Source organism: Pongo pygmaeus, chromosome 5 (assembly GCF_028885625.2).
Source record: "Pongo pygmaeus isolate AG05252 chromosome 5, NHGRI_mPonPyg2-v2.0_pri, whole genome shotgun sequence".
Classification (NCBI taxonomy): domain Eukaryota; kingdom Metazoa; phylum Chordata; class Mammalia; order Primates; family Hominidae; genus Pongo; species Pongo pygmaeus.
Window position 1 is genome coordinate 28,277,673 of NC_072378.2, and position 144,179 is coordinate 28,421,851.

General features: G+C 39.3%; 4 protein-coding genes, 3 long non-coding RNA genes and 2 other non-coding genes across 20 annotated transcripts; 3 read left to right on the top strand and 6 right to left on the bottom strand.

The window, feature by feature from the left end:
* Positions 1-9,058: 9,058 nt before the first annotated feature.
* On the bottom strand, positions 9,059-29,516 carry ZSCAN12 (zinc finger and SCAN domain containing 12). Of its 5 annotated transcripts, XR_008503208.2 has the most exons (7): positions 29,376-29,501; positions 27,733-28,202; positions 22,644-22,788; positions 20,344-21,490; positions 12,039-12,457; positions 10,606-10,718; positions 9,059-10,462 (listed from the first exon to the last, which is right to left on the bottom strand). XR_008503208.2 is itself a non-coding variant. In XM_054492099.2 (5 exons), exons 2-4 carry the CDS (start codon positions 28,132-28,134, stop codon positions 20,202-20,204), a joined length of 1,836 nt encoding a protein of 611 aa, XP_054348074.2. In that variant the 5' UTR covers positions 28,135-28,202; positions 29,376-29,461; the 3' UTR covers positions 12,324-12,457; positions 20,166-20,201. The 5 variants fall into 5 exon arrangements, 2 of the variants coding, with proteins under 2 accessions (XP_054348074.2, XP_054348073.2); XR_008503206.2 differs by having other exon boundaries at positions 9,059-10,718; XR_008503207.2 differs by having other exon boundaries at positions 9,059-10,718; positions 11,949-12,457; positions 29,376-29,461.
* LOC134739700 (uncharacterized) lies at positions 13,026-33,993 on the top strand. The gene is made up of 3 exons (XR_010126613.1): positions 13,026-13,491; positions 14,708-14,780; positions 32,849-33,993. It is a non-coding gene; the product is annotated as an uncharacterized LOC134739700 (long non-coding RNA).
* Positions 33,994-45,268: 11,275 nt separating this feature from the next.
* Positions 45,269-73,330, bottom strand: ZSCAN23 (zinc finger and SCAN domain containing 23). Of its 7 annotated transcripts, none has more exons than XM_063665925.1 (8): positions 73,235-73,328; positions 70,207-70,338; positions 65,735-66,219; positions 65,337-65,484; positions 64,330-64,955; positions 56,466-56,577; positions 54,214-56,267; positions 45,269-53,711 (listed from the first exon to the last, which is right to left on the bottom strand). In XM_063665925.1, exons 2-5 carry the CDS (start codon positions 70,319-70,321, stop codon positions 64,342-64,344), a joined length of 1,362 nt encoding a protein of 453 aa, XP_063521995.1. In that variant the 5' UTR covers positions 70,322-70,338; positions 73,235-73,328; the 3' UTR covers positions 45,269-53,711; positions 54,214-56,267; positions 56,466-56,577; positions 64,330-64,341. The 7 variants fall into 7 exon arrangements, with proteins under 7 accessions (XP_063521995.1, XP_063521994.1, XP_063521998.1 ...); XM_063665924.1 differs by having other exon boundaries at positions 56,466-61,917; XM_063665928.1 differs by adding an exon at positions 69,918-70,049 and having other exon boundaries at positions 56,466-64,955.
* A 4,341-nt stretch (positions 73,331-77,671) lies between these two features.
* On the top strand, positions 77,672-79,992 carry LOC129038716 (cytochrome c oxidase assembly protein COX11, mitochondrial-like). Its single transcript, XM_054492104.2, has 3 exons — positions 77,672-78,326; position 78,741; positions 79,945-79,992. The coding sequence occupies exons 1-3, from the start codon at positions 77,680-77,682 to the stop codon at positions 79,990-79,992; spliced, it is 696 nt and encodes a 231-aa protein (XP_054348079.1). The 5' UTR covers positions 77,672-77,679.
* Positions 79,582-102,521, bottom strand: LOC129038717 (zinc finger protein 135-like). 2 transcript variants are annotated; one of them, XR_008503213.2, is made up of 6 exons: positions 102,370-102,521; positions 100,360-100,421; positions 91,644-91,703; positions 91,338-91,552; positions 89,378-89,822; positions 87,022-87,447 (listed from the first exon to the last, which is right to left on the bottom strand). XR_008503213.2 is itself a non-coding variant. In XM_054492105.2 (3 exons), the coding sequence occupies exons 1-3, from the start codon at positions 89,131-89,133 to the stop codon at positions 80,010-80,012; spliced, it is 567 nt and encodes a 188-aa protein (XP_054348080.1). In that variant the 5' UTR covers positions 89,134-89,188; the 3' UTR covers positions 79,582-80,009. The 2 variants fall into 2 exon arrangements, 1 of the variants encoding a protein (XP_054348080.1); XM_054492105.2 differs by lacking the exons at positions 89,378-89,822; positions 91,338-91,552; positions 91,644-91,703; positions 100,360-100,421; positions 102,370-102,521 and adding exons at positions 79,582-80,023; positions 88,932-89,188 and having other exon boundaries at positions 87,097-87,447.
* Positions 102,522-115,298: 12,777 nt separating this feature from the next.
* TRNAT-UGU (transfer RNA threonine (anticodon UGU)) lies at positions 115,299-115,372 on the bottom strand. The gene has a single exon. It is a non-coding gene; the product is annotated as a tRNA-Thr (tRNA).
* A 16,024-nt stretch (positions 115,373-131,396) lies between these two features.
* LOC134739701 (uncharacterized) lies at positions 131,397-135,498 on the bottom strand. The gene is made up of 2 exons (XR_010126614.1): positions 135,357-135,498; positions 131,397-131,679 (listed from the first exon to the last, which is right to left on the bottom strand). It is a non-coding gene; the product is annotated as an uncharacterized LOC134739701 (long non-coding RNA).
* TRNAT-CGU (transfer RNA threonine (anticodon CGU)) lies at positions 134,986-135,059 on the bottom strand. Its single transcript has one exon. It is a non-coding gene; the product is annotated as a tRNA-Thr (tRNA).
* A 38-nt stretch (positions 135,499-135,536) lies between the features above and the next one.
* Positions 135,537-138,311, top strand: LOC134739702 (uncharacterized). The gene is made up of 3 exons (XR_010126615.1): positions 135,537-135,933; positions 136,475-136,661; positions 137,120-138,311. It is a non-coding gene; the product is annotated as an uncharacterized LOC134739702 (long non-coding RNA).
* The last annotated feature ends 5,868 nt before the right edge of the window (positions 138,312-144,179 follow it).

The following is a 144,179-nucleotide window of genomic DNA, read 5'->3' on the forward strand; positions in this document are numbered from 1 at the left end:
CATATTCATATTTCCAGACATAAAAGTCTTCCCTTATTTCTAAAGAAATTATGTGTTTGTAACCATTCATTCAGCAAACCTGATTGTGTTAGGTCAGGTGCTAAGGAATCAAAGATGAGCAAGACATTATCTCTGCCCCCGAAGAACCTAAGACCTAAACCATCTTCTGTCTTATAAGGTATTTTATCCATTTCTGTTCTCACTTTGGTGCCGACTTAATAGTTCTTCCTTCAGAGGAATGACTGCACCATGGCTGCCTGGCAACTTGCATCTCTTCATATGAGCCACATAGACCAGGATTTAACACCAGCTGATGTAAGCCCTATAACTCACCCAGAACATGAGTGCATGGTAGGTTGTGTGAGGAGCTGATACAATGCCATTTCTCACACACCTCCCTACCTACCATGGAGGCTGTCCTGAGACAGTTTCCTCTGATGAGGAATGAGGCTTTCTACCTCTCCCCATTTAAGGTAAAACTGCAAGCTATAAACTGCTTATTTGCAGAACAACATCAGCTCCTCAACAACAAAATGTTTCACCATAAGTGTTACAGTCACATGGCTTCTTGTGATGCCATCTTGTGGGAAAAAGACATAGAGAGCTGAACTGTTTTAATCCAGAAAGGGCTTATTTCTTTTCTGATCAAATACAGTTATGCACTGCATAATGACACTTCGCTCAATGATAATTTGGTCAATAACAGACCACATCTACAAAAGTGGCCCCATAAGTTTATAATGACAGGCTAGGTGTGGTGGCTCACGTTTGTAATCCCAGCACTTTGGGAGGCCAAGGTGGAAGGATTTCTGGAGGCCATGAGTTTGAGACCAGCCTGGGAAACAGCGAGACTCCATCTCTAACAAAAATAAAAGTTAGCTGGGTGTGGTGGCATGCACTTGTAGTCCTACCTACTTAGGAGGCTGAGGTGGGAGAATTACTTGAGCCCAGGAATTCGAGGTTACAGTGAGCTATGATTGTGCCAGTGCACTCCAGCCTGGGTGGCAAAGCAAAACACTGTCACACAAAAAAGATTATAATAATATTTTTACTGTACGTTTTCTATGTTTAGATACACAAATATCATTGGGTTACAATTCAGTATGGCAACATGCTCTACGGGTTTGTAACCTAGGAGTAACAGCCTAAGTTTGTGTAAGTACACTCTATGATGTTCACACAATGACAAAATTGTCTAATAATGCATTTCTCAAAACATAACCTCTTTCATTAAGCAACACATGACTATATATGCTAGCCTTTCCTTGATAAATTGGTGCCAAACATGGGGCTGGTGACATTACAATGCCCTTTCAGAAGAAAGACAGATGTGCTCCCACAGGACTGGATAGGACACATGATGAGACTTCCCAGGATCTAGTAGCACATGTTCTTGCCTAAGTGGTGGGCAAGAAGGAAGGAGTAAGAGTCTTCCCATGGTATTAATAGCTATACTGCATTGGCTAGATTATAGGATGTGAATAGACTCTCCAGGACCCAATATCATATGCCACCTCCTGAGGAATGTTTAGAGGTTAAGTTACTTTAGGTAGGATTGAACCCAGTTGCCCAATGCCTTAGTTGTTATTAAAAGTTTGTTGCAGGCCAGGCATGGTAGCTCATGCCTGTAATCCCAACACTTTGGAAGGCCCAGACAGCAGTATGGCTTGAGCCAAGGAGTTTGAGACCAGCCTGGGCAACATAACAAGACCTTGTCTCTACAGAAAATTTCAAAAATTAAAAAAATTAGTTGGCCATAGTGGCACATGCCTATGGTCTCAGCTACTCAGGAGGCTGAGGTGGGAGGATCCCTTGAGCCCAGGAAGTCTAGGCTGCAGTGAGCCGAGTTGTGATGGTGACACTGCACTCCAGCCTAGGCGATAGAGCGAGACCCTGTCGCAAAAAAAAAAAAGTTTGTTATGACTGAGTCGATGATTTGCACTTAAAAATGAAAGTGCAAGTCTGTGCTTACCAGTGTGGAACAGGTCTTTCTGTGCTCCCTTGATTTCTCTCTGGCCTATATCGCAACCTCAGTTTTTTAAGGAAAGAAGATTCTCTGGTGCTCCAGCTAACTGCATGATGGACTCCTCAACATTACTTGGCACTCCGCAAGCTCCTGGCCAACAGACTACGTGCTCTCCTGACAGTTGCTATTGTAACCTTTTAAATGTCTGCACAAAACTTCTTTATCTGCTTTTTTTTTTTTCTTTTAAGCATCTACATTCAGCTGATAAGAGTTTGGGGAAAACTTGCAATGAAGAGAAAAAAGTTAAGCAACCTTGTGAGTGAGGGTGCCTGGAAGACACTATTCACTGGGGCATAAATGGTCCAGTGAATGACACAAGTAGCTGCCCATTGTTGGACACTCTTCAGCAAAATGTGTGTTCGTGATTTTTGCCCATACCTAGTTAAATTGTTTGCTGTTTAACTGTTGAGATTTGATGAATTCTTTTTATATTCTAGTTACAAGTCCTCTGTCAAAGACTTGGCTTGCAAATATTTTTCCCTATCTGTAGCTTGTCTTTTCATCTTTTTTTTTTTTTTTTTTTTGAGACAGAGTCTCACTTTGTCACCAGGCTGGAGTGCAGCGGCACGATCTCGGCTCACTGCAACCTCTGCCTCCCGGGTTCAAGTGATTCTCCTGCCTCAGCCTCCCAAGTAGCTGGGACTACAGGCCCATGCCACCACGCCCAGCTAATTTTTGTATTTTTAGTAGAGACGGGGTTTCACCATGTTGGCCAGGCTGGTCTTGATCTCCTGACCTCGTGATCCACCGGCCTCAGCCTTCCAAAGTGTTGGGATTACAGGCATGAGCCACTGCGCCCGGCTGTCTTTTCATCTTTTTAACAGGGTCTTTCAGAGCATAAATTATACATTTTGATAAATACAAAGTCATAAACATTTCATTTAATGAATTATGCTTTTGATGTCAATTTTAAGAATCTTTGCCTAGCCCTAGGCTCTGATGCTTCTAAGAGGTCTCAAGTTTTAGGTATTATTTTAGCCCATGACCCATTTTGAGTTTGTTGTTGTTGTTGTTTGGTTTACGCATGCTCGGTGCTCTATTGCCATTGTCTGAAAAAGCTATCCTTCCTCCACTCAGTGGCTTCTGCACCTTTGTCAAGAATCAGGCGTTTTTGTTTGGATCTATTTCTAGGTCCTCCAGTCTGTTCCATTCAACTATATGTCTGTCCTTCTATAATATCCAACTCTCTTGATCACTGTAGGTTTATAGTATACCTTGACATCGGGTCCAGTGATTCCTCTCACTTTATTCTTTTTCAAAATTTAGTTATTAGTCCTTTGCCTTTCCATGCAAATTTTAGAATTTATATCTACAAAAATTTTTGCTGAGATTTTGATAGGATTTGTGTCAAACCTAAACATAGGAAGAATTAATATTTTTACCATGTTGTATCTTCTAATCCACAAACATGATGTGTCTCTCCATTTATTCAGATTTATTTCTTCAGCATTTTATCAGCATACAGATCCTGTACATGTTCGTTAGACTTCTACATTATCTTTGGAGTGATTACAAATGGCTTTGCATTTTAAATGTCAATGTCCAAATGTTCATTATTAGTACATAAAAATAGGATTGTTATTTGCATGTTGATTTGTATCTTGCAACCTTACTGAATTCATTTACTAGTTCTAGCTACATTTTGTATTAGATTCAAAAATTGTAATAGATTATTTGGAATATTCTATGTACACAATTATATAATCTGCAAATAGGAGCAGGTTTTTTTGTTTCCAATTTGTATTTTGTTTTCTTTTGTGCGTGTACATGAAATCTACAAGCAATCTGTATGCTTTTAATGATTTTTTGCCTGTTGCATTGGCTTGTATTTTCAGTGCTATGTTGAATAAGAGTGGTGAGAGTGGACATTCTTGCCTTGATCCCAATGTTGTGGTTAAAGCATAGTCTTTTGCTGTTAAGTATGAAGTTAGCTGTAAACGTTTTGTAGATGTTCTTTATGAAGTGGGAAGTTTCTCTTTCTAGTGGGCTGTTAAGTTTCTGTCATGAATGGGTGTTGGATTTGTCAAATGCTTTTTCTGTGCTAATTGTATGGTTATACAATATTTCTGCTATATATATACGTTGATGTGATGAAATACATTGATTAATTTTTAAATATTGAAACAAACTTTTGTACTGGAAAAAAAAATCCCCCTTAGTCATGGTGTATACTTCTTTTTATAAATACCTAGATTCAATTTGCTAATATTTTGTTGAGAACTTTTGCATCTAAGTTCATGAAGGATACTAGATTGTAGTTTTCTTTTTTGTGCTGCCGTTGTCTCCTTATGGTATCAGAGTAATTCTAACCTTATAAAATGAGTCGGAATGTATACTTTCCTTTTCTATTTTCTGGAACAGGTTTTGTAAAATTGGTGCTAATTCTTCTTCACATGTTTGGTAGAATTCTCCAATGAAGGCATCTGGGCCTGATGATTTGGAAACTTTTAGATTATGAATTCAATTCTTTAATGTTTATAAAACTACTCAAACTATCTGTTTCATCTTGGCCACTTGGACTTTTTGAAGAATTGGTTCATTTCTTCTAAGTTGTCAAAGTTATGAGTGCAAATTTTCGAATCTACCTTTATGATCCTTCAAACGGATGCAGGATCTGTAATAATATCCCTTTTCTCATTCCTGTTATTAGTGATTTGGCCTTTCTTTTTATCTTTGCCAGTCTTGCTAGAGGTTTACCTGTTTTATCAATTTAAAATTTTTTTATGTATTTGACACAATGTAATTTTACATATTTATGGAGTACAACTAGACATCTTGATAAATATCTATGTGTATTATGATTCAGTGTAGTGTATCCATCATTTCGTGCATTTATCACTTCTCTGTGGTAAGAATACTCAAAAGCCTCTCTTCTTGCTATTTTGTAATATACAGTATTTTACTGTTAACCACAGTCACCCTACTGTGCAATAGAACCCCAGAGTTTATTCCTCCTATCTAACCGTAACTTTGTACCTGTTGACCAACCTCTCTCCATCCTCCCCTCTCCAGTTTCTGGCAACCTGCTGTTCTGCTCTCTGCTTCTATGATATAAACTTTAACAGGTTTTCTTGCTTCAACTATTTTCTCTATTGTTATCATGTTAATTTCATTGATTTCTGTTATCTTTGTTATTTCCTTCTTTCTGCTGCCTTAGGTTTGCTTTGCTCTTGATCTTTTAGTTTCTTGAGGTAGGAACTTAATTATTGATTTGAGACTATTCCTCTTTTCTAACATAAGCAGTCAGAGCTCTAACTTTCCCTCTCAGCATTCATTAGCTATGTCTCACATATTATAAGTTGTATTTTTATTCAGGCCTATGTTTAATTTTTTTTTTTCCCTTTGAGACTTATTCCTTGACTTAGGCATTATTTAGAACTGTTTTGTTTAGTCCCAAATGTTTGGAGATTCTCCTGTTGTCTGTTATTTTTAGTTTGGTTCCATTGTGGCCAGAAATATACTCTGTATGATTTCAATCTTGCAAATTTGGTTAGGTTTGTTTTATGGCCCAGTCTGTAGTCATTCTTTGTGAATGTTCTGTGGATATTTAAAGAAAAAAATGTATTCTGCTGTTGTTGGATGGAATTATTTGACAAGGATTTTAAAGCAGTCACCATAAAAATGCTTCAGGAAGCATTTAGTTAAATGTTTGAAAAAAAAAGTCTCAGCAAAGAAATAGTCTCAGAAAAAACTAGAAGATATTTTCAAAGAAGAGCAAATAGAAATTTTATAACTGAAAAATCCAATTACTGAAATAACTCCCTGGGTAGAATCAACCGCAGCACTTTTGAGTTGCAGGCTTCTCTAGCACCCAATTCATGCGGTCTCCGCTGTCACTGGAAGATATATGAAGCAGAAACAAAAATATAAAAATAAAAATACCAAGGGAATTCACCTCTGTGTCTTTCTCTGTATCCTGAAGGTCCTAAATGCCTTTTCCCCTTCAACTTGCAGTGTCTTCTTGTTTGCTTTACATATAATGCCTAGGGGTCTTAGCTGTACTTAGTGGGAGAAATAGGGAGAAGTGTATCTGCTCCATCTTGTCAGGAACTGGATGCCCATACATTATTTTTCACTTGTTCATTGGTCAACTGGCCTACATCTCTTAGAATGTAGATTCTTTGTGAAAACTAGAAATTTTGCATGTTTTGTTTACCATTTTAACAACAATACCTACATTTCCTGGCACATAAGTATTTGTTGAATGAGTAAATCAGGTAATTCAGATTGGGTGGCTGCTGAAATGATAGGAATTCTTGTTATGTAGCTGATGGATTGTTAATATAGACATAAATCAGACAATGAGAGTGAACTTGGCCAGTTATGCTTTTCTAGAGTTAATAAGAAACAGGAAAGTAAGTTAAAGATATTAAATAATTATATATTTTTTTATTTTATTATTATTTTTTGAGACAGAGTCTCACTCTTGTCACCCAGGCTGGAGTGCAGTGGCTTGATCTTGGCTCACTGCAACCTACGCCTCCTGGGTTCAAGTGATTCTCCTGCCTCAGCCTCCAAAGTAGCTGGGATTACAAGCACCCACCACCATGCCAGACTAATTTTTGTATTTTTAGTAGAGACGGGGTTTCACCATGTTGGCCAGGCTGGTCTTGAACTCCTGACCTCAGGTGATCTGCCTGCCTTGGCCTCCCAAAGTGCTGGGATTACAGGCATGAGCCACTGCGCCCAGCCTTAAGTAATTATATTTTAACAGGCACAATATTTCAAAAACAGGGTGGTGGAAGACCGCATCAGTCCTGTGGTAAAATGGTTGGGAACTCTTCTACCATTTCTGAAAACTGTTTATATCTTAAATGACTAACTTGTACAGAATTCTCATGAGAAAAAATTAAAATCAGTATATTTGAGGACAGAGATATTATGTAGATTATCTTACTAGTATACTATCGAACTGGAAACAGATTAGAATATCTAAATAAAATTAGACTAAGTAGCTACTATGAATCTTCAGTGTTACCTTTATTAAAGTAGGAGTTCAATAACGATTCCAATTACAAAATAAGTTGACCAAATAACTCGATTGAATAAGATATATACTTAGATTAAGGGTGAATGCAAAACCTTCTAAGAATAGATAAATTCAGAGCCCATGATAAAAGAAAATAAAAGGACCAATGCAGGAAATACAAGCCAATAAACTGTAAATATTTCACACTTCTGTAGTGCAAATACCTGGCAGGAGACCTGGTGCTTAGCTGATAAAATTATTGCAAAAGCAGGCTGGGTGTGGTGGCTCACGCCTGTAATCCCAGCACTTTCGGAGGCCGAGGCGGGCAGATCACGAGGTCAAGAGATCAAGACCATCCTGGCCAACATAGTGAAACCTCGTTTCTACTAAAAATACAAAAATTAACTGGGCGTGGTGGCGCACGCCTGCAGTCCCAGTTACTTGGGAGGCTGAGGCAGGAGAATCACTCAAACCTGGGAGGCAGAGGTTGCAGTGAGCCAAGGTTATGCCACTGCACTCCAGCCTGGCAACAGAGCGAGACTCCGTCTCAAAAAAAAAAAAAAAAAATTATTTATACATCCAACAATATGGATGAATGTTGAAATCCTTATGCTGAATAAAAGAAGCAAGACCCCCCAAAACAGAACATTCTGTATGAGTCCATTTATATAAAATTCCAGAAAATGCAAACTAAATTAGCAATAGAAGGCAGAACAAAGGTTGCCTGGAGAGGGGGGAAGAGTGCAGGTAAGGGTGGGAGGAATTATCATGGGACATGAGGAAGCTTTTTTGGGTGACATATTGATGGTAGTGACTGTTTCACAGGTGTAAACATGTTAGAACTTATCAAGCTGTACACTTATACAGTTCACTACATATCAATTTCCTTGCATAAAACTGTTTAAAAAGTCATAAGGAAGCCAGATATGGTAGCTCATGCCTGTAATTGCAGCACTTTGGAAGGCTGAGGCAGGAGAATAGCTTGAGGCCAGGAGTTTAGGACCAGCGTGAACAACAAAGAGAGACTCTGTTTCTACAAAAACAAACAAAAAAATTAGCTGGGTGTGGTGGTGTGTGCCTGTAGTCCCAACTACTTGGGAGACTGAGGTGAAGGATTCCTTGAGCCCAGGAGTTCAAGGCTGCAGTGTGCTATGATTGCACCATTGCACTCCAGCCTGGGTAAAAGAACAAGACCCTGCCTCTAAAAAAATAAAATAAATAAAATTTGTTTTAAAAATCATTAGGTTACATTGCATATTCTAGGCAAATAAATTTGAAAGCCTTGATGAAATGGATAATTTCCAAGGCAAATAAAGATTACCAAAATGGAACCCATTATAAATAGAAAGCCTGAATAGATAATTTTCATAGAATAGAGGAAGTTACCAAGAAATTATCCCACAAAAAAGCATATTACCCAGAAGGTTTCACATCAGAATCTATCCTTCAAAGATTAGCTAGTTCTGATGCTTCATAAATTGTTCTAGAGCATTAAAAATGAACACAGACTTAAATTATTTTTATGATGCAAGTAAAAGAGTGAAATCTAAACCTGAAAAATATAGTATAAAAATTATGGGCCAATTTCACATGAATATTGAAGAAAATGTACTAAGTAAAATATTAACAAGTAAACCCATTAATACATTAAGAAAATAACACATCATGGCTAAGTGAGGTTTATTCTAGGAATGCAAGTTTGGTTCAATATTAAGAAATCATTTTATATAATAATAATAGAGTTAAAAAAACTGTGTGATTTGCAGATACTGGAAAAGCTTTTTACAGAACGCAGTCCATCTTTAAAAATAATGAATGTATTAATAATACCTATGCAAAAAATTTAGGGATGTACAGCAGAGAGACACCTAGAATTCTGAGATAATCACTAAAAAGTTTTTAAATACATGGTTCCTGTATTTAGTGCCCTACTATAAAATATATAAGCCTTACTCTCCTATCATGGGTAGAGATTGGGCTACATTATCAACTTGTTGACAGCTTCTAAAGATTCTTTCCTATACGTTTTAGAACTGAAAAGAATAAGCAAGTTACTTAACATATTAGTCTTCACAATGTTTATTATGTGTTATCTATAAGAAAAAATATCAGTCATTATCTGTCAATAGGCTATACGTGAAGTATATTTTTCTATCTTAAAAAAAACAGCCAGGCATGGTGGCTCATGCCTGTAATCCCTGCACTTTGGGAGGCCGAGGTGGGAGGATCACGAGGTCAGGAGTTTGAGACCAGCCTGGCCAACATGGCGAAACCCCGTCTCTACTAAAAATACAAAAATTAGCTGGGAGTGGTGGCAAGTGCCTGTAATCCCGGCTACTCGGGAGACTGAGGCAGAAGAATCGCTTGAACCTGGGAGGCAGAGGTTGCAGTGAGCCGAGATCGTGCCATTGCACTCCAGCCTGGGCAACAAGAGCAAGACTCCATCTCAAAAAAATAAAGAAAGAAAATAAGGAAGCCAAAGCTAGAAAAATATACTCTCTGAAGGGACACCTACATGATCTTGTGTTGGAGAATATAAAGGTAGTCCCAAATTTATAGAAATGCCCAGCAATTTAATAATGTAGTTCCTTTCACTGCATTTACTGAAACATGATATATGTGATTTTTGTGTCCTAGGGTACCAATACAAGCCTACTCAGACCAAAAAGAAAATAATATATATATATTTACAACAAACAGTAGACGATAATACTATTGTGTATACTCGCTGAATGAATTAAAGATATGAGATGAGACTAGAGCAGGCATGAAGAAAAAATACCTGTCCCCCAAAACAGAGATAATCATCCAGGAGACAGATCACAAATCCAGAGATGCAACTTATTTGAAAAGTCCTGGTTGCTTACACATATAGACCCCTCTGGAAGGGAAAAATAACTTCTAACATTTCCTTTTCTTGATCTAAGAAACTAATTTAATGTTTTTATTGGCTAAAATGAGCAATTTAGACTACCCATTCCCCATACAACTTGCCCACTTACATTAATTATATTAACTTTTCAATACTGTGGAGGCTCCCTTGTTGAGGTCTGATCTCTGTCTATACAAGTTCCCACAATCCTCTCATTTATAAGAGCCTCTCTAATATGAATTCACTCACTGATTTTTCCCAAGTTCCAACCTCTGAAGACTCTTCCATACTCATCACACTGGCAGGGTTTCCCTTTACTGTGAATTCTCCAATGCTGAAGAAAGCATCTCCACCTTCATCATGTTTATTGTGCAGATTCTCTGGTGCACAGTCAGTCCTGGCTTCTGGATGAAGGTCTTCCTACATTCTACATACAAGTTTGTATAAGGTTTCCTTGCTGAACAAAGGCCTCCTCAGTTATCACATTTATGCAGTCTCTCTCTCATGTGGATTCTTTGAAGTCAAATAAGGCCATGTGGCTGAAAACTTTCCCACATTCCTTATGCTGACAGCATTTTTCCTTGCGGTGGTTATTCTAGGGGGAAAAGAAGGTTCCACTATAAACAAAAGCCTTTCAAAACTTGTTGATTGCACAGATTGCAAAGAGATTCTCTTCATCGTGGACTCCATGATGCTGAGTAATGACTCACCAGAAACTAAAACTTTTACTACACTTACTGCATTGATGTTGCAGTTCTACAGACATTCCCCCCAACAAAATTCAGCATCTCCAGATTTTGTTTTGTTTTGTTTTGGAGTCAAGTCCTTAGCTTCCTTCTCAGTAACACCATCTAAAACAAAATGCACAGACAATTCCAATGTCAGTTGTCTCTTCTGAAATGAGATTTATAATAGGGTACAGTGATTAAAAATAAAACCCACTTTTACCTAAAGTGCATGCCTTTTCTAAGTCTCTAAACAAGCATCTCATTTTTGTGAAGGCACGTGGCAGGGTAGGAGTAGGGGGGTCCAATTTGGGTGAGAAGAGACAGCTAGGCAGAAAGAGACTGGAAGTGCATGGAAGACTTTCCACAAAATGTGACAATAAAAGAAATCAGGAAAGTATAATCAAAAAAGAGAAGATCAGTTTGAATCCAAAGCTGAGAAACAAGGAATATCATGAAACCAAGAGAAAGTTTAATTTGTAAAGGACAGTTAAAAGGACGATTTCTACTCACTGATAAGTATCTTGGCTACTACTATAGACCTACAGAATGTTCAATAAATATTTGTTGAGTGGATCAGTAAACAACGGGATATGATCAAAGTTAACTTGAAACAATAGCTAAACCAGTTTCAAAATACATACTAATCTGATGTGGGGAAATCAATAAACTGGAAAATTAACAGTGGGGAAATAACTTTTCTAGGTAATATTCATGTCTAAAATGTAAGAAAGCAACACTTTGAAGCTAAAGGAGTTAAGTGGGTCAAAAAAACAAAACCCCAAGCCCCTACAAATATGGCTGAGATTTCCTACTTAAAGAATCAGGTAGATAATGAGAAGGAGATGAGTAGAGACAAGGTTTCTGGGGAGAGGATGCTACTAAAAGTTCTAAAAGCTTCCCCCGTGAGGCTCTCCTCTTCTTTCTCTCCAGAGACGCGCTCTCATCAGCTTTCCATATCAAAAGGCAGTAACACTGAGAGGTAAACTAAGGTAGGATCTTAGGTTTGATCTGAAACCTTTGATTCCAAGGTACTATCTTTGCCAAACGCATATCTTGTTCTATCCTTTAGCCTGAGACCTAAAGGCAATGTGATAAAATTGGTCTTAGGAAATGGAATTTGAAGCTAAATCCTAAGTTAAAACACCCAACAAACAAAAAACCTAATATAGAAAGAGGAGGTCCCAGAGATGCACCTAAATAGCAGGAGAATTAAAACCTACTATTGATGGGAAATGTTGGGTTATGGCTCCAGAGACATCTGGTGGATCCTAAAGTTCAGGTTTGCTGCTTTCTATCCTATTCCCAAAGCCTTTTGCTAGTCAAGCTATAAGTGATCCTCCCAACCTTTCCCACCTGTGGTTTGTCCTTCATTCAAACTGTTTCTTCGACTTTTCCAGCATCATCGATTGCCTCGTCTCCACATTCTGGATGATATTATCTTACCTATATCTGCAGCTTCACAAGTAGGGGCCAGGGCCTGTTCCAGCACCTGCTTCATAATATGTATTTCTGGTCTCAGGAACTACTGGCAAAGCTTCCTAAGTCTTCTGACAGCTCTGTGAAGTCCAAGTGGCTTTTTCCAATGCTGGCAAACCTTCCCGAGTCTTCTGACAGCTCTGTAAAGTCCAGGTAGCTATCTCCAGAGAGTAACAATTTAAAGTTTGAGGAAAGACCTGTGATTTCTTTGCCAGCCTGATTCTTTGTTCTAGGCACAGCCTTCTTCCCTTACCATCAGTCACTATTAGAGATCTTTCCTGCAACAAGATTGCCATTCTGGAATGAGAGAGCTCAGGAGAAGATTCACTCCAGCTTGGGGTTCAGAGTGATTTTTCAGAAGTATTTCCTTGTAGCTGGTCTTCCTCCTGAGGCATAAAATAACAATGTTAACAGAAGCTAAATTTTGTTTACTTCTTTAGCCAAGAACTCACTTATCTGAACAAGGCACTGAAAGAAAATGGAACTCTGTCAGGAAGATAAATAAATTAGGAAAGCAAGAGTGACTGCAAATTATTAGCTAGCCCCATCTGCTAGCCTTTTACTCTCTAAAAGTTTTTATTAATAAAACTTTAAAGATCATGACCCTCTTCCCTTGGCTCCCCCCTACTTCAAAATATCCCATATAAACGGCAGAGATAAGAACATCAGAAATGAAAAATAACAACAGCTAATATTTATTTAAAATGCACCATGCATGCAGCCATTTAAGTAGACACTTATAATCTCACTGACAGAAGAATAAAACTGAGGCACAGAGAGATTAAGTAATTTGCTCAAAGTCACACAACAGCTAGGTGGATTCTGTCTTTTCTTGTACTCAGCGTCGATCTTGGGAAAATCATGAATCACATCATTTCCCCAAATGAACCCAACTTTCCTTTCACCAAACGGGGAACCCAGACTCCTTTTTCTCAACAGCCAGTTTTCCTGATACCTCAAAACTTGGAAGTCCTCCTTAACTTCCCCTGGCAGCTCTCAACCTATCAGGCCCAACCTCACCAGAGACACTGAACGGCCGGAGTGCACGAACCTGACACCACCCGCCTCCAAAGGTCCGTCACAAAGGCCAGAAAGGTCGGTATTTTCACGTGCCGCTGCCGTCAACGGCTGTCTCAGCATTCAGCTTCTCTAGGATTCTGGAGGCTTTCTCTGTGGTTGCCCGGCCGAACCCCGCCCCAGCTGAGCAGCGCGAGTTCCAGCTGAGCAGTCAGGTAACCCCAGGGGCCCATGCTCCCAGGCTGGGGCGCGTCAGACCCGTGCGAGGCCGGCCTTCCAGCTGCAGAATGTCGGAAGAGCGGCTCCGAAGGCAAACTTCGGATAGCACGGGCTGCTAGGCACCTCTGATAACTAACAGGTGCGGAGACAAAAGGGAAGAAATCTCTCCTTTCCAGCTTGGGCGGTAAGTGTCCCCTGCTGGCCACTGCTCGTCAGTTCTCCAGCAGGAAAGTAAAAGTATACCTGGGTGGGAGCTTTTATCTCAGGGCTAGGAGGACTGTGCAGCAGTCTGGGAAACATGCAGCTTGGTTAAAGGTAAATTTCGACCTGGGGCACTGGCATCTAGAGACAATGCATTTGAGAGAGCCCACAGCAACAATCAAAATAGCAGTTGTAAAGCACTAATGTGCCAAGCACTATTCTAACACTTCGTAAACTCATTTAATCTACATTGGGTTGGTACTATTATCCTTGTCATTTTACATAGGAGGAAACTGAGGGACGAGAGGTTAAATCCCTTGCCCAAAGTTACTTAGCTAGTAAGCTGAGATTCGAACCATGGCAATCTGTCTCTAGAATCCAGGTTCTTAAACCCTATCTCAGGAATAAGTAGGGAATTTGGCCAGAGGAAGCTGTAGAGTCCCTAAACTGCCTCAATCTTTATTTATCAGGGATGAAGTGAGGAGACATCTACTCCTAAATTCATTACTGAAGTAGGCAGAACTAAGGCACTAGATCAAAACACTAAGATATGCCCAGCAAGCTTGAAGAGGAGTAATGATGATGTAATCATAAATCAGAAGTAACAAATGGCTTCCACTATGGAGCCCTTCTTGGGACTTCCAGGAGCAGGCCAACTGGGCTTAGGAAAATGACTGTCAGGAGCAAACAGACATATACCCTAGAGATCAACTTGAACTATGATAGGTGTCTGAAACCCTTGACTGATGGGTTTCAGACACCTAAATGGTGTTTTTAACGTGTATGAAGAGAATCAACTGTCTCTTCAAGAGATGAAATCAAGGGAAAACTGCTGGCTCTAAATGATGGTCTTACAATGTAAGCTAGGGGGCTAACCAACTGAAAAGTTTAAAACACTTATCATAGTTGGCTTTGCCAACATTATATACATGAGGTCATAGATATATATAAAATACAAATTACAACACAAAAATATTCATACTTTTTACACGTTAATATATATATATGTAGAAATACAAGTAAAAAATAATGTGTGAGGACTCCTTACCAAACACACACAGAACGTTTTGAGAGGGAGAGGATCCAAAGAAATTCCAATAAAAAGAGCTGCTGTAGTGACTGTGGTATGTAACTTTTCGGTTTAAAGGATAAAAGTTGGGAAGAGATTCAATTAAAGGCTATCGAATGATTATGTCTAGGTTGAACAACAAACATTCGCTCAAATTCTGGCCTTGTGGAGTTAGGAGGGTCACCATTTGAACTGCAAAATTGGTAAGTCTTAAGCAAAGAAAAATATCATATATCCCATATATGTGTGTGTGTGCATTTTTAAATCCAAGAAGTATCTTCTAATATAAAATCACTTTTAAAAACTCGCATTAAAGATAGATCCATAATGGGTTATCAATACTTGGGGACAGATCTTTAAATCTTTCTGTATTAAATTAGACAGCCAAATATTCCTTATTCTGTGAGAATAATGCAGAGCGATTTATCATTCTAAGCTAAGAAGGGTAATCTTTTCATATAAAGAGCCCATTTTTAAAGTGGAATGTCTCCTGTGACACCCTCACTGTGCAGGCAACAAGAAGTAGAGCTGTTTATGCTGGCCAAACCTCATCCAAGATTTGGTATGCAGAGGGGGTGATAATATTATTACCTGAGGTGTTTGGACTCTAGGACTTTCTGAATCATTTTTCAGAATAATGACTGGAGATAAAAAGTTTTTACAGATAATTACTCAAGACACTGAATTACCACTGCAACACATGGTTTGTTCAACTGAAATAAAGAGAGGAAGTGTATCACAGAGGTTAAAAGTGTGAACTCTGGAACTGGGCTGCTTGGGTTCAAATCTTGGCCTGACCACATACTAACTTTGGGACCTTGAGCAGCTTTAGCTTATCTATTTCAGTTTCCCCAGCTGAAAGTGAAATGTTGTAAGTAAAGCATTTAGTAATGTCTGGCCCTTAGTAAGCAGCTAATAAGTGTGCAGTATTGTCATTAATAAATCCTTTTCTCAATTCCAAAAGATGGCCAATAAGAACAGCTTTGTTTTGACTATAACAACTCTACAAATAATCTGCATATTAACAAAAGAGGCTACTTCTGTACTGAGTACAGGAATGCAGACTTGCCTGAGTTCTTGTATCTTAGTGCTCTCTACAACCAACCTAATTACACAGTTGAGATGTCTCAATTCGGAGCCCTGCTCAATCCCACTGTCTTTCCTCATTAGCTTCATCTCATACCTCAAACTCTGGCAACCTCTTAATACAATTTATTTTTGGAAGGAGGGCCCCATTCTTTTTTCCTCTGCAGTCACTTCCCACTGCACTCTCTGGAATCAGTTTGATTGTCAGGCTACGTTTTCATTCACAGCCCGTGTTGAAACTCACCTCACTTTTCATTACTTTAGAAACTCGGCTCTTCCCCAACCTCTCCATGCTTTTTGCCTTAAACACTTAATGTCTTGTTTACTTTGAACCAATTAGAAAAGACAAGCCAGTCAATCTTATTCTTATCCTTAATATTATTTGCAAGCTTCATGATTCATTCAAGTTTTACATCAGATACTTCTATCTGGCCATTGTTACTACAATTAATGACCATTATTTCTACCTTGGACCTGCTTCGCTTTTATATTCTTCCATTCCATCCGGGATGGAAATTATTGTTATTTCAAAATCCACATACATAAAATGCTTCAGAGGTTTCTGGTTTCCTAGGATCTTGTCACTGTCACACCACATCTATATTTTATCCACAAAATGTACTCTTGACTTCATCACAAAGCATTCTCTCTTCACTGCACTCCCCAATGTAGCACTCCTATTCCGTATCTAACATGTCACATCCTCCATTTGCCCCTCAGGGCCTTCAATTTGCCTATATTGCCAATTTAGCTCCAATTAGTAGCCTTATTCTACTATATTTCCTCTTCATCCTGGAAAGCTAGTTTAATCCCCTTTGATGCCTACCTGGAAATTCCATGTCACTCCACCTTTTTTTGGTACTACAACTGTATTTAAGCATGAGAAATAACCAGAACAAAACCCCCACATGTATTTTAATTTTAATTTTATTTTATTTTGAGATGAAGTCTCGCTCTGTCACCAGGCGGGAGAGCAGTGGCGCGATCTCAGCTCACTGCAACCTCCACCTCCCGGGTTCAAGCGATTCTCCTGCCTCAGCCTCCCGAGTAGCTGGGATTACAGGCATGTGCCACCATGCCCGATTAATTTTTGTATTTTTAGTGGAGACGGGGTTTCACCACGTTGTCAAGATGGTCTTGACCTCCTGACCTCGTGATCCGCCCACCTCGGCCTCCCAAAGTGCTGGGATTATAAGCGTGAGCCACCGCACCCAGCCTCCACATTTATTTTTAAACAAGTATGAACTGTACCCTCCTATAATAGGCATATTCCATTGTTCTGAGTCTTTGTTTATGGTCCCTTTACAATATTAGGCATATAAGAAAGATTAAGTAGTGTGCAGAAAGGCAAATGGAGGAATGTGCGCAATGACAGAACATATTAAGCAGAAAATGAACTGGAAAGACCCCACGTAAAGGCACTCAGAGGAGTAGAAGGCAAGTTTAAAACAATGATTGCATTCCAGTGAGCAGTCAGATTAAAAGAGAGGCTCTGAAGTTACTATGAACAGTAATTTCAGTTTGGATAACAAGTCTATAAAATCAGATTAGATAAGGAGTATGCATAGCATGTTTGGTAAGGAGAACATTCTCACACAGGTTCTCATCACTAAGTAAAGTCCCCTCCACTGAGAAGAGTTTCTAACAGTGAAACAGCAAAAGAACTAACATAACTAACTCCATTTTAAGGAGTCTTTACCCATTCCTCCATGTAGGTTAATTTTAGAGCAGAGATAATATGCAAAAACAGCAATCATGTAGTTTTAAAAACTAACTCTGGGATTAAAGAAGTATGTATAACAATTACGTTTTGTTAAAGATTTATAGAAGCATTGTGACCCAACCAATGACAAAGAAGTTCCCAACCTCCTTGGACTCTTGCCGGCGCCCAGATGTCTGTGGTCATAGGTTACCTCTTCATCCCAACTCTGTCCTCTTCCCTTTGCCCTTAACATAAAAAGAGCCGAGCCCAAAATTTGTACTGTCTTAAAATGGTACTTTAGGACAGTAGTCTACCATCGTCTCAGTTTGCTGGCTCTCTGAATAAATCTGCTTTTCCTCGCACCAACTTTCTTCTCTCCCAAGTTTTGGCTTTGGAGCTGCAAGCAGCTGAACCTTGGTTTGGTTACAAGTTTGCATTCTCATTATGTGAGAAATGGGAGGCAGGGTAAACTTAGGTAGAGCATGAGCCTCACATACTTATAGCTACAGAGCTCCCAGGCTCACTCTGGGTTCCTTGTTTCCTGGAGGAAAAAGACTAGGTTTCCAATCCCAGTTACCTCAGTGCCTCACGTGTGCAACTCCAATGCTGGGGTTATGAAAAAAGCCTAACTAAGCAGTCCTCAACTTATGAGTAAGTTGTTTTTCAACTGTTCATTTGCCTTTCTCTCTTGTGAACTCAAGAAGGTTTTTCCACACAGAAAGTCATGTAAGTTCCAATCCCAGAAGCCAATTTGACACCTAATATACCTGAATTATAATACTTATACCATTATGACTTCTATGGGAATATGTGTTCATATTTACAACTTAGCTAGAAACATAATATTCCTATAGGACCAGAGACGCTTCTAGTTCCAACCCAGGGATGAAATTCTATACAGGGTTTATGGCTAGAGAGGCAAGACACAGGGGCACTAAGAAAATAGGGGTGGGGAGTATATTGTAGGAGTGAAGAGAAGATGGGACAAAGACACAGGGCTGTGTAGAAAGGTAATTAGGAGTGGGACTTACTAAGGAAGAATGCAGATTACCCTTCTTTTATTTTTCCCCTTCCCCTTTTGTCACTGTCTCACCACTTCAAACCCACTAACCAGCTAGAAGTGTGAAGAGAAGAGAGGACTGGAGTTGTGTTGGAGTGTGGTAGGAAGTCAGTCCCAGAAATTGTGGAGTTTGCTGTGGCAGGGTAGAAAAGGAAGGAAATAACAGGCCATCTCAGTAGAGATTAAAAATGATTTCTGTAAATAAAAAGACAGATCAGGAGCCATGTGTACTTCCATGTGGCTTGTCTGTTGTCCACTAAAATAATCAAGACAGGTTCTCATCCAAAGCAGAATTTTTACTCAGCAAGGCCAGGTTAGAGTCAACCAGTTTTGGTTGATTCATTTTTCAGAAGCCCAAGGGATAGTATCTCTAATTTGGGGTCCTTTTATGTGCTCAAGAAGTAAACAAACCAACAAAATGTAAATCAGTTCTCAAGAGCAATTATTAGGGAATTCAGAACATAGTGCTAACATGAGATCTGGGAAATAAAAGAAGGTAAAGCATAAAACAGAGAAGAGCACCAGGCCCTCCCCTAAATAAACAAACAACACAAGGCCTTGCACTCAGAAGACCCTTGGAATGTAGGTCTGTCTCTTTTTCTTTGAATACTTAAATCTGAAGGGATGGAAAGACCACCTTAAAACCCTAGTTTTTTGGCATGATGGGGGGGTCTAATTCCCTGTTCACCCCAAAGAGCTGATGGCACATGTTCCCTGTAAGGATCTCCTTGTGCTAAAAGTCTGCAGTGGCCTTTAGTTTATAGGACTGTGTTCAGGCTTCCCCACTTCGCAGACAGCCATGAAGTCAGCTGTCATTCAACTCAACGTTTCTCAAATTTTAAAGTATATTAAGTAACTGTGGAGCTATAAAAATGAAGATTCTCAACTCCCATCCTAGGCCTAATGAAGCAGAATGTGAGTGGGATTCAGGGATGTTAAACAAGCTCCTAACGTGATTTTGATGTTCATCAAAGTTGGAGGATCACTAGTGTAATGGCCAGAACTAGAAGTCAAGAGACCTGCACTTAGGTTACTGGTCTTTTTCTTTGTGTGGATTATAGCTATGTCGCCATCTCCATAGGCAAGCGTATTCTCATTTTTAAAATGGAGGATGCTTTTGATTTACCAACGTATTTTAGGAATTGAGAAAAGTGCTCTGTAAATGTTCAAGTGCTATAAAGTATTAGATGAAATTATTCACATTCTGGCCCTCTTATAGTCTGTCCCCAAGCTGTTTCTAGCTTAATGCTATTGATTGCCCAATTTGCATGAACCTTTTACTTCAGGTTGGCTAGTCTTTTCCCTGATGCTTCCAAACCACATGCACTCTTACGTTGGCTTACATTTGTTTTACCCATTTTCTCCCTTTTGACTGCTAAGTCTGCCCATCAAATCCTTATTTTAAATAAAATCTTTCTTCACCACTCCAGGCAAAAGTAACCTGTCCTTTAGAATTTACAGCACTTACAGTCTACAAAGTACCACTTTCATTCGACACCATCTTGTGCATCTATTCTACTCTCCTGTAGTCTTATTTGACTAAATATGTGGATCTTATCTATCCCAAACTAGGCTACAAACTCTCTGAGAAAAGAGTTTGGGGTTATCTTCTTGTTCTCCACAGCACCTAATACAATGGGCAGCACATAGTGAATTCTTATTAAATATCTGAGGTTTCCTTATAACAATGGTGACTGAAGTTTTGCCCCAATAATTGTAAAGCTAAATAGTATTTCTCACCGGCCTGAACTCTGTGAGATAACTTCCCTGTAGTCATCACACAGAAACAGATTTTTCTCCTTTGTGGATAGTCTGGTGTTGAGTAAGAGCTGAGTTCTGCCTGAATGACTTCCCACACTCTTTACGTACATAGGGACCACCTCTATTATGGATTCTCTGGTGTTTACTAAGATCTGACCTCTGTCTGAAGGCTTTTCCACACTCATCACATTGGTAGGGCTTCTCCCCAGTGTGGATTCTCTGATGCTGAATGAGGCTGGTGATTCCTCGGAAGGCATTCCCACACTCATCACATTTGTAGGGCCTCTCTCCAGTGTGGATTCTCTGATGTTCCGTGAGGACTGATCTTTGAGTAAACGCCTTCCCACACTTATCACATTTATAGGGTCTTTCTCCAGTGTGAATTCGCTGATGTTCTGTAAGACTTGTCCTTTGAATAAAAGCTTTTTCACATACCTCACATTTGTAGGGTTTTTCCCCAGTGTGAATTCTCTGATGCTGAATAAGGCCACTCTGACTGAAGGACTTCCCACATTCCTTACACTGATAGCATTTTTCTTTGTGGTGGATTTCCTGATGGGAAACAAGGGATGAGTTATAAACAAAGGCTTTTCCACACTCGTTGCACTCATAGGGCTTGGCGCCGGTATGAACTCCTTGATGCTGAGTAAGTATGGAACGCCGACTAAAACTTTTATTACACTGAGTACACTGATAAGGTTTGTCTCTTGTGTGGATCTTGATATGGTGAAAGAGGCCTGCTTTCTGACTAAAGGCTTTGCCACAGTCATTACAGTGATAGTGTTTTTCTCCTGTGTGAAGTCTCTGATGTTGGTTAAGAGCTGACCACCGGCCAAAGGCTTTGCCACACTCATTACACTTATAGGGTTTCTCTCCAGTATGTATTATTTTGTGTCGAATAAGCACAGTTCTCCCACGGAAAGCTTTTCCACATTCTTCGCATTTGTAGGGTCTGTCTCCAGTATGGATCCTCTGATGTTCTATAAGGTGTGAGTGCTGACTAAAAGCTTTTCCACAGTCATCACATCCATAAGATTTTTCTCCTGGACAGATTCTCTGATGTTCAGTATGGTCAGAGTTCTCAGTCAGGCTTACTCCATTTTCATCACAGGTAGGTTGTTTATCTTCTCTGGAGCATGCAGAGGGCTCTTCTGTTATTTCTTCAGGTTTATGAGTTTCTCCACACCTAGCAGACTTGGACATATCATTTTCAAATTTACTGGATGTATTCCCATGTGGTTCCATTTCTTCAGAAACTTCTTGCTTTAAATTCCCATACTCATTTCCAGTCTCAACATCTAAAACTAAGAAGGGATCATAAATGTTACCTCTTCTACCTTTCAAATGTATCCATACATTTTAATATTAAGCAGCTGTTAAGAAATAAAAAATGCAAGACTCTACCATCTTAGTCATAAAGAGAGCAAAATATATTTGTTTCAATATGGAAAACATATATGCATCAAAAAATATCTGGAAAGACACACAAAAAATTAGTAACAGTTACAACCTATTTCAGAGTAGGAGGAAGAGACTAGGTGGCTGGGAAAATCGAGTAGAATAGAAACTTTTCATTAAATAACTTAAAAAATTTTTGTTTTTGAGCCATGTACATTTTTACCTACTTAAAAAATTAAATGAAAATGAAAAGGATACAGAGAAAGTAGAAATAAGGTAGTGGATCTTTCACACATTCACCAACTTTTAATATTTTGCAACATTTGTTTTATTATTTTCTCTTTTTTTTTTTTGAGACAGAGTCTTGCTCTGTTGCTCAGGCTGGAGTGCAGTGGCGCGATGTCAGCTCACTGCAACCTCCGCCTCCTGGGTTCAAGTGATTCTCCTGCCTCAGCCTCCTGAGTAGCTGGGATTACAGGCATGCGCCACCACGCCCAGCTAATTTTTGTATTTTTAGTAGACACGGGGTTTCACCATGTTGGTCAGGCTGGTCTCGAACTCCTGACCTCGTGATCCGCCCACCTTGGCCTCCCAAAGTGTTGGGATTATAGGCGTGAGCCACTGCACCCAGCCTATTACTCCTTTTCTTTGTAAGTATACAAGTTTTTTTTTTCTTGAACCATCTGAAAGTTAGTTGCAGACATAATGGAGCAAAGTCTTATTTAATGAAGCAGAAAGAATATAGTGCAAGTGGAAGATAGAGGTATTGTCTGATAGGATAAAGGCTAAAAATAGCAAGGAGGTCAGTATAAAGAGAGAGAAATATCAGAAGGACTACATTAAGTGGTAAAGCCAGAATTTAGAAGAATATGAATATACAAAAAAGTAAGGGTTGAAGAGTGACAAACCAGGCTGTCTGAGAGTCTATATATGAGCCATCAGATTCTGAGAGGGCCTTTTTGACTTTAATGATCAGAAACAGTAGCAAGTACAAAAAAGCCCCAATGTCCTATGTTACCCATCTTCCCCTTCCTCCCAAGATGGGTCTTTCTTCTTTACCTTGCTCCTGTTGGGATTCAAGTTCTGGAGATTCATACTTTGGCTGGGCTTTCATGGACTGGAGGGACATACTGGGTTCTCCTTCTTTTCCTAGAGGTACCATCTCCTGCAAGAACATTTCCTGTTCCCCAGTGTGGGCTGAGACCTGAGGAAAATGAGATGAGGCTGACAGACTCACTCTGATAACAGAAAACAAAAAGTATACTATTTGTGGCAGTGGCTGAACCCTGAAATGACCTTTTTCCCAGATATAAGCCTGCCATAACCCTACCCATTCTTCAAGGCCAATATAAATGTTGCCTCCTCTGGGGAATCTTCCCTTCTCCACCCAGATGTAATTTCTCCTGTTGTTACCGCTAAATTATGTTGGTTGTGCCACTTTTACTTCTTTATCTTATGCTCAAAGAAGTGGAGAAAGGAAAGGGAGAAAGACAAAACAAAGGAGAGAAGAAAAAGGTGAAAAGAGGCAGAAAGGAGGAAATAAGATAGAACTTAGGGTAAAATAAAACATTAAGAGAGAAAGAGGAAAAGGAAAGGGGATATGTAAAGCTAAATAATGTAGAGAAATGATAAAAAGAAAAAAAGGCACCCTTGGGATGCCATGGTGGGAGGATTGCTTGAGGCCAGGAGTTTGAGACCAGCCTAGGCAATATAGCAAGACCCCATCTCTCCAAAAAAATTAAAAATGATCTGGGCATGGTGGCGCACATCTGTAGTCCTAACTACTCAGAAGACTAAGGCAGGAGGTTTGCTTGAGCCCAGTTCAAGGTTATAGTGAACTATGATTATACTACTGAACTCCAGCCTGGGTGACAGAGACACCGTAGCTCCCAAAAAAAAAAAAAAAAGAAAGTCGAAGGGAACAAATGAGGAGAAAGAAAGGGAAAAGAAGAGAAGGAGAGAAATCTCTTCCATATTCATTCCCTAAGCTGTTCCCAATAGTCTCTGCTCTTCTGAGGTGCCTGTCCCACTTCTCTCTGGGAAGATTATCTTATTTTATACTTATCCAAGATCACAATCATCTCAAAAATCATCTACTCTTCATTTTATCTATCTCCACCCTCATACTCCTCTCCATTTCTTCTATCTTAGGATGATGTCTTCTCTTTTTCAAGGCTTACATCTCTACTTTTGCCTTCAATCCCATCACTTTTGGCTTCCCTCTGACCCTTGCTCCCTCAGTTAACTAACTCATTTATTCAGCAATTTCAGCCACTGGGTGGCTCCCATTCTTCCATGGACCTATTTCCTCTTGCATTTAAAAATAACAGGTTTCTTCAACAAGGTATTGTAAAAAGCAGGGATTTGGAATCACACGGATTACTTACTCTCTCTCTTAGTCTAGTAGCTCTGTGACCTTGGGCTAGTTACTTACTCTCTCTGAGATTATAAATAACATTTGTATAAAGCACCTTGTACAGGGATTGGCATACAACAGGCTCTCAAATTACTCCCCCATTCTCTTCAAAGGTTAAATTTTATAACTAAGAAATCACCATATACTGCCTCTATTTCCCTGATACAGTTTCATTTTGTAGCCTCAGTCTTCAGAATAAAAGCCAGAGTCAGCAAAATGCTATCTCAGATGTATAGAAAACGGTGTTTTGATATCTCACATTTTGAAAAAAGAAAGCAGAGGGAAAGGGCCAGTACTGTGAGCTGTACCTTCTATTCTGGGATCTCTGGTCAGGCCTCAGAAATCAAGCTGTAAACTCCATTAGATGCCCCGTGCAGTGCTTTCAGAGAAAGAACTGGTTGGCAATACAAATTCAGCACATTTAAAACCAAATTACTTTTGCCTGCATCTAAGAATCCCATTCTTTGTACCTCCCTAGCTACTGTTTCTACTGCTCATTACTCCCTTCATGATCTCATCCTATCTCGTGGCTTTAAATACTATGCATATTCTGAAAAGCCCCCATTCTGTAGTTCTAGCACAGACCCTTCCACTGAATTCCAGTTTATTATATCTAGTTGTTTGCTCAACTTTTCTGCTTGGATTCTAATAGGAATCTCAAAATTAACATGTCTAAACCCTGTTTTTTTTTGTTTTTTGTTTTTTTGAGGCAGAGTCTCACTCTGTCGTCCAGGCTGGAGTGCAGTGGCAAGATCTTGGTTCACTGCAACTTCCGCCTCCTGGGTTCAAGCGATTCTCCTGCCTCAGCCTCCTGAGTAGCTGGGATTATAGGTGCCTGCCACCACACCTAGCTAATTTTTGTATTTTTAGTAGAGACAGGCTTTCACCATGTTGGCCAGGCTGGTCTTGAACTCCTGACCTCAGGTGATCTGCCCACGTTGGCCTCCCAAAGTGCTAGGATTGCAGGCATGAGCCACCCTGCCTGGCCCAAACCCTAAGTTTTGATTCCTGTCTTTCCACCCCAAACCCACTTCTCTCCCAGTCTTTACCATCTCTATGAATGACAAATCCACTCTATCTGATGTTCAGACCAAATACTTCGGCATAATCCGTAACTTACTTTCTCTCATATTCCACATTCTATATAAAAACAAACCCTGTCAAGCTCTATCTCCAAAATATATCCAGAATCCAATCACATTTTACCACTCCCACTGCTACTATTCTACTCCAAGTCACCAATATCTCTTGCCTGGATTATTGCTTATTATTATTGCTCCTAAAATGGTTTTGTTGCCTCTACCTTTTACTCCTATGCCTACCCCAGCCCCATTGTGGAACTTTCTCACAGTAGCCAGAGTGACTATTTAAAAATTCAAGTCAGATTATATCTCTCTTCTGTTCAAAATTCTCCAATGACTTTCCATCTCAGAACACAATTCGAAATTCTTATAATGGCCTACAAGTTCTGACATAATATAATCTTATAAGCATCTTATTTCATCTCCTCCTTGACAAACACATCTCCACCATGATAAGTACATTCTCACTTCAAGACCCTCTGCCTGAATGCTGTTATCCCTGATAGCTTATGGCTTGCTCTTTTCATTCAGATTTCTCCTGTAAATGTCACCTATCTGAAAAACCTTCTCTGACAAGTCTACAGAAAACAGCACAATCCCCACTTATTTCACTATTCCTTTTCTCTGCTTTTATTGTTGTTGTTGTTTGAACAGAATTTATTACCACCTACATCTTGTATGTTTGTTGATTTTTTTTTTTTTTGGAGATAGGGTCTCGCTGTGTCGCCCAGGCTGGAGTGCAGTGGTATGATCATGGTTCACTGCGGCCTCGATCTCCTGGGCTCAAGCAATCCTCCCACTTTAGCCTCCCAAGTAGCTAGGCCTACACGCACCTGCCTGGCTAATTTTTGTATTTTTTATAGAGATGGGTGTCTCACTATGTTGCCCAGGCTGGTTTGTTGATTTTTAATTTACTATCTGTCTCAGTGGACCAGAATCTACATGAAAGCAGCAACCCCCTGTGTTTTGTTCGCTGTTGCATTCACAGTGCCTAAAACAGTACCTAGTCCAAACAGACATTCGGTAAATATGTGCTTAATTGTTTCCTACAGTCTTTAACTTTGTTAGGAGTGTCTCCATTATACTAGTCTTTCAACCTTAAAATCCCAAGTGTTTAGCTTAGAATACATTGCTCTGTAAAGAGTTCTCCATTGGTTCTTCCTTCTTTATTTAATAGAGCTAATCTGTCATCATTTCCAGTTCTTACCTAAGACATGCCTCATCTTTGGTAATCACACTTTCATGATCCTATTTCTTTTTGTTTGTTTGTTTGTTTTTTAAATGGAGTCTCACTCTGTTGCCCAGGCTGGGGTACAGTGGCACAATCTCGGCTCACTGCAACCTCTGCCTCCTAGGTTCAAGTGATTCTCCTGCCTCAGCCTCCCAAGTACCTGGGATTACAGGCACGTGCCACCACACCCGGCTGACTTTTGTATTTTTAGTAGAGACGGGGTTTCACCATGTTGCCCAGGCTGGCATTGAACTCCTGACCTCAGGTGATCCACCTCCCTCGGCCTCCCAAGTGCTAGGATTACAGGCATGAGTCACCGCGCCTGGCCTCATGATCCTATTTCAAACTTAGATATTTTTGCCACATGTTCCTACCCTCTCTATTGTATTTTGTATCACATTGCTAGATTATACTTCCATTTCATTATTTCCCTAAATTTCAAACTCTTTATACCAGGGTTTGCTAGCATTGGCTCTACTGACATGTTGGTTCACATAATTCTTTGTTGTCTGGGGCTGTCCTGTGTTTTGTAAGAGGTTTAGCATTAGCCTTGCCCTCTCTACCCACTAGATGCTAGCAGCACCTCTCTGAGTGATCCACTAGATACTAGCAGCACCTCCCAGAGTTATAACACCCAAAAATGTCCCAAGACATTGCCAAATGCCCTCTGGGGCACAAAATTCGCACTGGTTGAGAACCACTGTCTCATTTTAGTATTAAAAACCAAACAAAAACGTTCTACATAATTTGGTTCTCTTTTACATCTTACAATTAGTAAAGCTCATTTAGACTCAAGGAGAAAAGGTTGGGGGCATCTGTCCTACAGAATAAAATCTGAATTCCAGAGGTTGACATTCAAGGTCCTGGACACTATCTCAACTCTGCTATTCAGAATTCACCCTTCCAACCTAACTGGGCTTTCTGCTAATCAAAGAAACACAGATCCCCACCCTGCTCTCCTCACTAACTTTCCATTGTACTCCCACATCTCATTCCCCTGAAATAGTTAATTTCTCCATTTTAAAACCCTGTAATGGAGTCAGAGCAATGGATATATCTGCAAAACCTTAATTCTTAATTATTTGTATTGTGCAACAGAGTGATGCCCCTCCAAGAGACTGCTTCCCGTCCTGCTACTTTCATCTCTCTGATACCTTCTCTTGTCTTAGAAGTTTTCTAAGATGAGCAGCATGTTTATCAAACAGAATTTTGTAGCTTAATAGAGAAATATAAAATCTTTCCACAGAAAAGTTTAAATAAATTGGGACCACATTAGCCAACTTTCCGTGAAACTCATGCCCCTTTCTGATGCACCAAACTGTCAAAAACATGCTTCGTGAAAAAATGGCTGTTCTTCACTCTGGCCTAGAAATCCACAATTTATGTTTTCTCAAACAGAAGTCACATCTTTTTTCTCACCTGCTCTCCTGGTTCATCCAGTTCTCTCTCTAAATCCTCCAGCACAGTCACCACCTCCTCCCCACTCTCTGGATGCTGCTCCTGCACCCAGGCCTGGAGCTCCTCAGGTAGGATGGTCAGGAACTGCTCCAGCACCAGCAGCTCCAGAATCTGTTCTTTGGTGTGGGTCTCTGGCCTCAGCCACTGATGGCAAAGTTCTCGGAGTCGGCTCAAAGCCTCACGGGGACCAGATGTCTCCTGGTAGCAGAACTGTCTGAAGTACTGACGGAAGACCTCTCTGCTATGGGTGTTGTTTTTACGCAGGTCCCAATCCTGTCTTGTGGTATATTTCTCCTCCTCAATCTTTACTTCCAAAGGTTCATCCTGGTCCATGTGGGCCTGGATAGCCCAAGTAGATGCCATTTTAGCTGTGCTAGAACTACCGGTGTTTCAAGTAAGATCTCACCTGGAAAATGTATTCCTGGACAGTCCTGAAGAATAAGCCATCATTATTAATACAAACTCTACCATAAAGTCAAACTGCAAATTCTGAGAACTTAACTATGACCTTTGAAATCTGGCCTCCAGATGAATATAGGATACTTACTCAGAAAAATACTCTGATAGAAAATACTTAAGATTAGACCAATTTAGGCCTGGCGCAGTGGCTCACGCCTGTAATTTCAGCGCTTTGGGAGGCCGAGTCGGGCGGATCACGGTGTCAGGAGATCGAGACCATCCTGGCTAACATGGTGAAACCCTGTCTCTACTAAAAATACAAAAAAAAAAAAAAAAAAAATTAGCCAGGCGTGATGGCGGGCGCCTGTAGTCCCAGCTACTCGGGAGGCTGAGGCAGGGGAATGGCGTGAACCTGGGAGGCGGAGCTTGCAGTGAGCCAAGATCGCGCCACTGCACTCCAGCCTGGCGACAGAGCGAGACTCCGTCTCAAAAAAAAAAAAAAAAAAAAAAAGATTAGACCAATTTAAAGAGAAAGACTGAGGAAAGGTGCCAAGTTGTTTCAGGACTTAAGAGTAAGACTTGTTAGTAAACTTATTCTCATTTGGTCCTAAATGAAAGACAAATGGAATAAAACTAACATTTAGATCAAGTAAATAATAATAACAAAAGGTTAGGACATCCTTGATTAGTTATTTTTATCTTTTGAATGTCCAGATGTCTGGTGGAAACCATGAAATCACAAAAGCAACAAAGTCATGTAAATGTATTTCCTCAGGGACTTAATCTTTCTGCTCCTCATTCTTCATTTATAAAGTGAGAAGGCTGAAGAGGTTACTCTTTAAGGCTTCCCTCAAACCTCGTGGTCTGTGATTATAATCTGAAGTGAGGAAGGCCCAGGAAAGGGTCCCTAGGACGCTGGCGAGAGTCTGTGACCCACCACTGTCCAGAAATGTCGGTAAGCGCTGAACCCAAGGATACACAGCCCGAAGCAAACGCGGAAGGTATGGGTCTTACAGCCTGGAATTGCTGCAGAGACTGGGAGCCAACCCCTCATCCTAATGTCCCAACGCACTTTGGGGAGGGAGAGCTTCCTGCGGATCCGCCTGGGTTTGGGAGGACCGGGTCCACTCTGCACCGGCCAGAGCCTGGAATACAGCAATCTCCCGCCCACCTGCTCGTAGCGTACACAGGACAACATCGCTCACCTGCGGCCCCCAGGGCCAGAAGAGAACTCCCTCCTACGGAGCGAAGGCAAGAGGCCTCGAACCCTTTTGGGACCCGGAACCCATCAAAAGTGACCCACAAAGCCCGGAAGCGGCCACGGGGGTGCTAAGAACCAGCCCGCGCGGGGCGCACTTCCGCGGCCGCTCTAGGAAGGGGGCGAAAGGGGCTTTCAACTCGGTAGTGTTTCCGCGCGTCTACGTGGGAGGAAAGCTGAAGGCATTCAGGCCCGCGGGTAAATGGAACGGGTTTATCTTTCTCCTCTTCTTTACCCAGCCATTGTCCACACTTCCCCCGACCCGATGGGTGGTCGAGGCTTGTAGAACTGATTTTAAGACAGGGAAATCCCTTGCGTCTCCATTCACTTTGGGATTCTGTGTCTCTGACGTTAGAGATGCCTCAAAGGGATGTTCTCCGGGGGACCTTCCCAAATCCGCGCTTAGCGGTGGCAAAGGGGCTTCTTCCACACACACTTCTCAAGGGCCAGCCGGCTGGTTTCTGCCGGCTCTTTCGCCATCCACGATTCTCTTGATGTTCTCTTTTATGTGCTGATGTATGATTATATGTCAGAAAACCCGGTTCAATGGAAAAACTGTAAAAAAAGGATAATTTAGTAAAATAGCAAGATATAAAGTTAACACACTAAAATCAACGGCCTTTATATATGTGAATAATCAATGATAACGAGTTACGAGATAAAATGGAAGAGAAGACCATATTTACAGTAGCAGCAAAAAAGTGAAACTAGGAATAAACTTAACAAGAAATGAACAGAACTTCTATGGGGAAAGATTTAAAACGTTCCTAAAAGGCCAAGTATACATTTAAACAAACAGAAAACGATATGAGGTTCTTGGAAAGACTCAAAGAGGTCAGTCCTCCCTAAATACGTATGCAACTGTAGTATTCCAACAAAAATATCAATAAATATTGTTCTGGAATTAGATAAACTGATTATAAAGTTCAAGTGGGGAAATAAGAATAGCCAGGAAACCCATGAAAAAGAAAAATGGTGAGGGTCAGCCTTATCAGATACTGGAACATACCCATATGATTTTAGTGTATTAACAGAGAGAAAGAATAGACCAGAAATAGATCCAGGTATGTAAGGATATTGAGTAAATGATGAACGTGACACCACATATCAACAGGGAAATGAAGAACTTAGAAGTTGTGCTGGGATGATAACCATTTGGCAAAGGTAAAACTGGATTTGTATTTCCCACCACACATCACAATAGAGATAAATTCTAAATGGATCTGAGATCTAAATGTAAAAAATCCACCTATACATGTATTAGAAGAAAACATGAATAATAATTCTAACACGTGGGAATGGGGAAACATTATCTAACCATATGACTCAAAATCTAAAACCCATAAAAATAATAAATCTGGCTACATGAAAATAAAATGTATTGCTTGTCAAAAAAAATAAGGAAAGAAAAAGGCCTGCAACATATCACAGGCAAGGGCTAGTTTTCCAAATATCTGAAGAGCTCCTAAAAATTGAGAATAACCAATAACCCAATAGAGAAAATGGCCAAAAGAAATAAATAGTTGACAGAATAAGAAATGCTAGCAGCCCTCAAACATCTGTAAAGATGTTCAACTTCACTCAAAATATGAACATACAAATTAAAAACTATGCTGACTGAGGTACCGTTAGTCATCAGATTGGCAATGGTACAAAAGTTTGACAGCATGCTCTACTCATGAGGAAGGAGAAACTCTTAACATTCTAGTGGGAATGCAAAATGGTACAACCCATAGGTAGGAAAGATAATACTATACAGCAAAATTATATATGTAAGTTTACCCTTTGTTCCTGCAATACCACTTCTAGAAATCCATCTCAAAGATACTTTAACAAAAATATGAAGTGACACACACACAAGATTAAATGGGATCGGGGGAGACCTGATTTTTAAAATGCCAAATATGAGGGGATGAAATTGAGAAATACTCAGGAGGAAAAATGGATCAGGGCTTCATCATTGATTATGTGGGGGATAAGAGAACCAAAAAAAAAAAAAAAAAAAAAAGCCTGGTATCATCAGAGGATGGTGGTCCCTCCACCAAGACAGGGGACACTAAATGACACGTAGCATTTTGAGAAGAAATTTATGAGCACAGTTTGGCCATGTTAAGTTCGAAATCCTAGGAAGCATTACACTGTAGATGTTGCTATTTGTTAATGGATTGGTTTAGGAATTTGTGGGTCTAGGAGTCATGAGAAGAGAGTTAGCTTGAGATCCATATTTTGGAGCCTTCCACCTTTCAGTAATGGTTAAAACGATTAAGATATTTCATGAAATGTGTGGTGCTAACAAACAGCCTAGGACAGATTTCTGGAGTGCCCTTTGCCCCCTACTGCCAGCCCTATAGATTCTTCTTTCAGGGCATCTGCAGAGAAGAGAGAGAGAGATCCCTCCTCACACCATGCCGGGGCTCAAATCTCACCTGAAGCCGTAGAACATCTCAGAAAACAACAGACAGAGAAATTATTGGGCAACAACTTGAATTCAACCTGGAAGTGAAACTCAAGCTCACTTTGGGGTCCCTTTCTAGGCATCTTGAAGGATTTTTGCAACGCAGTTGTTTTCCAAGTTCCACTTGGCATGACTTACTGTAAGAAGCTGATATGAAAGTCTCACTTAAAAAGTCAGCTTGCACCAAGGATGATTGACTTGGCATAGTTCCCAGGGACCTAGGTGAAACAGTCAACTTTTTGTCACAGATGCAATGTAGTCACAAGAAAAGAGCATCTAAGCACAAAGAGAGCTTAAGACAGAACTCTGAGTAAAACCGATCTCCGTTTTTGACACTAGAGAAACACAAGGATATAGAGACAAAGAGCAGACAAAATGGATCTCCAGAATACCTTTATTTTAAACAAGTTTTGTCTAACGTTATTACTAACACTTTTCGGCCATTTTACTAACCAAATAACTCTAACATTTAAGAAGGAGAAAGTTTCCTGTGATATATTGATAAGCCTTCTAACTGCACTTAAAAGGGAAAAAACCCAGATGTTGAGATCTAGGACTCAAAGACTAACAGAAAAGGTAAAACTGTAATATTGGAAGCTCACTTTGTTACTTTGTGAAAGTGAAAGCATGTATTAACTTGATTAGCTCATAATTGTGCCAGGTTTATTTAGTGAGGTTGAAAGGGGATGGAGACAATTGAGAAAAAAGTTATTTGGGAAAAGATTTTGAAAAAGGCTTATTTTTCCTTCAGACTTTAAATCTGAGGTGGATAAAGGTATTGTGGAAAATTAAAGATGGCTACAAATTATTTGACATTTCTCATCAGGATGTGGGGTCTATGTCACTTTCCCTTGAATCTGAGTGGGGTTAATCATTAATTTGACCAATAAAATACTGCAAAAGTGATGCCGTGGTTTCTGGCCTGAGCCTTTGGAGAGCAGCAGCTTTCACTTTTTGTCTTTTAGAACAATTGCTCTTGAAGTCCTGAGCCACCATGGAAGAAGTCTGCCAACCCTGCTTTCCAGTGACTGAGCTGCAAGAATCCTTCAAGATGCCGAAAAAATGACCCCAAAGTGAGCTTTATGTGGCTCCGAGACCACATAAAGAAGCTCTGAGACCACATGGAGAAGATTAGCCCGGCTAAGCCCACTTTTCTGGCTGTCCCTGCCAAGGCACTTGGCATGGCAGTGAAGCTGTCTTGGATTTTCCAGACAAATTATACTGCCAGATGAATACCAGCAAGTGATCTTAGTTGACACCACATGAAACAGAAGAATTTCTCAGCTGAGTCCTCCCCAAATTCCTGGCCCAAAACATGATGGTGTGGTTTTTTCCACTGTTTTGGAGTAACTTTTTATGCAGCAATAGATAACAAGATCAGATGTTTACTAGATTGTAATGGTTTGATTAGACTGTTTCCTAAGAATATTAACTTTCCTCTGTTTCAATGACATAGTCAATATGCAATTTTCAATTTGTAGTTGATATTTAAATTTCCAGTTAGGAAAAAGCTTGATGTTGAGGACTTGCACTAAATTTTAGGCCAGGTATAGCTCCAATTTTTATGGAAATTATTATATACAGTATAAGGTAATTTTTTATGGGCTATAGTTAGCAATTTCTTTTTTATCTTTTTTATTATTTATTTTTTATTGTACTTTAAGTTCTAGGGTACATGTGCACAACGTGCAGGTTTGTTACATATGTATACATGTGCCATGTTGGTTTGTTGCATCCACTAATTCATCACTTACACTAGGTATTTCTCCTAATGCTATCCCTCCCCTATCCCCCCACCCCACGACAGGCCCCGGTGTGTGATGTTCCCTGTCCTGTGTCCAAATGTTCTCGTTGTTCAATTCTCACCTACGAGTGAGAACATGCGGTGTTTGATTTTCTGTCCTTGCGATAGTTTGCTCAGAATGATGGTTTCCCGCTTCATCCATGTCGCTACAAAGGACATGAACTCATCCTTTTTTATGGCTGCATAGTATTCCATGGTGTATATGTGCCACATTTTCTTTATCCAGTCTATCATTGATGGACATTTGGGTTGGTTCCAAGTCTTTGCTATTGTGAATAGTGCTGCAATAAACATACGTGTGCATGTGTCTTTATAGTAGCATGATTTATAATCCTTTGGGTATATACCCAGTAATGGGATCACTGGGTCAAATGGTATTTGTAGTTCTAGATCTTTGAGGAATCGCCACACTGTCTTCTACAATGGTTGAACTAGTTTACAGTCCCAACAACAGTGTAAAAGTGTTCCTATTTCTCCACATCCTCTCCAGCACCTGTTGTTTCCTGACATTTTAATGATTGCCATTCTAATTGGTGTGAGATGGCATCTCATTGTGGTTTTGACTTGCATTTCTCTGATGACCAGTGATGATGAGCATTTTTTCATGTGTCTGTTGTCTGCATAAATGTCTTCTTTTGAAAAATGTCTGTTCCTATCCTTTGCCCACTTTTTGATGGGGTCGTTTGATTTTTTCTTGTAAATTTGTTTAAGTTCTTTGTAGATTCTGGATATTAGCCCTTTGTCTGATGGGTAGATTGCAAAAATTTTCTCCCATTCTGTAGGTTGCCTGTTCACTCTGAGGGTAGTTTCTTTTGCTGTGCAGAAGCTCTTTAGTTTAATTAAATCCCCTTTGTCTGTTTTGGATTTTGTTGCCATTGCTTTTGGTGTTTTAGTCATGAAGTCCTTGCCCATACCTATGTCCTGAATGGTATTGCCTAGGTTTTCTTCTAGGGTTTTTATGGTTTTAGGTCTAACATTTAAGTGTTTAATCCATCTTGAATTAATTTTTGTATAAGGTGTAAGGATGGGATCCATCTTCAGCTTTCTACATATGGCTAGCCAGTTTTCCCAGCACCATTTATTAAATAGGGAATCCTTTCCCCATTTCTTGTTACTAACCAATTTCTTAATCACATTAAACACTAAACCAAATCAGGGTTAGACCTGAAACCTTTTTAAAAAATCAAAGTGTGGGATCCTGTAGTAACTATATTAAACAGTTGTTGTCAAATCACATTTTTGTATTTTAAATCCATATTTCTCACCTAGAAAAATGTTAGTATTTAAACTCAATATATAAACATTTAACATATTACCAAATTTTAAATTCTCATATTTATTAAAAAATACTAATTTCTGGCCAGGCGTGGTGGCTCACGCGTGTAATCCCAGCACTTTGGGAGGCTGACGGGAGAGGATCACCTGAGGTCAGGAGTTCAAGACCAGCCTGGCCAATATGATAAAACCCTGTCTCTACTAAAAATACAAAAATTAGCTAGGCATGGTGGTGGGCACCTGTAATTCCAGCTACTTGGGAGGCTGAGGCAGGAGAACTGCTTGAACCTGGGAGGCGGAGGTTGCAGTGAGCCAAGATCACTCCACTGCACTCCAGCCTGGGCGACAAAGTGAGACTCCATCTCAAAAACAAAACAAAACAAAACAAAAAACTAATTTCTTAACTCTAAATCATCATTAGTGATAATAAAGGAAGTATTTCATTTACAGATTTGAAATCAGAAGCCAAAAGCAAAACAAAGTTTTGTGATGTGAATTCTGTGAGCTTCAGAAAGTATATAGTTGAGAACACAGGTACTTCAGAGAAAGCATATAGTTAAGAACACAGGTAAATATGTCAATAAAGGAAGAACCTTCAGGGTTCACATGGATATAGTAGAATGTTTTGTTTCCTATCTACAGCTCTAATGGGAGAGTCCATAACTAGCTGTTTAAAAAAAAAATCAAATTGTATCTAATTGATGAACCATTGATACCATTTGTTTTTTGCTGGTCATCTCTCATCTACCTTTAAGAAATGTGCGACAGATTGAGAAAAAGTCTGAAAACTATTTCAATAGGTCCATGCTGGTAAGCAGATACTGAGCCATATAACTGGGCATAAACTGAATAAAACCTTGTTTTAAAAAGTGAGCGAGTAAAAAAGTAAAAAGTGAGTAAAAATTTAAGCTGCCCTTCATCCCAAGGAGACAAAAGTAGAAACTGAGAATAGTAACATAATCATATATTGAAGATTGTGACTTAAGTTCCAACTGAACATAGCAAATATTCAATAGGCAGTGTTAAGAGTAAATAAACAAAACAACAACAACAAGTAATAGAACTAAATTGCTTAGTGATATGGAGGTGACCATTAGGAGAACCAGAGATAGAAAAGGTACCCCTCAGGGGTACCAGGGAGTGTGTCAAATGATAAAGTAGGTCTGTTGCTTTTCAACGTAAAACCTGGTTTGCTGTTTGATTTTTAAAATATTATAAACCTTTCAGTGCAAAGTGGTCAATAAAAATTATAAGCCTATCTTACTTTGATTAAAGAAAAAGACAACAGCATGTTGGCAATGTTCATGTTTAAAAAAAAAAGAGAGAAGAAAAAGACAACAGCAAAAGAAAAATTAAAGGGCAGTGGTGCATGCCTGTAATCCCAGCACTTTGGGAGGCCAAGGTGATAGGATCACTTGAGGCCAGGAAGTTGAGGCTTGCAGTGAGCCATCATTGCACCACTGCACTGCAGCCTGGGTGACAGAATGAGACTCCGTCCCCGAAAAAGGAAAATTAACATTTTGAGTATTTGTCAAAATGCGGATGCTACTGCCCAAGGTGAACAATACCCAAGATGAACAATATGAACATATTAACAAAATAGTAAAATGTACCTATCCTAGAAGCATCAACTAGGCAGTTCTGTTGTTTAACACAAATGGTTTCTTTGGGAGGGCTGGATTGTCCTCTGAGTTGCAGGTCCTTAGGTTTTGAAATTCACAGATCACTAAGATATAATGGCCCATCTACAATATCTGCTGTGTGTGTGTGTATGTGTAACATAGACTTTGATCTTTTGATAAGACTCGTATTTTTGCATGACCTCTTAGAGGCCCTATAGGAAATTACTCCCACATTGAAGACTGTTGAGTTCCATCTAGGATTGAATCAAAGCATTAAGAATATGAGTATGAATAAAGGAAAAGGGGAAGGCTGCAATCTATATCTTCCACAAACACTAAAAGAAACACTGTTGGGAGCTGCAACAGTAGGTAATTTTGATAGCACGAGGAGAGAGTCAGTGTGACGCAGAGCAGAGCACCAATTTAAGAGAAAGAGTCTGAATCTAAGAGATTTTGATATAGGTCTGAACCTCACTTCTGGCACGTAATAACCGAGTGACTGTTTTATAAAATTTAAAGATTCTTTGATGAAGGGACACAACATACTGATGATGAAAAGCAGAATTTTGTTACTTACAACTCCAAAAGAGAGACGCTGCCATGCAGGGCTGCACACAGTTGGATCCACGGACAGAGTAATGGCAAGCTGGAGCTGCAGAAGGCAGTGTATATATATGGCAAGGAGGTGGAGTTAGCTCGGTTTCAGGGGCTCCATGTGGACTGGTTAATTTCATAGCCTCTGGGTCATAGGGGCTGTCCCTAGTTGTCTAGTACCTGTCCTCAGAGAATGAGGCCCTAATAAGGGAGGCAGTTGTGGTGTGTGCACAGTGGCTTCAGAGAGTGGAGGACCAATAAGTAAAGAGACTGGGATAGGGGTTAGCAAACTATCTGCAAAGGGGAATTGAAGATTTGTTAGCCATAACTTACAAACTGGGTCAAGATAGCATTTGTGAAATATGTCACAGTGACCTTGAGCACACGACCACTCCATTGAGCTTCAGTTGCCTCACCTCTAAAAAATTTCCATGTGTGAAGTATCTTCTACTAGTACCTAGTTATAATACATTCACAATAAATGGAATTTACAATAATATAGACAACTTGCTTTGATGTCTGACACCAGTTTATTCAATTTCTTTGTCAATAATCTGGGAGATAAATAAGGTATTTACAGTAAAGGCAGATTTCCCACTTTAAAAGCAATCATAAAATCTGTCCTGATGTTTAATCAATATTGTTTACTATGCTGTTTTATGGTGGTCTCAAATTTAAAAATAGTTTACTAAACTTACTACATAGTTTACACTGAAAAGGGTTTTCCTCCAGTTTGTACTCAGAGATGGTAAAACAGGCCTGTGTTCTGAAATGTTGGCCACACTCATTGCAATAACAGTGCTCCTCTCCAGCATGGAAAAACTGGTGCTGGTTAAGGGCTAACAACCGGCAGGATGCTTTCTGACATTCATTACATTTGTAGGGCCTCTATCCAGTGTGTTTTTTTTAAAAATGTCTAATACAGCTACCATTTGCACTTAAAGTCTTTTTACATTCTTCATGTAAAATGAAGATTGTAGGATTGGTCTCCTGCATAAGTTTTCTAAAGTTCAGTAAGCCCTGGGCTTAAGTACTTCCCACAGTCAGTATCTTCGAGGTATTTCTCCCTTGAAGAGTGTATGTTCTGATGTTTCACAAGACTTTTACTGAGTCACTAGTCTCAATCTCATTATGCTCACAGAGCTTGTTTTTCAGAAAATCATTTCTAGGAAGGCCTCCATTGTGACTCTCACTTTCCTACTGGGTATCTTCTTTCTCCTCCAAGTGAGCATTCTTAGTACAGATGCTGGGTTGCCCATGCCGGTCCTATTCGCAGGAGAAATCCTGCAAATAGGACCTCATAATGGATCTTCGTAGTGGATCTCTGCTGCTCAGTGTGGCCTGCTCTCTAACTGAAGGCTAACACTGAATACATTTAAAGAATGTTTTCATCTAGTGGATCTCCTGAAGAGGGATAAGTTGTGTACAGAAGCTTTCCTGCCGTCATGGCACTTACAAGCTTTCTCTGCTATATAAACTACCTGATGCTGAATCAAGGCAGACCGATGAATCAGGGTTTTACTACACTCATTCCAACCAAAGCATTTCTCTTCTGAATGTTTTTCAAGATCATCAAAAACTCTTGCATTCTGAGTAAAGCCTTTTCAACAAGTGTTTTTCACCTGTATTAAGTCTCCAATGTCGACTAAAAACTGATCTTTAACAGTTTTTCCACACCCATCACATTACAGGGTTTTTCTTTCCACCTGGATTCCCATTTGACGAATAAGGCCATTTTTTGATCTAAGGGTCTTCCCACACTCTTCACATACAGTGGGTGGGCTCAGAGTTTGCTTTCTTTGCTGCTCAGCGAAGTCTGTATTTGGAGTAAAGGCTCCTCCGTGTACCCCATGCTGCAAGACTTTCTGTGTTCAGAGGAGCTTCTGATGCTGATTATGTACTAAATTCTGGATAACGTTCGTTTTGGAGTCATTGAGTTTGACTTGTTTCTTAATCGTGGAATGTACCTAACTGCTCCTTCAGACTCTGCAAAATTTTCCTTTGGGTCTGCCAGATAGTCCCCTATGTGGTTCCCTTTCTTCATGTTTCTTGCTTTGGACACATATTTCTGTATTTGCTTCTAGAATCACCATCTGAAGCTATAAGTAGACGAACTATCCAAGGAAGAACATAAATTCAATGAGTACAATTCAGATTTATGAGGCAAGTATTTTAGGATGTGGGTAACAGGGCTGCTGCATGTAGGAGAGGGAAGTAGTTAGCAAGAAGACTGATGAAGGTCACTGAAAAAATGCAAAGCACAATAGGAAGCCAATCAAGATGTGTAGAAGGGACAATATTTGAGAGCAAGGAGACATTGTCTGAAACTTTTGCAGTGGTAAAGTGATGCATATGGGTAAGTGTAGAAATATGGACTAAGTATAAAATCTTTGGAAAAGTAGCCAGTGGTAAGGAGCAGGAAAGGACCGTTAAAGATGATGATTCTGAGGTTGATTTATACTCACTAATAATGGACAACCATAAAAAGGGGATCACAGTAAATATGAGAGTATGTGACAGAGACACTCTAGAAATAAGCAAGTCAAGGTTTAGTGGAAGTCTTGCTCCATTTGGGATACTTATTATCCTAAGTCAACAACTGATGGTGCCCTGGAGTCTCTTTTTATCTAAGACTTCTTAAATAGATCCTTCTCTGCTACTTAGTATAAGAAAGGAAGTTAAATATGTCTAATAAAACTATACTGTGGTTTTGGCATTTATTTAAATGTATAAAAACATTTACACATTTATTTAAATGTATAAAAACATTTACACATTTATTTAAATGTATAAAAACATTTACACATTTATTTAAATGTATAAAAACATTTACACATTTATTTAAATGTATAAAAAACATAAAGAATATGTAATTTGGCCAGGGGCAGTGGCTCATTCCTGTAATCCCAGCCCTTTGGGAGGCCATGGTGGGCAGATCGCTGGAACCCAGGAGTTCGAGACCAACCTGGGCAACATAGCGAGACCTCGTCTCTACAAAAAATACAAAAAAATTAGCCAGGCATGGTGGTGCCTACCTGTATTCCACAGTGTGTATTTGCCACATTTTCTTTATTCCACCATTGATGGCCATCTAGGTTGATTCCATGGAGCATGGGGTACATGGGGGAGCCTTTACTTCCATTTTTGCTATTGTGTATAGTGCTGTGATGAACATGTAAGTGCATATATATTTTTGGTAGAATGCTTTATTTTCCTCTGGGTACATACCCAGTAGTGGGATTGCTGGGTTGAATGGTAGTTCTTTGAGAAGTCACCAAACTGCTTTCCACAGTGGCTGAACTGTGTATAAGCATTCCTTTTTCTCCTCAGCCTCACCAGCATCTCTTATTGTTTGACTTTTTAATAACAACCATTCTGACTGGTGTAAGATGGTTCTCATTGTGGTTTTTATTTGCATTTCTCTGATGATTAGTGATGTTGCACATTTTTTCATATGTTTGTTGGATGTTGTATGTCTTCTTTTGAGATGTGTCTGTTCATGTGATTTCCTCATTTTTTAATGGGGTTGTTTTTTGCTTGTTGAATTGTTTGTTTTCCTTATAAATTCTGGATATCAGATCTTTGCTGGATGCAGATCGCAAGTATTTTTTTTTTTCGTAGTCTATTTACCTGTTAATAATTTCTTTTACTGTGAAGAAGCTCTTTAGTTAATTAGATCCCACTTGTCAATTTTCATTTTTGTTGAGATTGCTTTTAAGGACTTTATCATAAATTCTTTCCCAAGGCTGATGTCCAGAATGCCATTTCCTAGGTTTTCTTCTAGGAATTTTTTTTTTTTTTTTTTTTGAGATGGAGTCTCGTTGTGTCACCCAGGCTGGAGTGCAGTGGTGCAATCTTGGCTCACTGCAAGCTCTACCTCCCAGGTTCATGCTTTTCTAGGATTCTTATAGTTTGTGGTCTTACTTTTAAATCTTTAATCCATCTTGAGTTAATTTTTCTCTATGGTGAAAGGTAGGAATCCAGTTTCATTCTTCTGCATATGGCTAGCCAGCTATCTCAGCACCATTTATTGAATAGGGAGCCCCTTTCCCTGTTGCTTATTTTTGTTCTTTGTCAAAGATCAGATGACTATAGATATGCAGCCTTATTTCTGGGCTATTTTGATCCATTGGTCTCTGCATCTGTTTTTGTATCAGTACCATGTCATTTTGGTTACTGTAGTCTTACAGCATAGTTTGAAGTCAACTAATGTGATGCCTTCAGGTTTGCTCTTTTTGCTTAGGGTTGCTTTGGCTATTTGGGTTATTTTTGGTTCCACATGAATTTTAGAATAGTTTTTTCTAATTGTGTGAAAATGACATTGGTAATTTGATAGGAATAGTGTTGAATCTATAGATTGCTTTGGCCAGTATGGTCATTTTAGTGATATTGATTCTTCCAATCCATGAGCAGGAAATGCTTTTCCCTTTGTTTGTGTCATCTATGATTTCTTTTTTCTTTCAGCAGTGTTTTATAGTTCTTTTTGTAGAGGTCTTTGAAGCTTGGTTAGATATATTCCTAGGTATTTTATTTTTTTTGTGTCCATTGTAAATGGGATTGCATACAACTTGCTTTTAGATGGTTCAGCTGAAAAAGAAAAAGGAAGAAAGAAAGGAGGAAGGAAAGGAGGAATGAAAGCAAAGTATACATGTGGCTGGGTGTGGTGGCTCATGCCTATAATCTGAGTACTTTGGGAGGCCAAGGAGGGAGGATCATTTGAGGCCAGGAGTTCAAAACCAGCCTGGGCAATATAGTCAGATCCTGTCTCTACAAAAAATTTAAAAGTTAGCTGGGCATGTTGACACATGTCTGTAGTTTTAGCTACTCAGGAGGATGAGGTGGGAGGATCCCTTGAGCCTTGAACTCAGGAGTCTGAAGCTGCAATGAGCTATGGTTGCACCACTGCACTCCAGCCTGGGCAACAGAGTGAGACTCTGTCTCTTAAAAAAAGGAAGAAAGAAAAAAGTGTACATGTGTCTTAATCTGTTAAGTCTATTATAACAAAAACACCATAAACTCAGTGATGTATAAACAACAAACATTTATTTCTCACAGTTCTGGAAGTGGAGAAGTCCAAGATGAAGGCGCCAGCAGATTTGGTATCTGGCGAGGGTCAATGATCGTGCCTTCTTGCTATATCCTCACACAGTGGAAGGGTATGGCAGCTCTCTGTGGCCGTTTTTTTATAAGGGCACTAATCTTATTTAAGAGGGTATCTCCAAAGGGCCCCACCTCCTAATACCATCACAGTGATGACTGATTAGGTTTCAATATATGAATTTTGGGGACACACAAACATTCAGACCATAGCAGCAGTATACATTGTGATAAAGCAATTTTTTTTAAAAAAGTAGTAATTTTACCAAAATAAGGAATTTTTAAGGAAAAGGAAGTGAAATAATATATGAAAGGCAATGGAAACCTGGCTGGGTGCAGTGGCTCATGCCTGTATCCCAGCACTTTGGGTGGCCTCGGAGTTTGAGACCAGCCTAGCCAACATGGGTGAAACCGTGTCTCTACTAAAAATACAAAAATTAGCTGGGCATGGTGGTACTTGCCTGTAATCCCAGCTACTTGGGAGGCTGAGGCAGGAGGATCACTTGAACCTGGGAGATGGAGGTTGTAGTGAGTGGAGATTGCTCAACTGCACTCCAGACTGGGTGACAGAGTAAGACTCCGTCTTTAAAAAAAAAAAAAAAAAAAGACAATAGAAACCCAATCAGGCTCAAAAATGAGAAGACTCACTAGCCATGGTTGATGAATATAGAGACAGGGTTGCCAAGGAATATGCACCAGACTGAGGTCTCAATTATTTTGGCCTCATTTTGTCTCCAACTAAAAAATTGACCTCGAGCAAGTCACATAAACTCTGAGTCTATTTTGTAACCTATGAAACAATAAATTAGGCCATTAGATTTTAATCCCATTCCCCCTTCCTTTTTATAGACCAGTAAAAGATTTTTTTTTCTTTTTTCTTTTTTCTTTTTTTTTAAATAGGAACTTGCTCTGTCACCCAGGCTGGAGTGCAGTGGTGCGATCACAGCTCACTGCAGCCTCACCTTCTGGGCTCAAGCGATCCCACCTAAACCTGCAGAGTAGCTGGGACTATAGACATGTGCCACCATGATCAGCTAATTTTTAAATTTTCTTTAGAGACGGTGTCTTACTATGTTGCAACACTGGTCTAGAACTTCTAGACTCAAGTGATCCTTCTGTCTTGGCCTCCCAAAATGCCAGGATCGCAGGTGAGCTACTGCAGTTGGCAAAAACCATTTTTAGGAATTTGAATAAATTCCTAAAAATAAAGCAGAGCCTTTTCTCAGGTGAAGCAAAGGGGGCTGGATGCCAGAACCCTGCTTTACTGACCTGATCCTGCCCATGGCTGACTGCCAAGTAACATCTGAGGAGTCACCTCAGGTTCTGGAGAACAGTTTGAAAGCCAATGATTGTGCTGATTTTTAAAGGCCTTTTATAGGCCTTTAATATGCTTAAAGTGTCTGTACGTTAAAAAATAAACTTGGTTATCATTGTCTGGGAACATTAAAAAGATAAATTTGTGTGGTTTAAAAACAGTATACAGTCAATTATTAAGCTCTTAATAGAGGCCTTTCCTGATTACTGTAAAGTAGCCTTTAACCACACTCCAGTCACCATGACAACATCCTGTTTTATTTTCTTTATAGCATTTATCAGTACCTAAAATTATCAATACTTCTGTGTTTGTCAGTTCTCTCTCCCTAGAATATGTATTCCTTGAGGAAAAGGATTCCCTAATCTAAAAGGGATTAATAATGAGATGATGGCGTCCAATATGTGCTCAATATATTTGTCACCTAAGGATTTCAGAAACATAAGTTTCCATGTGGATTTTTACACTTCACATGTTAAAGCGGTCATCTTATGGGTGGTTTCTACTTTCTCTTGAAAATTAACCACAATTTACTAATTTTAATAAACTAATTTTGGATGCAGCCCTGGAAAAGGGAATATGTTGTAGGCTCTCTGGATTCTGTTATGTTCTTCCAAAGAGTATTGAGTTTTGTATTTTTAAGCAGTAGATAACTTTATTATTTATTTATTTATTTATTTATTTATTTTTTGAGACGGAGTCTTGCTCTTGTCTCCCAGGCTGGAGTGTAGTGGTGTAATCTCAGCTCACCACAACCTCTGCCTCCCGGGTTCAAGCTGTTCTCCTGCCTTAGCCTCCTGAGTAGCTGGGATTACAGGCGCCTGGCTAATTTTTGTAGTTTTAGTAGAAACGGGGTTTCACCATGTTGGCCAGGCTGGTCTCAAACTCCTGACCCAGGTGATCCGCCCGCCTCGGCCTCCCAAAGTGCTGGGATTATAGGCGTGAGCCACTGCGCGTGGCCGCAGGTAGATAACTTTAAATTGTCACTCTCGTAGTGGATGGCAGCTGAAACCTGAGTTGACATTTTAGCCATAGCTGAACTACTTGAAATCTACTCTGTGATGCATGGTTCAGGAACCATGGGGAAATTTGGGTGGATTTTATATATAGAACTTGGGGCTGCACTTATCTGTTTTTTGCCTTCCTAGGATTCCCACCCCACTCCCTTTCCAGTTGCTGGGATCCCCTAAACTCTTTGAAGATCCTTTGGTTCTTCAAACCAGTAAGACTGTGGATTTTCCAGTCCTTTTTCAGTCATCCCACGTGGCATAGACTGAGACCTACTCCTAGGCTAGGAGATATAACTACCAATGCACTGTCCTGACAGATCAGATGAGTTAATATAATTGAAAGGACTTTCAAAGCAAATGTAATTATTAATATTGACTCTCATATAGTATAACTTAGATTTCCTGAAATGCAGGCATGACACCATGTTTATCTTTGCAATCCTGTAGCAGCTTACATTGTACTACACATAGGTGTTCAAATCATTTTCATTTAACTCAAATGAGTAGTACCTAATTAGGTGTGGAAGTAACAGGAAAAGTGGTAGTTTGGAGAATTACTCTAGAAGGCAAAACGTTTTCATCAATTAACAAGAACTTTGAAATGCACAACTAATAAAACAACTTGTGAGATACAGAAATAATCAAATATGAAGAGAAATTAGTTAATTTAATCATAAACCAATCACTTTATTCTAGTTAGTAACTGATTAAATAAAACATAAGTTCAACTTCCTGTGCTACTTATCAGTGTTCACTCAGTAGGTGAAATGTATACACTCTCATGATTCTGGGAGGAAAAATCCACTTTAAATGGCAAGAGAAACCAAGTTATTTGGTACCCCTCCTTCATGGCTTTGAAATGCCCAATTCACATTGCTTTCAAAATTTAGCAAGATATTACTGCATTTTGCACAGTATTGTGCATACAATAGGCACTCAACTTTTTTTACGTGTCTTCAGTTGCTCACAGCCTATGTTCTAGGAATTTATAGATGCTGCTGAATTGTTTGATCTGGACTGCAGAACACTGACCTGGAATCCACTGAACTTAAACCAGTTCTCACTGTGGCTTATTACTTTCTAATTGAATAAATCTTTACCTTTCTTAGCCTCTTTATCTGTAGAAAACAGACAATAACTAATTCACAGAGTTGTAATGATTAATGGAGAACATCTGAAGACATTTTATAAGCTTTAGAAAAAACGATAAAGATGTAAATTCCAAATTGTTCACAATAGGTTTTAGTGCTAGGCACGTTTGTAATTGGGAACTAACTTGATAAACTTTTTCTCCCTGTGCCTCAAAAAAGTTTCATGAAATAGAACAATTTGTTTGTTCTTTAACCAACCTAAGAGATTTTGTTCAATAGTTCACATACTTTTAGCAATTAAAAACAGTATATTTGTGAGGTTTTTCATGGGGAAATCTGGAAAATAGGGCAGAGCAGTGTTTTCCAAGGTTTAAGGTATATAACAATCAACTGCGGATCTTGTTAAAATGCAGATTCTGATTCAGTTGGTCTGGGGTGATGCCAGGGCTGCCGATCTTCTGACCACTTTGAGTAAAAAGAGTCTAAACCTATTGAAGAAAGATAGTAAACAATGATCTTGTTCATGCTTATGATTAAAGATAGCATCTAAGTAAGTTGTTTTCCTACGCAGATAACTAGTAGGTAAGCTAGGTAATTTTTAAAAACTCTGCGTTCAGTTGTGAATTCATGACACTTGGAACAATTGCTGAAAATGTAACCATTTTTCTCAGAGTTGGAGGCTAAAAGCTTAAGAAGGAAGCACTTCTGAGGGCTTGTAAGAGATAATTTTCTTCCCTGTGCAACTCCTGAAAGGGAAAACAATTGCTTTAAGATAAAGTTTTTTTTTTTTTTTTTTTTTTGAGACGGAGTCTCACTCTGTCGCCCAGGCTAGAGTGCAGTGGCGCGATCTCGGCTCACTGCAAGCTCCGCCTCCCGGGTTCACGCCATTCTCCTGCCTCAGCCTCCCGAATAGCTGGGACTACAGGCACCTGCCACCGCGCCCGGCTAATTTTTTTTGTATTTTTAGTAGAGACGGGGTTTTACCGTGTTAGCCAGGATGGTCTCGATCTCCTGACCTCGTGATCCGCCCGACTCGGCCTCCCAAAGTGCTGGGATTACAGGCTTGAGCCACCGCTCCCGGCTAAGATAAAGTTTACATAGGAGCCAGATCATCTTAATCTGGGGGCTTCTGATATTGAAGTCCATGGACATCTAGTGGAAAGAACAGTGGACTGGGATACAGAGCCCTAGTATTTATTAATTTGCTTCCTAGCATTGGGTATGTATGTACATATTTTGTTTTTAACTGTCTCAACTTCCTGTCAGCAAAACGGGAATAACTGGTCCTGACAACTTCATAGGGTGACTACGCGAATCAAAAGGTAATATATGTAAAAATATTTCTTCAAGGCTGTTAGAAGTGTGAGGTGGTATAATGGTAAAGAATGCAGACTCTGGAGTCAGACCAGCTTCACTTCTTTATAGCTGTGTATTATTTACCTTCTGGTTTCATTTCAAAACTAGACTGAGGAATAAACAAATGCCTCTGGAGGAATTTATACTGATGACCATTCAGGAAAATTTCTTACTAAGTGATTTTGAGTATCAAAGATAAAAGACAAATTATTTCTCCAGAGCTTCCCATTTATTATTTTGCATTCACATAAGAATACAGATTATATTCATGATAAAGAATATTAAGGCCAGGTGCAGTGGCTCATGCCTGTAATCCCAGCACTTTGGGAAGCCAAAATGGGTGGATAGTTTGAGGCAGGAGTTTGAGATCAGCCTAGGCAACACAGTAAGACCCCTGTGAAGTTGACTTCAAGTTGTGAAACACTGTATGATTACGTAAGTTATTTATTTTTAATTTTTTAATTTTTGTGGGTACACTGTAGGTATATATATTTATAAGGTACATGAGATGTTTTGATACAGGCATGCAATGTGAAATAAGCACATAATGGAGAATGGGGTATCCATAATTTATTTATTTATTTATTTATTTATTTGAGATGCAGTTTCACTCTGTCTCCCAGGCTAGAGTGCAGTGGAGCCATCTCGGCTCACTGCAAGCTCTGCCTCCCAGGTTCACGCCATTCTCCTGCCTCAGCCTGCCGAGTAGCTGGGACTACAGGTGCCCGCCACCACACCCCGCTAATTTTTTGTATTTTTAGTAGAGACGGGGTTTCACCGTGTTAGCCAGGATCGTCTCGATCTCCTGACTTTGTGATCTGCCTGCCTTGGCCTCCCAAAGTGCTGGGATTACAGGCATAAGCCACCACGCCCGGCCAATTTATTTATTTATTTTTAGATACAGGATCTCACTCTGTCACCCAGGCTGGAGTGCAGCAGCACAAATGTAGCTCACCGCAGCCTCTAACTCCTGACCTTAAGCGACCCTCCCACATCAGCCTTCTAAGTAGCTGGGATTACAGGCATGAGCCACCACATCTGGATACATACGACATAACTTACAGACTGGTATTAAAATTAATGATGGTTCAAAGACTATTAGTTGATTATTTAAATGATTCAGCAGTAAAACTTAGTATGATTTTCTACACTATACTCAAAAGTATAAAAAGATCATTATATTTATGGTGGTCAAAATGAACAATTAACTTGATCATCTTTCTCCTGCAGTAGAACTCAAAATCAATAAAGAGGATTTTGGCAATTTTCCTGAACCCCTAATAAAATGTATTAATAATAATAATAAATCAATACAACTTGTTTTGTTTTCACTTTTTTTTGACTCTAGGACTACTTTACTCATTTACCTGCCTGGCCCATAAACAAAATCTGAGTCTGCTTATTCCCTTCCTTTGAAGACCAGCTTGGGTTATCTCCAATGTTTTCCTAATGCAAATTAAAATTAACACACCTCTATTAAAAAAAAAAAAAAGATGCAGCTAGGTGCAGTGACTCATGCCTATAATACCAGCGCTTTGGGAGGCTGAGGTGAGAGGATTGCTTGAGGCCAGGAGTTCAAGACCAGCCTGGGCAACACAGTGAGTTTCCATCTACAAAAAATTTTTAAAAATTAGCTGGGCATGTTAGCATACACTTGTAGTCCTACCTATTCAAGAGGCTGAGGTAGGAGAACTGCTTGAGCTCAGGAGTTCGAGGTTACAGTGAGCTATATGATTGTACCACTGCACTGTAGCCTGGGTGACATAACAAGATCCTGTCTCTAAGACAGAGAGAGAGAGGAAAAAAAAAGCATCTTTCTTGTTTGGAGTCTTGGCTGGGAGGTACATATTATACATCAGAACTTAGGTAGGAATGGAAGGCCCAAGAATTCACTGTGCTGTCCCTAAAAGGATGCTGAACATGTTTGACTTGACAAATTATCACCACGGCAGCTACATTTAAAATACATTAATCATCTAATATTCTTATTTGTATTTTATGTACAACTTAAGTTTTCACTAAAAAGTATTATTAAATAACAGTCTAAGCTTTTGTGAGAACTGTATTTTGGAACAACTAGTAAAACATCTGGAAACTGAACTGGTGGTCCACAGGCCACTCTTTGAATCACAGAAGTGTTTTATTTGATTAGCGGTTAGGGGAAAAGTAAATGGCTTGTTCTGTTAAATGACAGGATTTTGGTGGGGACCATTTGAAGGGCCAGTTCTCATCCAAACCAAGTTCAAGGTCTGGTGGGAAGAAATTCTGCCTTTCCAATTTCAGATGCTGGACACTCACAAAATTTCAATGTCAGGTGAGAAGCTATTATGCAAAGCCTTTTCCATCCATATTTATCAACTTCCTAAGTTCTCTTTTGAGTGGATTCTCTGGTGTTGAATAAGGAATGAACGTTAAAGAGAAATTTTACTATACTGATTACAATGAAAGGGTTTCTCTCCAATATGGATTCTGATATGATGAAAAAGCTGAATTCTGACGTGAACTTTACCACACTTGTTACACTGGTAGTAACATATCTCTCTGGTGTGAAGCCTCTGGTGCTGGTTGAGGACTGACCACTGGCCAAAGGCTTTGTTGCACTTGTCACATTTATTATAGGGTCTCTCTCCAGTATGGATTCTCTTATGATGAATGAGTCCAGTGTTTGCACTGAAAGCTTTCCCATATTCTTCTCATTTATATATCTAACTCCAGTGTGAATTCTCTTATTTGCATGAAGCCTACACTCCTGAGTAAAGGCTTTCCCATACTTGTTACATTCATAGGAATCCTCACCAGTGTGAATTTCTGATGCTGAAGTAGGACAGAGTTCTGAGCAAAAATTATTCCACATTCATCACTGTGGTATTTTCTGGATATTTTCCTAGTCTTTCCTCATACATTTGGACATCTACACAAAGTTCTCAGGAATACTGCCATCAAATCTGACAGTGTTTTCCTGTTGGCATGTTATTTCATTTCTTTTGTTTGGGAAGAACATTCTCATTCTTCATTTTGATCAAATCATCTGAAAGAAGAGACTGAAAATGTCAGCATAATTCACTCATTCACATATACTTTACTTAATCACTTGCTCACGAAATAAGCACTTTTTAGAACTACATGCCAGAAGAACGAGATAACAGAAGGAACTTATGTGTATATCCACTAGTGGCATAACCATATAAAAGAGTAATTATTTCATATGTCCTTAAAGCAGTAAATTTTTTTTTTGTATAGCCCAAGTGAGATATATCTTAAGAACAAAAAGAATAGAAAACATGTGTGTACACACACACACCACCATTAAGCTATTTACAGTAATCATATTTGTGGGTAATGCTGATGTTTTTTATTATGAGGCTATTGTGTATATATTGTGGGACAGCAAATGAGTAATTATTTGATGTTCTATCATTCCTGGTGTCTTTGAGAATCCTCTAAAAGGAGATACAGATGAAGATAAGAGATTAAGACCCTGAAGTAGTAAATGTGAATTAGAACTATCAATGTGAACTCATGATACACACTTTCTTTTAAATTTTTTCCTAACTCTGAGTACTGGAAAGGCCTAGGACCAATAACTAAGCCATAAGCACTCCTAATGCCCTATTTTTGGTTTTGAAATACCATTTCCCATTAGGCAGAATCGGGGGTCCTTGGAAAAAGTATTAATTCTAGGACTATGTAAGGAAAACTATAAGATGGGCCTGGTACATCTTATCATACAGGTCAGCAAGAAAACTATCAAAGATGACTAGGTTCATGTCATAAGGATTCACATGCCAAACTGAAAAGGTCTGGCCGGGCACGGTGGCTCACGCCTGTAATCCCAGCTCTCAGGGAGGCAAGAGGCAGGAGGATAGCTTGAGCCCAGGAGTGCAAGACCTGCCTGGGCAATATAGCGAGACCCCGTTCTCCAGAAAAAGGAAACAACAACAACAACAACAACAACAAAAAAAAGACAAACTGAAAAGGTTTCTACTGCTCAAAGAGGAGACAAATGAGCTTTAGTAGGGATAGTATTATGGACTGAAAAACAACAAATAATGCTTCAATCCAAAAGTTCCTAATGATACTATTACTAACAACTGGTCACTGTTTTAAAGGATGACTACAAACTAATTCATTGTTTTGAAAACTGATTTAAAAAGCAAAGTAGTGGGGAGTGACTTAAGCAATTATCTTGCCTTTCCTAAACAAACCATTGAATAACCAAACAGAAAATCAGGGGAAATGTCTCTTTATATAACTATTCCAGCTTTATTAAATGAAGAAAGAAGGCTACAATTAGAATGTCACCATTTTGGGACCCCTAATGGATTATTGGCTACAGGTATTGAGGATCAATTAGCTGCTAACACCACAGAAAAAGAGACAAACAGAAAATAATAGGCTTCAAATAGAACACACCATCTTGCCAAAATCATTAAATTTATCTGGTCAAAAAAACTTAAAACTTGATTTTAATCAAGCCTGTATGTTACTACAATTTACAGAAAATACAGAGGACAACAGAACATCTTAGACTATAGCACATAATGCAGACAGCAAAACCCATGCTGTGTGCAACTCTGCAGGACAAACAACTTCATTTTCTTTAACAAGTGAGTTGGAAGAGAAAACAGGAGAGGGTACCCATATATTAAAAGAAACTTAGGAGACATATCAACCCATCACAATGTGTTTTCTTCCTTGGATCTTGATTCAAATAAGTTAAAAAACAAAATGAACAAAAAGTTTATGACATCTTTGAGAAAACTGGAAAATTGATATTAAGGAATTACTGTTAATTGTTTAGGTATGAAAATAGTATTATGTTTACATTTTTAAAATTCGTATCTTTTACAGCAAATATTGAAATATTTACATTTGAAATACTATGCTAGCTCAGATATGCTTTAAAATTATAAAAAACATGGGATATGAGTAGAGTTGTAAGTGAAACAAGATTGGCCATAATCTGATAATGTTGAAGCTGGGTGAGAGGTTCTTGGGGATTTATTAAAAGTAGTACAATTGTACTTTTATATATGCTTAAACTTTTTTCATAGTACAGAGTGAAGAAAAAAAGAAAAAGAAAAGAGTTTATGGCTTTTAGTTGGTAGCATTTAAAAAAAGAAAAAAGCAGCAATGTAAAAACCCTCTAAGGCCAGTTACAAAATAATTCAATACCCTTGCAGTGAAATGTATGTCAGCTACATATAGGTATTATATGTAACTTGAAAAGATATCCGTAATGTAATATTAAACTAAAAAACAAGTGGTAAACAATATGTACAGGATAATGACATTTTAGCATGTATGCATGCTTTCCCAGTAAGCATGCACCTACTAAAGTTTTATGTTTCCTACACTCATTTAAAAAATGTACATTTAAAAATTTACTTATTGCATGTAGCCTTTTAGTAGTTTTCTATTGGCTTCATTATAGAAAAACATTCTCCTGTCTTTGCGATAAGAGGTCTGGGTTAAGGAAGTTGGCAGTATTAGAAGGGAGAAACTGAACCATGCAAGGTAACGTGAGTAGCAGGATTTTTTTAAAAAAACAATTTTAAGGCAAAGAAGTGAAGAAAGAAAAGAATCATAATCCAGGTTAAAGTGGTATGCTTAGAGGAACACGTTAAAAGTGGAATAGGCAATAGATGAAAGGTATGCAGAGATTTTAGTGACGAGGTTCATTTGGAAAAATGCAAAAAGACACCAACATTTCCTAACTTCTTCTTTGCTATCTCCTCCTCAGCGTTCTCCTTAACAGTGTGAAACTCCCAACATTCAGAGCTGAGCTGACCCTTTACTGGCTAGAGCCGGACTCCAGGTGAGTCCTATGAGGCTGCCAGATACACTATTTGCGTTGGGACACTTCTTGTCCCCTGTAGGAGGGTGGGGAACTGGGGACAATTAGATGGATTTTAATGAGGGTGACATTTGCTGAAAGTTAGAGCTTAAAATCCCATTATTACTGTGGAACACACCATGGGAGGGCAGAAAGCAGTTTTCCGTTATCTGCAAGGGCAGGGATAAACGGACAAAGAGGGGAAAATATACAGGGCCTACAAGTTAAAAAAACTCACCAAACTAGAACAAAAATAAATAACTCTGGCCAATAACATGTTAGCCATTTTCTCTAACTACCCTAGAGAAGTTATGTCAACTCTCTTATCTCTCTCTGGAGATAATACCTGCTATCTGATAAGACATTTCTTCATTTTACCTTTCCTCCCAGATCATTCAGCTTCCTCTCCAAGTTCTTCAGTACAGACAGCCTCTTCCCTATACTCTGGGATGCTCCTATACCCAGGCCTGGAGTTCTTGGGTAGAATGGTCAGGATCAGTAGTTCCAAGATGTGTTCCTTGCTGTGTATCGCTGGTCTCCACCACTGATGGCAAAGAACCTGAAGCTGGACCCTTGAGGCCCAAGTAAATACCCACCGTATCCTCTCTGAAGAACTCCTGACCAGAAGCTCCCTTTCTGTGCAGGCTAGATTCTTTAACTATTTGACACTTCTTTTGTTCTTCTGCAGTTGGTCTGAATGCATTCCTGGGTGAAACAGCCCAGAAGACTGGCTCACTGCAGCAGTGCGTATGCTTCAGGCTGATGCTAAGGCATAACACATCATTGTTAAGATCAACTCCAAACTGGAACATATTTACTCAGAGTGAATGGCTGTATCAAGGCAAAAAATATGAAGGTAAAAAAAAAATTTCTGTGAAAGATAAATAAGCAAAAAATGACATAAAATTAACTAAAAGACATTTCAGTTACTTCAAGAGTGAAGAATAAGACACTATTAGCTTTTAGATCTAGAAAATTCAGTGAAATATTCAGACGATTATCAAAAACAATAGGTACAAAAAGTAATGCACACAACTTGGCATGCTTATATTGCATGTCAGATGGGTCAATTACCATTTACAGGCATACATTGGAAATATTGCAGATTTGGTTCTAGACCACTGCAAAAAAGCAAATATTGCAATAAAGTGAGTTACACAATTTTTCTGCCTTTCCAGTGCATATAAAAGTTATGTTTACACTACATGACAGTCTATTAAGTGTGCAGTAGCATGTCTAAAAAATGCATATACCTTAATTAAAAGATACTTTATTGCTAAAAAAATGCAGGACTCTTCAGTGAGTCATAATCTTTGAGGCTGCAGATTCTTACCTTGATGTCTGCTGACTCATGGCTGATTAGGGTGATAACTGCTGAAGGCTCAGGTGGCTGTGGCAATTTCTTAAAGCATGACAACACTGAAGTTTGCTGCATCAGTTGATTCTTCCTTTCATGAACTATTTCTCTGTGGCATGTGATGCTGTTTAATAGCATTTTACCCACAGAACTCTCAAAATTGGAGTCAATCCTCTCAAACTCTGCCACTGCCTTATCAGTTAAGTTTATGTGACATTCTAAATTCTTTGCTGTTATTTCAACAATTTCACAGCATCTTCCCCAGGAGTAGATTTCATCCCAAGAAACCACTGTCTTTACTCATCCATAAGAAGCAACTTCTCATCCATTCAAATTTTATCATAAGAATGCAGCAATTCTGTCTCGTCTTCAGGCTACACTTCTAATTCTAGTTCTCTTGCTATTTCCACTATATCTACAGTTATTTCCTCCACTGAAGTCTTGAACCTGTTAAAGTCATCCATGAGGATGGGAATCAACTTCTTCCAAACTCCTGTTCATGTTGATATTTTGATCTCCTCCCATGAATCACAAATGTTCTTAATTGCATCTAGAATGTGAATCCTCTCCAGAAGGTTTTCAATTTACTTTGCTCAGATCCATCAGAGGAATCACTATCTATGGCAGCTATACCCTTACAAAATGTATTTCTTAAATAATAAGACTTGAAAGTTGAAATTACTCCTTGATCTGTGGGCTGTGGAATGGTTAGCTGTGTTAGCAGGCATGAAAACAATATTAACCTTTTTGCATATCTCCCTCAGAGCTCTTCAGTGACTCGGTGCATTGTCAATGAGCAGTAATATTTCGAAAGGAATCTTTTTTTCTTCTGAGCAGTAGGTCTCAACAGTGGGCTTAAAATATTCAGTAAACCATGCTGTAAATAAATGTGCTATCATCCAGGCTTTGTTGTTCCATTTCTAGAGCACAGGCAGAGTAGATTTAGCATGATTCTTTTTGTTTGTGTGTTTGAGACAGGGTCTTTCTCTGTTACCCAGGCTGGAGTGCAGTGGCACAATATTGGCTCACTGCAACCTCTACTTACCAGGCTCAAGCAATCTACCCACCTTAGCCTCCCTAGTAGCTGGGACCACGGGTGTGTGCCACTACACCCAGCTAATTTTTGTATTTTTTTGTAGAGACAGGGTTTTTCCATGTTGCCTAGGCTGGTCTCAAACTCCTGGGCTCAGCAATCCTCCTGACTTGGCCTCTCAATGTGCTAGGATTACAGCATGCCCAGCCAGCATGATCCTTAAGGACTCTAGGATTTTCAGCTTAGTAAATGAGCATTGGCTTCAACTTCAAATCACCAGCTCCATTAGCTCCTATCAAGAAAGTCAGACTGTCCTTTGAAGCCAGGCACTGACTTCTCTCTAGTTATGGAAGTCCAAGATGGTATCTTCTTCCAATATAAAGTGTTTCATCTACATTAAAAATATGTTGTTTAGTATAGCCACCTTCATCTACTATCTTAGCTAGGTTTTCTGAATAACTTGCTGCAGTGTCTACATCAACATTTGCTGCTTCACTTTGCACTGTTGTGTTGTGGAGACAGCTTCTTTCCTTAAACCTCATGCACCAACCTCTGCTAGCTTCTAACTTTTCTTCTGCAGCTTCCTCATCTCTCTCAGCTGTCACAGAATTGAAGAAAGTTAGGACCCTGCTGTGGATTAGGCTGTGGCTTAAAGGCATGTTGTGGCTGGTTTGATCTTCTTTCCAGATCACTCAAACTTTCTCCGTATCAGCAATAAAGCTGTTTTGCTTTCTTATCACTCATGTGTTCAGTGGAGTGGCTTTAACTTCCTTCAAGAACTTTTCCTTTGCATTCACAACTGGCTGTTTGGTACAAGAGGCCTAGCTTTCAACCTGTCTCAGCTTTCAACATGTCTTCCTCACTAAGCTTAATCATTTCTAGCTTTTGATTTAAAGAGAGAGATGTGAGACTCTTCCTTTCACGTGAACACTGAGAGGCCACTATAGTATTAACTGGTTTCATTTCAACACTGTTGTGTCTCAGGGAATAGGGAGGCCTGAGGAGAGAGAAATGGGGGAATGGTTGGTTGGTGGAAGAGTCAGAACACACACTACATTTATCAGTTAAGTTAGGCATCTTATATGGGTGTGGTTAGCGGTGCCCCAAAACAATTGCAAATTACATCAAAGATCACTGATCACAGATGAACATAATAGATATAATAATAATTTCAAATTTTGAAATACTTATTTACCAAAATGTGACACAGAAACATGAAGTGTGCACATGATGTTGGAAAAATGGTGTTGACAGACTTGCTTGATGCAGGGTTGCCACAAACTTTCAATTTGCAGAAAACACAGTATCTGTGAAGTGCAATAAAGCAAAGTGCAAGTAAAATGACATATGCCTGTATAAGTCAACTTCTCTGTGCCAAGAATTGTGCTAGATGATTTCAAAAGTTTGTTTGTTTGTTTGGAGACAGAGTTTTTCTCTCATTGTCCAGGCTGGAATGCAATGGCACGATCTCGGCTCACTGCAGCCTCTGCCTCCCAGGTTCAGGCCTCCCAAGTAGCTGAGATTACAGGCATGTGCCACCACACTCAGCTAATTTTGTATTTTTAGTAGAGACGGGGTTTCACCTTGTTGGTCAGGCTGGTCTCAAACTCCTGATCTCAGGTGATCCACCCGCCTTGGCCTCCCAAAGTGCTGGGATTACAGGCATGAGCCACCGCGCCTGGCCCAAAAGTATTTTTAATTTTAGAATAGTGTGCATGTCAGTCAGGGGACCTCACATCTGACTTATCAGTCCCAAGTTAAACAAACAGGGCCTCCTTGGTACACAAATCCAGTGGGTATTTTTCAGTCCTTTTCCTACCAGATGCCCCTGCAGCACCTAACACTGCTAACTACTCCCAATCTTCTAAGAAATACTATACTCTTCTGGTTGTTTTTCCATAAGTTGGTTTTTGTGGCGTTTAGCCTAATGCTTGGCACTCAGGAAGAACAGTTATGCATTGCTTAATCACATGGTTATGTTCTGAGAAATGTGTCTTTAGGCGATTTCATCACTGTGAGAATATCACAGACTGTACTTCCACAAACCTAGATGGTAGAGCCTACTACACACCTAGGCTATAGTGTATAACCTAATGCTCCTAGACTACAAACCTGTACAGCACGTTTCTGTATTGAATATTGTAGGCAGCTATAATACAAAGCCAAGTATTTTTATATCTAAACATATCTAAACACAGAAAAGGTACAGTAAAAATATGTTATTATAATCTTATGGAACTATTATTGTACACGTGGTCTGCTGTTGACTGAAACATCGCTATGTGGCACATGACTGTATTATATAAGTACCTGTTAAATATGTTTCTAATGACTATTATTTAGTCTACTTCGTGGCTCTTATTCTGTCTGTCAAAAATGTCTAGTATCAAGCTGGGCACGGTGGCTCACGCCTGTAATCCCAACACTTTGGGAGGCTAAGGTGGGCGGATCACCTGAGGTCAGGAGTTTGACACCAGCTTGACCAACATGGAGAAACCCCATCTCTACTAAAAATACAAAATTAGCTGGGCGTGGTGGCACATGCCTGTAATCCTAGCTATTTGGGAGGCTGAGGCAGGAGAATTGCTTGAACCCGGGAGGCGGAGGTTGTGGTGAGCTGAGGTCGAGCCATTGCACTCCAGCATGGGCAACAAGATCAAAACTCCGTCAAAAAAAAAAAAAATGTTTAGTATCCTAAATTGAAATCCAGCCTTATTCTCATCCCATATTAATTCTGGGCAATCTCAACCATTCGATGACATCAGCTTTCACCTGAAAACTCCTAAGCCTGATTCTCTCATACCAATCTTTCTTTGGAGCTCCAGGCCCTTACAGTCCAGTGGTGCATTAGACCCTTTCACTTGTATGTCTTACAAGCATCTTCAACTCACCACCAAAAATTCATCATTTTCCCCTTGTGACCAATTTATTCTCCAATATTAGCCATCTCTTATAAAATTCTGCCACACTTTCCTAATAATTTAATCCAAAAACCTGCCTATTTATCCCTGGCTACATTTATTTTATTTAAAGAGTACACTTAGTGTGTGACAGGCAGTGCTCTCAGTACCTTTTCTTTCTCACTTTCATCAATCTAATTAGTTATCAGTTCTAGTTAAATCTGTAATCTTTAACACAGTTCCACTTGGTGCCCTCTTTATTTCTATAGCCAGTGACTTACTTTCACGAACTTATGGTTTTGGTTCTTTCTTCAACAACTACAAGTCTCTTGTCTCTCTTGCTTTCAGTTTTGCCCCCTTCCAATTCATTCACCACACCACTTCTAGAATATTTCCAGAAAGCTAGTAAGATTACATTACTCCTCTGCTTAAATCCAGACAGAGCATATAACTGCCCAACTACTGTGAATTGCCACAGTTTACTGGGTGCTTCAAATGGCTTACAGGAGTACCAGCATACTGATCTCTTCAGCTACCGGGGTGGCCAGGAAGTGTGCATACAAATTTTCTTTATGTGCTGTGACATTAAGAAAATGGAAAAGCACACCGCCCTATAAACTTTAAATTCCTCAGCATATTTCAGTTACTCTGTACTCTCTTTGCCCCACCTCTGCCACTCTTGTTGCCCAGGCTGGAATGCACCCACCTTCATTTACTTGCGGTTTTCTGAAATGGTTTTCTGATCCCTCCTTCACATATAACTATCCCTTAAGGTCCATTTCCTCTTTGCTATCCATCTTGTGAGAGTCCACAGAGACAGTTCTGCTATTGCCTACTCAGGGAAGTTATCTTTAACGTTCCACCTCCAAAGTCCCTATGTACGAAGTTTATTTTCCTCAAGGCAACATGTCTTTCCCATTACACTATACAGTAAGAAATACCTTTTATCTGGCTTATTCTCATTTTTGCAACATAAAGCCTGGCCTATTATGTGGCACTCAATAAATGCTTGCTTGAATGTTCTAACTTCTGAATGTTTTCTTACCCAGAGAAATTCACGTACCACTTCCTTCTGTTTTGCAGAATTGTGGGGATCATGTAAAGTATTTTTCTTTACGTACTAAGCCTTTACGGATATACAATATCGTGGCCATTAGTATAGGGGATTTTTATGAAAACTCTGAAAAAACTGTTCAGGTTAAAATGGCCGTAGGATTCAGAAAACGTATACGGAAGCCAGCTTTTGGCCATAAGGACTTGTCAGCTGATGGATTCCGGTGAGGCCTCCTTGCTGGTAAGTCTGTGCCCTCATCTCAGAAGGGGCTGATCCATACAGACCCAGCTCTGTACAGCGCTTTGTTCAGTTCTCTGCATCTCTGAAATGTCTGATGGAGCCGACACAAAACACAAAATCCTGATCCTGAGAGATCTACGTAAAAGAGGGGAACTCGAGCGAGCCCTGGAAAAGGGGGCAACAGCACCCCCTCCGAGTACCGTGATCTCTGGATCGCTGAGAAAGTATAAAGCATCTTGCATGGGTAGAAGAGACCAGGACACTGCCTACACACACAGTCCCCGGACACTAAAACCTGAACACTTCTCTAGGAGAAAGGACGCACTTCGGCTGGCTCCTCTGCCGCCTCTCTAGGATTCTTGGAGGACCCATCAATCTCAGTGGTTCATTTGTGCACACCACCTGGCTCGCCTTTGTAAGCGCAGAAACCGCCTCAAAAAGGCTGAGGCCGACAGGGGTCGTAACCTCTTGTGTCCAGCAGCCACTCAGTCTGGGCTGACTTCTCTCTCTCCCCTGCTGAAGACACTTGACTGCTCGCACTGGATCCTGCCGCGTCCTCCGTTCCCTAGGTCCCCGGTCCTCCGGGGCTCAGGCATCAGGGTCTTTCCCTCTATCCTCAGGGAGATTCCTCAATTCGGCCCCAACGAGCACCTCAGAGCCCAACCAAGCTCCTGGGATGGCTGATGGGGGTGTAGGAGTCTAGGCACAGACACACTCAGAGCTCCTCCCACAGCCCTGGTCATGTCTCTCAGAAGATAAAGGGCTTTCCAAACAAAAAAACCAACCAACCAACCAACCCCGGGTCTAGTATTATCTGTACCACACAAATTGTCCAGTTACCTTCACTCTGCCCCCAAGGGTCAAATGCAATAATCAACACCCACCTGAGGAAAACGGGGAAGATGTTGGCTTGCTCTCCATTGTTTTAAACCTGCTTAAATAAATCAGGTCCCCCCGAGTAACTTAACCACTAGCAAGTTTGGGGCTTATAGATCCCTGACTACATACCCCTCTACAATGAATTAGCAGAAGTCAGGGGTGATGAGGGGAGGCCACCACCACCCCCACCCCTGCAGTCAATGATCTTGAGGCAATTGCTGAATAGCTATGAAGATCTATTGACACACTTAAGGCAGGGTCAGCTGTCTTTGGTACCATCAAGTGGCAAGAGGACTCCTCTCCACAGCCAACAAATGATGTGGAGTGAATGTGATAAATTATGAAACTACTTGGTCCAATATCTGCTCTCTTCCCCTTCACCTGACTACCTGCTTAAAATGGCTCACTGTTTGCCTTAACACTGCAAGCTCTGATCCAGTACTCTATCTTCTCACTTTCTTCTACAGTATAAGGTTGAACACTGTACTCCATCGGCTCCTATACCACTGAAACACTCCTGTGCTTCCAGGATGTTGTCCATCTTGTCTGGCAAACCATTCACTCAATAGGTTAATCTTAGGTAACTAGTTATGTTAACAATGGGTTTGTCTTAATTAGGGGCGGAAAGGGGGGCCCTCTCTTTTGTTCGTGCAGACATATTATCCCATCCTTTCTTTCCTAATCCAATAGATCTATTACTGGGGGTTACCTTAGGCTAGGTGGCTACACCTAAGTCTCCAACAGCCTTTTTCATATATATTCTGCCTTAGCTTTCATGACAGTACATTGTAATCTTTCTGATTCTCTGTCTCTTCTATATGCTTGGTTGAAAAAATACTGCCTATTGCAAAAATTATTAGTATGGGGACCATACCTCCTGGTTTACACCTGTTGTCTTGGTGTAATTATTAACAGCACTCCTTTTCAAGTGTCCCAGATTGGACAATAAATTATATAGTTACCTTATGTGTGTGGACCACTAATATGCTAATTAGATACAGATTTTCAGGCTCTGCCTCAGAAACTGATTCAGTAGGTCTGGGGTGGGGCTCAGAAAACTGCAGTTCAAACAAACAACCCAGGTGATTCTAGTGCAGGTATCATCAAGAAATAGTGCTTTCAACACTGCCCATTGGCAGTTGGCATAGAAAACTGGGGATAGGTTCAAGGAGATCTAAAAATAACAGTGGTTTATAGACTATGCTTTTCTCCCTGTCCTCCATTTTATGGAAAGTAATAAAAAGTGTGAGGAGTAAAAGGCAGTGAGATTATTTTCACTGCTTAAGACAATAGTATCTAAAAACTTGGACCAGTTGATAAATAAGAGAGATTTCTAATAATTATCATGAAGATGAAGCATGTTTCTTGGCAACACTCTGTCTCTGCATCTATCTTTTTATTTTTCCTTTGGTCACCATTTTTTGCCCAATCTAGAGTTTTAGCATCTAATTTTACCTTCTGTCTGATTCTTTTTTATGTTCTCATATTTTGCTCTTTTTTCTTTCCATCCCACTTTGTTGTTGCTGTTGTTTGCAGATGCCTACAATGGGTCTCAGGGCTCCAAGTGTAAGTGTCTATGAAACCATATATAATTCACAATTATCTCTGTTCATAGTTGGTTTCCTTTACAAAATTTTTAAGGCAATAAAAGACAGAAAGATTACTACAAGTGCTTAAGCACTTTGGACTTCACTTTTCTCATTATCTTAAATGGAGAGGCATTTAAGATATTTATAAACTCAGAATACTATAGAATATGTATTACATCACTTTATGGAATACAAATTTACTTAAGAAGTTGATTTTACTTCAAACTCGAGTCTACTATATTTTTCTTAAATTCACTCAAAAATCTGTAGCTATTTATCTTGGAAATAATTTAACCTCAAGACACAATAAAAAATACTCTTGAGGAAATATAAGATTTTTTATAATACCCACAATAAGCCTTAAGTAGTGACATAAACAGTTTGAAATGTAAGGTGTAAGAATAAGTGATAGAACTAAATACACTAAACTGAAAAATACCACCCATCACTTCTCCATTTCTCTGTAGAAGAATTACGTGTAATTCTGGTTGCCCACGCCTTGTTTCCTAGCTCATATGAAAGCTGTTAGCTTTTGAACAGAAGGAACTTAACTTGGACTAAACTGGGGAGAAGAATGAAACAGAATATGTAACATTTTAAAATAGTGAGTTTTTTCATCTATAGGAGTTTGTTAAATATATGGAGTATGAACAAATAAAATTCTATTCACTTATAAAAAGAATGAAGAATTTCTATGTTATGATGTGGACATCTCTAAAGATTATATTCTTTCATGAAAACAGCAAGGTATTAGAAGGGTATAAATAATATGCCATCTTCCTGAGTAATGGAAGAAATAAGATTATACATTCATATTCGCCTATATTTACATAAAGAGACACTGAAAGATAATAAGAAACTAGTACAATGGCTACTTATAAAGGGAAAGTAGACCTTTTTGTATTATTTTGATTTTTGAACCAGGTGAAAAATGAATTATCTTTTAAAAAAAGTCCTACTAAGTAAATTAAATTTTAAAAGCTAAAAATAATAATTACAAAAATAAATAAAATGCTTTCAATGAGGAATAAATGAGAAGAGTCTTTCCTGGACTCCACTGTAAATTAAATAGAGGAGTTGTGCATTTATTGAAACATATAAATAGGCGGGTTCGTTGAGCAACTTCAGTGACTTATAAATCCTATAAATTCCATATACTTGTTATTTTTAATTGGTGATATAATGCCCCCAGTGGCTTAATAGAGTGTTACACTAGGAACTAGGAGACAGGGTTCTAGTTCCAGCTCTGCTTTTAACTGGCTCTATGATCTTAGTTACTTCCCAGAACTTCCTTTTCTCTTACCTGTCAAATAAGAGCAAGCAGAAGTGATCTCTAAGGGGTCCCTTAGAGTGATTCTGTTATTCTTAAGTTATTTGCTATGTATTGGGTATTTGGGTGTATTCCAAACCAGATTGTTTTCACCATAGGTTTTCCATTTCTTTGTCTCCTGGACCTTGTGTAAAGCTTTGTATAGAGTTACTAAGTCAATGTTAAGGGAAATAAATTTTTTTATTTATGATCTTGGTGGTAATCAATAGTAAATGCTGAGAAATGTGGAGGTTATAAAAACAATCAGCATGAAAGAGTGATCATACTCTTCTCTTCAATCTTGAATAGGTTTCAAATTTTCCATACAAAATATTGAATAAAGGAGAAAAAGGCAAAAACAAAAAAATGCTCATTATATGTTACGGGAAAAATACAAAGAGGCCTATATTTTCCAATAAGAAATCTGAGGCAAGATATCAGATTTTTAGCTAAGTTTCTTAGCCTCTGCGTAAATTTAAAATCATGAGCAATATTTGTTATGAAGAGCCACTGAGCTGCTAATAACATATGGCTGCTTCAATTCCTTGGTTCCTAAAGGCTAACTTACTAAAAAATCTACAGAGATCTAACTTACTATAAATCTACATTTATATAGGAGGATTCATCTGCCCCTTTTTGTAGGTTACAAAGAAAATTATCATATTTTATATGAATGGAAAGAAGTCAGGAAACCTATATTATGAATTTTATTACAATTATTTTTAAGTTAATTTTTAAATACTCGGTGAACTGCATTTGAGATTATTTTGTACTCAGCCTACATATAATTATTGTAAACTTTTTTTTAAAGTTTTTAAAAACTAGGATGAAGAAGTTTTCCTGAAATAGAAAACTTCTTGCACAGATGGGTGTGAAACTAGGTCTACAGCATGCATGAGAAATCAACACAAGAGGCAACATTCAGTATCGCAAAGCTGTGGATGTCACTGATCAGAGAACTCGGCAGATGTATTTAAGATATTATGCTTCTCTCTGCATAAAAATAAGGGAATTTTTACTGGCTTTCCCTTGAACTTTTCTATGCTAGAAGGCACAGCAGGGACAAAGTAAGAAATATTATCCCCTACCTTTTCAAGGAGCTAGCTTGATTCAGCCACAGGGTGGACTTTCCGATGCTGGATTAGGTTGCAATGGTAAATGAAGTTCTTGCCACATTCTTCACATTCATAAGGTCTCTCTCCAGTGTGAATTCTCTGATGCTTAATGAGGACTGAACGTCGACTAAAACTCTTATTGCACTGATTGCACTGGTAAGGCTTCTCCCCAGTGTGAATTCTGAGGTGATGGAAAAGCCCGGCGTTCTGGCTGAAGGCTTTGCCACAAACACTGCACTGGTAGCGCTTCTCCCCAGTGTGGAGTCTCTGGTGCTGGAATAGGCCTGACCTCTGGCTGAAGGCCCGCCCACACTCATCACATTCATAAGGCTTCTCACCTGTGTGTGTTCTCTGGTGCTCGATAAGGATGGAATTCTGGGTGAAGCTTTTTCCACATTCACTACAGATATAGGGTCTCTCCACTGAAGAGCTCACCCTTTGCTTTTCCAATCTGCCCTCACGGTCACAGGTATCTCCATACTCAGGAATCTGAGTAATATTACCATTCTGTTTTCCAAGAACTTGTATAAGAGATTTCACTTCCTGAGAAATCTCCCTCTTTGGGGCTAACTCCACATTCCAAGTCCCAGCCTTGCCATCTAAAATAATGATAACATGAAAGATAACATGAAGTATGAAAAATAACAGATTATCTTTCCAAAGACAAAAGAAAAAAAGTGGCCAGGAGAATGGGTGGAAGGGGACAAGTAGCCACTTTTTCTGTTTATTTTTCCACTCTAAAGCTATTATACGCAGACCTCAGGGAAAAGATGCACGGTATTATAACTGCTTACTTAATTGTCTGCCTCTCCCACTAGACTGTAAACTTCATGAGAGTGGGGAACACATCTGCCTTGTTTATCACTGTATCCCTGGTACCTGGCACAATGCCTGGCATACAGCAGACACTAAATAAATGGGTTGAATTGATAAATATTCAGGGAATGAGGTAGGCTCTCTGAGGAAATTCTAATCCTCACCAATCTCCTGAACTGGGCACACCTCTCGCAAATTATACCGAAGTTGCTCTTCCAAGGTTTGGAATTGGTCATTTGATGACTCCTGAGCTGCTCCTGGAGTTGCCTTCTCCTTTACAAACTCTTCCTGTTCATGAGCATGGCTCAGGACCTAGTGGAAATCAAGGACAGTTGGGAACCAAATATCAGAGAGAACATGGCAAGGAGGCCTTCTCAGGGCTGCTGGATAGAAAAGAAGGACCAAGAAGCTGGCAAAGAAAAAACAGAGGCAGAGAGATTAAAAGCCTACAGAAGATCAAGTCTGGCATAAAAAAAAATCTTCCTCCTCTACCTTTTCTTGTTGCACTGAAACCCCATACTTGTTCTTACAGGTACAAATCCCTGTTCTCCCATCTTCTCACCTGCTCTCCTGGTTCATCCAGCTCTCTCTCCAAATCCTCCAGCACAGTCACTGCCTCCTCTCCACTCACAGGATGGTGCTGTCTGACCCAGGCCTGGAGCTCCTCGGGCAGGATAGTCAGGAACTGCTCCAGCACCAGCAGCTCTAGGATCTGCTCCTTGGTGTGCATCTCTGGTCTCAGCCACTGATGGCAGAGCTCCTGGAGTCTTCGAAGAGCCTCCCGGGGCCCAGGGGACTCCTGATAGCAGAACTGCCTGAAGCGTCTACGAAAGATCTCTCTGGTATGAGGGTTATTTCTTGACAGGCCTGATTCTGGCCCACAGGAATGTTCCTCCTCTTCCTCCTTTACCTTCACTGCCAGAAGTCCTTCCTGCATCTCTACAGTCTGAAGGATCAAGGTTATGGCCATCAAAGGTTTAACTATTCCGAAAAAGAATCTATTCTTGATAATTCTCCCTTGATCTTTTCTTCTGGAAACCCCGAGATCTAGACAATAATTTACGAAGAAAAAAATATAAAAATGCAGAAAACCTCAGGACAAGGAGGGACTAGAGTATTAACACTAAAATCAGTCACTCTGTCTCATGAAGGAACACCAAAACATGATTAATGATAGATACTTTAGAAATACGAATCCAGATAATTTAGGAAGAAAAAAGAAATGGAACAAAACTCCTACAGTTTTCTGAAGGAAGGTACTGTTTCAATCATCCTGACTGCAACAGCTCAAATCAGCTTGAGTATATTGGGTTTCCATTTGAATAGCAAGATACTAAATTCAGGGCAAATTTTAGCCGTATGAAGGTAAAAAAGCACTTTGGGCCAAGTGGTCACAGATGACACCAAGAATCAAGAAGAAAAGGGAAACAAATGGAGGATGGAGGGAAAGTAAAGAAGATAAAAAGAATAAGAACCGTAAGAAATGCACTTAGAGAGAGAAGGCAGAGTCCCTCCAGCCATAGGAGGTATGGAGGAGGGAGATCTAGGTTTGAAGTGTGGAAGGTCTTGGACTGAGACATCATCCTGCAGGTATTCCCTCCAGAGTCTTGGGCTTCATGTTTTGAGCCTTGGTCTCTTCAATCTATAAAACAGGAATCCTAAAACCAATACTGCCTGTCTTTCTAGGTTGATACAAAGATAAAATGAGGATAATGAGCACAAAGAAGTTGGCTACTTAGTAAACTCCAAAGTGGTAATACTGTTATTTTTCTTATGTTATTGTATGATTAAATGAATATCCTAGTGGTTTAAGGCTAAGGCAAAAGAATCAGAAAGTAGTTGACTGCAGTGGTCTACGCTCAGAGATACTAAAATGATGGAAATATTGGTTCCAGTACTTTAAAACAGGAGTAGAATTTGACCTTTTTCTTGCCCTTTAATTTCTTGGAAACTTTTTCTCTTTGAAGCTATTTGAAGGTGGAGAGTGGGCAATTTTATGTAAAATAAAATTACTGCTAATAAAAAGACAAATGTCTATGACTCCTGAGGTCAGGAGTTCGAGAACAACCTGGCCAACATGACGAAACCCCGTCTCTACTAAAAAATACAAAAAGTAGCTGGGCCACTGCCTGTAATCCCAGCTACTCAGGAGGCTGAGGCTGGAGAATCGCTTGAACCCGGGAGGCAGAGGTTGCAGTGGGCTGAGATCACACCACTGCACTCTAGCCTGGGCGACAGAGTGAGACTCCATCTCAAAAAAACAAAAACAAAAACAAACAAACTTATGAGCAATCTTAACCAGGATAGTAATTAATGAAGACAATTTTCTGGAAGAAAAACAATTATATGACCCAGTGATTTCCAAGCACCATCTTCGAGCAGAGACTTTCAAACTTTTTTGACCAGGACTCTTATAAAGAAATATTTTATATTATAACCCAGAACACACATACATTTGTATATAAGTGTATGTTTGTGCATTTATGAGATACACAAATACCTAAAATAATAATTTCACAAAACACTATGTATCCTTGCTCTATATAGTGACATACAATTATTTTTAAACCTATTTCATTAAAAGACAAAACAAAAAAGCCTCGGAACAGATTTTGTGAGTTATAAAATCTATGTGGTGGGTGGTGACACACCACATAGATTTTATGACCCACAAATGAATAATAACCTGTAGAATAAAATATTTTTAAGTAAAATTATTGTAATCCATTGCAAAAATAACCCTACACTATTCTGTTTTTTGTTTTTTGTTTTTGTTTTTTTTTGAGAAAGAGTCTCTCTCTGTTGCCCAGGCTGGAGTACAGTGGCACGATCTCGGCTCACTGCAACTTTCACCTCCTGGGTTCAAGCAATTCTCCTGCCTCAGCTTCCTGAGTAGCTGGTATTACAGGCACTCGCTACCATGCCAGGCTAATTTTTGTATTTTTATTAGAGACAGGGTTGTACCATGTTGGCCAGGCTGATCTCGAACTCCTGACCTCAGACGATCCAACCGCCTTGGCCTCCCAAAGTGCTGGGATTACAGGCATTAGCCACCGCGCCCAGCAACCCTACACTATTCTTAGGTGTTGACATGCATTGTGAAATTAAATAACTAAGAATAGGGTATTTTGTTAGTCTGTTCTCAAGCTGCTACTAAAGACATACCCAAGACTGGGTAATTTATAAAGGAAAGAGGTTTAATTGACCCATAGTTCAGCATGGCTGGGGAGGCCTCAGGAAACTTAAAATCATGGTGGAAGGGGAAGCAAACATGTCCTTCTTCACATGCAGCAGCAGAAGAAGTGCTGAGCAAAAGGTGAAAAAGCCCCTTATAAAACCATCAGATCTCATGAGAACTCACTGTCACCAGAACAGCATGAAGGTACCTGTCCCCATAATTAAATTATCTCCCACTGGGTCACTCCCACGACACATGGGGATTATGAGAAATTGGGAACTATAATTCAAGATGAGATTTGGGTGGGGACACAGCCAAACCATATCAGGTATTTAAATTACAAGTGAACACTGATCACATTACAACCAGAAGAAAAATTAGATTCATATTGTGATTATTGGTTATATTTATCAAACGGGAAAAAAACTACTGGCATGGGACAGCATCCTTCTGGATAACCTGCACACATAATCCTCCCCATAAAGTTCTGACATCTTTGGTTTGGTTACCTTCTGTAATCACTACCCCAGGAAGTGTACAGAGGATTTTTTTTCCTCTAAAGACAGAATCTGCAAATTCATGTTTTCCCCCACTTTTTTTTTTTTTTTTTTTTTGAGATGGAATCTCAGCCTGTCGCCCAGGCTGCAGTGCAACAGCACGATCTCAGCTCACTGCCTCCCAGGTTCAAATGATTCTCCTGCCTCAGCCTCCTGAGTAGCTGGGATTACAGTCACCCGCTACCATGCCTAGCTAATTTTTCTATTTTTTTTAGTATAGACGTGGTTTCACCATGTTGGCCAGGCTGGTCTCGAACTCCTGACCTCGTGATCTGCCTGCCTCAGCCTCCCAAACTGCTGGAATTACAGGTGTGAGCCACCATGCCCAGCCTTCCTCCACTTTTCTTGGTGTGACTCACCACCACTGTGACTACCATACTATATTTTTCTGTCATAACTTTTCATACACTACTCATTCACTTAGAAGATATTTATTCAGAACCTACCAGCAAATATATATTCAGAGCCTACCATATTCCATGTACTGTTCTACATGTACAGCTGCAATTATAACAAAGTCCCTAGTCTCATGGAATTTACATCCTAATAACAATATTAATAATAGTGGACATTTATAGTGCTTTTAACGTGCCAGGTATTATTACAGATGCTTTATATATATTAACCCATTTAATCCTCAAAACAACCATGAATAAGGTGCTATTATTACCCCCATATCACAGATGAGAAAACTGAGATATGAAAAGTTTAAGTTACTAGTCCAAAGTTCGAGTCAGTTACAGATAGTAAGCAGTGAAGCTGCAATTCAAACCCAACAAATCTGATGTCAGAATTTAGTCTCCACTGCTAAAACACTAACTTCTGTTGGGGAAAAGAGGGGCCAGGATGAGGAAAAGGGGTCAGAGGAAACAGATAATAATTAAGTATTTGTGAAGTAGTGATAAATGCTATAGAGAAAATAAAGGTAAGGAGATAGAGAGTAAGGGGAAAGAAAGGTTGCTATTTTATAGAGTCAGGGAAGGCCCTGATAAGGTAATGGTTGAACAGACCTGAAGAAAGTGAGGAGCAAGTCACATGGCTATCTGGAGAAAGACTGTTCCATGCAAAGGTAACTGCAAGTGCAAATTTTTGCAGGTGGGAACACGCCTGGATTCTTCAGGTAATAGCTAGTTGAACAATGGCTGGAACAAAGAAAACAAAAGGGAAAGTGACAGGAGATAAAGCAGGGAGCTTGGGAACTGATCATGAAAGGCAGTGGTAAGGGCTCTAGCTTGTATTCTATGAGATATGGAAACCACTGGGGATTTTTGAGCCAAGGGGTAACAAAATTTTACTTACATTTAATACAAAAGCATAACTCTAGCTGCTGTGTCAACGACCTTGGGGTTAACTGGAGGCAGAGAGGGATGCTATGATAATCATCCAGGGAAGAGATCATCATGGCTTGAAACATGGTCTGCTGAATTTGTTCTAGGGTAAGAAAGTTTTTTGGTACAAATATCAAATAGCTAAATTCAGAATAGGTACTCTCACATTACTCAATAAACGTACCATGGATTCAAAGGATGAAACAGCCACTTATGCTTTCTTGTTTTTTCAATCTTCTAGGGTCCTAAAATGTCTTTTCCTTATTTACCATCTGTGCTGCTTGGTTTCAAGTCAAAGTTTTTCTATTCAAAGACAATGCAGCTGAAGCTTAGAGCTCTGCCCAGAAAAATTCATTTCTAGGATGTGGTGTTTCAAATCTTTATACAGTTTCCCAAATATAAATTTCCCTATTTTCTCTGTATACTCTGGGTTCATTTTTGCTTTCCTTCACCTGATTTTGCTTTTATCTGGTGGCCTTAATACCCAGATCCTTGCACCAGCATACCTGAGTTCTTCTTTGAACCCCGTGTTTCCAAAAGGCTTCCCCAGTTTTTTGTAATCCCGCCCTCCTCATCACAAACATAGAGTTCCTAATCTTCCATTCAGGATCACAACCTCAATGTATATGCCAGGTATATAATTAGCATAGTAAGTCTTACCTTAAAAAATACATCTGCATTTTAAAGTTGGTTCCTCCTAAAGCCTCAGCAAGCTCAACACCCCCAAATCTACCATCATCCTCATGGAAGGATGCTCTTTACCAACGATATGCACGTAGGTGAAGACTAAGCAGCACATAATACAAATGTGCCTTTATCATCATACATCCCACGACCCTCACCTCCACTGACACCATCTATGGCTCCTCACTAATTGGATGAATTCCCAAACTCTCAAGCACAGTTTAAAACCAGTCAGATCTTTAGCTTCTGTTGCCTGGCTCCACTCTTGGTTTCCTCTTTTCCACAAGCAAAAACTCTCAGCTCCAGTCAGGTTTTTCTTCTCACTATTCTAATCAGGCGTTTCTCATTCTGTGCCATGAGCTTGGTCTTGCCTTCTTCCCTTATTCAAACCCTACCCAATCTCTGCAGCTTGATTCAAATCTCACATCCTCTCTGAAGTCTTTATCCATTTCAGCTCACCCTCTTCCTCCTGCCCATCATATGTCATGTATTGTATGAGTCCCACCTTTCACCCTCAGTCACAATTTATCTTGTACCATTAATTCTCTTCAGAACCATGTTTTTAAATCCAAAAAGTAGAGAGGAATATAGAATTCTTTCACCAAGTTCTACTACCCTGAAATAAACAGTCTTAAATACTGGAATGTGTCCTTTTCTATGCATTTGCAATCGTATATACACATGTATACACATGTGCACACATAGAGTTGATATAGGTCCATATATTTTATTTACTTTAGATAAGCAGAAAGTAGTACGAGGTAGCAGCGAACACAGGCAGATCTGGTTGTTAATTCCTTTTTTTTTTTTTTTTTGAGACAGAGTCTTGCTCTTGTTGCCCAGGCAGGAGTGCAGTGGTGCGATCTCGGCTCACTTGCAACCTCTGCCTCCCAGGTTCAAGCAATCCTACTGCCTCAGCCTCCAGAGTAGCCGGGATTACAGGGGCCCACGACCACTCCTGGCTCATTTTTGCATTTTTATTAGGATGGAGTTTCACCATATTGGTCAGGCTGGTCTTGAACTCCCGACCTCAGGTGATCCGCCCACCTCGGCCTCCCAAAGTGCTGGGATTACAGGCATGAGCCACAGTGCCAGGCCATCTGTGAATTTTAACACAGTGATCTTGGGCAAGTTACTTCATTTTTCTAAGCCTCAAGCTCATATATGAAATGAGGTCAACAAGTACCTTGCCAAGTTGTTGAGAATATTAAGTGAGATAATGCATAGAAAGTGTTTTTGCACAAAGCCTGGCATATAAACATGCAAATTAATCTTTTAATAAGAATGTACAATTTTGGTACAATGGTGGTTTAATTAATAGTTGCTACTTTCCCTTAGGGCCAAGACTGTAATCTTTTTCTATTGCTCAAAGAACAAGATGGGTGGGTGAAAACGTGCACACAAACCAATAAAACGGCTGTTTCATCAGGTTTGCAGAAACACTCTGAAAGATATATCTTCAGATATATTCTCTCCAATCAAATCCTAACTAGAAGCCCAGGACTACTGAGGTACAAAAGAAGGACGGGATTCAAATGAGCGAAGTAACTTCCCGGGTTATAGCTGTAAAGCTAATATAGGAACAGAGTGGAGTTAGCATAGCAAAGGTTTTAAGAAAATGGACTCTGGAGCCAAATTGCCTGTATTTGAATCCTGCCTACACCTCTTACTCGCTCTATGACCTTGGGCAAGTTACTTAACTTCATTTTCTTCTTGTATGTTAATTTTAAAAAGGAGCGGGACAGGGAGGTGGTGTGTAGTCTACATAATAACAGTGCCTATCTCATAGAGTTATGAGAAGCTGATAATATTTGGAAAGTGCTTAGAACAGTGCTGGGCTGGCACATAGTAGATGCTATTTATTCTTTCAAAAAATTCGATAGCAGCAAGAGCCTTTATACTATGTGAGTTAGACAAAAGCTGTGGCATATTTTAAAACTATCCCTGCTCATTCTTGAAAATACGTCCACAGTAGAGAATAAGGCATCGAAAAATACAAACATTTCTTCATATCCGAATCTATTCGGATCCTAAGATGCAGATACGGAGAGTTCAGAGTGCCATCAGTACAGGGCAGAGAGGTTGAAGAGCTCAGGAATAGACATAGGGTGGTGGAAAGGGGTAGGGGCAACGACGCTGACTTTTGGTTAACAAGGCCCTTCCAGGCTGCGGAGCAACCTCCTCTGCCCTTCACCTGCCCGGCCCATCTCTGGCCAAGAAGACCCTGCCGCCAAATCCCCACACCCAGTCCAGGTCGCAGCGCACAGACCGGCCCTTCCGAAGCCCCTCAGCGGTAGCCCGACTCAGAAGCTCACCGAGGCATCCGTGAGAGGAGATGCCACCTAGCGCAGATCACATCGGCTCTGAATCCTTGACAACCGCAGCCCAAAGAATGATAAACTACAAAGGCCGGAAATGCGTCACCGCGGCCCGCTCTACGCGGAACAGCGGTTCTGGCTGTGTTCCTTCTAGGAATGCCGGAGGTTTCCACACCTCTGTGGTCGTCACGCTGAATCCCGTCTATAGTGTTAGTGAGATGCTAGGTGGCACACTGTCTTCCAGGGGGGCAATATAATAACGGCCAACATAGTGTTTTCACACGTATTAATTCATTTACTCCGCATAACAACCCTGTGAGTTAGGTACAATTATCTCCATTTAACAGGTGAGGAAATTGAAGCACATTTCTACATTTATTAGTTGCCATTTCCTGCAAAGAATACCTTTTCTTTTCCCTGCTGTCTCATTTTATCACGATGAACTCATGGATTTCTTTACAAATAATTACTGTCATTATTATATTGACGGTCAAATTATTTAAAATTTGGTCAGTTGGAGCCCTTTGAAACAGCTCCCCCCCCCCCTTTTTTTTTTGGCAAAAGTCTCCAGGCTGGAGTGCAGTGGACGCGATCTCAGCTCACTGCAACCTCCGCATTCCGGGTTCAAGTGATCCTCCTGTCTCGGCCTCCTGAGTATCTGGGATTACAGGCACACACCACCGTGCCTTACTGAGGCTGGTCTTGAACACCCGAGCTGAAGTGATCCGCTGCCTCGGCCTCCCAAAGGGCTGGGATTACATTAGTAAGCCACTGCACCCGGCCGCAAACAGGTTTCTATGTCCTTTGATAAGTTCCCAACAGTTTTTGTGCACTTCACTTTCTCACACAAGATATTTCAGTCCCATTTTATACTATTCCTACCCTAAACCTAGAATCACCATTGCTTTACGAAGCTACAGTACTTATTAGTGAAAAATAGTATACAGAAACCAAGATCTGGATTTTGGGCAATGAATAACCTCATTACTACTGTGTCCGGAATTAGTTCCTGCCAATCTACTCTGTCCGGAATTGGTTCCTTCCAGTGGGTTCTTGGTCTTGCTGACTTCAAGAATGAAGCCGCGGACCCTCGCGGTGTTACAGTTTTTGAAGATGGTGTGTCTGGAGTTTGTTCCTTCCGCTGTTCAGATGTGTCTGGAGTTTCTTCCTTCCGGTGGGTCCGTGGTCTCACTTGACTTCAGGAGTGAGGCCATAAACCTTCACAGTGAGTGTTACAGCTCCTAAGGGTGGCGCACCCAGAGTTGCTTCTTCCTTCCGGTGGGTTGATGGCCTCCGTGACTTTAGGAGTGTAAGCTGCAGACCTTTGCAGTGAGTGTTACAGCTCTGAAAGGTGGCGCGTCTGGAGTTGTTTCTCCCAGTGGGTTCGTGGTCTCGCTGACTTTAGAAGTGAAGCTGCAGACCATCATACTGTTACAGCGCTTAAAGGTAGTGAACCCAAAAACTGAACAACAGCAAGATTTATTGTGAAGGGCAAAAGAACAAACCTCCCACAGCACAAAAATGAACACGAGCGGGTTGTCACTGCTGGCAGGGGGTAAGCCAGCTTTTATTCCCTTATTTGGCCCCGCCCACATCCTGCTAATTGGTCCATTTTACAGACCGCTGATTGGTCCATTTTACAGAGTGCCGATTGGTCCGTCTTTACAGAGTACTGATTGGTGTGTTTACAAACCTTTAGCTAGACACAGAGTGCTGATTGGTGCATTTTTACAGAGTGCTGATTGGTGCATTTACAAATCTTCAGCTAGACACAGAGTGCTGATAGGTGTGTTTACAGTCCTTTAGCTAGACAGAAAAGTTCTCCAAGTCCCCACCTGACCCAGAAACCCAGCCGGCTTCACCTCTCACTACTAGGATATATTATTGCCTCTAGTCTCCTTCAGTGGACAAGAGCTAGAATATATGAATATGTTTTATATATATAATATATTATATATTATATATAAAATATATGAATATGTTATACATAATACATTATATACATTATAAAATATATGAATATGTTATATATAATATACATTGTATATAAAATATATGAATATGTTATATATAATATATTATACACATAATATAATATATAATATATTATACACATAATATAATATATAATATATTATACACATAATATAATATATTATACACATAATATAATATATTATACACATAATATAATATATAATATATTATACACATAATATAATATATAATATATTATACACATAATATAATATATAATATATTATACACATTATATAATATATATTATACACATTATATAATATATAATATATATACACATTATATAATATATAATATATTGTACACATTATATAATATATAATATATTGTACACATTATATAATATATAATATATTGTACACATTATATAATATATAATATATTGTACACATTATATAATATATAATATATTGTACACATTATATAATATATAATATATTATACACATTATATAATATATAATATATTGTACACATTATATAATATATTATACACATTATATAATATATAATATACACATTATATAATATATTATATATTATACACATTATATAATATATATTATACACATTATATTATATATTATATATGTATATGGAGGATTTTATATTATATATTATATAATATGTATATTATATATAACATATATAATATATAATATGTATATTATATATAACATATATAATATATAATATGTATATTATATATAACATATATAATATATAATATGTATATTATATATAACATATATAATATATAATATGTATTATATTAATATATATGTATATTATATATATTATATATTAATATAATATATATTATAATATATAATATATTATATAATATATATAACATATATAATATATTATATAATATATATAACATATATAATATATTATATAATATATTATATAACATATATAATATATATTATATATTTATGGAGGATTTTATAAGATACTTTCTGTTGAAAAACAGCTCCACAGAATTCCTTTTCATTTTTCACCGTTGCCCATTTGCTTTTTTTCTTTTCACCCACAGTGAAAACTCTGGCTCCCAACAGCATAAATAAATTCACTCAAACAAAATAGTTTCTTATAAACAAAATAGTTTCAAGATTATAATACCAATACATCACTAGCAATAACATATCTACTATGTAGAGTTCAAAATTTCTTTGCTTGTTTTATTTTTGAATTATATCCCATTAAGGGAGTATAGCTGTATAAATACCTTATTTGAATTACTTCTTTTCTCTGTGGTTATATTTTAAACGATATATGGTTAGGATCATTTGTTTCTGTTTATATTCCATTTCAGGGTTTGCTTTCATCCCTTTTTAATTCTCTTTTGAAAATTCAAAACATTTACTTAGTTCAAAATCCACATTATATAAAAAGGCATATTTAGAGGAGTTCTGCTTCCATCCCCAGTCCCTTTACCCCATATACTCATATCCCATTTTCATTGTTTATTTATCCTCTCCTTTCCTTCTTCCTTCCCTCCTCCCTTCCCTACTTTTTCTTGCAAAAATAAGTATTTACCTTCTTTACCCCATAAGTTATGTTATACACATTCTTTCATGCCTTGCTTTATCATCTAACAGAAAAGCCTAGAAATGTCCTGTTTATAGAAGTAGTCCTCTTTTTTCACACCTGCATAAATAACTCATTGTGTGGATGTGCCATAATTTTTTTAACCAGTTTCTTAGGGGTGGGTATTTGGATTACTTGCAATATTTTGCTTTAACAAATAATGCTGCAATGAACAATAAGAGAGAGACTTTTGTAGGGGTTGTGTTATTTTGTACTCTCAACAGCAAAGTGTGAGAGTGCCTGTTTTCACACAGCCTCATGAACTGTATGTTTTCAGGCTTTTACATGTTGCCATTGTGATAGGTCCTTGGATATTTCTTAAGGAATCATAAACTCAATGCTGAAATCCCTGCTAGAAATGGATTCACAGTGCCAAATTTCAGCAAGGATTATGGAACAATGGGAATTTTCACATATTTTTCATGAAAGTGTACATTGGTGAAACCATTTTGGGGAAACTCTGGCATATCTACTAAAGACGAATGTATGCATATTCTATGACCCAGCCACCAGAAACGCATATGTACTTGCATCTAAAGACATGTCTTAGAAGCATTTTTTGGTGATTGCTTTAAACTGGAAACAACCCTAAAGTCCATTAACAGTAGGATGGATTTTAAAAAAAAGTTTATTAAGAGAACTGAATACTATGTAGCAATGAAAATGAATGAACTACAGCTACAAACCACGTTGATAAATTTCACAAATAATAGTAAAAGGAGCCAGAACAGTGAGTAAAAGAAGACAAAAAACACGAGATTTGACCTCTCGTCCCTGAGAGGCGGGTGGGTGTTAGTTCAGGGGGTTATGGGAGGGCTCTGGCATCCGGGATGGAGGCGCGTCGCTTTCTGTGGCTGGCGCTGGATCCACCCTGGGTCTCTAGCCAGGGCTGCAGAGAGGGTAGAGCCGTTTCTTAGGCCAGAGTGGAGTGGGACAGGAGGTGCCGAGAGACGACTGTGGTGGCTTGGGACATGGAAGCGCTGCAGCCTTCGAGCCCGGCATCCAGTATTGCAGCCGCCGCGGCGGCCTGAGAACTCGAACCCTCTCACGCGCGCGCAGCAGGAGGAGCGGCGGAGGCGGAACAAGACGACCCTCACTTACGTGGCCGCTGTCGCCGTGGGCATGCTGGGGGCGTCCTACGCTGCCGTACCCCTTTATCGGCTCTATTGCCAGACTACTGGACTTGGAGGATCAGCAGTTGCAGGTCATGCCTCAGACCAGATTGAAAACATGGTGCCTGTTAAGGATCGAATCATTAAAATTAACTTTGATGCAGATGTGCATGCAAATCTCCAGTGGAACTTTAGACCTCAGCAAACAGAAATATATGTGGTGCCAGGAGACACAGCACTGGCGTTTTACAGAGCTAAGAATCCTACTGACAAACCAATAATTGGAATTTCAACATACAATGTTGTTCTGTTTGAAGCTGGACAGTATTTCAATAAAATACAGTGCCTCTGTTTTGAAGAACAAAGGCTTAATCCCTAAGAGGAAGTGGATATGCTAGTGTTTTTCTACATTGATCCTGAATTTGCTAAAGACTCAAGAATGATTAATATTGATCTTATCAGTCTTTCTTACACTTTTTTTGAAGCAAAGGAAGGGCACAAGTTGCCAGTTCCAGGATATAATTGAAGTCAGCAACTAAGTCTTCCTTCAAAGTTGTGATTTTTGGGAAAATCATGTATCCTATCTTCTCAAAGGAGAAATATTGTACAATAATATGAAGCCTTATATTTTAAATAATTATTTTTTCTCAACTAATTTATTTCACTTAAAATTGAGAGAACAAGTTCAGCTGTTATCATAAGAAACCCACATGCCTAGCTAGAATATATGACTGACTATTCAATACCATACCGAAGAGTTTGATAGTATTAAAATAAGCCGCTTTGTTTTTTAAATATGCAGGCATGGGTTCAGCTTAATTCTATAGTTCCCTTCCAGATTATTAACTCTTCATACTTATAGCAAAGAATCTGACAATATTTTTCAAAAATGAATGCTCGGGGTTATTTGTTTCAAGTCATAGGCCAGAACTTCTGACCATGTTTATTATATCTAAAAGAGTTGGTTGCTATTTTCCTTCATTATGAACAGTCAATATTTTAAAAGCTCAAAGTAGAAGAGGAGTCACTAAGCCCTAACAGCTTGTCCAAAGATTTAAATTCTTATTTCAAATTTGATTTGTCCTTTAAGATTTAGGGCTATTTTATATTCAGAGTTCTGAATAGATAATTACTTTGAAATTGTAGTATCATGAAATAGAAATAAAATACATCTACTAAGCTGCTAGCCAAAGCATCATCATTACAAGTCCATGAATGTTAAAATGTACAGGTGGGATTGTGAAGATTTACTGACATCAAAAGTTCTTCTGGAAACAAACTTTTGTAAAAAAAAAAAAAAAAATTATTAAATTATTTTAATAGTGGTTTATTTGTCATCAAATGTACAACTTATTCTGAATATTTTCATTTTCTGTGTTCCAAATAGAAATGTTAAGTTGCAGTAAAAAGAGAAAAAAAGACTATTTAGCATTACAAATAATCATATTTAAAGGCCACCCAACGTACAGTCTAGTGACCTGTTCAGGAGACCTGAAATATAATTAAATGACAATCATCAAGGTTTTAACAATTTATAATTCTAAACCAGAGAATTATAAAGAAGTGCAAATTGACTTTTATATCCAACTTTAGTTAAATGAAGGCACTCAGTATTCTTCCTGAATAATACATTCAGTTTCTCACATTTTATGCTTTCATCTATTCACAATTATTTTGTAGTAAAATAATCTACTCTTATCACAGCTGTGTGACGATTTCTAAATGTAGGAAGGCCTGTGAAACATATGACACTGCAGTTAAATTGGTTGGCCTAAGGACTAAGTAATTTTTCTTCTGCTGAAGTTTTAAGTGAGTATTTGTTCCAAACAAGTTCTGTCGAAATCTCATGCTGTTGTCAGGAATCAATGTTATCCTGGAACTGTTATTCTTCTATTTAATCTTCATTATAGCAGAAATGTTCCAACATGGCTTTGACATGTTGGTAGGTATTGTCTTCCAGGCTTCAAAGCTGCACAGAGTCTACCCTTTAGAGAATTGGCACCTTTGATGTGGCTAGTGAGCTGATCATCCACTTTCTTCTAAAATAAAAAAGAAAATGTAAAAAAAAAAAAAAAGACAAAAAACACATCCTTCATGATTTCATTTATATAAGGTTCAGAACAGAATAAACCAATATCTGATGTTAGAAGTCACAACAGGGAGGAGGAAAGGAACAGAGTTTAGCAGGGAGCACAACTGGGGCCTTCTGGGGCACAGGTAACGGTTCTATTTCTTGACCTTGGTAGTGGTTATATGAATGGTTTTACTTTGCAGTATGTCATTTCACCGTGCACATATTGTTATGTATTTTTAAGTATGTGTGTATTTCAATACTTTTTTAAAAAAATATGCAAACTACTCATTTTAGAGCTGAATAAACCAGAGCTCAGATACATGAACTGTGTTGCTGAGCTCAGCAGACCCAGGACTCATATCCAGTTTTCCTGATCCGCTAGCTCCCTTGGGTTTGAGGGGTTAGTTAACTAGGTACCCTTACATGTGGATCTTTTTTTTTTTTTTTTTTTTCCGAGATGGAGTCTTGCTCTTGTTGCCCAGGCTGGAGTGCAATGGCATGATCTCAACTCACTGCAACCTCCACCTCCCGGGTTCAAGCGATTCTCCTGCCTCAGCCTCCCGATAGCTGGGATTACAGGCGCCCACCACCACGCCCGGCTAATTTTTGTGTTTTTAATAGAGATGAGGTTTCGCCATGTTAGCCAGGCTGGTTTCGAACTCCTGACCTCGGGTGATCCACCCACCTTGGCCTCCCAAAGTGTTGGGATTACAGGTGTGAGCCACCGCGCCTGGCACATGTGGATCTTAAAGGTGCCATTTTTTTTGGTTGCAAGGTCAACAGTGTCCATTAGACAAAAATGCAGTTCTTAGCAATGCTTAAACATATATGACAATCTTTTTACTCAGCTATTTCACTTTTTGTGAAATGTATCCCAAATAGAGATAGAAGTGGCCCTGTCTATATAGGTCATGTGCTGTGAATAACAGTGTTTTGGTCAACAATGGGCTGCATATAAGACAGTAGCCTCATAAGATTATAATGGAGTTGCCCTATACAGGTGTACTATTTTTAAAAAAAGTTTTAGAGCATATTTTTATTGTACCTTTTCTACTTTTAGATATGTTTAGATATACAGATAATTACCATTGTTACAATTGCCTACAGTATTCAGTACAGTAATATGCTGTACAGGTTTGTAGCCTAGGAAAACGGGCCATACTATGTATCCTAGCTGTGTAGTAGACTATATCTAGGTTTCTGTAAGTACATTCTATGATGTTCAAACAATGATGAAATTGCTTAATGATGCATTTCTCAGAATGTATCCCTGTTGTTAAGTAACACATGACTGTGTGTATGTACACACACACACACACACACACACACACTATATACGAAGCCTAAAGTGACCTAAAACTATTATATAAACTATAAGGCAATAAATTTGATCATGTGGAAACATGGAGTAATTTTTTTTTTTTTTTTTTGAGACGGAGTCTCTCTCTGTCACCCAAGCTGGAGTGCAGTGGTGTGATCTCAGCTCACTGTAAGCTCCACTTCCCCAGTTCACGCCATTCTCCTACCTCAGCCTCCCGAGTAGCTGGGACTACAGACGCCCACCACCACACCCAGCTAATTTTTTTGTATTTTTAGTAGAGACAGGGTTTCACCGTGTTAGCCAGGATGGCCTCGATCTCCTGACCTCGTGATCCCCCCGCCTCGGCCTCCCAAGGTGCTGGGATTACAGGCGTGAGCCACCGCGCCCGGCCACATGGAGTAATTTTAAAAATAAGGGTGGTTAATAAACAATATAACAAGTCATAAAATTCTAAGTACCTGACAAATATATCTATTTATCAATCTCTCTAAATAGACAATTTGAAGAAATAAAAATAATTCTTAAATTAGGGAAGTAGGGATAAGTTCTTTCTAGTAGTAGGAAAAAAACTAGATATTTTTTCTTTAAAAATATCTTTTGAGGCTGGGCATGGTGGCTCACACCCGTAATCTCTCTGCTTTGGGAGGCCGAGGTGGGCGGATCACTTGAGGTTAGGAGTTTGAGACCAGCCTGGCCAACATGGTGAAACCCTGTCTCTACTAAAAACACAAGAAATTAGCCAGGCATGGTGGCGTATACCTGTAATCCCAGCTACTTGGGGGGCTGAGGCACGAGAATTGCTTGAACCTGGGAGGCAGAGGTTGCAGTGAGCCAAGATTGCCCCACTGCACTCCAGCCTTGGCGACAGAGTGAGACTGTGTCTCAAAAAATAGATATATAAAATGAAAATATTTTTTGATATCACTTCAAATAGAGTTAAACTGCATTTTTAAATAAAGCTTTTTAATGCTATTATTTAAGGAAGCATGATGTGTTAGGGACTTCTAACTCAGAGATTTATCTGTTCCTGTTCCTCACTTCCTCTTTTCCCTTTCCTTGCTTTATCCCCACCACCTTCCTAATATTCACTAAAACACCATTGAATCTCTTAGTTCTGATTTTGTTCCTTGCGCTCCTTCTCTCATTCGTTCATCTGTTTACTGATCTTTCATCACACATTTCTTAAGAGTTGGTTCCTGCACTTAAGAACTTGAAATGTTATATCTTTATTTGGGACTAGGGCAGAGACTGTTTGCCTAATAAATAAGTATTCTCTCCTTTTTATCAAGTAACCATTACAATTTTTATCTTGTACACTGGCACCTGAAATAAAGATTACATTTCTTAGTTACCTTTGTAGCAAAGTGTGGTCATGTGACTAAATTCTGGCTAACTAGATGTAAGAGTTTCTGCATTTTGAGAAGACTCCTTGAAAATTGCTGACTTAGCTGGAAGAGTCCCTTTTTTTGCCCTTCCTGCTGACTAGAATGCAGAATTGATTGCCAGTGCTTCAGTAGCCATGGGAAGAGAAGCTGTACACAGAGGACAGTGACAAGGTGGAAGAGACCTGGATTCCTGATGATTCTATAGAGCAAAAGCAACAACCTCAAACTATCTACCTTTGGACCTCATTTACATAAGCTGTTAGTAACAGCTGATCATAGAGTCTGACATAGGGTGTCTATGCTTTGACTACCTACCTAGGGTTTTCCTTCCCTTTTTAAAAAATGTGACCCCCATCGCCTCTAACTGAACCCACCATCTCTGCTTCCTGCCTACAAGAACTGATATCTGGGAAATACAAGTTTAGCGGGGAGAGGGTGAGGAGTTATAAAGAAATGATGCTTATGTGGTAGAAAGAGTGTAGGTGATCAGAAAAAAAGGGACAACAGATAAAAGAAAAAAGAGAGGTGAATATAAGGGAGGAAAAAGTGCAAAAAAAGAGTAAGAGAGGAAGCACAAGTTGCATTGCACCAGGTGGTTCAACAGACATTCGGCAAATTATAATGTTCAAAATACTCTATCATCATCTCAGGGTCTTAAGTGTCCATAGCTTGAGTTACCCTTAGAGGGTGTCACATTTGGAGGTTTAAGCCCTCACTTAGAAACCTAGAGGAAGTTCAAGGTCTGTTCACTTGTAAGTATATAGCTAATCATATGAAAATGATAGCTCCATTATTAACTGATAGTAATATCTGACTCAACAAAAATGGTAGCTAATGTCCTCAGAGTCACTCAGTCCCTAAAATAACATTCATGTGGGAGCCATGGTAAAGAAGAATATTTCTCTAGTTCACCCATCCTAGGGTATACTGTACTCTTGTCATTTGTGACCTTCCTTGCTTTGAACCTTGCTACCTGTCTTCTAATCCAGTGAAGTTTCTAGTTATCTTTTTATTTGCATCACACACCACTTTGTTTTGGGATCTCAGAATTCCTCTTGAGGTCCAGCCCATCTTATTTTTTTCTGTACTAGCTAAAATAAAGATGCCTGAATAAGGAGCACTTCCTCTTGGGTCTATCCTACCTGGATGTCTGGTGTACAGTGGCATCAGCCATTTATACAATACCATCTAGAAAGGATCTTCCTCTGACTCTCATTGCAGCCTGGTGTATGTCTGGGTCAGCATCACAGGCTATCTCCCGCATAAGGTGACCAATGCCTACTTGAGTACTAGTGTTTTCCAATATCTCCAGAAAGGGATTGCTCTTCTCTTCCTCAAGAAGCAATATCTGCTCCCCTTCCCCCTCCCCCTCTCCCTCCTTTCTTCGGTCTCCCTCTGTTGCCGAAGCTGGACTGTACTGCCGTGATCTCAGCTCGCTGTAACCTCCCTGCCTCGGGCTCCTGTGATTCTCCTGCCGCAGCCTGCCGAGTGCCTGGGGTTGCAGGCGGGCGCCGCCATGCCTGACTGGTTTTTGTATTTTTGGTGGAGACGGGGTTTCGACGTGTTGACCGGGCTGGTCTCCAGCTCCTGGCCTCCAGTGATCTGCCCGCCTTGGCCTCCCGAGGTGCTGGGATTGCAGACGGAGTCTCGCTCACTCAATGCTCAATGTTGCCCATGCCGGAGTGCAGTGGCGTGATCTCGGCTCGCTACACCTCCACCTCCCAGCCACCTGCCTTGGCCTCCCAAAGTGCTAAGATTACAGCCTCTGCCCGGCCGCACCGTCTGGGAGGTGAGGAGCGCCTCTGCCTGGCCGCCCATCGTCTGGGATGTGAGGAGCGCCTCTGCCCAGCCGCCCCATCTGGGAAGTGAGGAGCGCCTCTGCCCGGCTGCCATCCCATATAGGAAGTGAGGAGCGTCTCTGCCCGGCTGCCCATCGTCTGGGAAGTGAGGAGCGCATCTGCCCGGCCGCCCCGTCTGGAAGGTGAGGAGCACCTCTGCCCGGCCGCGCCGTCTGGGAGGTGAGGAGCGCCTCTGCCCGGCCGCCACCCCGTCTGGGAGGAAGTGAGGAGCGCCTCTGCCCGGCCGCCCCGTCTGGGAGGTGAGGAGCACCTCTGCCCGGTCGCCCAACGTCTGGGAAGTGAGGAGCGCCTCTGCCTGGCCGCCACCCCGTCTGGGAGGAAGTGAGGAGCGCCTCTGCCCGGCTGCCCCATCTGGGAAGTGAGGAGCGCCTCTGCCCGGCTGCCCCTTCTGGGAGGTGAGGAGCACCTCTGCCCGGCCGCCCCGTCTGGGAGGTGAGGAGCACTTTGCCCGGCCGCCACCCCGTCTGGGAGGAAGTGAGGAGCGCCTCTGCCTGGCCGCCCCGTCTGGGAAGTGAGGAGCGCCTCTACCTGGCCGCCCCGTCTGGGAAGTGAGGAGCCCCTCTGCCCGGCTGCCCCGTCTGGGAGGAGAAATTCTTCTGTCTTGGGATGCTGTTGATCTATGGCCTTGCCCCCAGCCCCCTGCTCTCTGAAACATGTGCTGTGTCAACTCAGGGTTAAATGGATTAAGGGCGGTGCAAGATGTGCTTTGTTAAACAGATGCTTGAAGGCAGCATGCTCTTTAAGAGTCATCACCACTCCCTAATCTCAAGTACCCAGGGACACAAACACTGCGGAAGGCCACAGGGACCTCTGCCTAGGAAAACCAGAGACCTTTGTTCATGTGTTTATCTGCTGACCTTCTCTCCACTATTATCCTATGACCCTGCCATATCCCCCTCTCCGAGAAACACCCAAGAATGATCAATAAATACTTAATAAAATAAAATAAAATAAAATAAAATAATAAAAATCTCTTCCTAAAAAAGAAAAAAGATGTTATCTTTAGTTCCTAAAACTAAAAAAAAAAAAAAAAAAAGAAGCAATATCTTATTTTCAGAAGGCAAACCCAATTGTCACCAAGTTAACTGAAAGCACACAGGGTAGGAGCCCAAGAGGGTCACTAACATTTCACCGAAGCCCATTTTTAATGACACATTAGGGGTACTGCTACACAATCTCTAGGAGGTTCAGCATTCAGAATGCTTGTTTATTCTAAACACGGTTATGGTAAGACACATGTAAAATTTGGTTGGCCCAAAAGCAAATGCAACAAAAACAAAAATAGACAAATGGGCTTAATTAAACTAAAAAGGCTCTGCACAGAAAAAGAAGCAATCAACAGAGTAAACAGGCAATCTACAGAATGGGAGAAAAATTTGCATTATGCCTCTGACAAAGGACTAATGTCTGGAATCTACAGGGAACTCAAACAACTAAAAAGAAAAAAAAAACAAACGACCCCATTAAAAAGTGGGCAAAGGACATGAACTGACGTTTCTCAAAAGAAGACATCCAAGCAGCCAACAAACACGAAATACTACATAGCCATAAAAAAAGAACAAAATCATGCTCTGTGCAACAACATGGATGAAGCTGGAGGCCATTATCCTGAGCGAAATAAATCAGAAACAGAAAATCAAATACCACATGTTCTCACTTATAAGTGGGAGCTAAACAATGGGGACATATGGACATAAAGATGGAAACAATAGACACTGGGGACTACAAACTGGGGGTGGGGGGTTGGGATAGGAGTGAGAGTTGACAAATTACTCATTTGGTACAATGGTCACTATTTGGATAATGAGTACACTAGAAGCCCAAAGACCATTTTGCAATATATTCATGTAATAAACCTGCACATGTACTCTCTGAATCCAAAATAAAATAAAATCTTAAAAAATAAAAAATAAAATAAACCTAAGAAGACCTAAAAAATTAATAAAATCTGGTTGGGGAAAAAACAAAGAGGGCATTCTGGGTGTAAAGGGGGAGAAATGGAAGAAAAAGGCATGGAAGCTTCAGTGTACATAGGGTGGCTGGGGAAAGTGAGGTCACTCTTATGGATTCTATGGCATTCAGTGAGATGTGAACTCAGATGGAAGGCCTTCCCATATTCATCACATTCATAGGGTTTCTACCCAGTGTGAATTCTCTGATGTCCAGTAAGATCAGAACTTCCACCAAAGGCTTTTCCACCTTTGTCACATTCATAAGATTTTTCTCCTGTATGAATTCACTGATATTTAGTGAGGTTTGAACTTTCCCTGAAAGCCTTCCTACACTCATTGCACTGGTAACATTTGATTAAGGTATGGAATCTCTGCTGCTGGGTAAGTCCCGTGCTGTTACTGAAGGTTTTACCACATTCACTGTACTCATAAGGCTCCTCCCCAGTGTGATTTATCTGATGTTTAATAAGGACTGAGCCTCGACTAAAACTTACCACACTGATTACACTAAGGTTTCTTACCGGTGTGAATTCTGAGATGTTTAAAGGGGGTTGTGTTTTGACTGAAGACTCTCCCACATTCTTCATATATAAAGGGTTTTTCCCCTGTATAGATTCTCTGATGTCCAATAAGACCGATGTTGTGCATGAAACTTTTCCCACACTGATCACATCTGTGTTCTTTGCCTTCCTTTAAATTTCCTTGATGCTTTTCAAACCTGTCCTTGCATTCATGAAGGTCTCCAAAATGAGTATCCTGTAAAATGTTGCTGCTTCTGCAGATTCTACCAAACAGCGACCTCTGTGATTCTATTCCTTTGCATGCTTCCTGCTTTGGAGCCAAATTACCAGTCTCAGGTTTGGTTTCACTGTCTAAAATAGAAAATGAATCATTCAAATATCACTTTATTTTTTAACTTTTTATTATAAAAATTTTTAAACAGAATGGAAATGTCACCTTTTTTTATTGATGAGATAGTAAACTCCTGAGGGATCATTTATTTCCTTTTTAGCCATGCTCCCCCAACAATCAGTAAATACTTTTACAGTTGAGTTAAGGAAGGAAAGTGCTAGAAAGCAAAGGTGAAACGGACATATCCTAAGAATAAATAATCTATATAATACTAAAGTGGGATTGAGAATAATCTTTACCTCCAAAACAGGATACAAATCATCAGAGCATATTGAAAAAGCCTAAGTGCGTAAATAAGTTAGAATTGCATTCAAGGGCCAGGTGTGGTGGCTCACGCCTGTAATTCTAGCACTTTGGGATGCCGAGGCGGGTGGATTGCTTGAGCCCAGGACCAGCCTGGGCAACATGGCAAAACCTCGTCTCTACCAAAAATAGAAAAATTAGGCAGGCCCATGCTAATGCTCGTAGTCCCAGCTACTTGGGCGGTTGAGGCAGCAGAATTGCTTGAGCCCAGGAGGTGGAGGTTGCAGTGAGATGAGATTGTGCCAGCCTGGGCAATGGAGTGAAACCTTGTCTCAAAAACAACAACAACAGCAGCAGCAACAACAACAACAGCAGCAACAACAACAACAACTATAGCAGAAAGGCAAAAGTGTATTTATACCATTGCTTGGGGAAAAAGCCCTTTTGTCTTAATCGTCTCCCAAATAAGGCACTGCTTGAAGATTCAGCGTAAACCAACAATTCCTTAATAAACAAAGGTCAGTATTCCTTTATAAACACAATAAAAAATACATTTTAGTAAAATTTGACCTGAAGAAGATAAATTGTGTACTGAACTCATTTAAATGAACATCCCACCTGAACTCACAGGAAATACTAGAAAAGTACTGACTTCTTAGCTCTCCTAATCATTTCATTGCTGTTTGCTGGAGACAGATTCTTTTTAAAAAGGGTCAGAATGTAAAAAGGAGGATACTTTTTAAATGGAAAGCACATTTGGCATACAGAGAATGTGGAAAGGAAAAGGGGTACCTAATCTATACCGGAGTGACAAGTAGGGGAAGGTATTGATAAGAAAAAAGAATTTAATGTGGAAGAAGATAGAAATGTAGTCAAAGTGAAAGGCTTAAAAGGCAACTTCATCACTGATGGGCAGAGAGCACTTAAAGGGATAGAGGGTATAGACAAGGAAGACATAAAAAGTAACAGAATGGTGTGATAATTTAATGCTTTAATGAAAATCAAAGATGGATATGTGAAAGCAAATAGAATAAAAATATTTTGCTTAAAAGGCCAAGGATAAAGGCTCTACTTTATAAAGACAGAGACAGATGGGTCAGGGAGGGTTTCAAGAGAGAGAGAGTTAGGGTTAGAGATGCTAACGAATAAACTATAAAGGATGCCTCTGGTTGGCCAAACAAGAGTCCTTACTCTTACCCACCTCCCCAGATAGATTCCTCCTTTTCCTCCTTCCCTCTTTCTTGTGGAGAATAGGGTTCCAAAGTGTCATCCTTGAGCAGGGTTTCTATGTGTTGGAGGTGATAACATGGTGACTGCTGTGCAGCTCCCAGAGATATCACCTCCTCCCAGAGCACTTCCAGTCCACCTTCTTGGGATGTGCCTTGGAGACAATTAGGGACCATTAGGCTTGAGAGGAAACTTCTGTGGGAACTAGATCTGAAACCTCAAGAAACATTCCTATGGAAATAGAATGGGAAAAAGGGACTCAACAGAATTAGAAGGAGAGATGAGATAGAAAAACGAACTGACACTACCAGTGAAGCCTAATAGGAATTAAACCTCAGTAATGTTGTCTTCACTGCTTCCCTATTGACTTAACCATTAAATGCTCACTTTGCTACCACAAGACACAGCTCCTCTTCCCACCTGAAATCCAGGATCATCAAGTTCTCTCTGCAATCTTCCAGCAAAGACACAGCTTCATTTCCATTCAATGGATGATGCTCTTGTACCCAACACTGGAGCTCCTCGGATGGGATGGACAGGAAATGCTGCAGCACCAGCAGTTCCAAGATCTGCTCCTTGGTATGATCCTCTAGTCATAGCCACTTATGGCAAAGTTCCCAGAGTTGTCTTAGAGCCTCCCTGGGTCCAGGTGTCTCCTGCTAGCAGAGCTGTCTAAAGCATTGGCAGAAGACTTCCTGGCTGGGCTGGCTGTTCTACTGCAAGTCAATTTCTTGTATAAAAAGAGTTATTTTCCTCCATTTTTACTATCACAGTTCCCTCCTGTTCTCCATCCTGTATGATACACTCTGTAACCATTTTCACTCAGGAGTAACTGCAGATGGGTTTATAATCCAGGGAGATTCACCTTAAAAAATAAAGAAAATGTTATTCAAAGGTGAAAAACTTCCATCCGTTTTTTTTTTTAACTACATGTACTAGAAAGGCTGCCTATGCCACTTTAGAAAAGAGTTTTGAGGTTTTGCTAACAGTGATATAATTTGAGGATTTTACACCTCAGTAATGGAAATTTATATGACTATTTTATAAATAAAAAGAGTAATCTTTTTCTTACCAATGTTTCCTGTGCTCACTCTATTTCAACTCTTTTCTGTTCTAGATATGTGAAATGCATTCCATGCAAGGGCCTTCACACCTGCTTGGAATACTATTACCCAGATATGTGCATGAGACATTCCCTCATTTCATTAAAGTATGCTCACAAACCATTTCCTCAAAGAGGTATTTCTAGCTCATCCTGTAAAAAAAAAAAGTAGCTCTCCACCACTATCTGCCCTCTTACCTTACTATATTTTTTTATAACACGCATCACCCCCGACATTAAAACATATAATTAAAAGGCAAATAAAATCTGCTTTTTGTTTGTTACCCTCACAATAAGTGCCATAAGAGTAGGGGCTTCATCTGTGCTGTACACTGCAATACTTCCACTGCCTAGAATAGTGCCTGGTATGTAGCACGTCATTAATAAACTATCTGTTGAAATACAGAATGACTAACAAAAGGTATTAACTGTAAGACTCACAAAACTTATTAAGGAATCATTTCCTTTACACTGTATGATAAACAAACATGATTAGAGAAATAAGGCAATGAAAATATTAAACAGAACAGGTCCACAATTCCTTTTCCACAAATTCAAAATCCCGCAAAGCTCTGAAAACCAAGAGTGTTTTCATAAGTCATTTGATGGCAATACCCAAAGTAACATAAACATATTTTGTAACAAAACTTGGCTTGAAATGACATGAAGCTATTTACAGTCAGCATAAATATTCATGTTTTATTACAGAAATATTAATAGGCTTGAATACGGGGCTTCCCCAGATCTCTGGGGTATTATGCATATGTAGCACACATGCATCATACTGCTTTTAAAAAATCCTTCAAAAATCTGATTTCTAAAACACTTTTGACCCTAAAGATTGGGGAAAATTTCCCTGTTTTCTATGTGTCAAGGCCTCACCAGATTCCAAGAAGGCCACCCTCTTAAATTCAGGAGTCCTGCTTCTCCAAAACTTCCAGAGAAGAGGAGCCTGATTCCAAGTCACCAAGACAGGCTGGCTAGGGGTACGGAAGCCAGGGTTAGGGTCGGGCACGAAGCTCTGTCCTCTTCGTCAGGGGTCACTCCAGGAGACCAGCTAATGGCAGCTCGAACTGGAAAGGAGAAGAAGGGGTCTACACCCGGCCCAGGGTCAGCCTAGAGCCCAGGTCCTACTCTCTTGAAGCCCTGAAAACCCTGTCATTAAAGACCAGCCAACATCTGGAAGTGTCGGGGCAGCACTCTAGGAATGTTCATTTCCATGGTTTGCTTCTTCCAGCCATCATCCTATGATACCATTCTGTGGTCTCTTCCTATTACCTGAGAATTCCTGCAGCAAAGCATCTCCCTCCCGTATCAATGCCTGGTTAATCTAGGAATGGCTGTCCAGTCTGGAGAACCTGATCTTTCTTTCTTTCTTTCTTTTTTGCCCGGGTTTATCTTCTCCTCTCCATCTCCAGCCATCCAAATCATCATCTTCTCATTCCCCCAACCTATGTCAGTTCCCCGGTATGTATTCTTCCATATTTTTCTCCCTGTACGGTAAACAGATGTACACATTTATAAGCAAATACAGAGAGACAGTGTAGTGTTTAAGAGCTTGTTTTCTGAGCTTAACTTGTATACCTTGATATCTTTGTGCTGTGGGTCAAGTTACTTAAATTCTTTATGTCCCATATTCCTTACCTGTAAAAGAACAATAGTGGTACGTACAGCACAGAGTTACTGTTGAGTATTGAACATAGAAAGAGCCCCAGGAGCACATTAGATACCAAGGTCTAATACTATACATATATGGGATTTGGGGGGAGGGGAAGGGGAGATAATTTTATTTTGTAAACATGAGGTAATATCATATACACAAATTCTTGCATGTAGAGAGGGTCTTACTCTGTCACCCAGGCTGGAGTGCAAAGGTGCTCACTGCAACCTCTGCTTCCACAGCTCAAGAGATCCTCCCGCCTCAGCCTCCCGAGTAGCTGGGACTACAGGCAGGCCACCACGCCTGGCTAATTTTTGTATTTTTTGTAGATACGGGGTCTCACTATGTGCCCAGGATGATTTCGAACCCCTAAGCTCAAGCCATCTGCCGGCCTTGGCCCCCCCAAGGTGCTGGGATTACAGGTGTGAGCCACCACGCCTGGCCATATTTTCTTTATACCTCTAGAATCCTACTAGAAAGTGTTGTGAGTCATCTGGAATTAAGCATTATTTAAAATGGCCCCAACGTGTTTATTTTAATAGCTAATTTATTAACAGTCATACTATTCCAGTTTGTATTATCATGAACAAGTTAGCAATATACACTTTTTTTTTTTTGAGACGGAGTCTCGCTCTGTCACCCAGGCTGGAGTGGAGTGCTGCAAGCTCCATCTCCCAGGTTCACGCCATTCTCCTGCCTCAACCTCCCGAGTAGCTGGGGCTACAGGCGCCTTCCACCGCGCCGGCTAATTTTTTATATTTTTAGTAGAGATGGGGTTTCACCATGTTAGCCAGGATGGTCTCAATCTCCTAACCTCATTATCCAGCAATATACATTCTTATGCACACCTGTTTTGCACAGACAATTTTATTTATAGGATATAGGTTCTCATAAGTAGTATTGCTAGGTGGAAAAACATATGTATTTTTAGCAATAGATGCTGTTAGTTTGCTTTCCAAAAGGCTGTAACCACCTCACACTTCGAAGAGCAACAAGTGTTACAACTTTTCTAAATTTTTGGTCAGTTTACTGGTATCTCATTTTATTTGTGGATGTGTCTCAAATTCACATCTCCAGATTTGATTTGAATCCATGATTAAATGTCATGATTGTTTTTCCTTCTATGTTTAAGTGCCTTAAAGGCATCTCAAACAAAACATGTTCAAAGCGAAACTTGTAATCTCTGCACCCAAATCTGATCTTCTTCCAACATTCCTTTTGTTCACTTGTCCAAATCAGAAACTTGGGCATTTCTGTTTTTTAACCCTCACATAAAATCCATCAAACTCCTATCAAATTTATCTTCAAAATATTTATGTATTTATTTATTTTATTGATGCATAATATTTGTACGTATTTATGGGGTACAGGTGATATTTTGTTGCATGCATAGAATGTGTAATGCTCAAGTCAGGGTATTTAGGATATCCATCACTACAAGCATTTATCACTTCTATCTGTTGAGAACATTTCAAGTCCTCATTTCTAGCTATTTTAAAATGTATGATAAATTGTTAATTATAGTCACCCTACTCAACTAACATTAGAATTTATTCCTTTAATGTGACTATATGTTTGTATCCATTAACCAACCTCTCTTCACCCCCACACCTACATCCTTCCCAGCCTCTAATAACTATCATTCTACTGTCTGCCTTCATTAGATCAACTTTTTTAGTTCCCACATGTGAGTATATGTGATACTTGTCTTTCTGTGTCTGGCTTATTTCACATAGCATAATAATCTCGAGTTCTATCCATGTTGCTGCAAATGATATGATTTTCTTCTTTTTTAATGGTGGAATAATATTTCGTTACTTAAATGTACCACGTTTTCTTTATCCATTCATCCACTGATGGACATGTACATTGATTTGGTATCTTTGCTATTGTGAATAATACTGCAATAAACATGGGGGTCCATGGATCTCTTTGATATATTGATTTCCTTTGCTTTTGATAAATACCAGGAGTGGGATTGCTGGATTGATAGTTCTATTTTTAGTTTGTGAGAAACTCCATAGTGTTTTCCATAATGGCTATACAATTTACACTCCCACCAACAGCATATGAAAGTTCCCCATTCTCTGCATCCTCATTAGCATGTTTTTTTTTCATCTTTTGATAATAGTCATTCTAACTGGAATCATATGATACCTCATTGTAGTTTGATTTGCATTTCCCTCATGATTAGTAATGTTGAGGTGGTGCATGCCTGCAGTCCCAGCTACTCAGGAGGCTGAGATGGGAGGATCGCTTGAGGCCAGGAAGTAGAGGCCTCAGTGAGCCGTGATTGTGCCACTGCACTCCACTCAGACAGAATAAGACTCTGTCTGAAAAAGTAAAGAAAAGAAAGAGAGAACGACAAAAAAGAAATGGCAACCATCATCCCAGAATTTGGTAGCTTTCATTTTCGTACATTTTAGATTGTGCATCTATCTATAACTTTAAAAATATCCATAAGTGGTGTGTGTGTGTGTGTGTGTGTGTATATATATTTATATATGTTTTAAAACTGTTTCTTTACTAATCTTTTTTGCTTAACACTTTACATGTTTTGTGTTTTGTTTTGCTTTGTTTGAGAAGGAGTCTTGCTCTGTCACCCAGGCTGGAGTGCAGTGGTGCAATCTCGGCTCACCGTGACCTCCGCCTCCTGGGTTCAAGCGATTCTACTGCCTCAGCCTCCTGAGTAGCTGGGATTACAGGCACGTGCCACCATGTCCAGCTAATTTTTGTATTTTAGTAGAGATGGGGGTTTCACCATTTTGGTCAGGCTGGTCTCGAACTCCTTCCTGGCTTCGTGATCTGCCCACCTTGGCCTCCCAAAGTGCTGGGATTATAGGCGTGAACCACCGTGCCTGGTCGTTTTCACTACTGTACACTATTCCAGATTATAAATGTACCCCAATTTATTCATCATTCTCCTATTGGTGTGAATTAAATTGTTTACAAACAATGTTGTCATGAACATTCTTGTACATCTTCTTTTGTGCATGTGCGAGTACATCACTAGTGCATTTAGCTTTTTTAAAATGACATTTGCCCAATAGTGAAATTGCTAAAGGGGATATGTTTCTCTTTATTGTATTGGATGTTGTGAATATTTGACATATTTGTGGCTACCCAGAATACTTGGAGCACCCTTCCTATAACTGTGACTTTCCCCCATTATAACTCCTACCTTTTTAAGGTAGGTGCTAGAAAAACCCATTTTTTAACTTCCCCTGCAGGTAGTGAGCAGTCATGTAACATAGGTTTTGCCAATAAGACGCATTCATGAAAAACTTCAATTTAGAAGAGAGCACTGTGAGGAAGGGGATGCTATGCAGAATTCTGTAAATGAGGTAGCAGTGTGGTCATATTAAGAACCTTTAGAAGCAAAAGTGACCAAGCTCCATGCTGTAGTGTAGTGTCCTGTGTTTCGTGCTCATATTGAAAGTGATGATAATTATCCACTGTTGTGGGATTGCTTGTATGAGCAGTCTGGGAAGTCTGGGAGTGAAATTTGGGCATTTTTTTTTCCTGACTGCATAATTCTAGTGTTTCTCTGGCCTTTCAGGAGACTCTAAGTCAACTGATATTCTTAATAAATTCTTATACTATTTCATCTGTAGAGTGGATTCTGATGCTTGCAACTAAGAATTCTAACAGAAACAGTTATTCTCAACCCTTCTTCTCTCATGGTACATAAGTAAGTGATAATTGTATAACAAACTGGAAGTGATGTATAAAGCTGCTTGTGGCTAGAAGCAACCAGAACTAAAATTATTAATTTCCCATGGTCTTGCCTGGCCTCTCTAAGGAGATCCATATCTCAACAGCACACCTGTCACACATTCATAGCCCAACTATGTGCCGCAATGTGCTAGTTGGAAATCTGTGCACTAGATATTGCTAAATTACTCTCAGTTTATACTCCTTCTAGTAGTGTGTGAGAGTTCTTGCTGGTCAACATCCTCTTTGACCTTTTTTTTTTTTTTTTGAGACAGAGTCTGGCTCTGTCGCCTATGGAGTGCAGTGGCTTCTTTGACTTTTGATATCCCTGGACTTTAAAACTTATTCCAGTTTTATTGGTATAATTTTATATATGATTTTTAAAATTTGCATTTTTCTATTACTAGTGATAATCTTCTAATTTGTATTTCCTTATTTGTTGATTACTGGTTTCATATCATTATATGCTTTCCTCTTTGACTGCTGGTCTTTTTATTACTCATTTTTAAAAAGCTCTTTATACATCTTTGATATTTAGGATTCTTCACTTGCCTGGGTTGCTTTGAAGGCTGCAAGAGCATTTGTAGTAATTACACATTCATAATTTTGTATTCTACTTTTCAAAAGGGTCCCCCAGATTATACAGGATTCAGGTTCTACAAAACCTGGATCCATCTCTGACATCCCAATTGGAGGCCCATCTCTCTGTTTTGCTTATTGGTGTCTTCTGAGGCACAGAAGATTTTATGGTTAATTTAGTTAAATTTATTTTTATTTTTATATGGATTGTACTATTTGGATATTGTTTAAGAAAAATTTTTCTAACCCTATAAGATTAAAATATGATCTTATATTTTTTTAAATGATTTAAAATTTTGTTTTTATAAAGTAATATTTTACATTTAGGATACATTTTGGAGGGGTATGATATGAGTCAGTGATTCTGTTTTATTTGCATTTTTCTGCATGAATACTCAATTGTCTCACACTTGTTATTGAATAATTCATTTTTCTTCGCTAATCCTCAGGCCCATTTATTTATGAATAAAAGTATTTTTTTCTCTTGGTTCTTCTTTCTATTCTGTTTGTCTAGTTGTCCATCTATGACTACAGTTGAACAAGGGTATATCAAGAGGCAACTAAGTGAATCATCTGAGCTTCATATGTATTCCACCCTGACCTCACTATGTAAAAACAGCTCTACCTTCTCTTCTCTTCTGATCCCTGGACACAAGGATCTCAAAATGCCTAGGTGGCAGTTGTAGCTTTTACTTCAATGGGTTTCTTGCTATATCCCCTGGCAAGAGTGGACTGTCTTTGAGACTAGGAGTCTAACTTTGCCAAGCTCAGAATTGTGGGAATGGGAAACACAAATCCCCAAGTGGTCCACTGGAAGTAATGATTAATGGGGCCACTCCTGCTTCCATGTTTTGGTTCCTGGACTCACATTTTCTTCCTTTTGGAGGAGACACAGCACCATTTAGGAGCTCTAATTCAGTAGTACATACGTTGCATCCTGGAGAATGCCTTATTACCTCTGAGCTGGTGCTGCAGCTGTGCCTTCAGCAAGCCAGTTCAACTCTCTGTCGGACCAGGTGCTTCTAGATAATGTGGTTTGGAATAGGACCAGTGAGTCCCATCACGGGCTTACTAGAAGCGGGTCACCTCGCCAGTTTGTATGGTCGCACACTAGCTTTTGTGAGATTCAATGCATATGAACCCAAATATCTCTAGATAGTGGTCTTGACTGGGGCTATATGAACAAGAATGTTAAACCCATACCAGGAATAGGTATCTATGTGAGATTAAACCCTGCCTGCCTATGGTAGAATGGGTCTATTATTATCAACCTGCCAAGTGGCTGGTTCTTTTCCTTGAGGAATAGAGACATTGAAAGTCTTAGCATTGGTATCTATTGCTGGCACTTTGGACCTTTACAGGCAGCACCTGTTATTTCTGCTTTGGTAAATGGGAGTTTATTCTGTTGCACTCTTGTGTAATCTTTATCGCTGCCACCTTGGCCACTCCATTCACATGCTCATTGTGCTAGTTATGTGTCTGCTGGTTGTTATGATAATTGCAGTCCCTTGGTTGCTGGTGTTTAAGCTCTACCTTCTTACTTCACATCCCCATTGCCAGCCAATGGGGAGCTCTAGAATAAAGGTTTCTCACTAGAGAAGTCCCAGGTATGTGAGAAATCAGCAGGCCCTTGTATCTCCACCATCTTCAGTCTTTGGTTTGGAGCTCCCTGGCATGAGGTTGGCCTCAGATAGAACGCTGTAGCAGATCTCAAAGGTTGTTACAGTTAGAGACTGTTAGGTGACAGACTCTAACTAAAGGAAGATCTGAGCTGTACACCTTTACAGGGGCAGCTGAATTGTGAGTGTTGATTGCAGCAGTGAATTGGCCAGACCAATTAGCCAAGCAGTGCTGGACAGGTGCAGGCAGACCTTATGGTCTATGATTATAGTGTACCTCGGAGGCTTACAGACAGCCACATAGCGGTCTAAGGCCATGATGCCAAGAAGGACATATTCAGTACAGGCTAGCCAGTGAAATACATAGGCCTGGGCCATACAGCCTATTTAAGCGATGTTCTTGTTGGGCCCCCCCAAATTGAACAGCATTTGAGGTACTGTTGTGGTGGTGAAACAGAGAACTAAGAAGGAAAGACTGGTGAGAAAGAAATACATAGGACTATGAAGTTGGGAATCTAGTTGAGAGACCAGAATAATGGCAATATTTCCCAACAATGTGAACATGTAGAAGGCCAAGAGGACAGAGAAGAGAAGAAAATCCAGCCATGGATATTTGATAAAGCCCATGAGAATGAAATCCTCTGGGAAACTTTCATTCAAGTACTTCACTGAATTTTGACGACACCAACCTGCTAAAATCAAGTAAGATAAGAGTGATTTTTAAAAAGTTCTGAGTTGGTAGAAGTCCTGAAGACAGAACTTTTTCTAGGAAAAAATAGTTTTAGTAGGGAGAGATGGGAGACACCCTCAATAGAAATCATAACAATAATAATGAATAATGAATCAGTGAATGAATTAATGAATATAATGATTATTATAATTAACATTATGAAGTAATATTTGAAAAGCTCTTTCAGTAAAGAAAGTGGTTTCGCATTTTTCCCCCTAACTCAAAACCATGTGTGATAGGTTAGTAGACTTTAGTTGTTATGGCTTTTACGTCTGACTAAAGAAATCAGTGGAAGGTGGGCTGCATATTCTCCCAGATGCCTGGCAGCAAAGGGAGTATGTCACCTCAGTTTGGTTAATCAGATGATTCTACCCCTGACTTGAGTCTGGGTAGAAATTATGCAAAAGAATGAAGAAGGAGAAAGGGATTGTCAAAAGTACAGAGAAGCTGCCTTCCTCGATTGATGTCCCATAATGACAACTTCAAAGGATGTGTCCTATATGCTTTCTTCCAGGGGTGGGGTCTTGGTTGTTTTGCTTCTCCTCATTTCTGCCTTTTGTGTGTGTGCCAAGTTTTATTCTTTACCTTTCTCATTGATTCTATGAACTACTATTCTTCTAATATTTTCTTTTTGCTTATGTTATCAGACTTGCTTTTCTTGTTTACAACTGACTAATACAGAAAATGGCATCAGATAATGAATTGAAAATATTCTGCAGGTCTCTTGTAAGTCAGAGCACTGATGATAAAGAGTAGGACCCAAGAATTAGAATGAGGGTATATGGTACATACAGAGTGTTCATGGTACCCCACCCCCACCTTCCTATTCTAGATAAGATGGTCTTCCTCTTTTGTCTGATAAAGTTGCCTTGCTTGAAAATCCCATACCATCAAGAGAATGAAAAGAAAATCCATAGACTGAAAGAAAAAATATTTGCAGAAGACATATTTGATAAAAGACTGTTAAAAATACATCAAAAAGGCCAAAAAAAAATCAATGATAAGTAAAACAGACAACCCATCTAAAACATGGGCCAAGGTTTTAACAGACAGCTCACCAAAAAAAATATACAGATGGCAAATAAGCGTATAAAAAGATGTTCCACATCGTATGTCATCAGGGACATGCAAATTGAAAAAATGAGATACCACTACACACCTAAAATGTTTGAAATTCAGAACACTGATGACACCAAATACCAGTTCGGGTGTGGAACACCAGGAATTCTCATTCATTGCTGGTGAGAATGCAAGATGGTACAGTCACTTGAAAGGCACTTTGGTGATTTGTCACAAAACTAAACATAATCTTACCATATGACCTAGAAGTTGCACTCTTTGGTATTTACTCAAAGGAGTTAAAACCTTATGTCCACACAAAAATGTGCACACAGATGTTTATAGCTGCTTTATTCATAATTGCCAAAACTTGGAAGCAACCAAGATATCCTCCAGTAGGTAAATGGATAAACTATGGTACACCCAGACAATGAGATATTATTCAATGCGAAAGATAAATGAACTATGAAGTCATAAAAAGACATGCAGGAAACTTAAATGCATATTGCTAAGTGAAAGAAGACAATAAGAAAAGGTTACATACCATATGATTTCAACGATATGACATTCTGGAAAAGGCAAAACTACACAGACAATAAAAAGATCAGTGGTCACCAGGGATTAAGGGGGAGGGAGGAATAAACAGGTGGAGCACAGAGGATTTTTAGGGCACCGAAACTACTCTGTATGATACTATAATGGTGAACACATGTCATTATAAATTTGTAAAACCCATAAAATGTATAACACCAAGAGGGAATCCCAATGTGAACTATGGACTTTGGTTAATAATGATGTGTCAGTGTGGGTTCATCAGTTGTAGCCAATGAACTACCCTAGTGGGGATGTTGATAATGAGGAAGACTATGCATTTGTGGGGGCAGAGGGTTATGAACCTAAAATTGCTCTAAAAAATAAAGTCTTTAAAAAATACTGTACCTCCTTACTGAGACGGACACATGGTAAAAGGAAGCCGAGTCTTCTCATGGCCTTCTCCATACCTATCAAGTAAACAGGGTTAGATCCTAGCAGGCTCTTCCAAGGCTAATTAAAAACAAAGCTGAGCAAAAGGATAATACATAAGAAACATTGCAGGAGTTTGCTAGTTTGGAGCAGAGATTTGGAGACTAGATGTGAGAATGAATTCTGAGAGTGCTTTACCAAAGAAAGTAGATATTTATTTATTGTAATGATTACCTCTACCAGAGAGAATTGTTTCAGTCTGCTGGTTGGATCTATAAGTGTGGCTTTAATTTCTTTCTCTGCTGGGTGACTAAAATCTGGTTTTTAAAGTGATCTACCTAAACAATGTTGATTTATCAATATTCCCTTAGTGTGTGGTCTAAGAACCCTGAAGGGATTGTGGGTATATGTAATACATTAGTTACGTCAGTAAATAAGAACAGACTGGTTATGAAGACAAGATCATTATTGCACATGGCTCAGTTGGTTTCAAAGGGAAAGGACCATATCTACAATCAGTCTACACTCTTATTCTAAGCTATTTTAAATGAGTGACATCATGTGATGATGGATCAGCACAAAGTAACCCCTCTCCTTAAAAAGCAACTCAAAGTACAAGAAACCTTGACTTTTATCAATTCTATCTTTATAGTATATGAAGGAGAATGTTTTGTATGGAATGTGAGTAATAGTGATACATGCTATTGTCATGTAAAACAAGAGATAGGCATCTAATTCATGATTAACTAAATTTTTTTTTCAGAGACAGGTTCTCACTATGTTGCCCAGGTTGGTCTCGAATTCCTGGACTCAAGTAATCTGCCCACCTTGGCCTCCCAAAGTGCTGGGATTACAGGTGTGAGCCACTGCACCCAGCGAAGTTAACAACATTGATGTGCTAGTATAATTAGAATTCTTGAAATGAATACACTGAGAGAGGTTTCTACTTGATCTAGATCTGCATCTCATCTTGCACTTGTACTTGAAGCTGGAGCAGGCTTCTTTATAGAAATCACATACTCCTTACCCAGCTGGTCTGCCTTTCATCTAGCTCCAAGCCAATAATTACGTTATTTATGCCACTTTGGATAACTATGTCAAACCCAAGAAATTCTTCTGGTTAATTCTATGCAAATCTGCTTATTCTTTTATTTTTTCTTGTTTTGTCCACCTATGAACCAATGTATCTACTCTTCATTATGTTAGTTTGTTCTTATTGGGTTTTGGATTATGCATTTAATTAGGCCATTTTATCTTTGTGTCGTAATTGTTTAATGTAAATGTTCAAAATATACATTCATGCCTCACATCTTCATAGATTTTGATTCTGTAAGTCATTGGTGGACCCAGGAATTTGTATTTTCAACCAGTACTTCAGATGATGCAAGTGGTCTTTGGACCATACTTTAGAAATATTTATACTTTAGGAAATTATTTATTCGTTAAGAATTATTTGAGCACCTATTAAGGATTATTCGCTATTCTAGGTGCTACGGGTACACAATTGGACAAAATAGATATTGCCCTTCCAGATCTTACAGTGAAGTTGTAGGGAACAGAAGCCAGATACATAGATAAATAACTAATGGGTCATGTGGTGATAAGTACTAGAGAGAATAATAACTCAGCACAAAGGGATATAAGGCATGCTAAAGGGATTTTTATTATATAAGGAAGTTGACGAAGTCCTCGCTGATAAAGTGACATTTTGAGCAGAGACCTGAATAAAGAGAAGGAAGGAGACGTGAAATTTGGGGAAAGAACATTCAGGTAGAAGGTACAGCATAAATCTTGAAACAGAGGTGTACTGGGTGTGACTTAGTAGAAGCAAAAATATACTGCAATAAGAGCTCAGTAATTGTGGACTGCTTGTCAGAAAAAGTAAAAATTTTAGCTGTCTGTTTAGAGAGGAAAATGAGAATAGAAAGAATGGATAAAAGGTCATAGGTAATTTTATATTTCTTCTAAATCATAAGCCTTACTCACCAAGAGTAAGTTCATGTCTCCAAATCCAGTTTTCAGATGGTGCAGGTATCCCTCAAGATCACCCTTTGAATGGGAGAGCTAAATTTGCCCTGCGTCTCCTCTGCCTCCCACTCAGAAGGAATTAATTTCGAGCATTTTGTATGTAAAGAGTAAAGTAGTAACTGCAAGAAATGATATGAAATACATGGCTCCTCCATTTAAAGACCTTATCAACTAATCTTAGAGACAAATATTTCATAAGATGAAATACATTCAAAAGAAAATTATCATACTTACAATTCCCAAAACATAGAATGTAGTCTTAATGTTAAAATTCAGAGAATATATTAGTTGATTATTCAGTCATTTATTTATATAGTCACTCATTAAATTAGTATTACTTATATGCCTGCTAAGCATGGAGCACCATATTACGCAGTGTGGGATAGGAAAAACCAACCATACCCCCCCTCTGTTCCAAGAAAACTATACACCAGGACCTTTCTACATGTGCACAAATAACTAACAACAAACAAGAATGTGCTAAGTGTCATCCTCGATGATTGTCATCAAGAGTTTGAAAATGGAATAAATTACTTGTAAGTAGGAATCCAGCCGATGGTGGGATCATGAATGTGAACGCTATTTTTTTGTTTGTTTGTTTGTTTGTTTTCAGACAGTGTCTTGCTCTGTCTTCAGGCTGGAGTGCAGTGGCACGATCTCGGCTCACTGCAACATCTGCCTCCTGGGTTCAAGCGATTCTTCTGCCTCAGCCTCCCAAGTAGCTGGGACTACAGGCGCTTGCCACCACACTCGACTAATTTTTATATTTTTAATAGAGACGGGGTTTCACCATGTTGGCCAGGATGGTCTCGATCGCTTGACCTCGTGATCTGCCCGCCTCGGCCTCCCAAAGTGCTGGGATTACAGGCGTGAGCCACCCTGACTGGCCTGTGAGTGCTATTTAACTAGATCTTGAAGATACAGATTCCAGGCTAAACATGGCATATATAACATATGTATTTGTCTATACCTACTAAAATGGGGGTAAAAGAATAAAAAAGTATAAACTCCTAAAAAGAGGATGAGAAAGGAGATCACAGCAGAAACACAATGTCAACAACCTTGTAGAAGCTGATAATTAGATGGTTCAGTGGTAATTGTCTTAGAAGACCTGAGAAAGCAGAAAACTTACTCAGCAATGCCGGGAGTCAACAAGCAAGTAGATTCATATGGGAGAAACCTAGAAAGGCATAAGAATTGGAGGAACCAGATCACTGAAGGTGAGGGGTGTGGCATGGACTTGAAAGCAAAAGCATTGTCTGAGAGACTGTATTAAGAACAGCTAGAGCCCTGGATGCCCAACTTCTTCAGTGATACCAAATATCAGTTCCTCCCCTACCCTGGCACAAGGCAGCAGGTTTGCTCCTTTGTAAGGGTGAACTGAAGGCACCCTAGGCTTGGGGACACCAGCAAACCTGAGAACAGGAGTAACGGAGCCGAATTAAAATGGGGCAACTAAATGGCAGTCTGCCTGCTGACTTGTGAGACCCCCAACTCTCAACCCCTTTCAATAACCAGAACATTGGTAGTCATGCCTATACAGTCTAAATAAGAATTTTGAGGGCTTATCATTTGAGAAATAGTTCTAGAAAGACCTACATTTTCAAATGAAGATTTTAAAATGAAAATCTGCATCTGCACTTGATCACCCAACAGCAAAACTCACACATCGCCAAGCTCCATATATTAACACAGAGCTATCAATTAGCATGGCAGCATCTCACTCTTAAGTAGGAATGGACCAGGATAACCGAATGTCCTAGGAAAGCTTCTGATTAGAGATACAAAAATAAATACATAATTAAAAAAATAAACCGAATGAAAACAGTGTAGGGAGGAGAGGTTCTCAGATAACATATAAAAGATATTGGCACCTTGAAACATGAACAGGATTACTGGAAAAGTGAGGGCATAAAGTAAATGAAATAGTAGTTGAAACTTAAGAATATGGTATAAATTTAAAAATTTAAAAGGATGAAATGTTGTGGAAATTTTTCAGAAAGTAGAACAAAAATATATAAAAATGAATAAAAATATATTAAAAAGGATTATCCACATGACTTGTCAGAGTTTAGGGGAATTAATTAATAACACATCTGCCTTCTCTTCCTGAATTTAGAACAAAATGAAAAATGGACATTGATGCCAGAAAGACAGAGGTCAAAATGTTCGCCTTATTGTTGTTAGTGCTGTTTGAAGATCATGATTTTAGTTATGCAATCAAATCATCTTGCTTTTTCTCTATCCCTGAGAGGATGTACCTGTCAGTCATTGACTCAATTGGACAGCCACCCCCTCAACACATGCACAAACACACACACACCCATACACAAACAAAATGGATCTATGCGTAGGTCGGGGTATGGAGAAGCAGAGGAGAATGAATCTTGAAGACAGACTGGATTCAACCAGAGAGAAGGGAAGTGGCTGAGTCAAACATGCTCAGTTGCATCTGTCAAATTTACCAATCTCATAAATTCCTCATCCTTTCTCAAAACTGAATGACAGAGTTGAGAAAAACTAGAAACATTGTTCCCAGACATTTCCTCCCTGGTGAATGCAATAAAAATGTTTGTACTCTATGAAAAATGCACATTAGAGAATCAGTGTTACCTCCTCCCTCATCAAAGTTCAAATCTGAATAGTGGAATTCTACCAAGAAAGAATTTTAAAGATAGGGCAGGAAATTAGCAAAGAAATTCACAGTAAAAAAAATTCCCAAACTAAGGACGTCAGTGGGCAAGTATTCAGCACATTGAAAGGCAAAAGGCTAACATCTAGTTGTGTTATTCTTGAATTTTCAGACTAATCAGGATAAGATCCCAAAGACTTCCAGAAGGGGTGTGTGTGTGTGTGTCTGTGTGTAAATCAAAATTATATTGGACTAGCAACAACAGTAGACGTGAAAAGGTAAGGGGTAATGATTGAAAAATTCTGAAGAAAAATAATTTCCAACCTAGAATTCTATCTGCAACAAATCAATCAAATTAGAATAAGACATTTTTAGGTAGTTTTTGTTTTTCCAGAAACAGCTTCTTAGGAAGCTATTAGAGACACCAGCTTGGGGACACCAGCTGGGTAGCTGGACAAATTGACATAGAGGTGTCTGGAAGAGGCAAGAATCCTGCCTATGATAAATAAATCCTCAAGCTAATCCTTATAGGCCAAGCTTAGAATTTATCATTTTTAGGTCTTTCTTGATTAAATCGTCTATTTCAATCAATCTTCACATATAGGCTCCTTTCTGTTTATTGCATTTCTAATCTCCCAGCATCTCAGATTAAAGCTTCAATTTCTTTTAACTCCTTCATCTGTCTTACACTCATGACTTGTCCTTGATTTTCACTGCCACAATCCTCTCTCCAGTAGCCTTCCAGAAGACCCCTCAACTTCCAACTCTTCTAATCTTTAACCCCTCATTATCCTGCCATAATATTTTTATTATGAATTTATTTACTAATTTTCTGCCCTATTTTTTATTCTTTCTTGCTGGAACTCCACTATTCAGAGGTTATGTGTCACCAAAATGAGGGATTAAGTAGAAAAAGAGGAAGACATACAAGAAACAGAAAACCCACACAAGAGGATGACAGGAACTTCCAAGGCAATGGTGAAGGGAGGGCTCTGGATACTGCTAGAGAACAACCAGGATTGAACAGGCACCAGGAGCCATGTCTCCAAGAAAAGAATAAGAATGAAATTGGTAACATCTGTCACACTTAGTATGACACCACTCACTGAGAGGAGATTTTTAGGTAATTATAGGTCATTACATGATTCCACCATGGCTAATGTTTATGTATTTTGAAAGTGTAGGGCCGGGCACAGTGGCTCACACCTATAATCTGAGCATTTTGGGAGGCTGAGGCAGAAGGCTCACTTGAGCCCAGGAGTTCGAGACCAGCCTGGGCAACACAGCAAGACCTCATCTCTACAAGAAATACAAAAAATTAGCCGGCTGAGGTGGCATCTGCCTATAGTCCCAGCTACTCTGGAGACTGAAGTGGGAGGATCACCTGAACCTGGGAGGTTGAGGCTGCAGTGAGCTGTGATCACACCACTGCATACCAGCCTGGGCAACAGAATGAGACACTATCTCAACAACAACAACAACAAAAGTGTAAACCCTCAATGCTGATCTAGCCCAAAGTGTGGTATGTGAGTATCTGAAAGGTGAGGCATACATTTTTCTCTTTTGCTCACTTGCTTGCTCTCTTTGTTATTAAGGGTTAAAAAATATTATTTTCTTATGGTAAGTAAGAAATAATATTTAAAACTGAAAAATTCAAATAGAGTAAAGCTCATTATTAGAAAAATGGGCAAATAGGTCAGGCATGGTGGCTCACGCCTGTAATCCCAGCATTTTGGGAGGCCAAGGTGCCGGATCACTTGCGGTCAGGAGTTTAAGACCAGCTTGGGCAACATGGCAAAATCCCATCTCTACAAAACACACACACACACACACACAAAATAGCTGGGCGTGGCGGCAGGCGCCTGTAATTTCACCTACTTGGGAGGCTGAGGCAGAAGAATCGCTTGAACCAGGGAGGTGGAGTTTGCAGTGAGCTGAGATGGCGCCACTGTATTCCAGCTTGGGTGACAGAGTGAGACTCTGTCTTTAAAAAAAAAAAAAAAAGAAAAGAAAAAGAAAGAAAAATGGGCAAATAGAAGAAAACATTGAAATTATTAAGAACGTTTTGCTTCAGGAGAACAGGAATTGAGGGTGAGAAGTGATAAGGAAGGCAACTGCTATTTCTCATCGCAAACTCATAGTACTATATTACTTTTTAACCTTGAACATATATGTATTTAATAAAAATAAAAAATAAGAAGGAATAGAAGGTATCTTAATATTTATAAATGATTATGAAGAACATTAGAGGATATGCATTGTTTGAAAGGATGAAAAACACACATCATTGATTATTGCAGCATAGCGTGCATAAAGTGGTGTAATGGCAAATCAGGCTGTAAAAGTAACTGGGATTCAGGATATGGAAAATCTTAAATACTAGGTTAAGGAATCTGATCAAACAAAGATTTTTTAGGAGGGATGTGCAATGATTGGAGCAGCACTTTAGAACATTTCTTATGGCAACAAAATGGGGAATTAAAAAAGAGCCTGGTACTTGCAGATGTTTTCTTGTGGAAAAATAAATAAATAAGAGCCAGGAAGTTAGGAGGTTATCTGGAATTCTGGAAGGCTACTGGAGACAGGCTGAGAGGATCAGCTGTTTAGTGACAGTGGAGATCAAGAACAAGGCATGGGTATAAAAGGAAGGAGTTAAAAGAAACTGAAGCTTAAATCTGAGATGCTGAGAGATTAGAAATGCAATTAACAGAAAGGGGCCTCTATGTGTGGACTGATTGAAATAGATGATTTAATTAAGAAAGACCTCCTAAAAGTGGTAAATTTTAAGCTTGGCCTGTAAGAATTAGCTTGAGGATTTATTCATCCTAGGCTGGATTCCTGCCTCTTCCAGACACCTCTAGGTCAATTTGACCAGCCACACATCTGCAAAATGTCATACAACTATCTGAATCCATGGCTAGGATGGTTTGTTGCTGCTGGTGAATCACCAAGTGCAGGGACAAGGACAAATATAGAGGCAGAGGCAGTGGCAAAGGAATGTGCCTCCACAAACAGAGAAGACAATAAGCTACATTTGACAGAAAGTAAATGCATTAACATACAGAATGGCAGAGGAGAAAAGCAAAACAAGATCCTTCCCGCTCAAAAATATTCTCCATATTTTGCTTATTATTCATTGTTTATATTGTTTGATTCTCAAATTGACCTTCAGAGTGTTGGCCTTTAGAGAATTGATGTTTAGTGATGACTTGCTCTCTCATGCCTTCCTTTTTCCTAGACAACTGGATCTTTTGGACATAATTTGGGATTGAGATGAACAAGTGACAGTCATTGATTTGGCATAATGCTTCACTGAGACATCTTACCTTGACTGATTTTATCCAGCATTCAGAACCTTCATTTTCTCTCTCAAAATAAAATAAAATAAAATAAAATAAAACTAAATCCAAGGCTATGTAGGCTGGTGTCAGTAGAAAGAGACATCACTAGAACATACCTCTTCTCATTTGAACTTGTATTAAGCAGGCATTGTCAGGTATTGAAGTCTAGATAGGAGAAAAGTCTCAGGAGAAAGTCCTGAGAGACGCGAGCAGGTACCATCAGGCCAAGGCTTCAATAACAGCCACAAAAGGTCTTATTTAATACAGCAGGTAGGGTGAATGTAATTCTGAAGGCAGAGAATGTTCTCTCACTCCAAGTCTGATTAAAGGCAGTTAAAACCAGTTCCTACCCAGTGTATAAGTGATCCCTTAGAGACTGTCACTGTGAGTAAATCTCCCTGGAGAAACATCATTTAACTCAGTCTTGAATTTACCATTTTGGTTATCATTATAGATTGCATCAGTTTTTCCACTCATTAATCTTATCTTAATAGCAAGGGAAGGCAGATTTACCCCATCAATTTTCAGAAAGCAAATAAATATTGTGTTAATAATAATAATGATAATAATAGCTTAATATATCCTAGACACTTCACATGAATTATGTAATGCTTTCTAACAACTCCTTGAGGTGGACACTATTAACTGTCTTTTTCATTGAGGTATTTGAAATTTAAAGAAGGTAAGTAATTTGTCCAAGGTTTGCAAGGCTCACACATTTCCAGAATTCAAACACTAAGTGAATGCTTTGCACAGGTTATGAGTAAACAATTGTTTTTCTTATGTCTGTAGTATTTGGGGTATGTGCTTATTTGGTCTTTTCAATCATATTAAAAACTTCTTGAGGACAAGATTCATGTTCTTTTGGTCAGGCATGGTGGCTCATGCCTGTAATCCCAGCACTTTGGGAGGCCAAAGCAGGTGGATCACTTGAGGTCAGGAATTTGAGACCAGCCTGGCCAACATAGTGAACTCCATCTCTACCAAAAATACAAAAAAATTAACTGGGCGTGGTGGTATTTGCCTGTAGTCCCAGACACTTGGGAGGCTGAGGCAGAAGAATAGCTTGAACCCGGGAGGTGGAGGTTGCAGTGAGCCGAGATCATGCCACTCCAGCCTGGGCGACAGAGCAAGACTGTCTCAAAAAAAAAAAAAAAGAAAAGATTCATGTTCTTTTTCAACTGGCTTATGCACAGTGCTAATCAAATTAAGGTCCTACTCTTATTTCTTAAGCAGGCTGGTTTAATTTTAACTCATTCTATCACATGAAGAATATCTCCAAGTGAATCACTCCTTTGGACAAGGTAGAACAGAAGAAGCAATTTAAAAAGTGCTTTAAAGGCCAAATCCTTGTTTAATTGACAATACTTTTACCTCAACATTTCTTTTCATCCACAAAGCTCCCTTTCTAAGCTGCCCTTCAGAAGTTGTTAGATGCTGTCACTAAGTTGTTCACAGCTATGTCACACAATTCCCCCTTCTTCTACTTGTAAATCTAAACAATCAGAAGATGAACGGAGTATGAATCCAAAACAGAAGCAGATATACACAGCCCGAGAGATAGAGATGAATACAGCTTGTTAGTATGGCCTGTTCATTCTTCATGGAGAACCTCCTACATAGATATCTAAGATTTTATTTTCTATTTAACTTCTCCAACACTAAAATGGCTAAATAGCTGTTTATTAGGGTGCTATCTTCTCCTCACAGAAAATGGAAAGTTAACTCAGGTTTCCTAACCCACAGGGCTGAGGTTTGGGAGCAGTCTAAATTGCTTAATTTTGTTTAGCTGTGTGGCCAGAAACTTCATTCTTGACTCTAGTAAAATTGGAGGCTTTGTACGGGTGGCTCAGACCTGTAATCCCAGCACTTCGGGAAGTCAAGGTGGGAGTTTGAGACCATCCTGGACAACATAGCAAAACCCCTGTATCTAAAAGAAATTAAAAAATAATAATAAATACACACTAAACATAAAAGTAACAAATTCTATGACTGATGAAATACAGAGTGCTATGGAAGCAGTCATATTTCAGAAAAGACCTACAATATGCCAGGGCTTTCTATGTTCTGGGAATACAATAAACAAAAACAAGTTCCTATCCTCAGAGATATTTTGCTGAGAGAAGTTTTCCTGGGAAAAATATCATTTATCTAATACTAAAGAATATGAAGGAAGTACGTACATAACAGCAGGGTGAAGAGTGTTAAAAGCAGAGAAAAATAGCATATGTGAAGGTCTGAAGGTGGAATGCTATGTCTGGTTGAAGTGACTGCTATGAGCTTGTGAGCTCATTTCAGAGACTTGACTGGATCAAGCAGGAGAGGAGCTCAGAATAAGTGATTTGAAGAGGAAACACTGTAGAAACTAACTCTGGAAGACAAGCAGATTTCTTCTGTGGTACTTGGAATGAGTGATATGATTGTCCACATTAAGATATTAGAAAATAATATTGCCTTTTAAAAACATACACTTAAATATGTCAATTAGGAAGAAATAGTACTTTGGTTAAATATAAAATAATAGAAGATTTGTGGCAAGATGACTGCTGTAATGTATGTGCTGAGTCTTTCTGAATCATTCCATTAAAAAGGCATAACAATTAGGATAAAAAACCAAAAGAACAAAAACCCATCAGCAATATCCTCAACAAAATGAGGTAATTAAGTATTCTCACAAACTCTCAAATACGACTGAGTAGGAACTACTCACCAACAAATGCAAGGTACAACAACTGTAAGAGAGGAAATTAGGAGAAAGAAAATGAACTTCTGATGGCCTTCAGAACCAGAAAATCCAGAAATTAGTAACGGGCATTCGCCTGCTAAAAGGAGGCGAGGGCTCCACCTAAGAATAGAAGCTCAGCAAATTGATCTAATGACAGTGGCTAAAAGGGAGTCTTTACAGGTTCTGATTCATAAGTAAGTGCAAGGAGACCAGGTTGTCTGGGCCCTGTGAACCCTTGAAATGAAGGAACTTTCTATAGTAAAAATCCACACCATGGCAGGGCGCAGGGGCTCATGCCTGTAATCCCAGCACTTTGGGAGGCTGAGGTGGGCGGATCACTTGAGGTAGGAGTTCTAGACCAGCCTGGCCAACATGGCGAAACCCCATCTCTACTAAAATACAAAAATTAGCCAGGATTGGTGGTGCGTGCCTGTAATCCCAGCTACTCGGGAGGCTGAGGCAGGAGAAGCGCTTGAACCAAAGAGGCAGAGGCTGCAGTGAGCTGAGATAGTGCCACTGCACTCCAGCCTGGGCAACAGAGAGAGACTCCATCTCAAAAAACAAAACAATCCCACATTCACATTAAATAACTAAGAACAAAGAAAAAAGAAGTAAAAGTAGACTTAAATAAATGGACATTCATTCTATGTTCTTGGATTGGTCATCATAAATATATCACTTTTCTTTATAAATTAATATAAATTATGTTAACTTTATAAATTTTATCCAGTATCAGTAAATAAAAAGTACTACTCATTTAGTCACAGAAACCTAAACAGAGCCCAACAATCTTCTAGAGTTGGGGAGTTAGCATTCAAGGAAGCCAAAGTAACTAAAATCCACAGGCAAAGTACCAAGGAGAAGAGGGCTACAGAGAGGGAGAGTTCTGAAGATCTGCAGAGGGTTCTTTGGCAATTAGAAAGACTTTTAGTTGGGTTCTATGTCCCTTGACATACCCTCATCATCGTGTTGTTTTTGAGCACTTTCGTACTTTCTGTCACTACAAGATTCTCCAGGCTCATCTTGTATATTTCCTCCCTAGTCCTACCATTCACCACTTCTCCAAGGAGCCCTGGTTCCTTTTATTGGAAAATGGTTTTAGAAACCAAGATCTGGGCAATAGGTGTCCTTATTGCTAATGGGATATTGTTGCCTTTAGGCCCTCTCAGCTGACAGACCAACAAAATACATGCATGTGTGTTTTATGTGTACATACACAATATATATACATATTATATACATACAAATATCTATAAATATATATATCCATTTGTATCTATATTAAGCTAAATTTGAGTTCATACTGATATTTCCAATTCTAATCCATTACCACCTGGATCATTCTAGCCTTCTTCCCTTGCTTGTCTATAAAATTTCACTCCCAAAGTGAGAAGCCTGGCTCTCACCATCTAGCATTCATTTATTTAATTGTTCAATTCCAGGACCCATGTAGAGGGGTTTCAGAATTTTTAATTCATACTCCCCTGGTAAATGACTTAATCAACTAGAGTACAATGTTATATACAGTTCTCTTTGACTTTAGTCTTGCAGACTCTACTATATTTCCAAAGTTACTTAGTTCAGCAGCTTTCTACTCTACTTCCTTCAATGAAGTTGTTTTACAGATTTGTAACACAGATATATTCTTTCGTCACAGTATGAGTTCCATCCTGGGATGCTGATAGGAGAATCTTTTTAATAGGTGATGTATAAGAAAACCGTTTGCTCCCAAGGCCTATTATTTTGGTTACTTTTTCAGCAAGTTCCAGCATATATCTAGTTTTGGGGCAAATATTTTGTGATTATCAGTAAGTTTTGAAGTATTGAGACTATCGGATGCAACTTTTAAAATATGTTAGGTCAACTATTCCGTTGTATGTAAACATCATTACAACTGTATAAGAAAACAGTTGTGGCCGGGCTCAGTGGCTCACGCCTGTAATCCCAGCACTTTGGGAGGCTGAGGCGGGTGGATCACGAGGTCAGGAGATTGAGACCATCCTGGCTAACACTGTGAGACCCCATCTCTACTAAAAAAAAAAAACAAAAAAAAGTACAAAAAAAAGAAAACAGTTGCAAAATCATGTGTGGATTGTCTACTGTATTTTTGAATAAATAAAAATTCTGAAATTGGCCACTATGATCATATGCAGCCAGAATCTGTTACATTATGATGTGCTACAATTATTTTCTGAATACACAGTGTTCCACTGTCAATGATAGTTGTTTGATGTTTTCTTCATTGTTTTTGTATTCTACAAATAATTTATTAACCAGATGTAGTCTTTTGATAGCAGTTTGAGATTCAGAAATTTCACAAAAAGCAAACAAAACAGAAGCATAATTCTATCTGTTAAATAGATATATTGCTAAACTTAGAAATGCTTTGAGGTGTTTCTACATATCCAAATACTTGGTGGCCATAATCAAAAGCACACTGAATGCACCAAAATGCATATTTATGAACCAAATTTTTTGTGCATAGCATAATTTAATTCAGAGAAGAGCTTTTAGGCATGTAATTTAATAATGATGATCCTGAATTTTATTATTGTGTAAATTTCTATATATGTTTGCTACCTCAATTAGAATATATGAGGCTAGCTAACATTTTTATGCACTCTCTTAAATATTTTATTTAACTGTTGATCTATTTCCCTAATTATTTTAAAATTCTGTATTTTTTCTGTACATATATGAATAGAAAAAAATGATTTTGTTTACTTGCTAGTAGAAGTTAGTAAATTGTTAAGCTTTGGGATTTTTATCATAAAATGAAATAAGAGCTTAAAGTGTGGTTTCATTCTTTTCATTTAAAGAATGAAACACTTGGCCCCAACAAAGTTTGTTCAAATAATAATAATGCTGACCCTTATTGAAAGCATTTTTGTTAAAAGGTAATTTATTTGTATTTATTCTTTAAAACATTCTTATAACAATTCCATTATCATTAAACAAACAAGGGAAGTGAAGCCCAGTGAAGTTATGTAGTTTGCCAAAACTACATAGTTATTAAAGAGGACAGCTGAGGGAAGTACCCAGACATTCTGATATGACTTCGAATGGATCCCTGTCCAGGGTCAGGATCTAATGACAGGCAGCATGTAATAGGGTGCAGCAAAGGTAAAGTTGAAAGTCATTTAACTATTTAAGGATGTTACCTAGGGTTGTTAGAATAACATGGCGATCAGAGTCATCCTATGATCACTTCTCATAAAAGATAAAGGAAAACAAAAAACAGGTCTGCTAGTGCCTTATAAGAAGGGCAGAGAAATCTTGGTTTCTACTCATACACTCCTCATCTTCTTTGTTTGCTTAATTTTTCTCCATAGAATTCACCACAATCTGACATAATATTTATTTTGTGTTTTAATCTATTCATTATCTTCCATACTCTTCTAGATAATAAGGTCCATGAGGGTAAGATTTTGTTAGGGTGGAGAGATGGTGAGGGGTTGGCATTTATTAAACTGCCCTACCCCTGGCACTTGGAGCAGTACTTTGCACATAGAAGGCAGTCAATACATCTGTGTTGAATTAGTGGTCAAAATAATGAGATATGCAAACACATGCAAATGAAACTAATCAAGTAAGGTTGGCCCTTATTAGCTTTGAATGTTTGAAAATTTTCTTTGATTTGCTCTATTCCTTCAGCACTTTTGTTCCAGCCCCAGAGATGCACCAGCCTCTGGCAAATATAGCTTCTAACTGGCTGTCACTATAAAGTGTTCCTAGTTCATTTTATAAGAGGGTTAACAGGGTTTTAAAAATTATTTTCCTCCTGGTCTCTTCAAAAGGCAAGTAGGACCCCGTAAATATGCTAATTTCCCATCTGTTTTATGGTAGACTTATTAATTTATGGTAGTGTATTAATTTATATGAACTCTTCTGAAATCAGCTATAGAGCTGGACATTATTGGATTCTAGGGATGACATAATCTACATCTACATAGGTTTTGAATCTGTGCATACACAGAGAAGCTCAATAAATATTTGTTGGAAAAAAGGATCTGCTGCCAGAATTTAATTCAAAACTTCAAAGTTCTCATTTTCTTCTTTGAGCCTGGGAATTTTGCCTTCACATAACATATAATTGCATTAGAACTTGCAGTATAGTGAATACAGTGGAAAATTTAGGTATAGTAGAGGTTAATGAAGAACTGGCTTTCGAGTGAAAATGAAAACCTTAAGGCCCTACTGGGATTCGAACCCAGGATTTCCTGTTTACAAGACAGGCGCTTTAACCAACTAAGCCATAGAGCCCACTTGTGTGGAGAAGTTGCCGCTTGACTCTATTCCTGCTTTTAAGTAAAAGATTCTTGACACAGCGTCTCTACACTCTGCAACAGTTTGCCGTGAGAAAGAGGGCAAACTCCAAAAATACGTTTTGCTTACTTAGATGCACTGCGGAACTAATACAAACGAAAAAATTTTCGGGCAGCTTAAATATTAGGACCATTAATACTTCAATTAGTCCAAGGATAACCACAAGTAAAAGTCAAGGCTACTCACTTTGTCCAAATGTGATAAAGTTTCCTAAAATTAAATTTTGCAGGTACTATTCTTTATCATTTTAATGATTCGTCGTTCCAATGTCCTAAGGGAAACCTCTAACAAAAGAACTCCACAAGAGACTCGTAGGCTACCGAGTTGGGCGTATGGTGTTCTGACAGTCATTTGCACTCAGGAGGCAGCTATTTGGAGGGCAGAGGACCGGAGTGTCAACCCCTTCCCAATGTGAGCATCGCTCTAGAGATTGTCTTCTGGGCTTATTTTTCTTTAGACTTGATCTCAGCTCGCTCTCAGGACCAGTCAGGTTCTATTTTATAATATCTTACTTCTCTGGGCTGCACTTGGCAAGACAGGGGAATCGGTTTGAATGTGTCTCTGGGTTAGGAAAGGTTAATACATTTAGAGCTGATTAAAGGAAACTCCCGAACGTTCTCTGGAATCTCAATCTTGTTTCCAAAATGAATTATTTGAGCAATTAATTCTGAAGTTTCTACCAAGATTTATAATTACAGAACTCAGGGTGAAAATCAGAAATCACCTTCATTTCTTTGCCACAAAAGCAATAAGGAAAATTATCCTGGGATTTAGATGGGAATTCCTTTGGATTGCTAGATAAATTTTAGGGAGAACTGATAAACTTTTAATCCATACATATGGCATAACATTCCATTTATTCTTTTATTAAATTTATTCCTATAAATTTGATGTTTATGTTATTATAAATTATACTTTAAAATTTTTATTTCTACCTTTTTTTTTTTTTTTTTTTTTTTTTGGAGACAACGTCTCACTCTGTCACCCAGGCTGGAGTGCAATAGCGCGATCTTGGCTCACTACAACCTCCACCTCCCAGGTTCAAGCGATTCTTGTGCCTCAGCCTCCCGAGTAGCTGGGATTACAGGCGCGTGCCACCAAGCCCAGCTAATTTTTTTGTATTTTTTGGTACAGACGGAGTTTCACCATGCTGCCCAGGCCGGTCTCGAACTCCTGACCTCAAATGATCCGCCCGCCTTGGCCTCCCATAGTGCTAGGATTACAGGCGTGAGCCACCGCGCCCAGCCCTTCTTTACAGCTGGTGTTTAAAAGTACAATTCATTTTTATATTTACCCTGTATAAAGACCTTATTAAATTTAATTCTTAATTCTAATAGTTTGTAGATTACTTTGAATCTTCCACAGACACAATTTTAATAAAGGATTACATTTATTAGATTTTAAAAATAAAGGAATTTACCTTAATTTCTATCTATGCCTGAAATGAGGTTGACAGCAGACACAATAAAATCTGTTGTCACCAGTCAGTGCAACTAATTTAATAATAAAAGCTTAAATTAGTTACAACTTGTATTACTTTTAGAAAATTAAAAATAACAAATATTTGTATTTATAAAAACATTAACAGGGATTGCTAATATGTTTGAGGCTAACTCTGCTGCTTCATAAATAGAATAGTAAACAACAGACACACTGAATTCCCACACTTGAATCTTCTGTCAATGTATGCCTTGCATAAATGACATGCTCAGGTATTATGAGAGAGTGAACAAACCATTGTTAGACCACCCAAATAGTTTTTTTTCTCCAATGGAAACACCCAAAAGTTGAGGGAAAAAATGGTTAAGACTGTAATCATTGGCAACTTAAATCAATAGAAATAGGCAGATTATTCAAAACATGTGTTGGGCTAATTGGACAGCCACTTAGGAAAAGAAAAACTTAAAGCTATGAGACTAAAATAAATTCCAAATACAAGCAAATTGTAAAAGTAAAGAATGAAACAAATCCACAGTTATAATTACTAGAAATACCAAGACAGAAATTTTATATAACTTTGGTACAGAAAACTAATTTTTTACATAAAATTCAGAGACAATGAGAGTTTAACGTAATTCACTGCATTAAACAACATTTTAAAAATTCCACTGGGATGTACCCTTATCCCCTCAAAAAAGGCATAAACAAAGTGACAAAACATCAAGTAAAGCTGGGGGGAAAATATTTGTAACTTGTGTTTTAAAGAGTTAATTTTCTTCATTTCTATCTGTTGCCTGAGATAAGATTGATAGCAGACACAACAAAATCTGTTGTCCCCAGTTGGTGCAACCAATTTAATAATAAAAGCAATATAGAAGTAAGAAGTAAAAGAAGTTTAAAAAATGAAACTATAGAAATACAGTGAGAAAATGTCTTTAACATATCAGATTGGCAAACAACAGCAAAACAAAAACAGTTGTTTGTGGTAGTGTTGCCGAATAGCACTTAAAGATGTTGAATTAGTTTTCTGTAGCTTCTGTAAGAAATTACAGTACCACAAGCTTGATGGCCTGAAATAAGTGACTTCTTTTCTCACAGTTCTGGAGGCCAAAAGTCCAAAATCAGTATCACTGGTCTGAAATCAAAGTGTTGGCCGGCCTATGCTCCCTCCAGAGGCTCTAGGGAAGAATATGTCCTTACCTTTTCCCAGCCTCTGGTGGCTGCCCGCATTCCTTGGCTGGTGGTGGCATCACTCCTATCTGTGTCCGTGTGGTGACATTGCCTTCTCCTCTTCTGTAACTGTATAATCTCCCTGTGCCTCTCCCTATTAAGGGCACTTGTGATGGTATTTGAGCTCCACTTGGATAATCCAGGATAATTTCCTCATCTTTAACTTCTTCTCTGAAGACCCCCCTTTTGGGGGTCTGTGTAAAATAAGGTAATATTCAGAGATTCCAGGAATTAGAGCGTGGATATCTTTTGGGGCATTTTTCATTCAATCACAGGCACTGACATTCTTATTCCTCCATCTATAATCTATGTGATTTAGACGACTGTGATTATGTGATTAATTGGTCACAACTCCAATTTTCTTTTCTGTAAAATGTGGATTATATGAACATCCTTATATATTATTGAGATTATTATATGACTCAATATATGTAAAGAATTTATGACAATATCTGGGGCTTAGTTGGAGCTAAATGACTGATAATTGTCATTATTACAATGTTCTGTGCTGGTCAGGGTGTTGAGGAAACAGGTCCTTTCTGGGCCCTATAGGAGAATAAATTAGTAATATTTAGGGAAGGAGAATAAGGCAAGAGCCACCAAAATCATCATCACATACATATGATTTGATTTAGCGATTGCACTCTTAGAAAGTTTTCTAATCCCAGGCACTTATTAAATGCGGATATACAAGTTAATTTATTGCAACGTTATTTATGTTGTTAAAAATGGCTGCTGAAATAAATTCAGATACATTTATAAAACTGAATGCTATGCAGACAAAACAAAGAGGGAAGAGGCTCCTTCTTTATTGACATGGAAATTGCTGCAACATACATAAAGTGAAAAAGGCAAGGTGTAATAGAATGGGTTTGGAAAGCATATTTATAGTGAAAAAACAATAGTGTTTCTATTGGCTTGTATATACAAAGAATATGCCTTGAATAGAACTCCAGATTTTAATATGGTTGGTTGCCTGAGGGTCCAGAATTGGGTGTCCGGCAGGATGGGGTGGGGGCACAAATAGACTGTCATTATGTATGTATTCTTGAATTTTTGTAATTTTGAATCATGTGAGTTGTACTTTTTGTATGAGCATTTTTAAAACATAAAAAAGAACATACTCCCTTGGAGAAGAGGTCTTAAATATAACTGATGGCAGTCTGATTTTGCAGCTACTATTTGGTTTTCAACCTACCGTTTTCAGGATTAAACACCTACCTTGCGCTCGCAGTGGCAAATGTTTTTCTTGCAAACCTCAATGAGCTTTAAGATATCCCTCGTGATTTTGCAATAAATCTGGCAGCGGTGGGATTCGAACCCGCGCCCCCGGAGAGATTGGAGCCTTAATCCAGCGCCTTAGACCACTTGGTCACGATACCACGCTGATACAACTGTGGGACTCATCTTAATGATTTAAAAGACACAAGATTATTCTGCGTATTACTATTTTTTTTCTCAGAGCATTTCTACTCAAATGATTCCGTAGCGGTCTCAACCACCGATAAAATCTGCAAATAGGTTCCTAGTCCCAGTCCTTTGTCCTGCAGCTGAGATTTGCGTTTGCTTCCCATGCTGTTTCTAATACCTGAGAGTAAAGGGACAGGAAGCCAGTACCTAATATCCAACAAATCCCAAGAGAATCGGTTCTTAAGAACATGATCAGAAATCCCACGCCTAGGCCGACGCAGCACGGGGACTCTGAGGACTCTGAGATCGAGTCTCCAGTTTGTCAGCTGCGTTTGGGGGTCTGGAGCAAGATGTTATTTTTGATGTCTGCAACCAGAAAACAGAGGAGATCTCATCCCAATCCACCCGGAACTCGCGTCTTTGTTTGCGTATCTGCGCGTGATTCCCTCTTGTGAAAGAGGTGGAAAGAACTATGCAAACAGACCTGCTTTTTTTGCTGAATGTGTTCATGACCTTAGTTTTTAAAGTTCAAGACGAGGACCAGTTTGTATTTGGTGCGGAACATCACATCCTCTCCGGACCCTAAGAGGATGTGTCGCCTGCTCGCTCCAACCCCACAAACGCCGTCTGGGCTGGCACTCCAACCTCTTCTTCCCTGTTGCAGCCCCAACGCCGCTCATCTTCTTATTTAGTCCCACCTGTCCCATTAGATGCTGACCCTTTTTAAACGAGCCCCAGTTGGACTATTTCAAATGCCAGCAGCTCCACTTAATAGCTGCAGGGTCATTGGTAAGTCACTTAAGCTCACTGGATCTCACTTTCCTCATATGTAAAACCGAGACAATAAAACTTGCCTTTAAAAATTATAGCAGAATGTTTTGATGCAATGGATTTTGGGCACTCGGGGGAAAGGGTGGGAGGGGGTGAGTGATAAAAGACTACATACACATCGGGTACAATGTACACTGCTCTGGTGACAGATGCACCAAAGTCTCAGAAATCACTTCTAAATAACCTACTCACGTAACCAAACACCACCGTTCTCCCCAAAACCTATAGAAATAAAAGAGTTAAAAAACTATAGCAGAATTTTTATTTTTAGCAAATGCACGTAAATTGCTTAAAACAGCACCTGGCTCATAATAAGCACTCAGTAAAGTTTACTATCAGTATTGGTATCACTTATTAGCATTTACTGAACAACTTTTTATATCAAGTGCTCAGTCTCATGAATGACAGTGAGATATCTCGTTTTACAGTTAATGAAGTTTTTAAAGTAACATATTTACAAGACAGTAGAGTGAATTATTTTTCCTAAATTAAGATGGCACATGGAAAATTTACACCTCAACCCTACAATTTCAAACGTCGGACAATTTTCGCTTTGTCAGATCGCTTTACCTTGTATATTGTTTCTCCCTTCTCAGTCGTTTCACCTCATCTCTTCCCCCTTGTCTCACCTCTATTTACGCTATTCTGGGGCTCTAGACTCGTAAAGATCCTTCAGGTGACATGGTTAGGGACATTGGTTTTAAGGAGAACTTTGGCAGGCAAGGAGGTGTAGCTTCAGACCCAGGTAAGCCTGCAGCTATGATCTCATTAGAGCTTATCTGCTTTCTGTGTCTGTCATTGCTTCTGGCTGGGACTCTTCAGGCTGTGGACCCAGCTCAGTCCCCTTGCGTCTGTATGTCACCTTCTAGTTACATCTTTACACATGTTGTGCTGGGGAGTAGTGTGCAATCTAATGAAGTCTAACATCTCCCAGGAGAAAGTGGTGTTTAAGGCACAGTGGGAAAATCCACTGTGTTGTACATTTATTTAATCAAGGGGAAAGTCCCGAGATGATTTTTGTAAGTCATACGACATACTTGGAAGGACAGTAAACACATGGCATAGCACACATTGTCATTTTACACTCTATTTTGAAAACCTAACTTTTCAGAAAGTTCACATAAACTTGAAAGAGTATAATTAATGGATTTGCTAAGACAGTTAGGAGTGCCTTCTTAGCCCTGGAGGCAGCACATCAGTCTCATAATCTGAAGGTCCCGAGCTTGAACCTCAGAGAGGGCATGGTGATTTTGTAGTTTCGATATACTTCTGCTTGAGAAAGAAATATCCCACCCATTAAAGTTTTCGGTATGAAATCTGGATTCCTGGATCACTGACAGACAACACGACTGAAAAATGAGGCTGCAGTCCCTCAAGAACCCTACCAACTTCCTTTGTGAGCTAGATGCTATTTTAATGCGCTGACTGCAGTATCATACAATACCACAATCTACACCAAATACCATAAATCTGTATTAGTTGCCTATGGCAGCTTTTGAAAATTACCATGAATTTAGTGGCTTAAAATAACACAAATGCATTATCTTAAATTTTGGGGGGTCAGAAGTTTAAAATGGGTCTTAGGGAGCTATAGGCAGAGCTGCTTTCCTTCTGGAGGTTCTAGGGAAGAATCCATTCCTTGCCACATTGTTTGGCTCATGGCTGCATCACTGATCTCTGATTCTGCTGTTACATCTTCTCTAACTCTGGGGAGTCTCATGCAGCCTGGTTGATGCGTCTGTTTGGTGACGGGGAGTGCAAACTCAATGTCACCCGACTGGTGCAGTTTGAGAAAACTGACCATAACCCTGGTGTTGCAGCTTTAGTTTTGCCTTCACCCAATGACAGAACCAGCAGGACAGGGATCGAGATAAACCTATCCCATTCTTAGTTTGCGTTGATGGAACAAGAGGGCTGTATTCCCTACTGCAGGAGGCTTCCCCAAGAGGAAGACCCCTCTAGAAAACTGTCCATGAAGTCATAACTGTTTTGCGTGGGAAGGCAATAGACAGGTAGAAATAGGATCCTGCTCCCCGACAAGATGTGGACAACATGGTCCCATCCCAGTGACCTTGGAGGCTTTTACGAGACAAGATCCTCCTCAAAGGCAGGTCCTCCTGCCCCGTCAGAAATGGACCAAAGGGCCTCATCCATAGCGCATGAGCACCTGCCTACCATGGATCATGGTGTCACTCCTGAAGCCCTCCAATGCTATCGGCTTACCTCTACCCTTGTGAGAAATCAGGATTCTTATCTTTTAAACCTCAGTGTCCAAAAACCCCATAAACATCTGAACCCCCACTCCTTTCTCCCCTTCTACCCTTGCTGGTATGTAGGGTCACTCGACCATAGCAAAAACCAGGAGACCGTGGCCCCATCCCTAATTGTTCTTTCTGGAGGGAGTAAAGTCAGGACACATGCAAGAAGAGTGGTCCTCCACCCCAAGGGTGGCCACGTTTTGACTAAGAGTGGATGAGGACCGTCTGCCCAATGTGCTGAACACTGTGAGGTACTGATGGCTGTGCAGGCCACTCCAACCGCCACTCCCTGCTACTTATTTATAGACTCATGGGCTGTTATAAATGGGCTAGCCATATGGTCCAGTGACTGGTGGATGGAAAATTGAGCAGCCAGGCCAACATGGCAAAATCAAAGGAAATATACTAATAGAGAGATATTCTCTTTGCATGGTTAAGAGGACTCAATAGTATCAAGATGTCAATTTTTCCCAATTTTATCTATAGATACAACATAATCCCAATCAACATCTCAGTCAGTTATTTGTGGATATTGACAAGTAGATCCTAAAGTGTATATGGAAAGGCAAAAGATGCAGAATAACTACACAACATTAAAGAAGAACAAAATTGAAATACTGAAGAAACACCTCTGCCATGTGTTCAGATATCCATTCAGACTCTAATCTGACCAAGGCACCTTCTTCACAGCCCAGATAATGCAGCAATGGGCATGTTCCTATGGTGTAAAATGACCTTGATTTGCTCCATCACTTCCAGGCACCCAGAGTGGGAGGGGCGGTGTTAAAGCACTAGAATGAATAACTCAAGCAACAACTACAAAAGGACCATCAGGAAGGACAACTCAATGAAGGGTGGTACTCCTCTTAATGAAGGTATTTGGACCTTAAATAGTGCCCTCCAGTGAAAGGGAAACATGGCATTGCAACGCCTGCTGGGCAATGCTGACTTTGGAAGTGTGATTGCCTGACGTGGCTACACCTGAGGAATCCCAATCTCAGTATATCCAACCACAGTGTTTGGAGGTCAAGGCTGCAGGGAGCCACAATTGAGCCACTGCACTCCAGCCTGGGTGACAGAGTGAGACCTTGTCTCAAAAAAACAAGCAAGCAACAACAACAAAAACAAACAAACAAAAAACCAAAACAATCTATGCAGTAAGTTGACATCCTGGACTATTGCTTCTTGTGGTAGACTGTGTTACGCTCTTTCTTATCCTCCACCCAGTGACAATGGTATTTCTCTCATTTGTTTAAGTCTTCTTTAATTCCTCTCAGTTATCTTTTGTAGTTTTTCAGTATGCAGGTCTTGCACACATTTTTTAACTTACCTTTAAGTATTTGATAGTTTTGAAGCTTTTGTAAATGGTATCTTTTTGTTTTAAAAATCCAATTTGTCTTTCCTTTGAATGTTTCACTAACTTTGGATTCTTGGAGTTTAATTCCGGGAATGTCCGGCTTCATCATGATGTGTTATCATTTTATAAATGGTTGAATTTGATTTGTTGAATTTTTAAGGATTTTTTTCTTCTTATGAGGAACACTGGTTTGCAGTTTCGTTCCTTGTATGGCTTTCTCTGGTTTTGGTATTAGGGTAATGCTGGCCTGATAAGTGAGTTCAGATGTGTGGCCTCCTCTTTTGTTTTCTGAAATAATTTGTGTAAAATTGATATTATTTATTGCTTAAAACGTTGGTAGAATTTACTTTGAAGTCATCTGGGCCAGATTTTGTTTCTTTGTAAGAACATCATAAAGCATGGATTTAATTTATTTAATCGATGTAGGGCTATTTAGGTTATCTATTTCTTCTTGAATACACTTTTTGTGTCTTTCAAGGAGTTTTTCCATTTCATCTATGTTGTCAAAGTTATTGGTAAAATACATTCATAACATTTCCTTGTATCCTTTTATTATTTGTAGAAGCTCTAGTGATATCTACTCCTTCATTTGTTTCTTTTGTTTTTCTCTTTTAATATATTTTTTATTTTTTAAATATGGAGATGTGGTCTCACTATGTTGCTCAGGAATTAGTTTGTGAGCCACCATGCCCAGGCTACTCTCATTTGTGATATTTGTGTCTCCTCTCTCTTTTTTTCCTGAAGAGTATGGCTAGAAATGTATCAATTTTGTTAATTTTTTCAAAGAAACAGCTTTTGATGTTATTGTTTTTCCTTATTGTTTTTCAGTTTTCTATTACATTGGCATTTACTCTTTATTATTTTCCTCTTCTGCCTGCTTTGGATTTAATTTGCTCATCTTTTTTACTAAGTTTCTAAGGTAGAAGATGAGAACATTGATTAGAGACATTTCTTCCTTTCTAATATAAATGTTTAATGCTAAAATTATCCCACTAAGCATTGTTTTTGCTGCATCCCACAAATTTTGATATGTTGTATTTTCAGTTTTATTCAGTTTAAAGTGTTTTCTAATTTCTCTGTGATTTCTTCTTTGACTTATGGGTTATTAGAACTCCATGGTTTAATCTCCAGATACGTGTGGCTTTCTCAAATATCTCCAAATGTTATTGATGTTCAGATTATTTTTGCTCTGTACAAGAAAAAATTCTCTGTGATTTTAATCCTTTCAATGATTATACATATACACACACACACACACACACACACTGAAAGAATGTGTATATATATATACGTTGTCTTCTATGTTATCATATATGTGTGCAATCACTCAGATAAAGATGTGGACTTCATAGTTTTAAAACATGCCTGAACTTTTTCTTTTTTGCAACTCCTCCCATCAAGTTATATTGTATGTCACTTTTCTTTACACCAACGTGGACTTTGGTGACTGCCTCCATTAATAGAATGCAGTAAACACAATGCTATGCAACTGTTAAAGTCTAGGTTAGAAAAGGTTTTGCAGCATCTACCATTTTCTCTTGGGGCACTTGCACTGGCAGTCTTCAGCCATCAGCTACCATCTTATTGTTCCACATCCTTGTCAGCATTTGGTGTTGTCAATGTCTTGAATTTTAGTTATTTTAATAGGTGTGTAGGGATATCACATTGTTGCTTTAATTTGCAATTCCATAATTATATGTGATTTGGGGCATATTTTCATATGCTTCTTGGCTATCTGTATATCTCATATATGTTTAGATCTGCCTATTTCTTACATTGAGTTGTTTGTTTTCTTATTGTTGAGCTTTAAAAATTCTTTGTATAATTTGCATACCAGTCCTTTATCTGATATGTGTATTGCTAATATTTTCTCCCAGCCTGTGGCTTGCCTTTTCGTCCTCTTACCTGTCTTCTGCAGAGCAGATATTTTGAATTTTAATGAAGTTCAACTTATCAGTCTTTTTCTTTATCGAAGATGTTTTTGATCTTGTACATAAGAAGCTGTTGCCAAACTCAAGGTTACCTTGATTTTCTTCTATGTTATCTTCTATGAGTTTTATAGTTTTGCATTTTATATTTAGGTCTGTGATCTATTCTGAGTTAAGTTTTGTGAAAGCTGTAAAGTCGGTGTCTAGATTCATTTTTTGCATGTAGATGTCCAGTTGTTCCAGCCCCATTTGTTGAAAGTACTATCCTTTCTCCATTGAATTGCCTGTGCTCCTTTGTCAAAGATCAGTTGACTATATTTGTGTGGGCCTATTTCTGGACTCTCTATATTCTATTCCATTGATTTATGCATCTGTTCTTTGACCAATATCACATTGTCTTTATCTTTTTTCTTTTTTTGTGAGATGGACTCTCACTCTGTCGCCCAGGCTGGAGTGCAGTGGCACCATCTCGGCTCACTGCAACCTCTGCCTCCCGGGTTCAAGCAATTCTCCTGTCTCAACCTCCTGAGTAGCTGGGATTACAGGCGTGTGCCACCAGGCCCAACTAATTTTTTTATTTTTAGGAGAGACGGGGTTTCACCATGTTGGCCTGGTTGCTCTTGAACTCCTGACCTCAGATGATCCACCTGCCTCAGCCTCCCAAAGTGCTACGATTACAGGCGTGAGTCACTGCGACTGTCTTGATTGTTATAGCTTTATAGTGAGTCTTGAAACTGGGATAGTGTCAGTATTTCAATTCTTCTTTAATGTTGTGTAGTTATTCTGCATCTTTTGCCTTTCCATATATGCTTTAGGATCTATTTGTCAATATCCACAAATAACTGGCTGAGATGTTGATTGGGACTATGTTGTATCTATAGATTAAATTGGGAAAAACTGACATCTTGATACTATTGAGTCCTCTTAACCATGCAAAGGGAATATCTCTCTATTAATATATTTCCTTTGATTTCATTCATCAGGAGTTTTGTAGATTACCACATACAGGTATGGCATATATTTTGTTAGATTTATATCTAAGTATTTCTTCTCTGGTGCTAACATAAATGGTATTTTGTTTTAAATTTCATATTCCAATTGTGCACTGCTGGCATATATGAAAACAATGGACTTTTGTATATTAACCTTGTATCTTGCAGCCTTGCTATAGTCTCATATTAGTTTCAGGAGTTTTTGTTAACTCTGGGATTTTCTACATAGATAATCATGCTATCTGTGAATAAAGATAGTTGATTTCTTCCTTCCCAATCTGTATATCTTTGTTTGATGTCATTTTCCCGTCTTATTGCGTTAGCTAAAACTTCTAGTACAATGCTAAATAAGAATGGTGAGAGTGAAGACTCTTGCATTGTTCCTAATCTTAGCAGGAAAGCAACTAGTTTTTCACAATTAAGTATGGTGTTGGTTGTGGCATCTTTTGTAGATGTGCTTTATCAAGTTGAGGAAGTTCCCCTCTATTCCTAGTTTAGTAGAGATTTTATTATGAATTGGTGTTTAATTTTGTCAAATGCTTTTTCTGCACCTATTGATATAATCATATGATTTTTCTTCTTTAGCCTTTTTATGTAATAAATTGCCTTGATTTTTGAAGGTTGAACAAGTCTTGCATACCTGGAATGAATCCCAATTGGTTCTGGTGTATCATTCTTTTTATGCCTTGTTGGATTAGATTTGCTAATATTTTGTCGAAAAGTTTTGCATCTATATTGATGAGAGATATTGGTCAGTAGTTTTCCTTTCTTGTAATGTCTTCGTCTGATTTTGGTATTAGGGTAATGCTGGCCTCATAGAAAGAGTTAGGAAGTATTTTCTCTGCTTTTATTTTCTGGAAGATATTTTAGAATATTGGTATAATTTCTTTCTTTAATGTTTGGTAGATTTCACCAGTGAAAGCTGGGCCTGTTTCTCCTATTGCTTCCGTTTCTTTAGTAGATATAAACTTAACTGGGTTATTTATTTCTTCTCATGTTAGTTTTGGTAGACCATATCTTCTTTCAAGGGATTGGTCTATTTCAACTAGGTTATCAAATTTGTGGGCACAGAGTTGTTCATAAAATTCTTTTATTATTGTCTTAATGTTCATGGACTCAGTAGTGGCCTCTCCTTCACTTCTGATATTAGTAATTTCTGTCTTCTCTCTTTTTTTTATTAGTTAACTGGCTAGAGGTTTATCAATTTTACTGATTTTTTTTTTAAAGAACCAGCTTGTAGTATTGTTAATTTTCTCTATTAATTCTGTTTTCTATTTCATTGATTTCTGATTTAATATTTAATTCTTTTTTTCTGTTTACTTTGAGTTTAATTTATTATCTTTCTAATAGCTTAAGGAGCAACCTTAAATGATTGATTCTAGATCTTTCTTCTTTTCTAATATGTACATTCAATGCTATAAATTTCCCTCCAAACACTGTTTTTTCTTCATCTCATAAATGATTGATAAGTTGTATTTTCATTTTAATTATGAAACATTTTTAAAATTTCTTTTGAAACTTCTTTAACCTATCTGTTATTTAGAAGTATGTTGTTTAATCTTTAAGTATTTTGGACTTTTCTGGTTATCTTTTTGTTACTGATTTCTAGTTTAATTCTATTGTGGTTTGGTAGCATATTTTGCATTATTTCCTTTCTTTTAAAATTACTAAAATGTGTTTTATGGTCCAGAATGTAGTTTACCTTGGTGAATGTGAGCTTGAGAAGAATGTGTATTCTGATGTTGTTGGATGAAGTATTTTATAGATGTCAATTATTTACAGTTGATTGGTGGTGCTGTTCTGTTGAACTGTGTCCTTACTGATTTTCTGCCTGCTGGGTCTGTCAATTACTGATTAAGGGTTGTTGAAGTCTCTCCAGCTCTAATAGTAGATTCATCTATCTCGCTCTCTCTTTTTTTTTTTTTTTTTTTTTTTTTTGAGACGGAGTCTAGCTCTGTCCCAGACGACAGTGCAGTGGTGCGATCTCGGCTCACTGCAACCTCCGCCTCCCGGGTTCAAGCGGTTCTGCCTAGGCTTCCCGAGCAACTGGAACTACAGGCGCCCGCCACCACGCCCGGCTAATTTTTTGTATTTTTAGTAGAGACAGGGTTTCACCGTGTTAGGCAGGATGGTCCCGATCTCCTGACCTCGTGATCCACCCGCCTAGGCCTCCCAAAGTGCTGGAATTACAGGCGTGAGCCGCTGCGCCCGGCTTTTTTTTTTGAGACGGAGTCTCGCTCTGTCACGCAGGCTGGAGTGCAGTGGCGCAATCTCGGCTCACTGAAAGCTCCGCCTCCCGAGTTCAAGCGATTCTCCTCCCTCAGCCTCCCTAGTAGCTGGGATTACTGGCACGTGCCACCACACCCGGCTAATTTTTGTAATTTTGGTAGAGGTGGAGTTTCACCATGTTGACCAGGCTGGTCTCTAACTCCTTACCTCTCAGGTGATCCGCCCATCTCGGCCTCTCAAAGTGCTGGGATTACAGGCGTGAGCCACCACGCCCAGCAGGATTCATCTGTACTTCTTATGTAGGTATTTATTTATTAGAGACAGGGTCTTGCTGTGTCACCCAGGCTGGAGTGCAGTGGTGCCTGGCCTCAAGTGATTCTCCCAACTTGGACTTCCAAAGTGCTGGGATTACAGGTTTGAGCAACAGTGCCCAGGCTGTATTTCTTACTTTGTCATTTTTAGTGGTTGTCCTTGTATTTGCAATATCCACTTACAACTAATTCAACTCCATTTTCGAATTACGCTATACCACTACACAGGTATTAATAAGTCTTCCCAGTTCCTCCCTCTAGCCTCTTAGGACATTATTGTCAGTCATTTCACAGCATCTGTAAGCTATATCATTGAAACATTGTTGATATTATTTTGAACAAATTGTTACGTGTTAGGTCAATTAAGAATAAGAAAACTAAAATGTTTTATTTTACTTTCTCTAATTCTCCTTCAACACTCTTCCTTTCTTTATGTAGATCCAAGTTTCTGACCTGTATCGTTTCCTTCTTTCTCAAGAACTTTTATCATTTCTTACAAGGCAGATCTTCTGACTACAAATTCCCTCAATTTTTGTTTCTCTGAGAAAGTCTTTATTTCTCCTTCATTTTTAAAGGATAATTTCATAGAAATACCGTATTATATGTCTTTTTATTTGACGAATAGCACTATTTCTATTTTCTACATCATATCCATGAAACTAATAATTTACGGATTTACAATGTAGGTCTTATTTTTTTAAAGCTGGTATCTCATGTACTAGATTGTCCTAACTTGAGGGCTCATACTCAGTCATAATGTATAGGTACTTTATTGAATACCTTACAGGGTCTTGCACTTGTAAATTCAATAATGAAGATAAATCCTGAGTAATGACTTTCAAATGGAATTTGTTTTTCTGATTCAAAGCAAAAAAGACACTGAAAGAAAACAGAGTTATAATAACATAACAATGAAGGTCAATCAACCACCAATTTGTTTGGTACCCCTCACATACTCCACACTGGATTTTCAAAAGGTTTCATTTTCAGGATCTGATGCACAATGTGAATGCCTTCCTTATGTGTAAAGCTCTTGGGCTGAACTTTACCATGTGGAAACTTTGTTCAATTGACTGAGTATGGAGAATTAGTAAAAGGAATTTATTAAATTATTATTATTTGAGACAGAGTCTCACTCTATCACCTAGGCTGTAGTGCAGTGGTGCGATGTGGGCTCACTGCAACCTTCACCTGCCCAGGTTCAAGTGATCCTCCCACCTCAGCCTCCCCAGTACCTGGGACCACAGGCATGCATCACCATGCCTGGCTAACTTTTGTATTTTTGATAGAGAGGGATTTTTGCCATGTTGCCCAAGCTGGTCTTGAACTGCCAGGTTCAAGTGATCTGCCTGCCTCAGTCTCCCAAAGTGCTGAGATTACAGGCGTGAGCCACTATGCCTGGCCAGAAATTTACTTTGAAAGTCTTTTTAGGCCGGACTTGTTGGCTGGGCATGGTGTCCTGCGTCTATAGTCCCCAGTTACTTGGGAGGCTGAGGTGGGAGGATTGCTTGAGGCTGGGGGGTGGAGGTTGCTGTGAGCTGAGATCACACCACTGCACTCCAGCCTGGGAAACAAAGTCAGACTTGCTAAAGCATACCCCAAGACAAAGGATGTGCCTTAATGAGTATGTGATTTATTGAGGAAATGATCCTCTGGATGGGGAAGGAAAAGTAACAAAACAAAGATGTGGTCTCACATAAAGTCTAGCTTTGGCCTGACCCATGAGACAGGGGCTCTGGAATATAAATTGCATAGCAGAGTGATCACTGAGTCAAGGGACTTGACTTTTATACTCCTTCCCCCATCTGTCAGTTATTAGCTGCTGGGAATGGAATGGTGGTGTAATCTACTAGATGTCTCCAAACAGCCAAGGACAATTCATGGGAGAACTTCACAGAGTTACACCATTGTGGGGATGGGTGTGTAACTTCCCAAGGGGTCCTTCGTGTCCACTGCACCCAGAAAGACCACAACATTGCAGTAAAGAAAGAGTTTAATAGACACGAGTTCAGCCGTGCCACATGGGAGATGGCGTTAGTACTCAAATCATCTCCCTGAAGGCATGGAGGTTATGGATTTTTCAAAGACAGTTTGGTGGGCAGGGGACCAGGGTAGGGGGCAAGCTGCTTGGTTGGGTTGGAGATGAAATCATAGGGAATTGAGGCTGTCCTCTCATGCTGAGTCAGTTCCTGGGTGGAGGCCACAGGTTGGGTTGGCGGGTCCAGGTGAGGAAGCGTGGTTGTCAGAAATGCAAAAATCTGAAAAGATATCACCATATTGTAGGTTGTGCAATAGTGATGTTATCTGCAAGAGTAATTGGGGAAGTTGCAAATCATATTACCTCCAGAATAATGGCTGGTAATTATTTAGAATTCAGACCATTCTCATCCTCTAACTTGGAGGCCTTTCATTAGTTTTATAAGAATAGTTTAGTCTTTGGGAAGGGGTATTACCATTTAAATTATAAACTAAATTTCTTTGAAAATTAGTTTGGCCCATGCCCAGGAATGAGCAAAGACAACCAACCAGTGAGGCTGGAAACAAGATGAAGTCAGCATGCCAGATTTCTCTTACTGTCATAATTTTGCAATGGCTGTTTCAGGTGTAGTGGCCTGTAAAAAACAAACTAGGAAGAAGAAAAAGAATTGAGAGGGTTTCCAAGATTCTGTGCTACTGTAAAACAACTAAGGAAGTGGAATACCCTAGGTTTGTAATTTTAAGCTGAGGTGTGAATGTCCCAGATGTCATCTGTTATTTAGGAAAAATAATAGATTTCATTTACTTGCTAGTATAAATCACTAATTTTGTTTTAATGTTTTGTGTTAGTTTCCTAGGGTTGTCATAACAAATTACCACAAACTGGGTGGCTTAAAGTGATAGGAAATTACTTTCTCACAGTTCTGGAAGCCAGAAGTCTAAAATCAAGGTGTGGACAGGGTCATGCTCCTTTAAAAGCTCTTGGGAAGAACACTTCCTTGCCTCTTTCAACTGTGGTGATTGCCAGCGATCACCACAGTTGGTGTTCCTGTAACCACCTAACAGGTTCCCCTTGCCTGCTGCCTAGACAGAGCTAACTTATCAAGACAGGGGAATTGCAATAGAGAAAGAGTTTAATTCATGCAGCGGAATACAGGAGACTGGAGTTTTATTATTCCTTAAATCAGTCTCCCCCAAAACATGGGGATTGGGGTTTTTAAGGATAATTTGGTGGGTAGGGTTCAGTGAGTTGGGAGTGCTGATTGGTTGGGTCAGAGATGAAAGCATAGTGAGTTGAAGCTGTCTTCTTGTGCTGAGTCAGTTCCTAGGTGGGGGCCACAAGATCAGATCAGCCAGTTTATTGACCTGGTGGTACAGCTGATCCATTGAATGTAGGGTCTGTTAGGTTTTACAATAGAATAGTAATGTTATCCCCAGTAGCAATTTGGGGAGTGTCAGCATCTTGTAGCCTCCAGCCGCATGACTCCTAAACCATAATTTCTAATCTTGTGGCTAATTTGTTAGTCCTACAAAAGCAGTCTAGTCCCTAGGCAGGAAGGGGGTTTGTTTTGGGAAAGGGCTGTTATCATCCTTGTTTCAAAGTTAAACTATAAACTAAGTTCCTCCCAAAGTTACTTCAGCTTACGCCCAGGAATGAACAAGGACAGCTTAGAGGTTAGAAGCAAGATGGAGTCAGTTAGGTCAGATCTCTTTTACTGTAATAATTTTCTCAGTTATAATTTTGCAATGGCAGTCTCAATCCTTGGCTTGTGGCCAGTAACTGCAATCTCTGCCTCCATCTTCACAGGGCCATCTTCCCAGTATGTCTGTGTCTCTGTGTCCAAACCTTCCTCTCTTTCTTCGAATAAAGGTCCCAGTCACTAGATTATGCCCCACCCTAATCCAGAATGACCTCATCATAACTTGATTACTTCTGCAAAGACCCTAGAAAGGCAGATTTATTAGAGAAAGTATGAAAATAGGTTGCAAGAAAGCAATGGCCAAATCAGCATGAGAGAAGCTGACTGCAAAGAAACAAAGGCTTGCTAGAGATTTTATAGAATAGTGTTTATGCTGTAAACTGAAGAGGGCTTTGTGCAGTACTGATGACGCCAAAGTCGAAATGAGCTGCTCTGCAGATGTGTGGTGATAGTTGAGCACAGGAAGATTGTGAGTTGTTTGTACAAGAGGGCTATGTGTCCAGGACCATGAAGAAGGGCAGACTTATAGCTTATCTGCTTTCTGTTCTTGCTTTCCCTTGGTCCCGACAGCCTGACTCCTTTTCCCAATTAGGACTCCACAGTTAACTTGGTCCATGCCCAGAAATGAGAGAAGACAGCCAGCCCATGAGGCTAGAAGGAAGATGGAGTCAGCCACAGCCATGTCAGATTTCTCTTACTGTCATAGGTTTGCAAAGGCAGTTTCAGAGTAAAAGGATTAAACACTTGTCCCTAATTGTTCAATAAATAAGAAAAATTATAAAAAGCAACAATATAGTGAACTTTATTGCTTGTTTAGGTGCCAAGTATCCTTCTAAAATATTTTGTGTACTTTCTCAACAAGGCCTCCCATCAACTATATTAGGTAGGCTTATTACTATTTCCATTCCACATGTAAAGAAAGTGATGCCCATGGAGCTAGAGCAATTTGCTAAAGGTCCGTCAGCCATCAAATGGAGCAGCTGAGGTTTGAATACAGCCGATGTGACCTAGTTCAACAAGGTCCCAATCAAAATGAACAGCAGTGAGGTCCAAACATAGAGACAATTTTCCAACATTTTACCTTGCTACTTACGATACTTAGAGTAACATAGTAGCCACATTGTGAATATTTCTCATTAAAAAGTAAAAAAACAGACCAAGCACGGTGGCTCACAGCTGTAATCCCAGCACTTTGGGAGGCTGAGGCAGGTGGATCACTTGAGGCAGGAATTGGAGACCAGCCGGGCCAACATGGTGAAACCCTGTCTCTAATGAAAATACAAAAATTAGCTGGCCGTGGTGGTGAACGCTTGTAATCCCAGCAATTCTGGAGGCTGAGGCATGAGAATAGCTACTGCACTGGAGTCTGGGCGACAGAGCAAGACTCCATCTCAAAAAAAAAAAAAAAAAGAAAAAGGCAATCATGCCCTGCAAATGTCCTAATTTTTGTTTGTAGCTACTAATGGGTTTGCTGTTCATTAATTTCTTATCTTATGAACTCAATTATAGAGCTGGAGATTTTTAGAATCTAAAGGGATTTTATTTATCTGCATGCCTACAACAGTTATCTACATGCTTTAAACTGTAACACATTGTAAGTGCTCAAAAACATTTTACCACAGTTTAAAGCAAGACATACGAAATTGATTGAGGTGGGTCACATGCATTATTCTTTCGCAGTGTTTTGCATTTGCATTGTCTTCCTCCAAAAATTTACTTTTTAAAAGTAAGGAATCTGAGCAGGATGCAGTTAAACAACTTGGGATTTATCCAATTGTGTTCTACCGCTGTTAAGTTTGTTGAGAATGTTTGGCAATTAGTGGGAGGACGCAGTTCCTCGTCAAGAAAACAATTTTCAGAAACAGCTTATTTTCTCTGGAAAACATCAGGCCCCACTGGGAGTCGAACCCAGGATCTCCTGTTTACGAGACAGGCGCTTTAACCAACTAAGCCATAGAGCCCCGCGGAAGCGCCCTTTAGAACTGAATCTATCTCATTTTACTTTGACAAAATGAGTTTATTGAGTTATCTGCTGTCTTCAAAAAATATGTCAACTCGAGAAACACTTCATTTCCTCAGTATCTTTTGAAGACATACGAATACACGGGGAAACGTATTCGGCAGTCTACAGTGTCAAAGGATTTTTCTATTAATCCAGGAAAGAGCATTACAGAAAGCTATACAATACGTGAAGACGATTAAAAGGAATATATCTATACATAATTCTTAAAAACCTTTGACTCTTGAAAGTCACTCACTTAGGGTACGTGATGCTGCCAAATTTGTCAGAGAAGGAACAGGCATCTCTCGCATGGAACCGTGGTACTCGGCGTTAAGGCACTCTTCAGCTACAGGTGTCAGCCCGTTTAGCTCCTCTTAAGGTCTTGTGATGTCATTTTCAAGAGGACAGTAAAGTTCTGTGTCACGTGGGGCCTCTCAGGAGGGGTGCGGAAGTGGGGGAGGGGCGGGGCAGCAGGACTCCGCTGCTTTGGCCTCAAGGAATTTGGTCGACACTTGAAGACTGACCAAGAAAAAGTAATTTGTCCCAGTTTTCTCCCATCCTTTGTTTTCTTCTGCTCCTCTTGGGCTTGTTTTTTGTTTTTTTGGGTTCTTTTTTTTTTTCTTTTCTTTTTTTTTTTCCCCGCAGTCAGTTCTGAAAATCGCCTCCCAGAGGAGATAACGCATTCTCCTCTGTAACCCGTCCTTGCACGTCCCGTGGGGGGAGTCCCGGTTCTCATCCCTTCGGGGACCTGCAAGGAGCCCCGCCCGCGAGCTTTGAACCGATTGCGGCTCCGCGTGCAGGAGCAGGCCCAGCGTAGGGCCGGGGGAATTCAGGTGCGTCTGCGGGGCCCAGGGCCCCCAGGGCAGGCGGGGACTGAGACGACTGAGGGATGAGGGACAAGGAGGTTGGGACTGGGGAGGGGAGACCCGGGACCCGCCCAGAACGCTTTCCTGGGGTTGGAGAGGGCAGGACACAGCCTCTCTGGGCCCGGTAGGATGCGAAGACACGCATAACGCAAAAGGATTCCCGTCCTGGACTTTGGGAATTAAGGCCCTGAACACATTGAGCAAAAAGTAGGTCTGTCTGTACAGACGTTTCTTTCCACGTCTTTCATAGTAAGGACTTTATTAAAAAGCAGGGACTCGAATCCTAGGTGGGTAGATGGGAGGCTGGGACTGGGGATGGGGACGTCCTCTGTTTTCTGGTTGTGCACATTAAAAATAATTCTCTGCTGCCTACTCCTAAACGCAGCCGGCAAAAATGAGACGTCAACTAAGCGCCGTTTCAGTCCCAGAGCCAGGTCGTCCATGGGGGTTTTCAAGCGTTTTCTCAATGACTGATTTTTCTAGAAGCTAATGGATTTTATTCTCCCAGGTGTAAAGGCTACCTCCTGTTTCACACCCGGGTAACATAAAAGACAGCGCTGGGACCGAAACTCGGGTCTCCTGGATCCTGGTTGGCTGGAGAGAGGGGCAATGAACGCCCCGAAAAGAATTCTGTCTTTTCTCAGTATCTGGGAGGACTCATAACAGGGTAGATAATCAGGATGGATGTTCGGCAGGTGGGAATCTTTGAGACGGTCTGTGCACACAATTTTAACTCACTTTTGCCAATTTAGAGGACATGAAATTCCTGATGAGTGTATGTTAAAAGGGAATAGAGAAGGTAATATACACAACGTTCTAAAATAATTGCTTTTCGTGGAGGCAAAGTGGCTAAGCAGTCCAAAGCGCTGGATGAAGGCTCTAATCTCTTGGGGTGTGGAGGTTCTAGCCTGTTTAGCCACAGAAGTCATGAAACCACTATGTGGTATTTGTTAAATAATGAGTTTTGATACTTAAAATAAAATAGAATTATTGGAGTGAATTTTGTTTGGTTCTGTTGAATTTGTTATTCTTACACACACTAGCCAGATTCTACTTATTAATATTTTATTTGATATGTTGATCTTTAGATGTCTAAATTTGATTGTTCTCATTTGATTTGTTTTGTTTTTACTTTGGGTTCTATTTATGTCAGGTTTTGGTAACCTTAACGAATGGATTCAGCAGTTTTCCACTTCTTATGCCCTGAAACTATTCAACCCACAAGAATTACCTGATCCTTGGCAATTTGACAGCACTTGGCCTAAGAGAATGAGGCCTTTTCATGGGACTTAGAAATGGAAAGAGACTTTTGACAGCCTCTTCATCTATTACTGTGGTTATTATTCTATGAGGATGTGTCACTTGAGTGTGTCATATAGTGTCTCTGATTCTCAGTTGCTTATTTGTTGAGAGATAATGATACTGAATATTAAATGACTTACTGCTTATAAAATTCTAGTATGATGCCTGGGCCATGCAAGCCTTCAATCAATGTTATTTATTATTATCACATCAATATTGGTAATTTATATTGTCCTAAATCCTATCTCATTCACTATGCTTAGATTATCAGGGATTATCAGATACAGAGGTATAAAGTTGTAAAAAAATGCTTTGTATTTGAGATACATGTCTCGTCTGTATTTGTAAATGTCTCTTCTCTCATCACTAATTTTGAATTCTAAGTTTATATTTTCCCTTAATTAAACATTCCACAGATTTGTATTTCAGTTTTATTTACAAAAATACTTTCTTAGCTCTCCTAGCACATAAACAGATTTTCTCTGTTAATTCCTTTCTTCTGCTTTCATTTGGTATGTTCTGTTGGTCTTTTACTTGCTTCTGAAGAGAAATACTCACCAGTATTTCAGTCATTTAAAGTCTTTCTCATTTACTTAAAAAATGCACTTAAGTTACAAATGTTCCCCTCTGACCTGCTTTTGTAGCATTCCACAGTAATGATATATGTTGTCTTACTGACATTCTATTATACCTAGCCTGTAATTTTAGTTTTGATTTTCTCTTTGCGCAAAAACATTTTTAGAAGCATTTGACATTAACATTTTATACTTTTCTGATTATATTTTGATGCTGATTTCTATCTCTATTTTCTAGCACAGTATTAATTTTCTAAATTAAAATGTATTTTGATATTTTCTTATTAGATCATTGTATAGTTAATTCATTAATTTCTTGGGCAGTTTAAAAATTGTGTATTCGCTATAAATAATTTTATGATATCTATCAGGTCAATGTTTTATTCTTATTTGTCTTTTATAATATTACTTATTTCTTTGTCCACTGATATTTCTTGAACTTAGAGCAATAAATTGAAGTCAATTACTAAATTGTTTCTGCCTTTCCTCTTGTGTCTCCACTGAATTTCTGCTGAATGAAAGTTGCTGCTTTATTTTGAGCAAAAAAAAACCAAGATTCAAAGGTTTTTAAAAATTATGTATGGATATATTCCTTTTAATCGTCTTCACGTATTGTATAGCTTTCTGTAATGCTCTTTCTTGGATTAATAGAAAAATCCTTTGACACTGTAGACTGCCGAATACGTTTCCCCGTGTATTCATATGTGTTCAAAATATCAATAAAAAATCAATAAAAAATATCAAAAAACCCCAAAAATCTTTATCTCCACTTAAACTGTAATTTTTAGCATTTTGCAGCACCCTTCTTTGTTTTATTTAATGAATGTTGTCCAAAATCCCACCTCACATGATTTTAAGTCCTTGAATCCTTTCTTTTTGTGAGTTTGCCTGATATTTTTGTCTGTTATTTTCAAACTTCCTGATTGTTTCCAAGCCTGTGGGTAAGTGGCAAGCTGTTGGGAGACAGTGTGACAAGGTATATGCAGGAAACAAAGAGCTCAGAAAGACTAGTTTTTTATTTTCACAGCATTTTAAAAGCCAATGACCCTAATTAAGAGATACTTAATCTTCCACTGGTTTATGTGGTCATAGCGAAAATTACAATTGAGATATTGAATATATCAAATGTGTAGCTCTGTAGAGAAATTGTGGCACTGGAATCCCTGATTCTAGCCAAGAACTTCCCAGAGGCTTGAGTAAAATGTTCCCAACTTGAAAATCTGTGCAAGTAGAAGATTCAACCTTTTAATGTTGATGTTTTCTAGGTTCCATATTTGGTTGCCCTTTTTTCTGAGATGGTATTCAAAGGAATATTCCATACACTCATATCTTTGAACCTTCCAAAATACTTCCAAATATCTTGCGTATTTGGAATACTGATAACTTCCAAATATCTTGCATAGACCTTTTTAGAATGCCATATGATTATAGCCAACTGCCTACAAGACATTTCCACCTTAGTATCTCATAGACACCCTGATGTGCTCCTAATGTGCTTGGTGTGGTACTATTGAGTAGCACCACAACCTAGTCTGTTAAAGTGAAAACTGTGTGATTACTGTAGATGACTCTCTTTGTCCCCTCATGCGTTTTTTTCATCAAGTGAATATGATGTCACTGCTGTTTAGATTCAAATAGTAATCCTTCCCTAACTAGCCATGGCAATTAGTATGATATTCTAAGCAGAACCTGCTATTGTGAAAACATAATTTGATGGAATTGAGAGTTTTTGCTATTCAGTTAAACTCTTAGTGAGTCAAATATGCCAAATGTAAAGTTCTGTTTTTAATTTGATATTTGTTTTGTCTCTTGAGAAGCTTTTATTCTAAACAGAGAGATACAAACCTGATGTTTTGATGCACACATTAAAAAATCTGAATCAAGTTTGGCATAAAGAGACACTTAAATTTGCCAAAAAAAACTTATGAGAAATAATCATAAATGATGGCATATATTATGCCAAATTTTTGCATGAAGGGAATTGTGGAAATTGACTTGATTAGTTTGGACTGTCAAGAGCAGAGTTGAACCATAATCCCCACAGCACCTCCAAATCCTGAGACAAGCTTTTCATCCCCTACATTAATGCTGTTTTCTGTCCCTTCTGTCCCCCAGCTGATGGGGCCCCTTAAAATATAAGATGGGTTTGAGCTTTGGTTTTTAACAAAGGACCCAGTTATGGAGGATCTGGAAGTCTTTTTTTCCCCCTGGGCCTTATACCCCATGTATATAATGCAAGGCCCATATCAATTGTCCATTCACTCTTAAATTGAGAGAAAACAAGTTAGAAAAAATAGTTTAAAGTTTGTTTATATTTGGGACTTAGATAGGGTGTGTGAAAATGCAGTGCTGGTTTAGGAAGGCATGAAGTGGCTGGTTTCAGAATTCCTTGATAGCAGACATTGAGAGCTTGGTTTTTACATAATGTTGCAAATTATGAATATAGATTGAAGCCAGAAGGTACTCATGTGCCCTTAGAACTCTTAAAATACAGTGATTGATGTAAATTAACTTTTTAAACTTTATTTATTTTTTTATTTTTTTATTTTTTACAGAGTCCTGCTCTGTCAGCCAGGCTGGAGTGCAGTGGTGCAATCTCGGCTCACTGCAACCTCCACCTCCCGGGTTCAAGAGAGTCTCCTGCCTCAGCCTCCCAAGTAGTAGGGATTACAGGCACCTGTCAACCCACCTGGCTAATTTTTGTATTTTTTAGTAGAGACAGGGTTTCGCCATGTTGGCTAGGCTGGTCTCAAACTCCTGACCTCAAGTGATCTGCCCGCCCCGGCCTCCTAAAGCGCTGGGATTACAGGCGTGAGCCACCATGTCCCGCCAATTTTTTAAACTTTATATTAGGCTTTTAAAATAGATTATTAAAGCCATTAATAATTCCTCTCCTCCTTTGGTGGGAAGTTACAGTTTGAGGACTCAATTTTTCTCTAATAAGAGAATAGAAAAATTGAATGTCATTTAGTTTTGATTACCATTCATCTTTCTGCTCCTTTCCAAATAACACTATTGTTTGTTCCATCATATATTCTATTTATTCTATCTGTAACATATCTTCCATGTTACTACTGTACTTGTATGTGTATTTAACACAACTTATGAATTCTGCCTCTGTCTCACAAGCTACTTATTAATTTATCTATAGTTAACACATCTTGTGAATTTTGCCTTATCTTGTAAGCTATTAGCTTACGTACTATCTATATTGGTTTTATCCATCCAATTTGTTTTCCTATTTCCTATATCTGAATATAATAAAATCATACAGCAAACTAATATTTCAGGAGCCATTGAACTTAGAAGTCTTTGTTTTTGGAAAGCGAGCCCTAGAAAGTCAGTATTCTGCATAGAAATGACTCTGAGGCTCTACAGATAAAGATAAAGCTCTCTTTGCCAGGTGTAGACTGTCTTCAAACATAACTTATTAGGTGATAATTCCATTTCTATTAACTTGTCTGGCTGGAGGAAAAGAAATACAGAGGAAATTGGAAAGAGAGAAAAAAAATAAAGACCTGGAAAAAGGGAAGATCCTTGAGTTATCTTTGCCTTAGTTCCTCTGAAGTTATAATCTAAAAATTGGTAGAAGCTCTACATACACTCTAGGTGGCACTCTGTGGTTATAAAATGGTTCGTATGGTGAGTTGAGGCCACTGTGTTTTGTTTTATTTTATTTTATTTTATTTTGAGACAGGGTCTCACTCTGTCACCCAGGCTGGAGAACATGGTGCAATCTCTGCTCACTGGAGCCTCGACCTCCTGAGCTCAAGTAATCCTCTCACCTCAGCCTCCTTAGTAGCTGGGACTATAGGTGTGTGCCACCACACCTGGCTAATTTTATTTTTTGTAGGGACAGGGTCTCACTCTATTGCCCCGTCTCAAACTCCTGCCTTGGCCTCCCAAACTGTCGGGATAACAGGCATGAGCCACCACTCCTGACCCCACTGTATTTTAAAGGCCAAAAGGAGTCTGAAAGAATTAAAACTAGTTAGCTTTTCCCTTTACAAGGAATCAAGAAAAGGTAGACAGTCAATATGGTTTCATAAGGAAAATTTTAGAGGGGCATGGAATCCCTATCCAGGAACTTCATAGAGATTCAAAGAAAAGAAAGTTTGTAACCTAACACTTGAAAGAGCAAGAGAAAACTTGCAATCAGAGCAATGCCAGCTGGAGGTCAGGAGGGGAAGGGGTAAAGAAAGAAGAGAAAATGAGAACTTTTTATTTTACTCCAAATCACAATGTATTTGAAAATATATATTAAAGAAAGAGTATTTTGGCACTCGGTAAAGTGTTAGTAAAGACTTTAAGACTATTGCAATTAGGGAGAGATACTGAACTCAATGGAGACAAATGGGGATTTACAGCCAACAGGCAGAGTGAAGGTGTCGTAGATGATGGAAAATTACTAGCACAGATATCAAAGGGAGGAAGATTCTTGCTAAACTGGCCTAACAGGATTCTTGCTAATGGTAGGCTAAGGACTTAGAAATTAAGGGTAGAGGATTAATAATCTGTGCAGATACCAGACTTGGGGAGATTCTCAGTAAACTGATAGAAGGAGTCTTGCTGAAGGCAGTCGAAAGCTAAGGCCTACTTGAGAAGGCTAAAAGAAAAGACTGTTTTTCTATACTCTCACAATACTTCTGACACCATATGTGTGGGTTTTCCACTCCAAGCAGTTCTCCAATTCTGCAGACACAAACTGGGTGTTGACACTGCAACTCAATTCTGACACTAACTACCTGTAAGTAGTGCAGACCCTACAGGTGAAGGGCTCAATTCCACAAGACTGCCCCCAACTTCACATGTCAATCATAAGTCCCAGGTTGTCACTCATGTTTCTGACCAACTGCTGTAAATTGAGGGTTCCTACAACCTCCCCCTGTAGTTTGATAATTTGTTATAACAACTCACAATACTCAGGGAAACATTTACTTATGTTCATCAGTTTATTATAAAGGATATGACAAAGGATATAGATGAAGAGATACACTTGGCAAGGTATGGGGAGGAATATAGAGTTTTTGTGTCTTCTCTGGGGGCACCACACTCCCGATAACTCCATGTGCTCACCAGCCCAGAATCTCTATGAGTTCTGTTGTTTAGGAGTTTTATGGAGATTTCACTACACAAGCATGATGGATTAAATCATTGGCTTTTGGTGACTGGGTCAATTATCAGCACCTCTGCCCTCCTCAGAAGTGGGCTGGGGTGCTGAAAGTTCCAAATCTTTAATCCATGGATGGTTTCTCTGGCAACCAGACCTCACTCTGAAGCTATCTGGAGACTTTCAGCCACCAGTCATCTCATTAACATACACAAAGACAGTTATTATTTAGGAGATTCCAAGGGTCTTAAAAGCTCTTGTGTTGGGAACCAGGGACTAAGACCAAATGTAACAAAAGAACCTCTTATCATCCCTATCACTCAGGAAGTTACAAGGATTTTAGAAGCTCTGTGCCAGGAGTTGGGAGGAAAGACCAAATATACATATTTCTTATGATGTCACAAAGGCTCAGAGAACCCTGACTAAAGTTGGGTCAAGGAGGGAGTCTTTGTCAGATAACACATCTTGAATTTGGACCTAAATGAAGATGATGTGGATCAGAGACTCAGGAAACTAATAAACCAAGGGCACGGCTGGATTGTCCATGTTAACCCTGGGGACACCTAAGGACTGAGTGGGAGGCAGTGTGGCTTGACTATGCAGAGGAGTCAGTAGCCACATGAAGTACAAGAGAAGTTCTCCTTACTCATCCTATGTCAAAATGACAATATTTTCTGCAAATTCTCCATTCCTTAGAGCAATGGTCCTCAAACTTTAGCATGTATTAGGATCAACTGGAAGCCTTTTGAAAACAGACTGCTGGACCCACCCCAGGGCTTCTGGGTCAGTGAGCCCAGGAGAGATCTGAAAAGTGCATTTCTAAGTTCTCAAGTGATGCTACTGCTGCTGGCCAGAGGACTATGCTTTGAGAATCAATTTCCTAGAGATAGAAGTCAAGAAAGGGAAAATGATGACTGATTGTCAAGGTCCTTTTCTCAGGGCCTCTACTGGAGATTTCCCTCAATAATGACTCATTTGTGGAGGGTAATAGGTGGTCTCCACAGCCTTACCCAGATGGGCTTTACTGGGCTAGTGCCTGCATCTCCACTTGCTGTGAGTTTTGGCTGCTAATGGCTCAGAGTTGCCCCTTCTCCAGAGCATTAACTCTCAGTGGCCACCTTCTCCAAAGAATTTTCTTCAGCCAAAGGGAGCCACCTCACCTGGGAGTTTATGCCTCTAGAGTTCAAGGGTGGGCTACAAGAGGCTATGTCTCATCCTTCAAGATG

Bases quoted from the DNA above. Each gene is read 5' to 3' on its own strand.
- ZSCAN23 (XM_063665925.1), bottom strand. From the start codon at position 70,321: ATGTTTCAAGCCATGATGATCTCTTCCCTGGATGATTATCATAGCATC. The intron at 66,220-70,206 runs GTAAGTAAAATT...ATTATTGTCTAG, and splicing joins GTTATGCTTTTGTATTAAAT to ATCTCGGGGTTTCCAGAAGA. The intron at 64,956-65,336 runs GTGAGGATTAGA...TCATTATTTTAG, and splicing joins GTGCCCAGTTCAGGAGATTG to ATGGCAAGGCTGGGACTTGG.
- LOC129038717 (XM_054492105.2), bottom strand. From the start codon at position 89,133: ATGGTCCCTAATTGTCTCCAAGGCACATCCCAAGAAGGTGGACTGGAA. The intron at 87,448-88,931 runs GTGGGTAAGAGT...TTTCTATTTTAG, and splicing joins GGAGGAATCTATCTGGGGAG to ACAGTGAAACCAAACCTGAG.
- ZSCAN12 (XM_054492099.2), bottom strand. From the start codon at position 28,134: ATGGCATCTACTTGGGCTATCCAGGCCCACATGGACCAGGATGAACCT. The intron at 22,789-27,732 runs GTGAGAAAAAAG...CATTTTCCTCAG, and splicing joins TGGATGAACCAGGAGAGCAG to GTCTCAGCCCACACTGGGGA. The intron at 21,491-22,643 runs GTAAAGAAGAAA...ATCCCTTCTTAG, and splicing joins TGAATCCCAACAGGAGCAAG to TTTTAGATGTTGAGACTGGA.
- LOC129038716 (XM_054492104.2), top strand. From the start codon at position 77,680: ATGGGAGGGCTCTGGCATCCGGGATGGAGGCGCGTCGCTTTCTGTGGC.